The sequence below is a fragment of the Gorilla gorilla genome, chromosome 11 (assembly GCF_029281585.2).
Source record: "Gorilla gorilla gorilla isolate KB3781 chromosome 11, NHGRI_mGorGor1-v2.1_pri, whole genome shotgun sequence".
Lineage (NCBI taxonomy): Eukaryota > Metazoa > Chordata > Mammalia > Primates > Hominidae > Gorilla > Gorilla gorilla.
In genome coordinates, this window is record NC_073235.2 from 127,172,350 (window position 1) to 127,294,245 (window position 121,896).

Genomic DNA, 121,896 nt, shown 5'->3' on the forward strand with positions numbered 1-121,896 from the left:
CCTAGGCAACACAGCAAGACCCTGTCTCTACTTAAAGCAAAAAAAAAAAAAAAAAAAAGAAGCTTGCATGGTGGCGTGCACCAGCTACTTGAGAGGCTGAGGTGGGAGGATCGCTTGAGGCCAGGAGATTGAGGTTGAGGGTGTAGTGAGCCACAATCATGCCAGTGTACTCCAGCCTGGATGACAGAGCAAGATGGTGTACACACACACACACACACACACACCCATCTGCAACCACATAAGAGCTGGTCTGTATTTTCCACTTTTTACCTAAAGTCAAGTATCAAATAACTTCTACTTAAAAAATATCCTTATACTATGTCATAGCCCCAATAGTGCAGTACAAATTTTAATTTGTGAAGTTCAATTCTTTTAAAAGATTTTCTTTCAAGACACTGAGTGATCATTTAGCACATTCATCTGAAGATTTACTGAGTGCCTACACCCACTACATACCAGACATCGTGCTGAGGCATTTATTCAAGAATCACAACTGCAGAAAGAATTCTGAGACTGAGAATTTTAATTTTCCCACATTGCAATAAATCTTGTATGCAATAAAGTTTATTAGTTGAACTGTCCTGTTATTAAAATCTTGAAATTTGACAATTTCATTGTTACTAAAAAATACACGTTTACTTTGAGCTGCTCATGTATAATTTTAAAGCTATTTTTGCATGGCTCACTCGAGGTCAACTTAGACCCTAAAACTGAGCATCAAATTACTTAAATGACACGCTTACAAATTTGCCATTTCTAAAATTAAATGCACGGGTTTCAAGACATCCTAGTTGTTTTTCTCCTGAGAGCTAGCGTAATGGCCAATCTCTGTATCATTACCTGTTAAATGTATCTGCCATTCTTACGTCTCTTCTTCCTTCTGGCTAATTTGACATAGGAAAGGCACACAAAGGAAAACATTTTGTAAAACTGTAGATTTGAATTTAAGGTACATACCTATCTGTGGTACCCACTTATGTAAAACTTTCTCTAAGATTGTAGGAGACAAAGCGCCTATTTTCTTTTCAATGGACACATTCCAGAATAGCAGCAATCACCTTCCCTGTTTTCCTTCCTACCAAAAGTTGGTATCAGCAAATAATGTAAAGCTAACAAAAATGTGCAAAATTCCATATTGCAATGCTTCATTAACTTTAGTTTGTCACATTACTATTCATGTGAATGAGGTACAAAATAAATGAAAAATGTTTAATATGGAAAATCGTGTCAATTTGTAACATGGAATATGGATAGGATTAAACCTAGGTCCAACTCCTGGCTCTGCCATTTCCTGCTAGCAACCTTGGACAACACTGGTATAATGACAGTTATGTCACATAAAGCCAATATGACAACTAAATGAATGAATATACATAAAATATTCAGAATAGTATCTGGCATATGATAAGCACTTATATGTTAACATTTCTAATTATTTCTGCTTTGAGGACTAGAAATGACTTCTAATTTTGCTGACCTGAAATGTTTTAACATTCGTATTTACAGAATGCAAAATACTATGCAACATATAGTAAAATACATGACCTACAATTGATATGCAACAGCTTTCCTTCCAAGATTGACACAATATACCATATACTCTATAAAAAATTGTTCTATAAAAGTCTTAAGTTACAGTAGACAGGCAAAGATAAAAATCTTTAATACTAGTTACTGAAAATGAGTATCTTAAACTGTAAACATTAAAACTGCTTTCCAAATTAAGGAATTAAATAATATTTAGAAACCTAAGATGATGCCAGTGTACTAGTCTTCTAGAGATGTAGGCATAATCTTAAAACTGGTTCTAGGCCTTTTCTGCTACCCAACATATCCGGTGAACAAAACATCAACAGTGCTTCACTATGAGAAGGATTCTTACCGAGAAGGCCTATCATCATCATCTTGGGGGTTTGATAGTACATAATTACAATGCTACACAGGTGACTCTAGCATACCTTTAGAAAGGCATGCATCTCTTCCCCCATTCCCTTTTTAAGTTCACTGACATTAAGAATCCTTGCAATCACAACCACTTTTTGTGAGGCTGTGCATTCCCTAATTGCAATGAATTTTCAGTCTTTAAATAATGTTAACGATCAAAATAAACACTGTCCTGGACTTGATAATGAAGGCAGAGAATTACACTTTAACAGTTACTGAAGAGATGACATCATTTTTGCAGTTGAAAAACTATGTATCCACCCTCCTTAACAGTCTTCTAATAAATCACCAAAATTTCTCTGTACCAACAGGATGGAATGGTTAGGATGCATTTTTCTTTCAAATTAAAGCATTAAAAACTGAGAAAAAATAGCATCTGTGACCTCTTGCTAAAAAGAAAGCAATGTTAAATGTATTTTGTTATAACCTTTATGACCTAAAATAATACTTATGCGGTCAAACATATAAACATTTTGTGTGACCAGTTTTTTCAGTGCAGCATCACATCGCCAGCAATCTCCAACCATTCAACTCAACTGCAATTCAGAAATGTTTTAATGTATTTAGAAGCATAAATATCAAACCTGTGCTCCAAAATTAACAAGTATGTCTCTAAACTCTAGATCTGATTTTTACAGCCACACTTGAGACAATGACGTAAACTTAAATTTTACTTTTAATGGCTTAAACTAGCACTAAAATGTTTAATGTCTCACTCAGGAGATTTCAAATAAAGTTTTTACATTGCTCATGTTTACTAACTCGACAATCTGAGCTGTCCTGTTTTCCCAGGTGTTAAATATCATTTAACTGGGAAATGAAAGCAATAAAAAAATTCTCAAACATGAACTACCATTACTTTCCTATAAACATCTTACCATTATAGAAAATTTCCAATTATGTCAAAATCAGAAGGTGAAACCCTTAGCTTTCCATGTTACACCTGACTTAGTACTACTCAAGTATGGTAAAAGTGTCCTGAGAATAATGTTCACAATACTTTTCATTGGCATCTTAATTGCATCATGTAGAAGTGGAAAATGTAGAGATAAAGAGCACAAGGCTTGTAATTCTACAGTACAGATGGAGACAAAATTGCAATAAAAGCATATTTGCAAGTCTAAAAGGAAAATTATAACCCAAGACGCATGGGGAAAAATATTTATGTGGAGTTTTTAATCCATATTAGAATTCAGTTGTTGTAACTTGACCATAAATTTAAACAGAAACCATCTTCTGAGACATACATTCTAATAAATGTATCAACAGTACTGATAGTCAACGAAGGGTCAATTTAAACCTATTAGTAACATTTCATTTTTCTATCCAACAGAAATCTATAGTGGTTTGCCCCATTACATATCTGAAACATTGTCTTATGAAAACAAAATGAAACAAAATTAAATAAAATTGAAGATAAAAATACTCTGGAAGCACAGGATATCTGACAAGAATCTTCAGCACAAAGCACATGTTTGAAAACGTGAAACGATGACTCTTTGGAGGACAATAGCTAAATATCCGAGAATCATCAGGTTTGAGAAATATTGCTTAATCACTTTCCAAAACACAGCTGCAAGAATTGAAGATTTCATTAAAACTATCAAGGTCATCATATTTATTGCATCTTTAGATTGCATTTTGAAACAGAAAATTAATAGTGCACCACAGCTTCACCAAAATATATATTTAGGGGCAGGGAGGACCTAGGATATTTATAAACAAAGTATAGACTGTATGTGCTTTTCAGAGGGGCTGAATTAAATATAACCAGCTGCCAACTTTGTGCTCTGACATACTTGAATTAGTGGGTATGTGTATACTAAATTCATTATTTTTGTCTACAATAAATGAAATAAAAACACCACCCTATACAATCCACTATTAGCAGTGAGTACAACAGCAAAAAAATTATTGTACAATTTATACATACTAAAATATTTTCTTTCTCTAGAAATAACTCAGAACAAAACCTAATCATTATAAGACTTAATTTGGGAAATCTCAAATTACAACAGGGAGAAACCAAATCAGGACGTGTACTTGCGCCCAAAACAAAGGTTCCTGGTCATAAGGCTAGAAGATGAGTAAGTGCAAGTGGTAGAATACAGCATGCTCAAATTGTATGCTTGGGTCTTTGTATATTTATCAAATCTTTAAAATTAAATAAGACTAGCTAAAGAAATGTCTTCAGAGCAAGATAACTGGGAAATCTGCATTTCTTTTGCCATTTTTGTTACCCAACTTACACAATGCGCAAAGTGCTAAGCAACACTACAAAACACATTTACATCAACACTGAAGACCTGGGGAAATGAAATCCAACAATTTTATTGTAATGAGCTGTATTTTCTAAATTTCTCTTTTATTTTCCTGTTTTCATACAGTAAAGAAAACAAAACGCAGCACATTCACATTTTCCCGAGGAACTGTAAAGATGATCTCTACAGGGATAAACGTTGTAAAGCCTGAAGCTCAATCAACTGATGTTGAAAACTCTCAAAGGGAGTAAAGGCTTGATCTCAATGGTCTAGAACATGTACTGTAATTTAATAGAAGAGATGGTCGTCTTAATATTTAATGATTTAAAAGAACTTCCCAGTCCATGCGAAGAGTACAGTCCAAGAATAAATCAAATTTCTGAACGCATTTTATGCTACATATGTGTATACTTTGCGATCCTCAGGTGTTCGTGCCAAATATTCTCTCTCAATAAGTCCTTCAATACGTTTCTTAATAACAACTGGACTTGGTAAGAATCGCGCCTTCAACTGCTGAGTTACCTAAAAAAGAAAGTAGACAGTATTTTTATATAAACACATAAAAATTCGTTATCTTTGAACAGAACTGATATGTCATTTTAACACTCAGAGACTGAACTTTACTAACTGGATTACCAAAGCTAAAAGCACAGAAACTTTAAAAAGGTTCTGTTTGAAAATGTAATATTATGGTTACAACACACTTCCTCAAATCAGAATGTGAATGCTAAAGTGGATAGCAGTTGAATAGTTGAATTAGTTGGAATTACAGTAGTGTGAGCATATGCCACCTATAGTTTAACCGTTTTGATGCCGTTATCTACTGACTTCTGGGTTATACTCAAAACTCACAGAACTTGGGTAGCCTATGTATTAAAGAACACAAACTCTGGACTCAGAGTACCTGGATAAACTCAGCTCTACCACCATTAGCTCTGGGACCTTGGCCCACTGGTGTGTACACTAAATGTGTTAACAGATGTAATGCCTTAGAATAAAGAATAATGCTGCCCAATCATAGTAAGTGCTTCTGTTGTTTTTTTCCAAGTACTATCAGGATTCTAAGTACTGTGCTATATATAATAATAAAATAATAACTAAAGCAGCAGTCATAGCCTGTCTATGCACTATTCATCCGTCATTTTGCATGTATGAGTTTATTTATTTTTTCTTTTTTGAGATCGAGTCTTGCTCTGTTGCCCAGGCTGGAGTGCAGCGGCGCAATCTCCACTCACTGCAAGCTCTGCCTCCCGGGTTCCCACCATTCTCCTGCCTCAGCCTCCTGAGTAGCTGGGACTACAGGCGCCCACCACCACACCCGGCTAATTTTTTGTACTTTTAGTAGAGACGGGGTTTCATCGTGTTAGCCAGGATGGTCTCGATCTCCTGACCTTGTGATCTGCCTGCCTCGGCCTCCCAAAGTGCTGGGATTACAGGCGTGAGCCACCGTGCCTGGCCTATTTAATGTTCTTAACCCTGCAAAATAAGTTGTCTCATTTTACAAACGAGGAAAATAAAGCCGGAGAAGAAAACTGACATCAACAAGTAGTAAATAACAGAGCCAACAGAGATGAATCTAAACCTTTCTGACCTCAAAGTCCATGTTCTTTGCTCTAATGCATCCACGAGCCAGCTTTGCTTTTACTCTTGTTGATCAGTTCATTTCCCAAAGCCACAATGGATTGATAATTCTTTGGAATCTGAAAATTCAGCACTTCATTCTGCAACTACAATTTATCGCCCTTCCAGGATTACCACTCCTGTATCGACAAACTTGCTCTCAACCCATCACCTGAGATCTCCCACCCTTTGCCCTTCTTTTCTTCCAGCCTATTAACAGCTCCTATCGACTTGCTCTCTCCCCTGTTTAACAGAGCCTAAACTGCATTCAAGATCACTTCTCTTGAAAGCTGCACTCTCAACAGGACCTTCTACTCCTGATTCTTTTGGTCCTATCCCATAAACACTATTTGATTAAACCTATATTCTGTATGTACTACATCATTATCAACCTACCACAGAGGTCTTTGCTGAGTAAAGATGTAGTTGTTAACACCGTATGTGTACACCAGGAGTCAGCAAACTGCAGTCACAGGCCAAATACACCCCACTACCTGTTTCTGTAAAATTTTACTGAAACACAGTCACATGTATTTATTTATTTTTTATTAGTTTTTTTTTGAGATGGAGTCTCGCTCTGTCGCCCAGGGTGGAGTACAATGGCACGATCTCGGCTCACTGCAACCTTCGCCTCCCGGCTTCAAGCAATTCTCCTGCCTCAGCCTCCCGAGTAGTTGGGATTACAGGCACCCACCACCAGCTAATTTTTGTATTTTTAGTAGGACGGGGTTTCGCTGTGTTTGTCAGGCTGGTCTTGAACTCCTGACCGCAGGTGATCCGCCCACCTTGGCCTCCCAAGGTGCTGGGATTACAGGCGTGAGCCACCGCGAGTCACATGCATTTATGTATTATCTATAGCTGCTTTCATGCTGCAACTGGCCATTTACAAAAACATCTGCCAATCTCTGGTGTAGACTAACACAAATTTATAGTATTCAAAAGTTCAGCAAGTTCCTGAGCACCATTCTTCGACAAGTATTATTTCAAATTTCTGACAATCCCCTTAAACTCCTCAACCCAGTCCTGCACCGAGCTCATATCGGGTTTCACATAGAGAAAAGAAGCCATTTCAATTTGAAGTTCTTTAAATTCCCACCCTACACATGTACATTTATCCATACTTACACCAAATCTTGCTTAGCACATACCCCTGCACCCTGCCCTAGGTTCTCAGGAAGAGGCATGTTCAGTAACATCTGTGTCAGTACACTACCATCATCATACTCTCTATACAATCCTCACCTTTCCTTTTCTAGAATGTGGTATTTATCCCTTCATCTCATTTTTTTCAATTTGTTTTTAAGGATCCATTCTTTATTCGTAGGATATAAACATGCTCAGTGTCCTCCCATTTTGGGGGGGAAAAAGCCCAAACCCTTCAACTCTACACTGAATCCTCTAATACTGCTCTCTCTGCCCTTTCCCTTGAGCCAATACCTCAAAGAATAAGCCACTCTTGGTGGTTTCCACCTCCATTTCCTTCTCAAGGCACTACCATTGGATATCCACTTTCATGAGTCCAATGAAAATATCTGAGAAAGTTAACCTGTCACGTAATTGCCAAAGTAAGTGTTTATTCAACTTGGTTTTTCCATGATTTTTTATATTACTGACCACTCACTCCTTGTAATTCTCTTCCCTTGTCATAGGACACTGTCATTTTGTTTTCTTTTCCTTCTAAAGCAGTGTTCTCAAATTTGAAAAAACATCACAATCACCTACAGCTCGTGTTAAAAAACCAGACTCTTGTGCCCTATCCTCAGAGTTTCTGATTCAATTCTCAGGCTCTGGTGGAACCTAAGGATCTGTGTTTCTCATGAGTTCCCAGGTGATGCTAAGGTAGCTGTTCCAAGAACCACACTGTGAAAACCAGTGCTCTAAAGAGTTTCTGTTGTTACACTCACCGTTCCTAAAATAAGGGAGGGGTCTATCCCATAGTTCTTTCTTGCTCTCCATGCTAACACTGAGCAATTTAATCCACACCTGTAGTTTTAACTACATTCTCATATAGCTAATTCCCAATGCAACTTCTAGCCCTCATGTCTATTGTCTTCCACCTGCCCCTGGATGTGCCAATACACAATAAAGTCAACTTGTACAAAACAATATTAAGTGACATCTGGACCACAGCAGCACATTACATTACCCTTCTCTTTTTGGTTAAAGAAACAAACCTCTATCTACTCATTCAAGCCAGAAACCTAAACGGCGTCTTCAACTTCTCCCTCTCACTTCCCATTATCAATCAGTAAAGTCTGTCAATTCTACTTCCCAATTATCTTGATTCAGTTTTCTACCCTCTACCAATACTTTACCCAGGTCCTAATCCTCTCCCACCTATCTTAATGGCCTCCTAAGGGGTCTTCCCCTCCTTAGTTTCCCAATTTGTAAAATGAAAGCATTTAATGAATGGTAACCATTATTAATTTCTAGAAGTAAAGGGAGTTTGTTTACACAAAGGTATTAATAGCAGTGAAAATCTTAATACTTCATGTGACAATATTCTACTATCATTTTAGTTATAAACACATTGGTTCCGAGAGTGTGCACATATTTGGATGTATCACCATGTTTAGTTACCAAGTGAGTGCCATACATTTCATAAGTGTTACATCACTAGGATTTCTTAATTGTAAAATTGTTTTTAAAATTAGTTGAATACAATAATTTTGTTAATAATGTTACTGTTTTTTCTATATTAGCCCAGTAGTGAAGAGTCCTCACCTCCGCTACTAGAACATTGTGCTGCATCTTCTTTCTAGATTTCATTATCCGCACTATAGCAGCTTCTATCTCATGTTTTCTGTCGTCGTCTACTTTCTGCCTTGTTTCTTTCCTCTCTGGGTCGGATTCACCTTGTTTGGCAGCAACTAAAATAGAAATAAAGACATTTATCATAAATCTAATTTTAAAATTTGGTTTATAAGCAAGCTTGTTATAATTCAATGTAATCCACAGATAAAAACCAATTTCAGCCTCTGAATATACACACTTATTAATTCAAGTACACATTCAAAAACTGTCTTATTTAATGTTTACTTGAATACTAAATTATCCTTTTCAAAAATGAGGAATTTAACTTTGAGATAATAAAGTTGATTTTGTTTTTATGCAGAATATAATTTCTTACCTGGAAGAAAAACAGTAGCTGAAAATATTCAGTAGTAAAATCACCAGTAAATAATTTTCATTGCTTATGACTATCAGAGGTGAATTGATTATTTTATTACCATGGCTCCAAGTTAAAACTCACCAAAAGTATCTCAGATAGGTGAGTATCTGTTGTCTTACTAACTCAAAATGTAGCTGTAATCTCTAAGGCTTTATGAGGAGACAAGAGTATGTACTGCCAAGATTCAGTCAGTGAAATAAATAATTTAAAAGTACCACTAGGATGTCAGTTCCTAAAATCTCCTTGCCAAAAATCTCCCTAGAGTTCTGTTATCTAACCATTTCTTGTCATATATTTTATTATGCTTTTTATGTCACAACCTCATCACAAATTCATACCAGATTCCAATCTTTAGGAGTCTTACTCTATTCTTCCCTATAGTCTTCAAAGCAACTGTTAAGGGAAATACAGAAGTCGTCTTCTCCTGCAACTCTGCTCTGAATGAAATAGCAGAAAAAGAAAACTGGTGTTTTATTCGTTCACCAAAAGGAGATAGATGTGAAGTTTCTGGAGGTAGAAACTGTAAAATTGCAAAGCAGCACATGGGGCATTGCTGACTGAGGCATGGGCATAGATAGCCACGAGACAGCAGATTGTACAATTTAGAAGATCATTCTGGTGTGCGTATCCATTCAACTGTTTCTAATTAGAATCCTTTGGATAAAAATACTGCTTTCGGTGTCATTTCCCAAGTGTAAGATAATCAATATCTTAGTAAAAAAAAAAAAAAAAAAAATTCGATGAAAATAATCTACTAAGAATGATGCTTATGATGCTTTTCCTCAGAAGTTGATGTCATGAAAAAATAAAAAGATAGAGGTACTGGTTTAAATGAAACTAAAAAGACATAAAAATTAAATGTAATGTGGAAATCTTGATGGAATCATGGATCCAAAAAGTGAGATATAAAAGAAATTTTTGAGACAACTGAGGCAATATGGGTGGTAAACAGATGACATGAAATTAATTTTCTTGGATATGATATAGGAGACGTGTGCTAAAGTTTTTTTAGGGGGAAACTGCTGAGATATTTGTAAATTAACTTCAAATGCTGTAGCAAACACATACACACACACAGAGGAAGGCAGGGAGGAAGACAAAATTCTAATGACTGGTAAACGTAGGTCACAGCCATATTGATATTCATTATAGTGCTTTTCACTTTCTTTGTGGATTTGAAAACAAAAAATACAAAGTTGCAGGGAAAAAAGTAGTTGTTTAAACAATCCCTTTGGCTCATCTGGATGTGGTCACCTAAATAAGTGTCTTCTTAAATACCTGCAGAAAAACATAGATGTGCAGATCGTGCTGATGAGTCAAAATGAGTATTCTTTTTAAATGTGAGGGGAGGGGCTCACTCTGGAGCCTAACACAATACTCCTCACTTGAGTGCAGCAGAAGGGGTTGTTGTGCAAGTGCCTATATATGACCTATATGCATGCTGGGGGATGGAATTTGAGAAAGGCAGGTGGTGGTGGTGATGGTGAAGACTTGTCAACTCTGGAAACTGCCTCCCCAGATTACAATTAATCTAATTCTTTTCAAAGGCTGTGTTATTTTAGTAATTCCTTTAACTTCTTTGCATGAACTTTTACTACTGGCTACAGTAAAAGCAGCATAAATAGGTAGGGTCTGAGTCTTCGAATATTTGATTATGTTACTGAGCCTTTGACAGTAAAACCAATGTGGTCACAATATTTACCACCAAAGAGAAAATTCTGACTTAAACTATGAGTAAGAGCCAAGATCATTTAAAAACCATTCCCAAGAAAAAAACATTGCTTTGTAGAATTTTATTGCTGAAAAGAACTTTTAAGCTCTAGTGAAATTCATCATATATATATTTCTGCTTTGAACATACCTAAAACACTACATACACATACTCCAGATACACACGTAAGTGTGCACACTTAACACGAAAATCTAAAAATCTATGAAGACTTTTTTAAACATAATACTAATATCTGATATTATTGCTGGACATGATAGAATCTGGGATAACAAAGACTGTTACTTATTTAGGGTACAGTAGGATGAGGGTAAGGTAATCCAAATAAATATTCCCACATATTTTCCTCTAATTCTAGGATACAAATGAGCCCTAAAATCCAAAACCTGTATCTGCCCAAATGTATAAAGTAGTTATGTCTTGCATTGGAAGAAAAATAAATTTTATTCCATGACACTGGCTAGCACAGTTTTGTTTTATTCTTAATATATATTTATGTCAAGACATGGGCCAATCTTGGCTAATGCAGATTACTATGATACAGTTTACAACTACAAGACAAAGGGGGCAAAGCCTTGCCAGAGACACTACTCTGTTCTACAAAGTATACATACGAAACAAAAAGATCAAAATGAAAAACAAAAATTTAAGTGTGCATATAAAGCTCTAGAATCCATGTACTCTGGTAATCAACTGTATATTTAACATTACTTTTAAAAAGACTATCATAATATACAATATAAATAACATTTTTTTAAAATCAACAAATGACAGTCATTTAAAAGATCATCTTATTTATCTTAGGACACTGTTTTATTGCACACATATTTGGCTGTAATGAATATATTAGTACTAGGAAGCCTATCTAATACTAGTTTTTAAGCCAAGTAGCAAACAATTAGTTTTAAACATCAATCAGCAAGGGTGGAGTGCCTTTTTTCCCCTTTAAATACACAGAAAACAAGCATCTTACATTATGTTAAATGTTTAATGAATAGAATTTTCATTATCGACTTATATGGCTCTATTAAAAATCATTCACATCAGTATCATTTCTATGTTTTTAAATTAAAGAGGATATGGGTTTTAAGATTTTGAAACAAAAAATATTTATCAAAATATAAATAGCAACATCCAAACATCAAACTTTTATATAGGTCTCCCAATTCTGAAAAACCTCTAAATCAGCTTTAAAATTAGACTTCCACTGACTATTAGTTAACAACTTAAAAACAATTTTAAGTACTAACATGTTCATAAACTGTATTCTATTTATTTAAAAACATGGAAAGAAATACTTTGTTCACACTATAAATTACTTTTTAAAATGCTTACTGTACTTGGATTCAAATGCATTTTGATACAAATACTTATCAATAAAAGCTGCTTTCTTTCTTAAGCCTAAGTATCATGCAGCACCAGAAAAGGAGTATTTTTAAAAGAAATCCAACAGATGAGATTTTTTTTCTAAAGAGAAAAATATATAATTTTTTGAGAGGAAAAATATAATTCCAGATACCTGTTTGAATCTTGACTCTGTGTAGTTTGGATGTGAATTGATCATTAACTGTAAATATATGACCATTTTCTATTTCCTTTGATTTGGGTTCTTTTGTAAGAACCCGCTGTGTTGGTTTACCACAGGCGAGGGACTGTAGGGCTCTAACAAGCTCTCTTTCAGGGATATCTGTCTCTTGCTGAATTTCCTGAAATTTCATCAGATTAACATAATTAGACTTTTTGAAAGATTAAAGTTAGTTAATTAGCAAGTAAACTGACCAAGCAGTAGTTAAAAAGAGGTAATTCCATTAAATAAATAATGCACAAAAAAGAATTCTCTTGAGTACTATGACACATCATTAAAATCTCATTATTTGAACAAACGAGAGGAAAGGGTGATTCAAGTTATAAAATATTAAAAAGACATGTACTTTTTTGTTTCAGGAGATACAATGGCTAATCTAAAAATGTTATCCAGCAGAGATTATTAGGAACCTGCTTCAACATTTAGGTAAAAATAAAGTGTTAACCAACATATAATTGCTAATTTTATAAATATTTTACAATCTTCCATCCAAGTTTATCCAGACTACTCTTTTGCTTAGTAATTTCTTTCATAGAAAAAAGGAAGGTAAGCCTGAGCTCAGGCCTTCTACAATACAATCAAAATTTACCATCCAAACTGACCATATGTATGCTTCTATGACCAAATGAAGAAAAAAAAAAAAAAACCTGGAATTACATTAAACATAAAAATCAACAAGCAATCTGTTTTGAAGTTCAGGTAATAATCTTTACTGTGTATTATGAATAATGATGTGAATGGTATGAATAAAGTGTAATACTAGGGGAGAAAAAGCAGCTCGGGAAAGAATGCTGTGTAATTTTAAATTCACTATTCTGTCAGTGGGACAGCAAGGAAACTGTACAGTTATATGATTTAGTCTCTACATGTCTATAGTGATATGTGATTGAGTAAAAGTCTTGACACTAGGATTTATTGCTTTGATGCACTGTATACAGCTGTCTCTTTCTCAAAAGCAGCTTATGAAGGGTGGGCATGAAGATGGTGATATTCAGATTATATGAGTAACTGATCTGGAGAGTCAGTCATTCTCTCTAGACAAGTCTTTGAGCAACAGTTCTGTTCTCCTAAAAAACTGTCAGGTAGGCAAGGATTCAGAGAAATGTGATTTTCAGTGATTACACATATTCATTTTCTTCAAATAATCTCTGGTTATATCTACCTACTTTAGACATTTCAAATAGTATAAATGCTAATCCCAGAAAATAGGTGCTATTATTAGAATGAAGATGTTTATTATTACATACATGCTAAAAGTGATTTATTTACATACTTTAGTTATTGCTTAATCATATTCAATGAACCAGAAATACCTTAGGTGGTATTTTAAGATTACAGATCATCCCAAGAGGTAACTACTACCAAAAGTATTTTATAAAAGTCAGTCCTAAAACCTTATAGTGGGGAATTCTTAGCTGCCTAAGAACAGAATGAAATGCCCCTAAAGTCATAAGGCTGTATATATAATGAGAGAGTTAAGCATAACAGTAGTTAGTATACTAGACATCTTTCTATTAGAGTTAGGAACAAGATAAGGATGCCTATCTTTACTATTACTATTTTACCTGCACTCTGGTAATCAATTGTATATTTAACATTACTTTTTAAAAGCAATGTTTTCCTATTCATCTATATATACACATGAATACAAGTATATGCATATACATGAACGTACACGAACACATCCACCTATACACCAGTATTAGTGTTAAATGACACCATAACATGAATTTTTCTATTAATTTCTTCAGATTTTTCAGCTAGCAAAAAGAGATTAAAGCTACAAGGAATTCCATAGTACTGTTCTATCATGACACAAGTGGAAATTTAGACTGGATCCAATGTTCTGTTGGTATATACATTTCTGACTTTGAGCACGAAAGCCTGTTTTTCAGAAGCAAATTTCTAGAAATGCACTTGCTTCCTCAAAGTTATAAATATTTTATATTTGCGCCAAGCATGGTTGCTCATGCCTGTAATCCCAGCACTTTGGGAGACCAAGGTAGGAAAATCACTCGAGCCCAAGAATTCAAAATCAGCCTGGTCAACATAGCAAGATGTGCTCTCTACCAAACATTTAAAAAATAGCCTGTAGTCCCAGCTACTCATGAGGCTAAGGTGGGAGGATGGCTTGAACCTGGGAGGTCGAGGTTATAGTGAGACATGATAATACCACTGCACTCCAGTCTGGGCAAGAATGAGACCCTGTCTCAAAATTTTTTTTTTTTAGTATTTGATAAATACTAATGAACTGCTTTCAAGTTGCTTAACAATTTAACCCCCCACAAAAATAGTATATGAATATCCACTCCCTCACACCCTCTTCAACACCAGATTTTCTTTTGCTCATGTTTGGCTAAAAATGAAATCTCATTATTTTAATTTGTACTTCTCATGACCACTACGGGAAAAAATATTTTTATATTTACAGGATATCTGTAATCTTCTATGCTTTCTCTATCTATATTCCTTCATGTTTTTATACTCAATTGTTTGCCTTCATACTGATTTACTGATGCTCTTTACAGATTATGGTTTTCAATTTTTATGTTATAAGTAAATTCTCCTAGTCTATTTTTAACTTAATATATCTCATCATATAGATGTGTTATCACTTATGTGGTTAAATCTGTTAATCTTTTCCTTTATTATTTTTGTAATAAATTTTTAAAAAGACATTTCTCACATTAAGGTTACCAAAATATTCAAAATTTTCTTCCATTATTTATATAGATTTGCACTTATATTTAGATTTTCACATTTATCTGGAATTTTATATTTGATGTGATCCATGGAATTGAGGTCTTAATACTACCCTCTTCTCACTCCCACAAATAAAAAACAATTAAATTCAGTTTTTAGAAACAACAAATTTGAGATCTGGCAAGATGGCCGAATAGGAACAGCTCCGATCTGCAGCTCCCAGCGTGACTAATGCAGAAGGTGGGTGATTTCTGCATTTCCAACTGAGGTACCTGGTTCATCTCAATGGGACTGGTCAGACAGTGGGTGCAGCCCACAGAGGGTGAGCAGAAGCAGGGTGGGGCGTCACCTCACCTGGGAAGCACAAGGGGTCAGGGAACTCCCTCCCCTAGCCAAGGGAAGCCCTGAGGGACTGTGCTATCTGGCCCAAATACTACGCTTTGCCCACAGTTTTTGCAACCTGCAGACCAGGAGATTCCCTTGTGTGCCTACACCACCAGGACCCTGGGTTTCTAGCACAAAACTGGTCGGCTGTTTGGGCAGATACCAACTTAGCTGTAGGAGTTTTTTTTCATATCCCAGTGGCAGCCGGAATCCCAGCGAGAGAGAACCGTCCACTCCCCTGGAAAGGGGGCTGAAGCCAGGGAGCCAAGTGGTCTTACTCAGTGGGTCCCACCCTGACAGAGCCCAGCAAGCAAGCTAAGATCCACTGGGTTGAAATTCTCGCTGCCAGCACAGCAGTCTGAAGTCAACCTGGGACACTCAAGCTTGGTGGGGGGAGGGGCGTCCACCATTACTGAGGCTTGAGTAGGCGGTTTTCCCCTCACAGTGTAAACAAGGCCTCCAGGAAGTTCGAACTGGGCGCGTGGCAAAGCTGCTGTGGCCAAACTGCCTCTCTAGATTCCTCTTCACTGGGCAGGGCATCTCGAAAAGAAAGGCAGCAGCCTGAGTCACGGGCTTGTAAATAAAACTCCCATCTCCCTGGGACAGAGCACCTGGGAAGAAGGCAGCTATGGGCCCAGCTTCAGCAGAATTAAATAAATGTTCCTGCCTGCTGGCTCTGAAGAGAGCAGTGGATCTCACAGCACAGCACTCCAGCTCTGCGAAGGGACAGACTGCCTCCTCAAGTGGGTCCATGACCCCCATGCCTCCCTGACAGGAGACACCTCCCAGCAGGGGTCAACAGACACCTCATACAGGAGAGCTCCAGCTGGCATCTGGCAGGTGCCCCTCTGGGACAAAGCTTCCAGAGGAAGGAGCAGGCAGCAATCTTTGCTGTTCTGCAGCCTCCACTGGTGATACGTAGGCGAACAGGGTCTGGAGTGGACCTCCAGCAAACTGCAGCAGACCTGCAGAAGAGGGGCCTGATTGTTAGAAGGAAAACTAACAAACAGAAAGCAATAACATTCAACATCAACAAAAAGAATGCCCATGCAAAAACCCCATCCAGAGGTCATCAGCATCAAAGATCAAAGGTAGATAAATCCATGAAGATGAGGAAAACCCAGTGCGAAAAAGATGAAAATTCCAAAAACTAGAATGCCTCTTCTCCTCCAAAGGATCAGAACTCCTCGCCAGCAAGGGCACAAAACTGGATGGAGAATGAGTTTGACAAACTGACAGAAGTAGGCTTCAGAAGGTGGGTAACAACAAACTCCTCTGAGCTAAAGGAGCATGTTCTAACCCAATGCAAAGAAGCTAAGAACCTGGATAAAAGGTTACAGGAACTGCTAACTAGAATAATCAGTTTAGAGAAGACCATAAATGACCTGATGGAGCTGAAAAACACAGCACAAGAACTTCGTGAAGCACACACAAGTATCAACAGCCAAATCGATCAAGCAGAAGAAAGGATATCAAAGACAGAAGATCAACTTAATGAAATAAAGCGTGAAGACAAGATTAGGGAAAAAAGAATGAAAAGGAACAAACAAAGCCTCTAAGAAATATGAGACTATGTGAAAAGACCAAACTTACGTTTGACTGGTGTACCTGAAAGTGACGGGGAGAATGGAACCAACTTGGAAAACACACTTCAGGATATTAACCAGGAGAACTTCCCCAACCTAGCAAGACAGGCCAACATTCAAATTCAGGAAATACAGAGAACACCACAAAGATATTCCTCCAGAAGAGCAACCCCAAGACACATAATCATCAGATTCACCAAGGTTGAAATGAAGGAAAAAATGTTAAGGGCAGCCAGAAAGGTCAGGTTACCCAAAAAGGGAAGCCCATCAGACTAACAGCAGATCCCTCTGCAGAAACCCTACAAGCCAGAAGAGGGGGGGGGGGGGGGGGGGGGTGGCGGGCAATATTCAACAATCTTAAAGAGAAGAATGTTCAACCCAGAATATCATATCCAGCCAAACTAAGCTTCATAAGCAAAGGAGAAATAAAATCCTTTACAGACAAGCAAATGCTGAGGGATTCTGTCACCACCAGGTCTGCCTTACAAGGGCTTCTGAAGGAAGCACTAAATATGGAAAAGAAAAATCGGTACCAGCCACCACAAAAACATACCAAAATGTAAAGACTATCGACACTATGAAGAAACTGCAACAACTAATGGGCAAAATAACTAGCTAACATCATAATGACAGGATCGAATTCACACATAACAATATTACCTTAAACGTAAAGGGGCTAAATGCCCCAATTAAAAGACACAGACTGGCAAATTGGATAAAGAGTCAAGGCCTATCAGTGTGCTATATTCAGGAGACCCATCTCACATGCAAAGGCACACACAGGCTCAAAATAAAGGGATGGAGGAATATTTACCAAGCCCCCCCCCCCCCCCAAAAAAAAAGCAGGGGTTGCAATCCTAGTCTCTGATAAAAAAAGACAAAGAAGGGCATTACATAATGGTAAAGGGATCAATGCAACAAGAAGAGCTAACTATCCTAAATATATATGCACCCAACACAGGAGCACCCAGATTCATAAAGCAAATTCATAAAGTCTCTACAGAGACTCAGACTCCCACACAATAATAGGGGGAGACTTTAATACCCCACTGTCAATATTAGACAGATCAATGAGACAGAAAATTAACAAGGATATTCAGGGACCTGAACTCAGCTCTGGACCAACAGACATCTATAGAACTCTCCATCCCACATCAACAGAATATATATTCTTCTCAGCACCATATCACACTTACTCTAATATTGACCACATAATGGGAAGTAAAACACTCCTCAGCAAATGCAAAAGAATGGAAATCGTAACAAACAGTCTCTCAGACCACAGTGGAATCAAATTAGAACTCAGGATTAAGAAACTCACTCAAAACTGTACAACTACATGGAAACTGAACAACCTGTTCCTGAATGACTAGTGGGTAAATAACACAATGAAGGCAGAAATAAATACGTTATTTGAAACCAATGAGAACTAAGACACGACGTACCAGAATCTCTGGGACACGGCTAAAGCAGTGTGTAGAGGGAAATTTATAGCACTAATTGCCCACAGGAGAAAGCAGGAAAGATCTAAAATTGACACCCTAACATCACAATTAAAAGAACTAGACAAGCAAGAGCAAACAAATTCAAAAGCTAGCAGAAGACAAATAACTAACATCAGAACAGAACTGAAGGAGATAAGAGAAAACAGAACACTCTTCAAAAAAAAAAAAATCAATGAATCCAGGAACTTGTTTTTTGAAAAGATTAAAAAATAGATAAGACTGCTAACCAGACTAATAAAGGAGAGAGAAGAATCAAATAGACACAATAAAAAACGATAAAGTGGATATCACCACAGATCCCACAGAAATACAAACTACCATCAGGGAATACTATAAACACTTTTATGCAAATAAACTAGAAAATCTGGAAGAAATGCATAAATTCCTGGACACATACACCCTCCCAAGACTAAGCCAGGAAGAAGTCGAATCCCTGAATGGACCAATAACAAGTTCTGAAACTGAGGCAGTAATAGCCTACCAACCCAAAAAAGCCCAGGATCAGACGGATTCAGTCGAATTCTACCAGAAGTACAAAGAGGAGCTGGTACCATTCCTTCTGAAACTATTCCAAACAATATAAAAAGAGAGACTTCACCTTAACTCATTTTATGAGGCCAGCATCATCTTGATACCAAAACCTGGCAGAGACACAACAAAAAAAGAAAATTTCAGGCCAATATCCCTGAGGAACATCGATGTGAAAATTCTCAATAAAATACTGGCAAACCAAATCCAGCAGCACATCAAAAAGCTTATCCACCATAATCAAGTTGGCTTCATCCCTGGGATGCAAGGCTGGTTCAACATATGCAAATCAATAAACGTAATCCACCACATAAACAAAACCAATGAGAAAAACCACATGATTATCTCAATAGATGCAGAAAAGACCTTTGGTAAAATTCAACACCCCTTGCTGCTGAGAACACTGAATAAACTAGGTATTGAACATATCTCAAAATAATAAGAGCTATCTATGACAAACCCATAGCCAATATCATACTGAATGAACAAAAGCTGGAAGCATTCCCTTTGAAAACCAGCACAAGACAAGGATGCCCTCTCTCACCACTGCTATTCAACATAGGATTGCAAGTTCTGGCCAGGGCAATCAGGCAACAGAAAGAAATAAAGTATTCAAACAGGAAGAGAGGAAGTCAAATTGTCTCTGTTTGCAGATTACATAATTGTGTATTTGGAAAACCCCATCGTCTCAGCCCAGAAACTCTTTAAGCTGATAAAGCAACCTGAGCAAAGTCTCAGAACACAAAATCAACGTGCAGAAATCACAAGCATTCCTATACACCAATAATAGACAGCCAAATCACGAGTGAACTCCCGTTCACAATTACTACAAAGAGAATAAAATACCTAGGAATACAACTTAAAAAGGACGTGAAGGATCTCTTCAAGGAGAACTACAAACCACTGCTCAAGGAAACAAGAAAGGACACAAACAAATGGAAAAATATTCTATGCTCATGGATAGGAAGAATCAATATTGTGAAAATGGCCATACTGCCCAAAGTAATTTACAGATTCAATGCTATTCCCATCAAGCTACCACTGACTTTCTTCACAGAAAGAGAAAAAACTACTCATAAGACCTAAAACCATAAAAACCCTAGAAGAAAACGTAGGCAATACCATTCAGGACATAGGCATGGGCAAAGACTTCATGACTAAAACACCAAAAGCAACTGCAACAAAAGCCAGAATTGACAAATGGGATCTAATTAAACTAAAGAGCTTCTGCACAGCAAGGAAACTATCATCAGAGTGAACAGGCAACCTACAGAATGTGAAAAAATTTTTGCGATCTATCCATCTGACAAAGGTCTAATATCCAGAATCTACAAGGAACTTAAACAAATTTACAAGAAAAAAAGAACCCCATCAAAAAGTGGACAAAGGATATGAACAGACACTTCTCAAAAGAAGACATTTGTGTGGCTAACAAACATGAACAAAAGCTCATCATCCCTGGTCATTACAGAAATGCAAATCAAAACCACAATGAGATACCATCTCATGCCATGTGATGCTGTGCTTCAGTGGTCACGCTCCTAGTCCACTTTCATGTTCCATCCTGTACACCTGGCCCTGCCTTTTAGATAGCAGTAGCAAAATTAGTGAAAGTACTAAAAGTCTCTGATATGCAGAAATAACGGCATAAGCTGTCCTCTCTCTCTAACCCCTTCTCTCTCTGCCTCAGCTGCCAAACAGGGAAGGGCCCCCTGGCTGGTGGACAGGTGACTCACGTGACCTTATCAATCATTGGAGATGACTCACACTCCTTACCCTGCCCCTTTTGCCTTGTATCCAATACCAGCGCAGCCAGGCATTCGGGGCCCTACCGGTTTCCGCGTCTTGGTGGTAGTGGTCCCCCGGGCCCAGCTGTCTTTTATCTCTTTGTCTTGTGTCTTTATTTCTACAATCTCTCGTCTCCGCACAAGGGGAGAAAAACCACCAACCCTGTGGGGCTGGACCCTACAGGGTGGTGGGTGCAGCAGACCACCATGGCACATGTATACCTATGTAACAAACTTACACGTTCTGCACATACATCCCAGAACTTTAAAAAAAAAAAAAAAAAGACATTTATCACATCCCAGACACCTACAAATGTATTAGTTTGCTTCTGGACTCCCTTTTGTTCAAATGAGCTGTCTATGCATTTTAAATAATGTTAACTTGTATACTTTTTAATAACAGAGAATACAACTGGAATTTTCATAACACAAATAATGCTAAGATGGTTACCCCATTTACCCTGATGTGATTATTACACACTATATGCTTGTATCAAAATATCTCACGTATCCCATAAATATATACATATACTATGTACCCATAAAAATTATAAATTAAAAAAACGTGATATGGTATGTTTTGTTATTAGGACAAATTCCTTCCCCTTTCACTGAGCTTTCCTACCTAAGACCCATCCCTTTTCAAAAGTAGTTTTGCCTAATCTTGTGCATTTTCTTGTCCAGATGAATTATGGAATCAGCTTGTCGAGTTTTATTTAAAAATATATATATTTTGGACATTTCATTTCAGATTTCCTTGAATTTATAGGTGACTTTTAAAAACAGCACACTTATAACTTGTAATTCTCCCATTTGGGTACATTTACCCTTTTATATTCTTTAGCTTTTACTGTCTTCTTGGTATAAGTACCCTGTCTACATAGTTATTGTTAACATGATTCCTGGGAAGGCTATGATTCTTAATAAAACATCCTTTTCTTCATGTCATTTACTGATTAATGCTGGTTTACTGAAAAGGTATTTTCTTTCCAACAAAACTCTTCTAAAGAAATGTTTTCTCACTGATTATCATGTATTGCCAAATTGACAATCATATTATCTACAGATTTTGACAATTTTTTCAATTTCTTCCTGATACTTATGAATTTCATTCCTTTCTTTTTCTTAGTATATTAGGACCTGCAGAGCAAGGCATAATAGTAGTAGTACAGATAGGCATCTTCATCTTGTTCCTCAGTCTAATAGAAAGGTGTCTAGTATTTTCCTAACTACTATAATGATTTAGTTTGTCATCAGATACAACCTTATGGCATTAAGGGCAATCCATTCTAAGGTGGCGATGAGTCCCCCACTTTTATAAGGAATGAGGACTGACTTTTATCAAATACTTTTTGTTCATCTATAGAGATCAAATGGTTTTCTCCTTAAAATGGTGCCTGGCAATTAGGCAACTGCTTATTTTTACAATTATTACAATATCTTAATAACGATCTTTTTTCAAAAAGTTTTCCTATGCTGACCTTTCTTTGTATTCTAGGGATAAATCCTTTCTGAACACAGTGCATTATTCTTTCAATACACTACTGAATATGACTTGCTAATATTGAGACTTATGCTTTCAGTGTATTAGAATCTAAGGAGCAAGGCAGAATGATGAATAACCTTCAGCTTTCTTTCTCTTTTGTATTTTCCTTGCTCAGTTTTAGCAAAAAAATTATGCTAGCCTCAGATATTTCCTGAGAGCAGTATGTCTATTTTGCTTTCTGAGTTCAAAGTTCGCTAAACAGCCTTCAATTTTAACTTGCTAATTGTGTTATTCAAATTTCCTATATCCCCCTTTTCAACTCTGGTTAGTCAATAAATTTGTAAGGAATTTCCATGATTCTCCAGTTGTCTACTTTCCCTTGTACTTTCATTTTCCTTTCTATATTGTGAAGTTATGTCCCTAATGATTGCTATAAATTATTGATGAATATCAAATATTACTGTTAAGTTTTCTACTTAAATTCTGACATTAATAGTGCTACTGTCTGTAGTTTTTAAATTTCAGACTCATTCTCATAAAATTATAAAAAATAAAGAACATTAACAAAAATATGTATTAATAGTTCTTATCCATACCTCTTTCAAAAACCCACTGCTAATTACTAAAGTCCAAGGTACAGACTACCACTGTATTTCCTATTTTTAGCTGTTCTAAATCACAATAAACTTACCTTTAGTCATTCAAAAAACATGAAAAGAAAAAACCTCAGCAGCAGCCTGACTACTACAGATTAAATATGACACTACAAATTAATGCCACCTGTTGTAGCCAGCTTCTATGACAGCTCGTAATAACCCTGGTATATGTTAATCTTGTGTGGTCCTCTCACTATCAGGGCTGACTTGGGCAACCAAGAAAATGAGAAGTGACACTACGTGTCTTCCAGGGAAAGATCAAAAAGGCACTGCAGGTTCTGCCTGGGTCTTCTGGATTGCTCGCTCTTGGGAAAACCAGCCACCAAGATTTGAGGACAAAGAGCCACATGAAAAGGCCCATGTGGAGAGAAACCAAGGCCACTTAACAACATCCAGAACAAATTTGCCAGCCATGTGAACCACCCTGGAAGTGTATTCTCCAGCTCCAGTCAAACCGTCAGATGACCAAAACCCCAGACAACATCTAAATGCAACCTCATGAACCCGAAGCCAGAACTACCCAACTGAGTATCTTCTCAATCCCTAACCCACAGAAACGAGAGATAATAAATTGTTAGTGGTTGTTTTAAATCACTAACTTTTGAAATTTGTCATGTAGCATTAAACAGTACACCATCTTACTGAACTCATACAGAATATTCAAAAATAAAAGTTCACCTTCCTTTAAATTATTATAATTAAATACTTTTAACTATCTCCACTAATTTGTGGAGGTGATTTCTTTAAAAAGGCTAGCTAATAAAACATTAGCAACAGACTGTAGAGAAACACGTGGTGTGAGTAAAGATACATTTCTTGTGCCTTCTCACAATGCCCCAGATTTGAGGTGTCAGCAGCCAGAAGGCTTTGGAGCCATAGGCATGGCATTCTATATACACTACAATCAGTTTCTGCTTTGTGACTTAGCTAAAGTTGGAAAACTTACAGATATTCTCTACTTAATTTTAACCTTCCATCTAATAACTGCTTATTAGCATCAATGATTCCAAGTCAGATGGGAAAGGGAAAAGCTTGAACCACTAAATTTTCCAGCAATTCCAGTAACAGCTTTAAAAAATGAATTCGTATTTTTTATTATCCCATTATTTTTTACCAGGTCTTTACAAGCCAGGACTCTGAAAATCAACTCTAGCATTTACCAAGTAGCTAATTTTGTTTAAAATATTTTATCCATTAAGAGCCGCAGATTAAAAAATGACTACACAAAAACAGCTTAGAGATAATTTAATTCCACCTCTGTTTGAAAAGCCTAGGTTTGAGTAAGGTACTCAACGCTTGCTTAATCAGTATTCTTGGGACTCAATCAAATGTAACTCATGCTTGAAAATCAAGGTTATAATAAAATAAAAATAAAAGTAAAAAAAATTCAAGGTTACTCCCTAGGTAAGACCCACATGGAAATCCATAAGAAAAACCTCTCAATTTAGCCACTGAGCTACTAAAATACCTAGATTTCAAGCATTCCCTTTAAATATATCACATAAAAATGATGCTCTCTTAATTATACTAACTTCCATACTCCCATATAAATGGGATACATAAATGGGAGTATGGACATGAATATTAAATAGGCCTAGAACTTGCTCTTAATTTCAAACACACTATTTTTTTTCTTGTGCTCACCTGTATATGAAAATTGGTTTTCAATTAAGTACAAATATGGAATTTTGAGAGTCTTTCAAAATATTCATTCATTACCTTAAATTTAAACTTAATATGAATCACATGACCTTCATTTTAACCCCAAAACACCCTTTAAATGTACAGGAAAAGACTAATTGGATTTAATGTAATCAAATCATATTTTAATTGGGAGAAAAGGAAAAGGAAAAAAAGCATATTATAAAATTAGTTACTCTAAGGCAAAAAGATGGGTGCAAAGAGAAAAATGACTGCACTATCAAGACAGCATAAAACTGGCATAAAGACAGACATAGAAATCAATGAAACAGATCAGACAGCATAAAAATAGACCCACCCATATATGATCAATTGATTTTTAAATAATGACAAGGTAATTCGGTGGGAAAAAAATAGTGCCTTCAACAAATGACGCTGGAACAAACAACTGACAGCGTGAGGGGAAATGTATCTTAATCCTTACACTATATAAAAAAATTAACCTAAAATTCATTGTAGACATACATGTAAAAGCTAAAATTACGAACTATTGAAAAAATAAAAGTAAATCGTTACAATTTCAGGGTAGGCAATAATTTCTTAGGACTTAAAGCACAAACTACAAAAAGCAAAGTGATTAACCGGACTTTTTCAGTATTTTAAAACTCTGCTCTTCAAAAGACACCATTAAGAAAATGAAAAGGCAAGCAACAGACTGAAAAAAATACTCAGAGCACATATATCTGACGAAGGACTTGTATCCAGAATTTATAAAGAACTTTTACAATGTAGTAAGAAAACAACTCAAAAAAGATACAAACACTTCACCAAACAAGATATATCAGTGGCATATTAACACATAAAAGATGCTCAACATCATCAAAAAAAAAAGAAAATTAAATCCAAAAATGAGACACTATTACACACCAACTAAAGCGGCTCAAAATCTAAAGACTGCAGATGATGTAGAGCGACTGGACCGTCTTGCACTGCTGGCAAATATGGAAAATGGTATAGTTGCTTTGGGATACAGTTCGGCAGTTTCTTAAAATGTTAAACATATAGCTCTACTTAGCCTAAATCCGGTATCAACCCAAATGCCCATCAACAGGTGAACTGACAAAGGATTAAAGCATACAGACAACATGTATGATTCCATTTACATGAAAGTCTAAAAAAAAACAAAACTAATTTATAGTGATATAAAGCAGGTCACTGGCTGCCTGGGGCTGGAGGTGGTAGGAGGGAATGGACTGGCAAGGGGTACAACGCAATTTTGGAGGTAATGCTCTGTATTTTTGGGCAATATTCTTGTGATGGTAGTTACAAAGGTGCACTCATTTAAAACTCATCAAATTGTCTACTTATATAAGGTATGTTTTATATAAAAGTACTTCTATAAAGTTAATTTAAAAATAAGACATAACTCAATACATGTATGATGTTCATACAGTTCCATGATCCATTTTATACAGTTTTCTCTAAAAGTACCCAAAGAGACTCTCTGAAGGTTACTCAAATAAGACTCAAGTAACAAGTGAGAGTTAGAAACAACACAGTTAAAATGTATATAACCACAATCCATACCTCAAACGTGTATTTTTCTCTATTATTAAAGAGCATTAATATGGTCATCTGGAAAGTGGAAACTTGCAATATGTGCTTCCGTGTATTAGAGCCAGTTACTTGTGCACCTCCAACACCAACTTCAGATCCATCTTCCTGTTTCATTTTTAAAAAAATATAAACGAAGATACAATCATTTCCTGGTAACATTAATGTATGTATGTACGTGCATATGTATGTTACAAGGTCTCACTTTGTCATCCAGGCTACAGTGCAGTGGCGCAATCACGGCTCACTGCAGCCTCAACCTCCTGGGCTCAAGCAATCCTCCTACCTTAGCCTCCCAAGTAACTAGGACCATGTGTGTGCACCATCATGCCCAGCTAACTTTTGTATTTTTTGTAGAAACGGGGTTTTGCCATGTTGCCCATGCTGGTCTCAAACTAATGGGCTCCAGTGATTTGCCCGCATAGGCTCACAAAGTGCTGAGATTATGGGCGTGAGCCACCACGCCTGACCAATTTTCTGGTAACTTTAATGGTATGTTTCAGAAATAGGTCCCATAATCTCCATCCTCCCCCAACAAAACTACATAACTTATTTATATAAAGGAAATTTATTTTTTAAAATGTGTGCACACACACACAAACAGTATTTAGGACTGTCCCTTGTCCCCCCATTGTGAACATTTTAATGTTATCTGAACAAGTAACTAATCAATTCCCTGTATTTAATGCTAAAATTATTTTAACAGTACACTATGGGATGATAATAATAATAGACTTACAAAACACCACTACTGTTATACTACCACCAAAAGTAACAGGATTAGGCTTCTTTCTGTGTGATGTGATCACAGTAAGAGATCAAAAAATAGCATAGCATAGCATGGGGGCTGGGGGAGGAGGGGGGAACTGCCATTCTCAAAGCCTATTCCTGCTTTACGATTTAAGGGATACAAAGTGGAACTTTCTAATTCTTCAATAATTAACATATGCATATGTTTTAAAAATCTACTGATCTGCTTAATAAACTTCAAAAGAACATGATTATTTAGGGGAAAAAAAACCCTCTTTTAAAACAAAAGCAGGCAGTAATTAAAAGCTGAGTTCTTTAGTTTCCTTGTCCTTCCCACTTCCACTTAAATATGTGTCGAATATTATTTAACGAAATTATAAAGCACTATTTCCCATTTCAATTAAATATCAAAATTAGAATATTTTTATGGGCATTTTCAGCAATACTTAATCTGATGTTAACAGTGATTCATCATACCAAACTAGTAAAATTCTCATTAAAATCTAAAGCTTATTTGCCGCCTAGATGACAATTTAGGTATATTTCTACAGTTTTTCTAGAAGACTTAATATTTTCTGAAGGCAAAAAATCCTGATTCATATCAAGTAATGAAAATAAATTATTACTCTAAACCTCACAATCTAGATATAAAAATGCGATTGCTTTTTAAAAATGAAGGCAAATCACTGGTCTAATACTAATTTTTTAAATTACTTTAATAACATTTGTATATCTAACAAATCTCAAATGTTAATTTTCCCAATCTTGATTTATTAGAAATAAAGATTATAGGTGACAGAATTTTGAAAAGGGGCTCATGGCTTTGTATGCACTGAAATCAACTTACATTTTACTATTTTATGCAATATTTTCTCAAACCTAATTTTATGAATAAAATATGTAATTATCCTAATGTTTAGTCCTTAGGGAAGACTATACTGGTATAGTCTTCATATTTTCAAAGTTGCAGTTAGCAACTGAGAGAACAGAAGTAATAAATCAAAGCTAGGATTTTTAACCTTTCTAACATGTGAGACAGGCAGAGAAACAGAAGTAAGTAATTTACCCAGGTCAACATAAATCACACATCAGCTCTGATAGACTAACTTTAAGTTACTTAATACGTTCAAACTATCAATATTTACCTTTTTAACTGGTCCATAAAATGTGGCATTGAGATCTGCAGAACCCATATGATGCTGGAGTGTGAGCTGTCGACCACTGTGTTTGGCTAAGTAGAACCTTCAGTAAATCAAACCAGGTTTTAGAAAATCAAACAAACTTACACATTTGAAATTACAAACTACAGGATAACATCCCTTAAACATTTGTGTGTGTGTGTGTGTGTGTGTGTGTGTGTGTGTGTGTGTATGGACTTTAAAACTTAAAGGAAACTTTAGGAATCAAGTTCAGTTTCAACTTTCTATAGGCAAGACCTTGAGAGAGTCCTAAGTAACTCAGCTAGATATTAAATGACAAAGGCAGCACACTAAATAATTTCTACTGTACACTCTGCCCCAACCTACTGCTGCTCAGCCCTTGCTGTTCTTAAGACCACCTTTCTCCATAGTAACCCAATAGTCAATTTGTTCTAAGTCAGTAGCAGACATCAACAGTACAAAATATACTCCTATACCACAGTACGAAAAATACTCAATGCACATTTATAAAATATTCCTCTGGGAACAGTTTATGTAATTTTTTCTTACATATTAAAATTATAAAGGATAAACTCTCCCTTTGTTTTTGTTGTTCAAAACTGGTACTTTTTCTTGAATTTTTATATTTATGTTTTTTGTCACTATCCACACCATATTTTTTCCAAAGCCTGAGCCACTCTGTGGTTCTTGCCCCAATATAACAATCATCCCTTCACTCTTAGAATTCCTTTTCCCTTGTCGTTTTGCCTTTCTACAGTTTATAAAAAATGAGGACTTTGGGGAGGGAAAAAACCCAACATTTCTGTGAACTCAAGAGACTATAGGCAGTGCCTAAACCAGTAGGATCAGGCAAATAAAACTAGTTGGACAGCAGACATATCATGAACTCTTGCAACAGCATGTTATCTGTGTGCATGTCTAAAGTGTTATACTGATTCACTATTACAATAAGGATCATGCAGTTGACCAGGGTGAAGCAGGACTGTCTACAGGATTATGTGAATTGTGGTTGTGGAGACAGTATACAAGATTAATGGATTAAACACCTAGCTGCTTTCCTGGAAAATGGCCTATGTTCTAAAAGACAAATCTAGTTTTTATTTTTTTAATTTATGAAGCTACAAGTCAATAATATGCTAGTGCTTCTGGTTCAAAATGAAAGCAACTGGCTATGGTAATGTAGAGAAGACAGCAGGAATAGCACCAGAATGTTTGAGGCTTTTTAAGTTAAATTCTTAGTTACTTCGCCTTACAAAGATACATGTCAATATGCTGAATACTCAACAAAGATCCAGGATATGGGCTATTTAAAAATACATATCTCCTGGATCAGCACCAAAAATATCTTTAGTTTCTGTACAACCCACGTCAAGTTTTTAAGTATAGGCAAGTCGAAATTATTTCTGATAAAAATCACAAACTCCACAGAAATCATTCAAGATATATTCAAACAACTTTCAAATACATTTTGACATCAAGGTCAGGCAATTCACCTGGAAGAACATCTTAATAAGTACCAATGAATTTTTTGTAGTAAGATGTTTGATGTCAACCTTTTATTATGGGAATATTTTACATCTCACACAAAGAAGGCACTGGTACTTGGACACTTAAGACAATTACTAGAATCATTAAGACTAAGGTGAAGAATTTGTAGAGTGCCTTCCACAATTTCAAAGAGGTCGTGACAGACACTTGTCCTCCTGGCAATATCAAATACAGTTTCTTCCCAGTTGTTTTTTCAGATCTGGTTTGAGGTTAACAGTTCACCAGTAGATGTTCTAGAGTAGCTCTGCTGTCTCTGATCCCAGCAGCAAGATGCAAGTGGGTCAAGAGACCTTTTGTTTGGTCACTGATAACTAGTCTATAACTAGTCTACACCATGCTGAAGAAATAAAGAAGCCACTCTGGTATTATTCCACTTATAAGCACCCTGCAGGGGTGTCCAGCTATCTACGGTCACTGCAAAAACATCTGCCCCTTGTGCAATCAGCTCACAGACAATGTCTAGTGTCCACCTTAGGCTGCTTGATGAAGGGGGTGATATACTCATCTTCATCCCTAGTGTTCACACGAGTGGTCTTCTCACAAAGCAGTCTCCACACTGGATAAGCCAATTATTTTCAGCAGCCCAAAAAAGATATTTGCTTGGATCTTTCTCTGTTTTTTTCTTGCATATCACTCTTGTTTTTTTTCATCTTGCTCCTCTTCCTCATCAAAACTGCCATCTCAGAGACTCTGAGTACTAGTGGGAATAAGGTATCCACGTATTTCCAACAATTCGAGTTAGCTGAAGTGTTCAGAAAAGTCCAAGGAATTCTCTGGGTCTAGTCTTCCATCATCATTTACTTTCTCTTTTTCCGTTTTTACTGCTGCTCTAAATAAAAGGCATTTCAAATGCCAGCATATAAACAATCTTTCTAGAGATAAATTATGCCTGCTTTACTTTACTCATCAAGATCCTATAGAGGGGGAAATTGCTGCATGCCAGGATAAATGCTCCTTTTGAACATGAGGTAATAAATGGAATACATTCATCCTCAATTACGGATACTAATGTTCAAATTCATTTTTAATTTTGAACACTTATTTGTACACAGTGATACAAAGTCTGATTTTGATTTACCTTCTGAATATCTCAAAAGCATGTCTTGGTGCTGGTGGGATGTTGCACTTTGGTGTGGCTGACTGAGTGGGCCAATATCCCGTCGTGAGCACCCGGACTGTAAGATCAACACCACCTAAAGATACCTATGTAAAACAGAAAGAGATATTCCCCTCAAAATTAACTAGGATTTGCTTTCTGTTCTGTTTAGACATTGTGTTAGATTTACCAAAGCAGTTAGCTCCATGTCTAATATCTAATTTAAAAAAAAGCAGATTTTCTTTTCTTTTTCTTTTTTTTTTTTTTTGAGACAGAGTTTCACTCGTTGCCCAGGCCGGAATGCAATGGCACGATCTCGGCTCACTGCAACCTCCACCTCCCAGGTTCAAACGATTCTCCTGCCTCAGCTTCCCGAGTAGCTGGGATTACAGGCATGCCCACCACGCCTGGCGGATTTTGTATTTTTAGTAGAGACGGGGTTTCTCCATGTTGGTCAGGCTGGTCTCGAACTCCTGACCTCAGATGATCTGCCCGTCTCAGCCGCCCAAAGTGCTGGGATTATAGGCGTGAGACATCGCACCCGGCAAAAAAACAGATTTTCTTAAAGGTTAGACCCACCCAGTGTTTCCCAAATTTTAACTACATGGCAAATAGCTTAATTATTGCTTATTATGTTAATTTAAAAACATTGACCAAAGAATAGTTTTTGGCACATAAATGAAGTCTTACTGTTATCATTGAGAACTGAAAAGTTTGGACCTTTTTAAATAAAAGGTCAAGGGGGTCAATTATATCATTTTAGAGAAAATTCTAGCATAATATCCTTCGTCTCAGTTTTAAAATATTTTTACTATCTTAACACATATTTCTAATATTCCAGCACCTATTTCAACTACAGTTAATTAAAACTTTTACGTTTTAACATGTAGCTCACATTCTAACAACCTCTGCATACAGATCCAGTGCTATAACGCTATAGATCCAGTGCTACAGAGCAGGTGCTCTACACATATCTGTACAATGAATAACTACTTCTATGCTAGTATCAACTGTCACAATTATTTTCTTCCTTTAAACAAATTAAATTTTTAAGTAAACAACAATAAGGCACAACAAAAACTCTAAAAGGTTAAATATTATTTCTATTATTGATATTCAGGATGTGTTATAAACCATCATTCCATTTTTATCTTACCTCAATGATTTAGTAATGTAAATTTTTAAGGGGAGGAATCAGTTTATGAATATCAAGAAGCATTGTACACTCAGATTTCTTCACAAGTATCCACTAAATGATTACTTAACTTTAAGGAAACTGAAAATAAACTTGGATGATACACAGAAGAGAGGATCATGGAGGAGACTCTTAGATGGTGTACTGGGGGAGGTGGAGAACTGTTTATACATTGGCAAGTTGGTTAGGGGAAGGGAGGGTCACAAAGTGGACAGTCCATCCATCCCATATCAATATGCATGGGATCTAGCCCAATCTTCCCTATAGCTTTCAATGTGTAAGATTAGTGAAAGAAAAAAATTTTAAAACTTACTAGAGCAAACAAAAAATACAAGAAAATGTATCAATATATTAGATTTAACTACAAATTCCTAAACAATCTAAAAATAAAAATCCAGGATAATTACACTACTATTTCCTGTCCACCCGAAATTTCTGTCATGGACTTGCATCTTTCCTCCTCTCAGCTCTTCTCCACTGTAAACACTGATATTTATAAAGCAAATCATACAACTATTTACATTAGAGTCAGAATGTTTTCATAGAAATGAATGGTTATTCTACAGAATTACGTATTTTCACGTATCTGGTTTGCGAGACTATGAGGCCAGTAGAAGTGATGATCTCGTATTTAGATATCAAAGGAAAAGACTCACAAATCTGATAAATGGTTGTGACACATTTTAACCATAGAGTGGTACACGGTGATTTTAAAAATTTAAAAACTGTAGAATTCTCTAAACTTAAGGTTAAGTTGAAAATCAGAGTAAAAAATGAAACTAAATTCTGAATTTCATTAAATGCTCACAAAACTCCCATCAGACTCCAAAGCTAAAGAAGTTCCAGCTCACCACCTTTGGGGAGTTATACCAAACACATTTATAATACATTAATTTCTGTGTTTTTATAGTCTCACTTCACCTGCTACGCACCCTTAGGATGTAAGTCCCACTTAAGCTAAACTTACAGAGGAGAATAATAGTAGTGAGGTATAGGAAGGTCAGGTGACTATCCCAAGATGACACAATCTTGGGGTAAAGTGAAAAGAAGAGTACTGAAACTCAGTAAACTTGTGTTAAGCCCAGTACTCTTTCCACAATTTATAATAGATTTGTATTATCTTTATTAACAACAGAATAATTCTCTTTATTAAATTGTCAGTGTATTCAAGTGGGAAGAAACAACTAAATTTTAAAAGAATAAAAAGTTTTAACAAACACAGAATAAGAGGCAATGTGAAGGAAAATTAAGTACTCACAGATAAAACACATGTTGTCACTAATGACATTTAAAGAAACAACTGTCATCTGCTAAGTGGATGAAAATACCCATTACAAAAGACTTTACATGAATATCTAAGTAGAAATTAATGCAGAATCTTACACCAGTTGCCTGTAGATGTTGCCTGAATTCATCCATCGTTGTGTTTGAGATGCTCATATCCCTAAACATTCCTTCCAGTTTTGACGTGAACTGACATCCACATTCAGTCTGTGGAGGAAAAACACAAATACACACAGATAAATGGTAGATGTTTCTATGAGAAAGTACAGAAAGAAAGAAATTATTTCATGTTATTGCTATCTCTGATAATCTTCCTGTAAATTTGTCCAATAGTTGCTCTGTGCCTGTGGTTATCAAACTTTAGGATTTTAAAATGCAAATTCCCAGATTCTTTCAGAGATTCCAATATACCCCCACGAAAGGCAGGGCCCAGAGAACTCTGTTTTTAACTAGCATCTCAGGTGATTCACACGCAAGTATTCTATGGACCACACTTTGTGAAAAAGAACTACACAGCATAGCCTCTTTATTGTTTCCCTTTTACTAATCCTCCCTTCCAGGCCTCCATGAATGTATCCTGACACACCAACAGAAATTCCAGCAAACTCTGAATGTCCCTGAACTTGAACAAATGTTAGTGTAGTCTGTGTTCTTCTCCAAAACAATCTACCTTTATTTCTAGAAATAAACACTTAATAATCTACCAAATTAATTTCCAATCACGTTGTCAGTACACAATCATGATAAACCTCAGTTAGGTGCACTCTATTCCATCTAAAACACACCTTACCTTTAACTTAGATATCATGTTTTTTTCAGAGTCATCAGAAACACTTTTATTTGTGAGAAGTCTCCTTGCCAAGTGTTGTTTATAATAACGTTCAAATACATCTTTTTCTTGCATAAACCTAAAAAGGACCATTGCTTTATCCAATATTGTTTCTACTTCTTGTTCTGTTAGCTGCAAAATTAAGATGATGTAACAATTATACAATTTTAGTTCTACAAAAGCACTACTACGGTTCATTTACAGCTTAAAAACACTATTGTTTGAAAACACAGATATCTGGTTGACATACATCAAAAAAAGGGATACGGTTTGAGAAAGTGTCTCCTACTTCACACAGTAGCATCATTCTTACATTCTCATTTAGTGCATCATGAATGAGGGGTTGGAGTGGAATTCTATTCCGTAGAGGGCTACCACTGAATTGGAGGCATAAGGTAATATAGCGCTGGGTTAAGGGATGACTGAGAACAGATGAAATGAAATTTTAGTCACAGAGATTATTTTATGAAGCCTTTGCATATGCAGGCAAAAACTTACACAGCCAAAAGACGGAATTTTTCATTTAAGCTCACTGAAAGCCTCAACTGTGCAAACAAAAGGCAATAATTTGTTATAATCCAAATAGTAAAAAGGCCATTGCCCTTACTTTATTTTTTTATTTCTATTTTTTTTTCTTTTGAGACGGAGTTTCACTCGTTGCCCAGGTTGGAGCGCAATGGCGCCATCTCGGCTCACCGCAACCTCTGCTTCCCGGGTTCAAGCAATTCTCCTGCCTCAGCCTCCCGAGTAGCTGGGATTACAGACATGCACCACCACATGTGGCTAATTTTGTATTTTTAGTAGAGATGGGGTTTCTCCATATTGGTCAGGCTGGTCTTGAACTCCCGACCTCAGGTGATCCGCCGCCTTGGCCTCCCAAAGTGCTGGGATTACAAGCGTGAGCCACCGTGCCCGGCTGCCCTTACTTTTAAATAAGGGCAAAAGGATTCTGTGGCAGGTTGTATTAATATATTTGAAAAACGGAAGACCAAATGAATGCATAAATTAATAGACTTTTCTATTCTGTGCATCCTTAGTGATTTTGTTTCCTTATTGCAGCTACTGACTGTAAAACCTGTGACGACATGTTGCTTTTCCCTTTGGTGTCACAAATTCCAAAATGAAGTCAAAAGAGACCAATTCAGATGTGAGCATGTTTTATGCTTCAGTTGATTTTCTATGCTGTCGTGAGCTCCTCAGGTTCCAGAGATATCATATATCACAAAGGCTTGAAATTGAGCTACACCAACCATTTTCTGAGATCTACTCTATCTATGCCTTAATATTCTTGGCATCCAATTATTGTTTGACATATAACCTTCAGAACCAGATGAGAGCAAACAACACTCTCTACTAGAAAGTTTTCTAGTTCTTTATCTTCAGCATGCCTAACTCTCAGTCATAAAAATGACTGTTTACCAACTACAGCTGTGTAGTTGTTCAGTTTTTTTTTTTTGAGACGGAGTTTCGCTATTGTTGCCCCAGCTGGAGTGCAGTGGCGCCATCTTGGCTCACTGCAACCTCCGCCTCCTGGGTTCAAGTGATTCTCCTGCCTCAGCCTCCTGAGTAGCTGGGATTACAGGCATCCACCACCATGCCCAGCTAATTTTGTATTTTTAGTAGAGATGGGGTTTCACCAAGTTGGTCAGGCTGGTCTCAAACTCCCAACCTCAGGTGATCTGCCCACCTCGGCCTCCCAAAGTGCTGAGATTACAGGCATGAGCCACCACACCTGGACAGTTGTTCAGTTTTTTTGAGACAAGGTCTTGCTCTGTCGCCCAGCATAGAGTGCAGTCACGTGATCATAGCTCACTGCAGCCTTGAACTCCCGAGCTCAAGTGATCCTCTGCCTCAGCTTCTGGGACAACAGGTGTATACCACTGTGTGCCACTAATTTTTTTCTTTTTTCTTTTTTTTTGTAGAGATGGAGTCTCACTAAGTTAACAAGGCTAATTTCAAACTCCTGGCCTCAAGAGAGCCTCCTGTCTTGGCCTCCCCAAATGCTGGGATTATAGGCATGAGCCACCAAGCCCATCCAGTTGCTTGTTTTTGAAGCCAATTACACATTAAGTGAAATGTCTAACTACGTTTGGGCATGTCAAGTATTTCAAACAATATTTTTTAATAGACCATGGCACACATTTAAGCACAGCAATGGGTCATGCTTAATTTTTATCTGTGAAATGTCCTAATTTTACATATAATTTTATATCTTTAAATAAAATTAAATGTTATTTTCAAATGCATTACTACTTACCCCTTTGACTCCCTTTTTCAGCTTATCATCAATAAATAATGAGAGGTATTCAGGAGACCTGGAGTTGAGGTTGAGAAAATACTCAAAGTCACCCGCAATAGTTTGTTTAAAGAGACGGTCATTGTTGAATGATTCCAGGAGGAAGCGATCGAACCTACTCTTCAGATCCAATAAGCCCTTAGAAATAAAAACAAAATTTAGGACACATTATAATAATTTTTCCATAAATAATACACTTATGACCATGTATGTTTATCTTAACTTTGCTGGTAATAAACATGTATATTCATTTTTAAACTTATAGTTTTGATATTATTTTCAAGCCTATATCTAAGCCTCTATTAAAAATGTCAATGAGAGAAGTATTATAACTTCCATATATGTATTAATACAATGCAAACGAACCAAAGAACCTCCTCACTGTTTCTCATTCTCCTGTCTTGATGGAATGGGTTAGCCAGTGAAAAAAATTAGCTTAAAAAATGTACCAAAAAAAGCTGATTATGTTAAAACACAAAACATGGCACATAATTTATTCATAGTACTCCTTGAAAACAAAACATTTTCAAACAAAAAATACTTAAACCAGTTGTTTTTTCCAATATACTACAGTATACAAACACTAAGGCATACCAAAGAACCTCACATTCACTATTGAGGCTATCTAAACAAGGTCTTCATCAAAGAAGTTAAATGAAAAGTAGCAGTTGAATTTTAGCTCCCTGATATAAATACGCACACCTTGCAAAATCCTAAAATATGTAGGATAATTACAAATATTAATTTACTACTGGGACAATTAAGTCGAAAGTACACAATACACAGCATGGTAAAAGTGGCCTTTTTAGCACTTGTCAAAATGCCTTTATCATAAACGCAGAGAATCTTCTGGGTTTACTTACCTGGATATAGTCAACAGGATTCTTTCCTTCTCCTTCTTCAGAAACAAGAGCTTTACCTTGCTCCCTCAAATAGGAACTCATACACTCACACATTGTTTTCAAACCATTTGGCACACGACTAAATAACTTGTACATGCAACCAAGGTCTACAAATCAGAAAACACAAATTGGCTACATTAAAGATTAAAGAAAAAAACACGAAATCTCTGTTCACGCTATAATACTTACAGAAGCTTATTTCTCCATTACCCCCATTTGCTGACCACATGACTATTAAAAATATACATATATTGATATGAAAACATGAAAAAGTAGGCTAGTTAATGGTTATTATTGTAATTTATAAAACACAACTTTTAGATGAGATGCTTTGAAACCATCAATTAAATGTCCTAGCAAATTTAAATTTACATGGAAGAGATGCCAAAAACCATAATAAACAAGTAATGTGACAAAAACATGGCAACTGCAGTTTTGAGTTCATAAATACTTTATCCTACATAACTCTAATGCAGACCTAATGACACTACAAAACGTCTACAAAAAGGGTCACTAATTAAGAGGTAATTGGCAGTCCCTGTAATGAGGAAGAAATTTTAAAGCCAGTTTAAGTCTTATGGGTATTTCCAAAGGTTTAACTGATAATCATGAAAACAAATCAAATGAACTATACTAGGATTTACTTCATTACACCTCAGGTAAAGTTTTTATGAAATGTATAATATAAATACCACTTCTTCAATATTTTCCTGAGAGCAATCCCTAATGTTTCCCAGGTAGCATCCTAAGCCATTTTCTGTACTTCAAAATTTGGTCTATCTCACTATACTTTTTAAATTTAGAATGAAAACTCTGGATCCTATCCATTTTTTAATATAATTTTTCACAAGACTAAAATACAGATTTTAAAATACAGTTTTCCCATATGTCTAGTGTTTCTTTGCAATAACAACTTACTGGGAGAACACAGTGTCAGAACTTTACAATGATAATTTTAAAAGTTTTACAATCAATAACTTTTTAAAATGGCATTAAGAGTTTCTAGATCAGAGGCTGACCAATGTTTTTTCTGTAAAGTATCAGATAATAAATATTTTAAAATGTGAGCCATAGAGCTCTGACTCAACTACTCTGACGCTGTAGCAAGAAAGTAGCCACAGATAATACATAAATTATTCAGTGTGACTATGTTTCAAATAAAACTTCATGGACACTGAAAATTTATATAAATTTTCATGTGTAAATACTCTTGATTTTTTTTTTTTTTTAACAAAACTGGTAGTGCACCAGACAGGCCCTAATTTGCCTACCTTGGTCTACAGTTCTAAGAGTAGTTTAGAGCTTAAAGTTGTATATATTTTTAAAATATTTCAAAGCAAGATTTACAAAGTTTTACTAAACTTTATTTCAGTGACTTTCAGCAGCAAATTTTAGTTTCCATTAATAATATATGCCCATAGTAACCTACACATGGCAATTTTATAGCTTCTCACATACTTAGCATAAATTACAACCAAGTTTCTCATATTTAGAATAGGTATTACAAATGCAACAACAATTTATGGACACATACTACAGTAAATGTGGCACACCAAATACTTCTAACAAAATGGTTCACAACTTGTCTATTTCAATCCTATGTTGTTGTAAGTTTTGCTTAGATATTACATGTTGTGTATTTAGTTGTACATAAATTACTACAATTTCATTGTATTTAAATGTTGGGGTAAAGGGAATGTAAAAATAAATGAAAATAATTTGGCATGCAAAAATTAAATATCATTATTTCTACATACACTTAATAAAATAATAAGATACTGGCGAGACACGGTGGCTCACGCCTGTAATCCCAACACTTTGGGAGGCTGAGATGGGCGGATCATAAGGTCAGGATATCGAGACCACCCTGGCTAACACGGTGAAACCCCGTCTTTACTAAAAATACAAAAAATTAGCCGGGCGTGGTGGCGGGCGCCTGTAGTCCCAGCTACTCATGAGACTGAGGCAGGAGAATGGCATGAACCTGGGAGGCAGAGCTTGCAGTGAGCCGAGATCCCACCACTGCACTCCAGCCTGGGCGACACAACGAGACTTCGTCTCAAAAAAAAAAAAAAAAAACAGATACCTCTGAACTTCATTTCATAGTGCTATCTGCATCTAATAACCAATCCAATTTATCGTCCATTCACAGTGAGAAAACTGTTTTTCATTTTCTGATTTATGAGAATTTGGCTTCATAATGGTGAAGTTGGCTCTGCTATATTCTCAACAAGAGCAACATTTTTTCCAAGAGCAGGGCCTACCACAATTAGGACATTTTGCCACTAGGTTTCTAGCGGAAGCTCAGAAAAATTAACCCCCCCACCTTTTTTTTCTTAAGACAGGATCTCCCTCTGTAGCCCAGGCTGGAGTGCAGTGGCATCATCTTGGCTCACTGCAGCCTTGACCTCCCCAGCCAGATTCAAATGATCCTCTCACCTCAACCTCCCAAGTGGCTGGGACTAGGCATGTGCCATGATGCCCAGCTAATTTTTGTATTTTTCATAGAGACAGGGTTTCACCAATTCGCCCAGGTCGGTCTTAAACTCCTGAGCTCAAGCGATCCACCTGCTTCAGCCTCCCAAAAGTACTGAGATTACAGGCGTTTGCCACCCTGCCCGGACAAAAACAGGATTTTAAAATTTAATTTAGAATCACAGATAGCTACTGTGTTGTTGGAAACCTAAGGCACTAAATAAAGGAGAACTCTGGTGAGTACTATTATGGTATTCCTTCATTCACGTAAGTGCTCGCCATGATAGGCATACCTGACACCTTTTACATACATCTCCACACAGGTTACAGAGATGCTGTAATTCAGGTATGCCCAACAACCTCTCCATCAAACATTTCCTATCCCCTAAGGTAGGTAAGAAAGCATTCATTCAATACCTAAACAGTACATTACATAATTTATCAATACTCATTTTGTTTAAGCAGGACAAATGCTTTGCATAAAGTCCCAGTCTACCAGAGACCATTTAGAGAAGGGTCATCGAATTAGAACCCGTGGGGCAAATACAGCTTGCCATCTATTTATGTACAGCTCATGAACTAAGGATGGTTTTCACATTTTTAATGGCTGAGGAAAAACTGTAAAGAATGCTATTTAGTGACACATAAAAATTATATGAAATTCAAGTTTCAGGGCCCATAAATAAAGTCTTATAGAAACACAGGATTATTCATTTGTTATTGTCTAGGACTATTTTCTCACTATGACTGCGTGGCTCACAAGCCATTTTATTCAACAACAAAAAAGCTTGCCAACCCCTGACTTTGACCTCAATTTTAGAAATCACAGCAAATATACTAGATGACTTCTGTTTTGTTTTTTGTTTTTTGTTTTTTTTTTGCTTTTACAAAAAAGGTTTAACTGAAGAGTCTTTTAAAAAGGAAGCCTCTCTAGTTTTTTTTGTTTTTGTTTTTTAAATTACATATAACTTTTCAGGGATTTCTCATATATACAAACATTTAACAATTTTAAAACACAAGGTAAGGATTCCACTAGAGATAAACATGGCTCAACTTCCCACCAGCTTTCGTTTTCCTTTCTCTTGTATCCTCCTTCTCTTTATAATTCTCCTCTAAAAAATTTTTTCATTCCCTACATAGCTCATGACCCCAACAGGCAATATGTATTTCTTTTACTAAAAAGAAGTGGATAAAATATTGCTTAGATTTCGTCTAGGAAGCAGGAGAACAAAGTACCATGTTTTTTATTTCCTAATACCATATAAGTGGTAAAGGCAAAGTTTTAAAACAAAGCATCAGAAACTAAGAATAGAGGATATGGTTATTGTTCTTTTAACTTGTAATTTCTTCTAGGATACTTGTCACAATTTCTTTTTTTTACCCCAGGAAAATAAATAGCTATAAAAAACAAATGTTAGTTATCTCAAAAATGTTCTTTACTTTTATGCACTCCTCCTTCCTCCTTTTCCATTCTGTAACTTCAGTGTTCCCCAAACCAATCTAATTTATCTAAGTATGTCAATATGGAAGACACAAATATTTTTGCATTTTCAGCACCCTGTCACAACTAAATCCCAAAGGAAAGTCTACAAAAATCTTAAGGTGGAAACTTAAGGTTTTAAGAGAATCACAAAACCCCAAGAGAGTATGTAGGACTAAAGAGAGCCCACACCCTTTGGTATACAGGAAGTACAGGAATGAATGAGGAGCTCATTGGGCTCACCAATACTATTACACCTTTTATCTTCTGGATTAAATGTAAAATGAGACTTAAAGACAGGAAATGCTCAATTCATTAGAAATATCTAAAATCTTCGTTAGTAAGACAGAATCAAGCTTGGAAATCCCATTAAAGTTAACAATGGAGACAAATTAACAATACACACCAAAACTTCTTGAAAGCTGATATTATCTGCTTTAATTGTAGGAAAATTTTAAAAATATGGATAAGGCAGAATAAGGATTTAATTATTTTTCAATCGGTAACACTTACCTTCTGTCTTTCCATTTTTCAACATATGTACTAGCCCAGAATTCTCCATTTCTACTATAGTCTTCATGTGCTTGGAAATGAGTTCCCTTTCAACCACCTTTACAATTGGTTCTTCCGTTGATTTGTCAAGGCAGTGCATCACTCGTTCTATTTCTTCATTAATTCTAGCTTCTACTTTCTTTATATATACTGAAGCACTATTTTCTGCTAAAAATTTCTGGCTTTCCATCTGCCATTTAAAAATATATATATTTTTTAAACATAGAAGAAAAGAGTGTTTTTGCTTTTAGCTGGGTTTCTACAGTGTTCATAATAAATCAGCCTAAATAAAATAAGTACTATTAGCATTTTGTGTAATTTCTCATTACACGAAAGATTGATATAGTCTGAATATCCTTTAAAGCCTTTGGTATTTACATAATACTAAATTAAAACATTATCTGTAAGCAATGTTTTTCAAACTGTGCCAATGTACTCCAAAAAACAGCAGAAAAAGTATATACTCGCCAGTGAGGGTCAAAAGCTTAGAAGCATCTGACTCCAAGATACAGTGGGACATTCTTTTTTGATTTGTTTTAATGTAAAATTATAACCAGAAAGATTCATCATGTTTATCATAAGCTTTGCTGGCATACTGCTGGTTAATTAAGTCTTCCAGTGCCATCCCACTCCCAGTCTCAAAGAGTAAACATGTACACTAAAGTTTGAGAATAAGAGCTTTTAAATAACTATTCATCTTTTTTTCTTTTTTTTTTTTTGAGACAGAGTCTCGCTCTGTCACCCAGGCTAGAGTGCAGTGGCGCGATCTCGGCTCCCTGCAAGCTCCACTTCCCGGGTCCACGCCATTCTCCTGCCTCAGCCTCCCGAGTAGCTGGGACTACAGGCGCCCGCCACCACGCCCGGCTAATTTTTTTGTATTTTTAGTAGAAATGGGGTTTCGCCGTGTTAGCCAGGATGGTCTCAATCTCCTGATAGAGTGATCCACTCGTCTCAGCCTCCCAAAGTGCTGGGATTACAGGCGTGAGCCACTGTGCCCGGCCAACACTTTAGCTTCCTACTAATACATCTGTTTTGGCAACACTACAAAATTCCTACTGTTAACTGCTCAGGTAGTTACGGTTTTCAGGAAAAATGCCTTGTTACAGTTACCTTATAAATACTATCTTATGTTTACTAGTACTCAATTATTGTTATTATCATCATTTCATTACAGATTAGTACCAGTTTAGCTTTACTTTTAGCAATTTAGTTGGTTTGGACCACTGTTGCCAATTTCTATCAATAGTACCACTGGCCTGTAATATTTTAATCAACAACCTTTAGGCAAATATGCACTACAGAATCATCCATATCCTTATGTGTGTTTTACTAGTAATTTAAGTGACTAAAAGCCTGCAGATGAGACTTCGTTGGTGATGTACTGCTGTGAATTTATAGTACTTAAATAATTTATAATATTAGATATAGTAAAAAGTTAAGGATATTTCTAAGTTTACAGTTTTATAACATACAGTTGACCCTTGAACAACACAAGTTTGAACTGCACAGGTCCATGAAGTGGATTTTCTTCCTCCCCTACCACCTTAGACAGCAAGATCAAGCCCTCCTTCTTCTTACTCCTCCTCAGCCTACTCAATATGAAGGCGAGGATGAAGACCCTGATGATCCACTTCCACTTAGTGAACAGTAAATTACAGTTTATCTTCCGTGTAATGGTGTTAATAACACTTTCTTTTCTCTAGCTTACTTTATTGTAAGAGTACAATATGCAATACATATACAAAATATATGCTAATCAACTGTTTATGTTATCTGTAAGGTTTTCAGTCAATAGCACACTATTAGTTAAGTTTTTGGGGAGTCAAAAGTTTTATGTGGACTTTTGACTACACAGGGGCGTCAGCGTCCCTATGCCCCACACTGTTCAAGGGTCATCTCTGTTATTTTAAAAACCATGTGTGTAAGTTCAAGCTCTTCAATTTGTTATCGATGAGTTGCTTAACTGGAATGGTCAGAATGTGAGGTAGGTGTGCTGATGGGCATTTTTTGCATACTCCCCTCCCTTAATGGGTCTCAGTTAAAAAAGGTCAAAATAGTTAAATTAGTAACTATATTAAAATAACATTAAGAACATCTTAAAAGATTATTTATTTACATTTTCACGGATTACCTGAAAAAATTCTGCAGACATTTCCAAAAAAGGAGCCTCAAAATCTTCTTCATAGACTGATCTTCCTTCGAGACCTAAAATCATTAACATCTGGCAAGCATTTCTTATTGCGCCTCTGTCGAAAAAAGTTATTATCACTTGATAATTAAATTACATTTAAAAATTCACATAAAAATTACAAAAAGGAGTAGGCAAAAATATCTTCAGGCCATTTAACTCTTACTGAAGTGACCAATCTCCAATAGGCCACTCATGTAAAACAAAAGGATTTAGCCTAATTTTAAGTTGGAAAGCGTATCTTGACTGCACAGCTATTTCTCTCAAGGTGTTCTTATTCTAAAATGTCTAAATATTTCTATGTATTTGAAAACACAGAGAGGCTGTTTATCTGGAAGAAGGGAGAGAGGGAGATAGGCAGATTAAGCTGTACTGCCAGACATGGGTCCAATATACAGCTACTCCTGGGCAATATAACTTTTTGCACTACATGGATTTTGGACAATGCTGATCGAGCACCAAAGACGAAATAAAAAGAACTTTACACGTTTTCATCCAACAGCTGTTCTGAAAACAGATAAGGAGAGAAAAAAAATCTTGCATTTCAAGCCACTTTAGCTGCAGCATCACCAAAATGACACTGCAATCATTGTTATGAATGAAGGGGGATGAAATCTGACTTAAAAGGGGCACAGGAGTTCTTAGTCATTTTAGACTATGTTCAATAGTTTTCTTCAAAAATGTTAGGAATGAAGGACAGACAAAAGCCCTTAAAGAAAAAAAAATACAAATGTTATTACACAGAAAAAAAGAAAAAAAATGCTGGCATGAAAAATAAATGAAAAGCCAAAAGTGACAGCTAGCTGAAAAGCATATTAAATAAAAGCTTAGGATAGTCTCTTCTAAAAATATAAAAGATGTGTGCTTTCAAATTAAATTCTGGGTAACTGTTAACTCTGATACTAAGTTTCTGAGGATTTTCCCAACGTGCTGAACATTCAAACTTTTATTTATTTTAATAAAACTAAGACAGTGAATCGTTCTCAAGATATAATCACTAAAACCAAAACCACAAGAGTAAAGAGAGAAATTTTACCTGTCTACGACTTCTCCTTTCCGCTCTCTTGCAATCATATCCAATAGAGTTTGCCGTAGATGATCCCTAATACACCCATAACGTACAACTTGATCTCGAAAAATAATTAATCCCAAATTGTAGACATTCTCCACATTATTTTGTTGTACATACACACGGTCCTACAGTTAAAGTCATATAAATATGAGTACAGTTTTTGTGAACATAATAATTATTGTGTGCTACAATAACAAATAAAGGAAATAAAATTCCAAATGCAATCATTTTTCAGGTGAGAAACACTTCAAACGATCTTAAGCAATGTGCAACGTTCTAGCACCTCTCAAGTTATATAAAGTTAAGTTTTTACAATTGACAATGGCTATAAATGGTGGCCCATTTACCTAAAGAAAAAGGGTAAAAAGTAAGCATCATAGCCAGGAAGAAAAAAACAGAGTAAAAAAAGGTAAATAGTAAGGTAGCACACTTTCTCCCCAAAGCTACAGCATACTCAAACATGGTTCGTTCTTAAATACTGTACTTGAAGATCATATTCTTTGAAGTAAAACTGAGAGTTGAATAAAGTACGGATTTATACAACTTAGATTGATTGTTACTGATAAATATTTGAAAGGCTTTAATGCATAAAATAGAGCAGCATTAAGTATTACATAATTAAAACACCTCTACTTACTGTCACTTCAAACAGATTATTACTTTCAAGTTCTTACCAACATGATTACAGATATCTGTTTATAGAGCACAGATAATCCAGAAGTGTTGTGCATTCCTTGAAAATCCATATTGATAGCAAAATACACTGAAATAAAACTACTGTTTTTTGTAATGCACAGAAGGATTAGTAATGTAATTCCTTTCTCGTCTCAACAAGGATCTCTCTGGGCTTTGGTGGGTCTGTGAGCCTTCTAAAATTATTAAGTTATATGTTTGTTCACGCTTAAGTACTTTGGAAAGAAAGCCCGTATCTTTCACCAGATTCTTGAACATGAATCTACAGGTTATAGCTAACGATAAGGTGAACATGAACAGAGCTCTACCATATTAACAATGTAACCAGAATAATACTAATCAACTTTCCAAACTTTTTTTTTCTTTTGAGATGGAGTCTCATTCACTCTGTTGTCTGGGCTGGAGTACAGTGGTGCCATCTCGGCTCACTGCAACCTCTTCCTCCTGGGTTCCAGCAATTCTCCTGCCTCAGCCTTCTGAGTAGTTGACATTACAGGCATACACCATCATGCCTGGCTAATCTTTTTATTTTTTTGTGGAGACGGGGTTTCATCAGTTGGCCTGGTCTTGAAAGTCCTGGCCTCAAGTGATCTGCCCACCTTGGCCCCCCAAAGTGCTGGGATTACAGGCGTGAGCCACCATGCCCGGCCCCAAACAATTTTAATTAAATTCTCTACGTGCAGTTCTTGCTTCATATGACATCACTCCTCCAACCTTCTCCTTTCATTCATCTTGTATGATGGTTTAACACCTAATAACAAGCAAAGCTATTTTTTATATTATCTTCTTCAGTGCTCACATTTCTACATTCTATATAATCTCAGCACAAGCTCACATTACATTTTTGAAATCTTAACATCAATTTTGATGAGTTCAAAATGCTTACTGATGACTTTGAACTTCTTGGACTTCACACTTCCATCCTCAAGATCTTAAATTCCAAGTTTCCCTCTGACCATGTCCCTCCTTTTTTGTTTGCTTTTTTTTTTTTTTTTTTTTTGATATGGGGTGTCGCTCTGTCACCAGGCTGGAGTGCAGTGGCATGACCTTGGCTCACTGGGAACTCTGCCTCCCGGGTTTAAGCGATTCTCCTGCCTCAGCCTCCTGAGTACCTGGGACTACAGGCGCCTGCCACCACACCCAGCTAATTTCTGTATGTTTAGTAGAGACAGGGTTTCACCATGTTGGCCAGGATGGTCTCGACCTCTTGACCTTGTGATCTGCCCGCCTTGGCCTCCCAAAATGCTGGGATTACAGGCGTGAGCCTCCGAGCCCAGCCTCCCTCCTTTCTTTTGATGGCTGACACTGTTTTTTGTTTTTTGTTTTTTTTGAGAGGAAGTCTCGCTCTATCACCAGGCTGGAGTGCAGTGGTGCGATCTCGGCTCACTGCAATTTCTACCTCCCAGGTTCAAGTGATTCTCCTGCCTCAGCCACCCAAGTAGCTGGGATTACAGGCACCCGCCACCATGCCTGGCTAATTTTTGTATTTTTAGTAGAGACGGGGTTTCACCATGTGGGCCAGGATGGTCTCCATCTCCTGACCTTGTGATCCACCCACCTCGGCCTCCCAAAGTGCTGGGATTACAGGTGTGAGCCACCGCCTGTAAACCTCCTCTTTCATCTCACATGACCTCCAGGCCCAACCTTTTCCTACTGTCATAACTAATTGTGTTTTACTTCTCAGCACAGAACAATATGTACATAATAAAAACTAGCATAAATTTAATAATTCAAAAACCAACAAGAATCCCTTTTATTATAAAAATAATCACTATTATTGCTTAAACTATTTTACAAATTTGATTTTTCTAAGTTCTACATATAAGTATATATTGTACAGAAAAGCACCAGAGACAGAATACCTTTTAACCAATGTGATCAAAACCACTATCTGAATGGCTAAAGACAGGTAGTAAAACAGGGAAACTATTAAACATATACACACATTTGCATCCTAAACATTTTAATTTAAAAATATAAACGGTCATTCAGACATCAGGACTTTCTTTGAAAATGAGTCCTGTGACTGAAGCTCAAGATTGTATACATACAGGCCAGGTGCGGTGGCTCACGCCTGTAATCCCAGCACTTTGGGAGGCCGAAGCAGTCGGATCACTTGAGGTCAGGAGTTTGAGACCAGCCTGGCCAATATGGTGAAACCCTGTCTCCACTAAAAATACAAAAATTGGCCGGGCATGTTGGTGCGCGCCTGTAGTCCCAGCTACTCGGGAGGCTGAGGCAGGACAATCAGTTCAACCCAGTAGACAGAGGCTGCAATGAGCCAGCCCCTGTACTCCAGCCTGGATGACACAGCAAGACCCCATTTTCAAAAAGAAAACAAATAGTGTACTTATAAACACTCATACATAATAAATTGTCTAGCATTCCTAGCTCAGTTTCATTAAGGTGAAGCATGAACTAGAGGCATTTGTGAAGTAATCTGAATGTAAAATCCTTCTAGATTTTTTTTTACTATTTTCACTCCAATGTCTTAAATTACCTACACTTAATTCAAACCAGTATGTAGCCATTTGCTTTTATGAAGTCTTTCCAAAGCATCCAATCTAGCTTGCCAAATAAAAAATTTTATTTTTTCACAAGATTTTATCAATTTACACAATATTAATTATATATTAATAATAAGTACAATTTGAATACACAGGTTTGAAAAATACAACAGAACTTCAATAAGCACAAAGTTCAACTGGTAAGTGAAGAATATGGAAGATTATACTGGAAAAGTAGCCTAACAGTAGTGAGAGAACCTTTTATCGGCATTTGCAGCTAGAATAGAAAGTACTGGCAATTCTGACAAGTCCTTTGTTCACTTCTGCTTTCAGTCTCTGTAAATTTCCTTTTCTGGTCATTTCATAAAATTATCCTGTAATATGTAATCTTTGGTGTCTGATTTCCTTCATTAAGCATAAAGTTTGTAAGGTTTATTAATGTTGTAACATACAACAGTATTTCCTTCTGTTTAGGGCTAAACAGCACTCCATTGCATGGATACACCACATTTTGCTTATCTATAAGCTGATGGATACTTTGGGTTGTTTCCATTTTTTGTCTATTACGAATAAGGTGGCTATAAACATTTGGGTACAATATTTTTGTGGACATATGCTTTCATTTTTCTTGGGTGGATTCTAAGAGAGGAATTACTGGGCTGTATGGAAATTATCAAACTTTTCTAAGGGGGATCTATCACTTATGGTAAATTTTTTAATACAAAACCTCTAATAAGAAGAATAATATTTGATGTGAAGTTAGGAATTCTTTATATGATCCTGGCTCTACTGTTAACTGACTATGTGACCTTAAGTCACTTATTCATTGTGGCCCTCAGTAAAACAAACGGCTGGTAACGATAATCTCTAAAACATTAATATCATTTCCTATGAAACTTAATCCTCTCACCAAAAAATAATATACATGCAGGATCAAATAAATGTACACTTCACTACTTCTTCCCTTTCTATTTGCTATCGGGTCTCCCATGGCTTGGATTTTCCCTGTCCCAACTTTAAGCACAGTGATGGTATCGCTACTAAAGGAGGTAAATCTATTACCTTATGGCCTACAATGTCTGCTATCTTAAGCCCTCTGGCAAAAAGGCAGAAAGACATCAGTCAGAACTGATGAATTCTTCAGGAATGCTGTGTATACAGGAAAATGATGCTTCAGTAAAGGAAGCCAAGGCATGTGATCAGAATACATACGGTTTGGAGCACCCCAATCCAAAAATCTGACATCTAAAATTCTCCAAACTCTGAAACTCTGAGCATCAACATGATGCCACAAGTAAATTCCACAACTGACCTCATGCATCGAGTTGCAGCCAAAACTTTATTTCATGTACAAATTACTTAAAATATTGTACAAAATTACCTTTGGGCTATGTATATAAGGTGTATATAAAACATAAATGAATTTTATGTTTAGCACATGGGTTCCACCCCCACAATCTCTCATTATGTATATGCAAATATTCCAAAATCCCCCCAAAATGCAAAATCTGAAAACACTTATGGTCACAAGCATTTCGGATAAGAGATAAAATCAACCTGAAGCTGGAAGGTGTAGGCAGAACACAGAATGTTTAAAGCCATGGGTTACTGTGGTATAAGAGCTAAGCCTTTGTCTTTCAACTTGAGACTGTCAAGATGTGTGATTATAATTAAATGACATATAATATTAAGAAAAACTTGATAACCCTAAAATTTCATTATAGATAAAAAAGAGCTAATAAATGGAGAAGAAACACAGAAACTTAAGTGTGGCTCTATAAAACTATTAATAGTAATACTAAATAATCATTTATATTAAATGTCTGACATGTATGATTAATTACCATCAAGTACAATTAAGGGTACAGATGCGTAACCCTTGAGTATTTGTGTGCATATGTTAAACAGAAATGCATACATATATTCACAGTAAACTTGTGATATGCACATGATATGATTCTAATATCATTTACATTCTTGTGAGGTTTTAATTTTTATGTGTCTATTTTTTAAGATTTTTTAAAAGTCCCAGCTCTGGTTACCTCTAACTAGCAAACTCAAAGTATGAACAAGATTTTAAAAATCATTCCAAAAGACAAAAAAAAAAAATTAAAGACTGATTTTAAAATATCTTAATCCCAGGCTTTGACCAAAATGTAGTGACCAAAATGTAGTATGAGTTTGACATTAGTCACTTATCTACTAAAGAGAGCTTAGCAGAGATAGAAAGTTGGTGGCTTTTTCTACTTGCCTTTTTAAAGCCAAAAACAGGCATTTTAAATATAAAATGTTCTGAAAAACATGTTCGAAAGCCTAATGTGAGTCAAGCATTATATTTACATAAAGGGATGTGAGTTTCATCACCACAGAGATAAATCACATTTTAAATCTCTATTTACAGTTCTCTCTCAAGGGTTGCTATTCCTTGGCCAAGCAGGCCTGCAATGAGCAAAAACTTTCACAAGCTAGGTGGACCTGTGGTGAGAGACAGGAGCCAATGGTGGGGACCCATCTCATGCCCCCCTTTTCACAGCTGGTTCTGCATCTGACTTCATCCATACAGTAAGCTTGATAAACCAACTTCATTTGTAACATAAGCACTTCATTTGTAACATAACATCTATCTCACAATGCTATTCCACTCATTTCCACTTCTAGTCCTGAAAATAAATAGCTTTTAAGACCAACTTCCCTGCCAAGAACTATAAAGGCTGGATAAAAAAATACAAAAGCACCACCTGTTTTAAAACATCAACTAGGACAGGCAGGTCTCCAGGAGTTGGACTGGAGAGAGATGGAGTCTTTCTAAGCCACAAGAAAAGGAAAGCTCAACCAGGTGACCTCCATGGAAAACTCCTGCAAATGCTTACTCAAGACCTAGGGCTCTTTGCATGCCCAGAAGACACGAGGACACCAACAAACAAAATGCTTGGCCCTACAAGACCACAGATATTACTACTTCCACCATCTTGGCAAAGATGTGCCTTTTCCTCTTCACCCTACCAACATATCTAAATAGTTAAATGATGTATAAGAAATCAAATTCAGCACATAAAAGTATGCTCAAAGGTGTCAAGACACACAGTGCAAAAATACAGTTCCTATTGAAGCTAAACCTATGCAAAGTCAAGGGGTGTCTCTTAAAGTGCGCTAAATAGTTTCATTACTCAGGGAGTGGCATTACAAATAAAATAAAAAGTTAAAATAAAAACAAATGTGAAAATGAAGTCCAAAAAACAACTTAACTCTTACTACTTAATTTACCTGCAAGAAAAAGTTTAGTAAATATTTTTAATAGTCATTATGTTACAGAAAAGCAAGCTAGGATAAATGGGTTCTGGGCAAAATCAATGGTGCACCCAAGGAAAGAAACAACTTAAAAATTGTTATTTTATCATTCCTATCTAATGTTTCATTTGTAACTATGAGTAAACAGGTGTTTGAGAACAAATTCTAAAACTAACCTTTGCGTCACATTCAACTCTGAAAGCTTAGTATAAATATAAATACAAGAGTCCTCTGGTTCTATTACAAAGTTTAAGGGAGCTTTTAATAACATGTTTGCTTTAAAGTCCAGTAGTTTCATACTTTTTTTTTTTTTTTTTTTTGGAGACAGAGTCTCGCTCTGTTGCCCAGGCTGGAGTGCAGTGTCACGATCTCGGCTCACTGCAACTTCCGCCTCCCAGGTTCAAGTGATCTCCTGCCTCAGCCCCGCTAGTAGCTGGGATTACAGGTATGTGCCACCATGCCCGGCTAATTTTTGTATTTTCAGTAGAGTTGGGGTTTCACCATGTTGGGCCAGGCTGGTCTCTAACTCCTGACCCGCCTCGGCCTCTCAAAGTAGTTCAGTGCTTTTACTACTACTCCTAATAGACCAAGGATAGTTATTTATTAGTACTTATTCATCTATCCTCTGCCTGGTCCCACATATGGCCAGCAGTAGCTATTTATTTAGGAAAAAAAAAAAAGTTTAACAATGTGTGAATTGCTGTGAAAGTTGGTTTTTTAAGCTAACTGTCAAGCTGGTTAATCAAACTCTGAAATAGTTCTTCTTTCAGTTTCTTATCCTCATACTAAGAACATCTGTAACTGTTTTTGTCTACTACTGTAAAAGAGAATACGAAAAGACAAATGTAAACAGGGTTAAAAAAATCTTTATAAATATTAAATACTTATTCTGCTAGTAAGCTAGAGATAAACCCTGAAAAGTTAAACTCACATTTAAAATTAAAAAAAAAAAAAAAGAGGCAAATAACTCTATGGCAAGTCTGTCAGAACATGTTAGAACCTGCCTTACCAAATTTAATCACTAAGGTAATCCTCTATTAACAAGTAATAAAATATTTTCAGAGTTCACTTTCAAATCATGAAATAAATACAGATTTAAAAAGGTTTAACACAATGAAGACAGAAATAGAAAAATTTTAAATGAGCAGAAAAGTAGTAAAAAGTTTCTACTGCAGAATCATAGTGGGGGGGAAAAAAGTCTAATTATAATTAGATCGAAGTTTAAAGAACGGTCTCAATACTTTCCATGATACCAGTAACTGACTACACTTCTAAAACAGCACCAGTAACATATGAATTAGTAAATTGTACAGATAAACATTTCTAGATATAAAAATATTACTGATAAATTTGGTAGAGAAGCATATGATATCGTGTCAAAAAACCTGGTGGACTTAGCCACTACTAAAAAGCTCAGAGTTTCCACCACAGTAAAAATTTTCTTAAAATCTTTCTTGGGAGGCCGAGGCGGGCGGATCACGAGGTCAGGAGATCGAGACCATCCTGGCTAACACAGTGAAACCCCATCTCTACTAAAAAATACAAAACAATTAGCCAGGCGTGGTGGTGGGAGCCTGTAGCCCAGCTACTTGGGAGGCTGAGGCAGGAGAATGGTATGAACCCGGAAGGCGGAGCTTGCAGTGAGTCAAGATCCTGCCACTGCACTCCAGCCTGGGTGACAGGGTGAGACACCGTCTCAAAAAAAAAAAAAAAAAAAAAAAAAAATCCTTCTCAGGGGTCTGAAAAATTTTAACAAGCAAAACACAGTTGTGAAAAATTTTTATTTAAAAATAATTTCCATTTAAGAATTGTCTACCAAGATATTGGACAAATCAAACCCATGTTTCTCTAAAGTTGTGTAAACTGCAATAAATCATAAAATAAAAACACTGTTCTCTACTTCAAATTTAATAGTCTAGAGGTCAGAGGAAAAAAAAACAGTTAATCACACTTTGAGGTCTTAGAGCAATGAGTTTATAAGACTATCTTTCAGGAAAGAAGACCTGTATTAGAGAAGCAATACAATTCAGTGGTTAAGAGCACTGATTCAAGAACCAAATAGCCTCTGTTTCAGTCTTGTCTGCCATTTACTAGGTGTGACCTTAGTTACCTGTCTCAGTTGCCTCATCTGTAAAATAACATCTACCTCAAAATGTTATTCCACCTTTAGTACTGAAAGAAAAGCTTTTGTAAGACCAACTCCCCTGGAAGAACAACTATAAAAGCTGGATGAAAATAAAAAACTACCACCTCATACCCATTAGAAGAGTTACTATAAAAAAAAAACACAAAACACAAAATAACAAGTTTTGACAAGAATGTGGAGAAATTAGAGCTCTCGTGCACTGTTGGTGGAAACCTAAGATGGTATAGCTGCTGTGGAAAGCAATATAGCAGTTCCTCAAAAATTACAAAAACAATTAACATAGGATCCACTAATTCCACTTCTGGGTATACACCCAAAAGAAATGAAAGCACATCTTGAAGAGGTATTTGTACATTCGTGTTCACAGCAACATTATTCACAGTAGCCAAAAGGTGAAAACAACTCAAGTGTCCATCAACAGATGAACAGATAAACAAAATGTGGTCTACACATACAATGCGGTATTATGCAGCCTTAGAAAGGAAGTAAACTCTCACATATGCCATAATACGATGAACCTTAAGGACATGCTAAGTGAAATATGCCAGTGACAAAGGGACAAACACCTTATGATTCCACTTACATGAGGTAATGAGTGATCAAATCATAAACAGAGAAGGTAGAATGGTAGCTGGCAGAGGCTTGGTGGAGGGGAAAATGGAAAGTTACTGTTTAGTGGGTACAGAATTTCAGTTTTGCAAGATGAAAAGAATTCTGGAGAGGATGGTGGTGACAGCTCTGTACAACAATGTGAACGTACACTTAATAGCTCTGAACTGCACACTTAAGGGTAAGATGGTAAATTTTATATGTATTTGACCACAATTAAAAAAACAAACCAAAAACCCCCAGTGTTTAAAAGCATCAAGAGTAACAAAGGCAACCTAGACTTGTAGGGCCAAGATTCCGGAGAAAAGGCAAACATACTGAGAGGAGCCCCATACCAGCCTTCACTGGTTCCCTTCAGTCACTTGCTGTATTTGGAGGACTGGAAATAAGAGCCCAACCAGAAAGACAAAAGTGGAGTTGGTTACCAAACAGCTAGGACTTAAGACGTCAAGGTTCTGAAGAGGAGAGAAACACAAAGAGCCGCAAATTCTGCGAGAAATTTTTCACTGAGATGTTTACTGATACAGCACCCTAAGCAAGGGGTGATGACACCAAGAATCCAAACAGAAAGTATCAAAGGGAGGCTGAAGATCTGTGCTGAAGACACAACTGTTAGAATTCTAGGAACATTAATTCAGAAGGCAACCTGGCAAACACCTCAGGCTTTCTTTCAGTTCAGACCCCAGAGGAACTATGCTCTGTGAATAGGTATGTCCTGGAAATAAAGGCTAACTGTTAACAGACCAACACTAACTAAAAGCGAGCCTCAACTAGATCACGGTGATCTGACTGTACTTTACCTGCCTGCCGGAACAAAATTAAATTTACTTTGGAGGAAGGTATATCATCCAGGGCCTCCACAATTTTTCACAAACAATACTGGAATTCAAATTTTAAAACACCATGCTTGCCCGTTTCCCCCACAAAACAAAACAAAAACAACCCAGGATCAAAAGTATAAAAACCAAAGGGGAAAAACCCCAAGAAGTCAAAATGTTCTAAGACCTTTGCCCTACCCAGAAAGTGGTAAGAACAAAACAAAAAACTGATCTAATGCATATAATCTCTAAGGTAACTACTAAAATAATAATAACATGTAAATAATAAGCTAATGGGGGGTGGGGGTAATAAAATACACTTATTAATCTAAAGAAAGCAAAAAAAAAAAAGCTGAGGAAAGTAATAAAGAACGGATGAGACAGAAAAAAATAGGACAGTAAATTTAAACCCAAATGTATCAGTAATTATTTTAAATGTAAACAAACTAAATGCTTCAATATATGGAACAAGTGATACCCTTAAAATTCTGGGTTTATCATAAACTCTATTAAACAGTCAATTAATGTAATTCTTTTGCACTGAGGTGATTGATAGAGCACAGTGGTGAAGACCATGAGCTTTAGAATCAACTTCTAAATTCAAATTTGAATAAAAAATCAAACACTGCAAATTCAAAGGCTTAAACCCAATGTTCTACTCCAGTTATTCAGTAAATGTATGATTTTGGCAGGTTAATCTCTCTAACCTCATTCTTAATCTTTCTAACCTCAGTTTTTCATTCACAAAAATGGAGATAACATTCAACTTTAAGGTCAAGTATTTAAAACATGCGGCACAGTGATACAGGTATTTAATAAATGATATCTGTTGTTATGTATTTGGAAAAACATTTACCTTCAAAGAAACACAATAAATTTTTTTGTTTTATTGATCTCCTAAAGTATTGCTTAAAAATAACAAAAATAATGATAAGATAATAATATTGTTACGATTAAATAAATTAACATACATAAAGTGCTTAAACAGTGCCTGGCACGCACCAAAGGTAAAAGTATTATTTGCTCTTTTGAGTAGCAGTGTTGGGGAGACTCAGCCAAGGAAGGCTTATATTAACCTACTTGAAGAGTTCCTAAAGAAACTGTGATCAACTTAATCTACTCTGTTTTCTTCCTTCATTATCATAATTCCTCAGACACTACATCTAGCTGTTCACTTTCAGTTTTAAGATGGTATAAAATTTAAGAGCTAAAAGGGGTCTAATATTTAAAATAATCTAATCAACATATCCTTACAGATTCCATAGATAGGTTTCAGGCACCCATAAACCCCTTGAAACTGCACAAAGTATGTGTTCTATGGTATGTGCATGCACACATGCCTGCCTCTTCCAGGAGAGTTCATGAAATATGACCATTTTCCAAAGGATCTATGACTCCCAAAAGATAAGAATCAGATCTCTTGTCCAATAATTTTACAGATAAGAAAACAAGAGTCTTGAGAGGGTAAATAACTTGAGCAAATTAATGACAAAGCAGGAACTAGTTTCTTAATTCACATTTAACATTTTTCTCACTACTCCAAACTTCCCATATACATTGTCAGAGTCCACTTTATGTACACAAGTTCATTCCCTTTACTCTATCAAGATGTGATGTATTTCCGGGCTGGGCGCTGTGGCTCATGCCTGTAATTCCAGCACTTTGGAAGGCCGAGGCAGGTGGATCACCTGAGGTCGAAAGTTCGAGACCAGTCTGGCCAACGTGGTGAACCCCGTCTTTAAGAAAAATACAAAAAATTAGCTGGATGTGGTGGTGGGCGCCTGTAATCCCAGCTACTCGGGAGGCTGAGGCAGAAGAATCGCTTGAACCCAGGAGGCGAAGGCTGCAGTGAGCTGAGATTGCGCCACTGCACTCCAGCCTGGGCGACAGAGGGAGACTCCGTCTCAAAAAAAAAAAAAGAAAAAAGAAAAAAAGAAAAGAAAAACAAATAATGTGCTCTATTTCTGACCACAGGGTCTACTTCATGTTAGGCAGTGTAAACACTGAATACTTGCCTTCCTAAACTTAATGTCATGGACTGCTAAAATCATCACTGCATATACCCAGAAAACAGTTCACAAGGCACAGTGATCAAGTTTATCATTCTCCAACCTGGGCGACAGAGCAAGACTAAGTCTCCAAAAAAAAAAAAAAGTTTACTGTTCTATTAATCTGTTTCAGATAGGGGCTGAAAAATAGTAAATAACATTTTTAAGTAGCAAGAAAAATAAAATTAAAAAACAGCAGGAATTTAAGGAAGGAAGAAACCCTTATTATCAGGCACATTCTTAACCTTTACAGTATTTCATGATGCCCTGGTTTCCTTGACATAAGGCCTAGTGTGTGACTTCTAACTATAAAAAGATGCCGGGGTACTGGATACTGGTCAGTCATAGCTATAAAAATTAGAGCACAAATGGGGAAAGCCTGTCTTAAAAAAACCTTTCTTACAAAAGCAAAGTCAGTCAAAATGTTAAGAGGTATAGCCCAAAAGTCACTGCATCCTGTTTCTTCTAAGTACATCATTCTGAAAGCAGAGAAGGTGCCAGGAAAATTCTTAATCTATCTGTGCTTTTCCAGAATATAGTTATTTTCAAAATTATCTAAATGTGCAACCTAGAATATTGTGAACAAACTTTTTAAAGAGCTAAAATCATCAAAATGTACATGAGAAAACACAGACCCACAGACTCCATCATCTCTATGTTCTTATCCTATCTTTTGGCCTCCAAAAAGGCACACAAATTCTCCACGGTAGCTTTAGCAAATAGCGTATAGTATTCATCTAAACTCTGCTCCTTGCCACCTATTACCTTTGGTTCGCACTATGAGCAACATTTGCACTACAACGTTCACACTAATGAGCAATCTGACACACTCCTTTAAGATGCCTAAATTTTAATCTTGCATTTTATCAAGATTCCCTCCAGCCACACATTGATATAAGCAAACCTTGAACCTCATCATTAGAAGACATCAAATAACTCTGGCATTGAAGATCATCTTTTTCTTCCCACCTCTCCTACTTTGTTACACTTGAACGATCCCGTTTCTCATTCTCACTAGATCTCTAGGTCTGCTGATCCCAAATACGTAATACTTCTATTTCATGGACCATACGAGATTCACTTGCTTCCTTTAACAGCACAGACCCACAGCAACCATTTCAAAAACGCTACTATCTTAGAATTCTCTCCCACACCCAAGAGGGAAAATTCTATCACTGGGTTTTTCCTTATTTTGAACACTCTTCTCTGAGGCTAAGTACCCTGGAAAAAGGTCAAACTCTAACTGGCTCCACTATACAAAATTTGTGCCAACTCACCTAAATTATCCCCTCACAACTATAGATAATCCATTTATTTACACCTAGTTGATCACAGCACAGTGAGCATTCCATTTTTTTTCCTTGTATTAGTTTCTTATTGCTGCTGTAAAAATTACCACAAATTTGTAGTTTATCTATTCTCTTATATTCTAGAATTCAGACAACTGAAATCAGTTTCAGCGGGCTAAAGCAAAGATGTTGGCAGGGCTGGCTCCTTCTGGAGGCTCTCAGGAGCACCCATTTCCTTGCTTTTCTAGGGGCCATCTGTCTTCTTTGACTAGTGCCCCCTCCTCCATTTTCAAAGTCCATCACTCCAGTCTGTTTCTACAATCATATCGCCTTTTTTCTCTGACTGACTCTTTCATCTCTCTGGTAAGAACCAGTATGATTACATCAGGTCCACGGGAACAGCCCGGGATAATCTCATCTAAAAATCCATAACATAATCACATCTGCAAAGTCCCTTTTGCCATATAAAGGCAATATTCCCAGGTTTCAATGATTAGTCATGGACATATTTTGGGATTAGTGGGCTGGGGAGTAGCCTACCACACTCCTTCAGGGCTCAACAACTCACATGCTTCTGTCACCCTAAACTGATGGCCCTACCTTCTACCTTACTAAGGAGACTAGAATACCAAAAGAGAGTTTCTCAGCTTCTTTCCTCTCCATAAAGTTATTTTTACACACCACTTCATCTCTTTACCCATCCTTGATGACTTTCCAAATAGCTCAAAGAAGCAGTGACCCTCCTTTCTTGGGTTACTCTCTCCCCATTCCTTTGAATTTATTCCCTCTAATCTCCTTTCAGAATAATTTGCAGAATACCTCTGCTGCAAATACCTTTGCTGCAAAGGTATTTGCAGAATACCTTTCAGAATACCTTTGCTGTTTGTGAAGATGACTGGAAATACAGACAAATTCAAGAAGAAACACAAAAATACCTTTGAAATTCTCCATAAAGTTTTGCACAGCAATTCTTCTATTAGCCTTCTTAACAGAAGATCAAGATAGAAAATCATTTTGTTCCCTTTGACATTAACTGTAATTGCTTGAGTAGCCTATGGAATACTATCTGTAATTTTCCCTTAACATTATATTCATTTTCATAGCTTGAAAGAGAAAAATGAACCAAATATTAATAAATACTTATGGATTGTATCAATAATTCAGGCTGTAATATAACGTATATAACAAATTTTCTGTAACGTCAAATCTTTTCCCAATCATTAATCATTTGAATAATTAAAACTGAAAGTGAAACATATTAACCAGTACCAAACTATCTTATAAGCTAAACATGGAGTTATTTCTTTAATAAAAGAATGAATCAGCTGGGTGTGGTGGCTCACGCCTGTAATCCCAGTACTTTGGGAGGCCGAGGTGGGCAGATCACGAGGTCAGGAGATTGAGACCATCCTGGCTAACACGGTGAAACCCCATCTCTACTAAAAATACAAAAAAAAAAAAAAAAAAAAAAAAATTAGCCGGGTGTGGTGGCGGGCGCCTGTACTGTAGTCCCAGCTACTTGGGAGGCTGAGGCAGGAGAATGGCATGAACCCGGGAGGCGGAGCTTGCAGTGAGCTGAGATCGTGCTACTGCACTCCGAGACTCCCTCTCAAAAAGAAAAAAAAAAAGAATCAAATTAACGTATGTAAGTAAAGCGGGGATTACAAACTCTTAATGCTTTCAGGAGCCAAACAGGTAATGCAAGTCTCAAGCATTAGGAAGGGGTGGAGTGGCAGAAACTAGAGGCCACATGTTCCATCAAGAGAGATGTAGAGTTGATCTTTGCCAACACCGAACCTGCCAAACAACAAAGTTATGTGGGACAAATTTTGAACAATCGTTACCTCCATGTAACCTGCGACTTTATTTACATTTTCAAGAGGCAGTGTGTCCCATAGTATCATGCATAACATTTTAGACACAGACACCTCCTTGTTAAGAGTAAAAGTCAGCTAGGCCGGGCCTGTGGCTCACGCCTGTAATTCTAGCACTTTGGGACGCCAAGGTGGGCAGATCACGAGGTCAGGAGATCGAGACCATGATGGCTAACACAGTGAAACCCCGTCTCCAGTAAAAATACAAAAAAATTAGCCGGGCGTGGTGGCAGGCACCTGTAGTCCCAACTACTCAGGAGGCTGAGGCAGGAGAATGGCGTGAACCCGGAAGGCAGAGCTTGCAGTGAGCCGAGATCGCACCACTGCACTCTAGCCTGGGCGACAGAGTGAGACTCCGTCTCAAAAAAACAAAACAAAACAAAAACAAAACCAAAAGTCAGCTAGCTGAGTAGGTAGTAGATGGACAGACAGTGAAGTTTCTTCTCTCCTCCTGCTCTGGGCCTAAGATCTAAAATCCCAATAGTTAGAGCCAGTAACCACAAGAAACCTGCATAGTTGGTAATATAACCTAAGAGTCTAGGTTGAGGGTAAAAGTCTTACAAAAAAAAAAAAGTGGAGATGTCCACAGAGAAAAACTTTTTTGATTTCTGAAAAATTAAAAGCATATTTTATCTTAAATGAGGTATCGGTTAGAGAGGTGCATATGTTTGTCAAAAATCATTTTGTACACTTTAGTTCATTTCAACGTACATTAAATTTTACCTTAATTTTAAAATGCACTTTTGGTTGGGCACAGTGGCTCATGCCTGTAAGCCCAACACTTTGGGAGGCTGAGGCAGGTAGATCACTTGAGCCCAGGAGTTCGAGACCAGCCTGGCCAACATGGCGAAACCCCATCTCTACCAAAAATACAAAAATTAGCCAGGTGTGGTGGCATGCACCTGTAGTCCTAACTACTCAGGAGGCTGAGGCAGGAGGATCGCTTCAACCCAGGAGGCGGAGGCTGCAGTGAGCCGAGACAGCACCACTGGACTCCAGCCTGGGCGACAGAGCAAGACCCTGTCTCAAAAAACAAAACCAAACAAACAAAAAAAACCCCATAAAAATGTACTTTTAAGTACATTTTAATTAAGCCTAGAACACTACACATAAAAAAGCAATGTAATGAAGGATATGAAAATTTAAAAAATTTATCTTGTAGAACATGAAGGTATCAACACTTTCTTTTTGAACCTAAAATAGCTTTTTTTTTTTTTTTTTTTTTTCTTTTTTGAGATAAGAGTCTTACTCTGTCACCCAGGCTAGAGTGCAGTGGCATGATCTTGGCTTCCTGCAACCTCTGCCTCCCAAGTTCAAGCAATTCTCCTGCCTCAGCCTCCGAGTAGCTGGCATCATAGGCACGCACCACCACACCTAGCAAATTTTTTGTGTTTTTAGTAGAGATGGGGTTTCACCACACTGGCCAGGCTGGTCTCAAATTCCTGGCCTCAAGTAATCCACCCACCTAGGCCTCCCCAAGTACTGGAATTACAGGTGTGAGCCACTGTGCCTGGCCTAAAACAGCATATTTTTAATAAGCATTTTTAAAAAGTGTAGTTTATTAAAAAAAAAAACATACTATATAACTCTGCACCAACTCATTAAAGATATATGTAAGTGCCTAGTTTGTACAAGGAGCTGTGGTAGGTATTAAAGACATAATAGTACACAAACACTGCTTCCATCCTCATACAGTCCAGTGGGCAAACTACACACTGAATAGTTGGTTAATGACTGTGATAAATGTTGCAAAGGAATAGTACTAGGTACAATGAGAGCAACTGCAGCCAGTGGGGAGCACGTGGGTCAGGGAAAGCTTACCAGAAATACAAGGTAAGACATAAAGAATAAGTAGAGCAAGTGACATTAAGGAAAAAAAAAAAATTCTAGAAACATTTCCAGACAGAAGATATGTAAAAGAATTCCAAGATGAGAGATAAGGATTTCAACAGGGCAGTGACATGATCAGATTTGGCTTTAAAATAGTAATCCTGGGAGCAATATGGAAAACAGAGAAGAGCCCAGTGAACACTGTAAGACTAGCAACACTGAATATTTGAAGAGAGAAATGAAGGTGGTTTGATGTTGAGTAATAGACAATAAAGAGAAAACTGTAGAGTCTAGCAACAGATGATGTAGGGAGAAAGAAAGAACTTATAAGAATAATTCTCAGGTTTCAGTATGATAGTGATTATCAACTGAATGATAGTGATTATGAGCTCATTTGGACATGCCAAGTTTGAAGTACTTCAGAGAATGAAGGCTCCATTAACTAGACAAATGCATATATGAGTCTGAATCTCAGGAAATGAAGCTAGAGACACAATTTGGGAATCATCTGCACAGAGGCACATGAAGCTACATAAGGTGAAGAGAGTGTACCATGAGAAGAACAACTAGGACTAAACCCCAAGAATGCCTCTATTTAAGGGGGGATGGTGGGGGCAGTTAGTAGTCATTGAAGGAGGAGGAGAGGCTAAGAAACAGTAAGAAGGTAGGTAGGAGGCATACAAAGAGAGTTCTTTGTTACAGAAATCAAGGAAACATGTTAGAAGAACGAAGGAATGACCAACTGTGGCAAATGCTGCTTAAAAAAAAAAAAAAACAAGGAGAATGGGGATTAGCAGTCTCTCTATTCTGAGATGAAAAGATACCATGGTGATACTAGTAAGGGCAAAACTTAACGTAATAGTTGAGGTAGAAGCTTAACTGTAATGTATTCAAAGTGTATGAAGGATGCGAAAAGGAAGATGGCAAATGTCAACATTTCTTACAACACATTTAGCTATGAATGACACAGGACAGATCCTGGGAGACAGCGCAGGGGTTCACCAGAGAATTTAACAGAATTGTATTCTGAGGATTGAGTGAGTGGCTTGAACATGTTTAATGCTGGTTGAGTAAGATCCAATACGAAAGGTAGAACCCTAAAATACTTAAGGTTCATGACAAGGTAGAAAGGGATTGACCCAGAGCACAGGTTGAGATGTGGCCTCTGACAGAAGAGGACACCACCCTCCACTAAAAGAGGAGGGAAAAAGAAAAACATAAAAGGGGAGAAAATACCAGTAAAGCTCTAGATTTAGCGGCGAAAAATGAGCATAGTTCCTACCTGATGCTTTCTCTTTTCTGTGAGAAATAGAAGGTAAGATCATTTACTACAAGGGAGGAAACCCAAGGGAGAGATGGAGGTCTGAAGAGAAATAACTGCTGGAGCAAGCTGACTAAAGAAAAAGAGTGAAACTGCTGGGCAGTGTGAAGGGCTGACCACAGGTCTGTGATGCGACAAACAGTGAAACAGTGGCATCAATCTACCCTGTATGAATTTTCAGTTCATGCAGCACTGTGGTACTACCGAATTGGTTTGATGAAAAGATGAAGGGACAAGAAATAATACCAGTTAACCTCTAATGAGCATGTTACTATGGGCCAAGCCCTACAAGTGGTTTACATGAATTGTTCCACTGAAGCCTCATGACTACTCTACCCAATATTATTTTCATTTTATAGATGAGGAACCTGACGGGTGAACTAATTAACTTCTTGACCATGTGTGGAGTCAGAATTCAAGGTTTGAGATTTCGTTGCAAAAAAAAGAAAAAAAAGAAAAAAGAAAGAAAAAAAGGTAGGAGGAGGACTGAAACAAAACACACTTTAAAAATAACATCAGAGTATGCATGTGTATAAAATTTTAAAGTTCTTCTTTTGTCAAAAGAATAAACCGTAAGATTACAAGTGGTTTTCTATCTTAATGTTAGTTAGGATGCAATTTAAAGACTCACCATATCTAGAACTTCGAAAACAACAAGCTAACTTATTTCAAATTTATATGCCAGATAATATATGTTGTCACATACCATCTCATTTAACTTCAAAATGATAACACAAGGTTAATTTATAACCGGATGAGAAAAATAATGCTCAGAAAAGCTAAATAATTTGTTATACCTTTTATCAAATCCCTTAAAAGTGAAGTGGCCTCTCCCTGACCCCCTTGCCACTAAGCCCTTACAAAACCAGGGGTAACAGGCCTGACTGAATTCACAGAGCAGAACAAAAAACTTTACAGCTGTTTGTTCTCATTGGAAATTCTTTCCAAACATTGCTTTATTCTACCAAGTAAAAGAAACTAGGACAAGCTCTCATCACTACATTAAAACTAAAAAAACTAGAAACAAAAATATAAAAAGGTAAAACTTTGGGAAAAAATAATTATATCCAATACACAAACATAAACACTGATGTAAAACAAGTCATTAACTTCTTAATTTTGGAGTGATACAATAATTAAACTTAATGAATCTAGCGTCATTCTATAGCACCAAATTTTTTTTAACTGAGAATTTAATCTCTCTGAAAGTTATTAAACAGCTGAGATCAAAGTCAGTGTTTTCCAAATGATCTTGCTGAACAGGATTTTTTTCTTGACTGATGAAAACAAAATACAGCAATAGCCGGTGAAAAATGGAATATACATGTGAAGAAGCTAATATCCTTAAACAAGACTAGCTGCAATATTGCACTGCAATAATATACTATTAAGAAAAATAGATGGCAGTTATGAGTGTATGATTATCAGAAAAAATACTTGATTAATATGACATCCTCTCTCACTGAAGATGTAAGAATTAAGGATTTAAAAACTTGTAAGAGAATATTCAGCTTTTGTTTCTCATTGTCATTTAACAACTCTTAAGGAGATGTTAATATGGTTTTTTCCATATTTTCCATTTTAAAGGACAAGTGCTAAATACTAAGAAAAAAATTAAATCATTCCCTTTCAGTTTCTCATTCTAAGCATTCACTAAGTATGTGAACAATTAAGATTTTTATTCATGGCCGGGCACAGTGGCTCACGCCTGTAATCCCAGCACTTTGGGAGGCCGAGGCGGGCAGATTACGAGGTCAGGAGATAGAGACCATCCTGGCTAACGTGGTGAAACCCCGTCTCTGCTAAAAATAAAAATAAAATAAAAATAAAAATAAAAATAGCCGGGCGTGGTGACGGGTGCCTGTAGTCCCAGCTTATCAGGAGGCTGAGGCAGGAGAATGGCGTGAACCCGGGAGGCGGAGCTTGCAGTGAGCCGAGATCGTGCCACTGCACTCCAGCCTGGGGAACAGAGCGAGACTCCATCTCAAAATAAATAAATAAATGAATAAATAAATAAATAAATAAAAAGATTTTTATTCACATAGGCTTCGGTTGGCCCTTACAAAGAAGGTACTGTTCACTTAAAAAACAAAAACCACCTTCCACACTGAGACGTACTATAACTAAGCTAGACAGAAAGTCATTGTGTTTTGAAATGTTTAATTTCTTTTTGAGACGGAGTTTCACTCTGTTGCCCAAGTGAGAGTGCAGTGGCATGATCTTGGCTCACCCCCCGGTTCAAGCGATTCTCCTGCCTCATCCTCCCAAGTAGCTGGGATTACAGGTGCCCATCACTGCACCTAATTTTTGTATTTTTAGTGGAGACAGGGTTTTGCCACGCTGGCCAGGCTGGTCTCAATCTCCTGACCTTAAATGATATGCCCACCTTTGCCTCCCAAAGTGCTGGGATTACAGGCGTGAGCCACCGTGCCCAGCCTTCAAATGCTTAACTGCTTAAAGGAAGAAAACATTTAAAAAGCTCTACTTACCATGTACATTAGTATGTCTCTAATCATCACCATAGCTGTTTGATGATCATTCCAAGCTTGATTTAGCGTTTGAAGAAAGTTGTTATTCAATGAATTTAGTACATCTTCTCGCACCTAGTAACAGAAGAGTTCATTAGTTTGCACACACACATCCACACACTCGTATACACAGGCATGCACATATCTGTTTAATAAAATAATGAAGTGGAATCTTTAATTTAAATCAAAGAAATGTTATAGGCTAGTAGAAATATTTTAAGCTATAACCTATACACAGAAGAGTATCAAATGTATATGTATAGTACAGACTTCTCTTCTGATCTCCAGAACATAAATCAACTTCCTAGGTATTTCCCAACCCTCCAGTGACTTGACATCATTGTCAGAGTAAAATCCTATATTCTTATAGTAAGTTACAAGGGCCTGTAAGACTGGCTTCATGCTACTGCTGAATTTCCTACTACACCTTCCCTTCCCCAACTTTGAATAATGGTTGAGAATACTGATTTTGGAGTCAATTACCTGGGCTCCAATCCCAGCTTCCTAACAAACTGGGTGACCTGGGATAAATATTTAACCTCTGTGCCTCAGTTTCCTTATATGTGAAATAGCATTCTTCTTGTAGGATTGTTTTAAGAATTGAATTAACGCTAGTAATACACTTAAAACAGTGCTTAGTACTCCGTAAACACTCTATAATAAACTACTCAGTACACTTCAGCTACAATGGCCTCTTTACTAAATACAGCAACTGTGCTCTGCCATTCCTTCTGCCTCAATTCACATGGCTCGTCCCACTCACTTTATTTTGCTCAAATTTCATCTCTGGAGAGGTCTTTCCCAACCAATTATTTCAAAGAAAGCCTAGCTCTACTTCTTCACCATACAATTTGTTTTTTGTCATAGCATTCATCGTTACCTACTATATTAGTTTATTTGTTTATTGTTTCTTCCACTAAAATGTAAATGTCTCCATGGTGGCAGGATTTCTGTCTTTTCCATGTGTATATCCCACACCTAGAATAGTGCTTGGTATATATAACACCATTTATTTCATATCCCTGCCCTCCAATGCCATGATTCACCTCCAACATAAGCACTTTCAGGATTACCTGCTTTTGCACATAAAGTTCCCTTGAGCCTGAAATGTCTTTCCAATCCAACCCTAATAAAAGACTATTCAAGACTTCAAAAATTCCTTTCCACAGTCCACAAGCTTAGTACCATCCTCTCTGATAAAATGTTATTGACCACTACTCTTTCCTGCTATGCTATCTGCCCAATAAAAAGACCATTTCACTCAGAAACAGAATCTAGACTCTGGTTCTTGTTTTATCACAAAGTCGTCGTGTGTTTGTCTCCAAGTTCCTGTAACACTTTGGGACTATACTGCCAACTTCTACAGTTATTCAAATCCAACCAACCTTCCATAATCCAGCTAAACTCTCAATAACTCTACACTAAACAAAACTCTTTTATCTCCAAATATCCTTTACCATAGAGAATTTCTAATAGTGGTTAGCTTTTTCAGATTGGGAAAAAGCTGAAGTCATGGTGCTTTCTGAGAAACATCAACTATTTAATGTATGCTGAGATATATAGACACCTCTAAAACAATTATAAATACACATCCATAAAACGCCATTCTGTATCAGATCTAATATGAACAAGTGGCTAAAAGTGCCAAAGAAAATACACACAACACACTGTGGAAGAATAAATTCAAACTAAGAAAACAGAATCTTTTCCTACATATTGGGGAAAACGAGGTTATTAGATTTAATGATGAGACAATATATCTAGTCTACTAAATGTAAAGTATAAAAATCACTAGGCCTGTACCACATAATTTAGAATTTTATCATATATTTAATCTTTTGTTCACAAGACTAAGCTCCATGACTTCAAGTTACATCATCCAGAAATTCCTCCAAAAATGTTAACTGTATCTAGTTAATAGAAATACTTATACAAACTGAATAATGTATCATTTGTTTCAACTCATTAAATCTAGCACTTGTCAGATACAAATCCCCCCAACAAAAACCCAGCAAGCTGAAAACGTGCTTATTTTCAAAATTTTACACCAAGCTTCGTATTCCTTTACTGAAGAGTAGCAATTAAATTAAAATCATGACAATGCAAGAGCAATCTATGCTACATACAAAAAAAATACATATTTCAAACATCAGAATATCAAGCCCATTAATTATTCTTAAGGACTTATATGAACTTCTACATACCGCTATATTATAAAATTAAGTTAAATGTTAACTACATTAAAATCACCCTGAATTTGGAACACATAAATGTGCCTGCATATTTGTTGAATGAATAAAAAAATTGACCAATTAAATAAAAAGTTAATGTTATAAAATAAGGCATGTTCTTTAAAATCACTGATTTGTACATTTTATAATAAAATATATCAAGTATTTACATATTTGTCATCATATTTATACCTGCCTTTCAGCAAAATAAAACGTGATCTCCTAGTACAGTGTGTCATAATTGCCTTGTTTGCATCATACCTCAAAAAATTATCCTGACCAATAACGGTGAATTTTACTAGCAGAAAATAGCTACAATTAAGAGCTAATTTTATGTTTATTTTTCAATTATGCATACACACACACACAAACTCATGACTGAAAGAAGTAAAATGAATGCCTTAGATACACTGCTGCAATGTCTTCTTATTCAGATTACTCTATGAACAAAAAATTTTTCCTCTAACATTTCTGTAGAAAATTAGTTGAAAGTGAACAGATTATTTATTCAAACATATACAATAAAATAGTAGGAATGAGATGAAGATTATGAAGATTAAAATAGGCTTTTAAAAAGATGGTTAAGTTGGCACATAAACTACACATTAAGTGAAAAAAGGATCTTTATTTTACAAATTATTAACATCTTATAAAAAAATTGAAAAAGAAAGCAAGCATGGGAAATATGGTGGGAGGGATAACACTGTTAATCTCATGGCCTAACACAATCACCTACTTTCTGCACCAGCAAGGAAAATGGGAGGGAACCCTGCTGTACAGGTAGTACCAGAACCAAAACGGCCTATGGATTAAGTATGAACAGATAATTAAAGAAAACCTATACTAAAATTACACAGATAAAGAGTTGGAATTTGAGGGGAGAGACATGGAAGAACAAGTAGCAACACCAGAGAAATTGAGAGCAGGATGGGACCAGCTGTGACAAAAAAGATGAAGTGCAAGTAATGGAGAACTGATGGCTGTGCCTGGCACTAGCTTTGCAAAGGAAGAAAGAGAAGCTCAACACAGTGGATCACAAATCAGGCAGAAAATCAGAGTCACCCGAAGAGCTTTTACAAACAGATTTTAAGTATGATGCAGTAGTGTGTCCGTGGTCTCAGCTACTCATGAGGCTGAGGGGGTAGGATTGTTTGATCCCAGGAGTTTGAGGCAAGCCTGGGCAACACAGCAAGATCCTATCTCTAAAAATAAATAAGACTTCAGTGAAGAGAGTGAGAAAACAAGCCACAGATTGGGAGAAAGTATTTGCAAAAGACAAAGCTAATAAAGAACTATTATCCAAAATATATAAAGAATTCTTAAAACTTAGAAAGTAACTCAATTTTTAAAAAGGCAAAAGATCTTGACAGACACCTAACCAAAGAAGATATACAGATGGCAAGTAAGCATTTGAGGAGATCATAGGTCATTAGGACACTGCAGATTAAAACACCAATCTGATACCATTACATACCTTTGAGAATGGCCAGAACATTGACAATACCAAATGCTAGCAAGGACGTAGAGCAAAAGAGTATCTCATGCACTGCCAGTGGGAATGCAACATGGTACAGTCACTTTGGAAGGCAGTTTGGCAGTTTCTAACGAAACCAGACATACTCTTACCATATAATCTGGCAATCACACTCCTGAGTTTTTTCTTAAATGAGCTGAAAACTTATGTCCACACAAAACCCCACACACAAGTGTTTAAAGCAACTTCATTCATAATTGCCACAACTTGGAAGAAACCAAGACGTTCTTCTGCAGATGAGTGGATTAATAAATTGTACTACATTTAGAAAATGGAATATTACTCAGCACTAAAAAGAAATGAGCTATTAAGCCATGAAGAGATATAGAGATAATTTAAATGCATATTACAAAGTGAAAGAAGCTAATCTGAAAAGGGTATATACTGTATGATCCAACTATATGACATTCTGGAAAAGGCAAAACTAAAGAAAGAGCAAAAAAAAATAGGTATGTAAGTAGGCAGAGCACAGGATTCACAGGGCAGTGAAACTATTCTGTACAATACTATACTAGTGAATATATGTCCAAAACCATAGACTGAGTTCATTCCAAAAGTGAGCCCTCATGTAAACTATGGACTTGGAGTGATGACGTGTCAATGTAGGTTCATCAATTGTAATAAATGTACCACTCTGGTGTGGATGTGCATAGATGGGGGAGACTGTGCATATGTTGGGGCAGGGGTGTATATGGGAAATCTTAGTACCTTCCATCCTCCATCTTTTTTTTTTTTTTAGATGGAGTCTCGCTCTGTTGCCCAGGCTGGGGTCCAGTGGCGCAATCTTGGCTCACTGCAACCTCTGTCTCCCAGGTTCAAGCCATTATTCTGGCTCAGCCTCACAAGTAGATGGGATTACAGGTGTGCGCCACCACACCTGGCTAATTTTTGTATTTTTAGTAGAGACAACGGTTTCACCTTGTTAGCCAGGCTGGTCCTGAACTCCTGACCTCAAGTGATCCAGCCACCTCGGCCTCCCAAGGTGCTGGGATTACACTGTGTCCAGCCTCTCCACTGAATTTTGGTGTTAATCTGAAAACTGCTCTAAAAACCAAACTTTATATTTAAAAAAAAAAAAGGGAGGGAGGGAAGAAGGAAGAGGAAGGAGGAAGACGAAAGAAAGAAGAAGAAGAAATACGTGGGGGCCACCCAAGATCAAAAGACAACCCTAATTTTAAAGTATCTACCCAGGTGATTCTGATATAACATCCAGGACTAGGAAACCACTGGCTCCCACACTAGCCATTTCTGTCTCTTCCTTTGCAGAACTTCTTCAACATGAGTATGTTTTTATATTGTTGTAATAATAGTATTTATGCAATTCTGAGTACTCCTTTTTTCTTCTAAAAAACAAACAAAAAAAACCACACAGGATCCATGTGCAGAACGTGCAGGTTTGTTACATAAGTATATGTGTGCCATGGTGGTTTGCTGCACCTATTGACTCATCCTCTAAGTTCCCTCCCCTCACCTCCCATCCTCCAACAGACCCTGGTGTGTGTTGTTCTCTTCTGTGTCCACGTGTTCTCAATGTTCAGCTCCCACTTATGAGTGAGAAGAGTCCTGCTTTTTTAATGCCACTAATTAACATTTAATATTAACCTTTGGTTTAGGAGCAAAATACCTAGCTGCATCATATCATGTCCAATGCACCATAGTAATCCAAAGAAAAAGGTTAGATTACAATAAAGTGTAAGAAGAAAATGTCATCTGACAATTTTAAGCAAATGATACCAAAAGCATAATTGATAAAAGAAAAAATGCTAAACTGGACTCTACTGAAATTAAAAACTTTTGTTCTGTAGACACCACTGAGACAGTAACAGAGAGAAGCTACAGAATAGGAGAAAAACCAAATGACTGTATCCAGAACATATTTAAAAAAAAAAACTCTTAGAACTTAGCAATGACAGCAAATAATTTAAAAATGGGCAAAAGACTTGAACAGACACTTCACCAAAGAGGATATACAGATGGCAATTTTGTACATGAACAGATGTTCAACAATGTAAGTCATTTAGGGAAAAGCTAATTAAAACCATGAGAAACCCCTACACACCCATCAGAATGGCTAAAACAAAAGATGCTGACAGTATCGACTGCTGACAAAGATTTGCAACAACTAGAACTACCATAAACAAAATGGTACAGCCTTACCAGAAAACAGTTTGGCAGTTCTTAGGAAGTTAAATAACATCACGTGACCCAGCAACCCTACTTCTGTGTATTTACTAGAGAAATGAAAACTTACATTCACACAAAAATCACACACAAATGTTCATAGCAGCTCTACTCACAACCACAAAATGTCTTTCAACAAGTATACAGGTAAATGAATAAGCAAACTGTGGTACATTCGTACAATAGAGTATCAGCCATAAAAGGGAACAAATTATTGATAGAATAGTTTGGATCAACCTCAAAATAATTATGCTGAATGAAAGAAACCAGACTCAAAAGATTACAAACTATAATTCCAATTATATGACATTCTTGAAAAAAAAAATCCAAAACTATAGTGTTAAGATAGCAGATCAGTGGTTGTTAGGAACTAGGGGTTAAGAGAACTATAAAGGGACAACAGAGGGAGTTTACTGGGGTCAAGCAACTGTTCTATATCAAGTCTGACAGTGGTTACATGAATCTTTATGTGTGCTGAAATTCAGAGATATATGAAAATAAAGGCCAATTTTATTATACACTAATTTTTAAAAATTTGAATTACTATTTGAAAATTGGGCCCTGTTTCCTTATTATCATAAACATAAGCTATGATGCCACAAGCTTTATTCATAAAAGCAACTTTAATTCCAAACAATGAAAGAATTGTTAAACAATTTGAGTATATCAACCTTATGAACCACTCTGCAACAATTCGAACTTGACGACTATTCTTTGTTTCTGTGGATATAGCTTTTCTTGCATTTTTAAAAATTAAATCCTTAGCAAAGATTAAAGTGGAATCACTGTCAAAAGGAAACCTTTTTCTTTAAGAAACAGGGTGTCACTCTTTCACCCAGGCTGGAGTACAGTGACACAATTATAGCTCACTGCAGCCTCAAGCTCCTGGGCACAAGTGATGCTCCCACCTGAGCCTCCCAAGTAGCTAGGACTTCAGCAGCACGCGCCAGCACTTCTGGCTTTTTGTGTATGTGTGTATGTGTGTGTGTGTGCCAGCACTTCTGGCTGTGTGCGTGTGCGCGTGTGTGTGTGTGTGTGCGCGCGCGCACACGTGTGTAGGTAAGGGGTCTTACTGTTTTACCCAAGCTGGTCTCGAAGTCCTGGCCTCAAAGTGATCCTTCCACGTTGGCCTCCCAAAGTGTTGGGATTATACGCATGAGTCACCATGTCTGGCCTATTTTTCAACTGTATAATAAAACCTGCTTAATGATAAATTAATGTCCAAGCTGCAATATACACATCCTCAAGTCAGTCAAATTACTGGTAAAGAGAAACAAAAGGAGCTGGAAAGGAGGATGACAGGAGACAACAGCAGGCATGACCAGGAGCTACAGGCTTCCAAACTTTGCCCTTGAGTTTTCATTCCCAAGTATCTCCATGGATTGACAAGGAAGCAATACTGGGCCAGCAGCTCTTGGGCTAGCTGGAGAGCTGAAGGACATAATGTGCACAGTTCTCCCATACCCCACAACACACATAATTGTTTTTAATCATTAATTAAAATTTTTTCACACTTTACATTTCAATGCCTGGGGCAAAATCCCGGCCAGCCAATCCTAATTAAATGTCTAGGTAAAACAAAGAAATCATCAGCTAAAACAAATTAAAAACTTTAATTCTAAAGTTCATTGAAACTAAAACAGAGTCACATAATCAATGATGATATGGAATACTGAAAATTGAGGACTTCCTTGGTAAACAAGTCTCCAAATTCAGGACAACATTAGGTCCAAATATAGACAAATCCCCAAAGTACAGAAATTTATACTTGGCATTACTGTCCATCAAAAAAATACTAATCACGTATTAAAAACATAAAATGAGACATAATAACATGGAACACATCCTAATTATACCAGGACATTAAAAAGTATCACAGAGGTACAATAACTCAAAGGTATGTCATTCTATAAATCTATAGTATTTTAACATTCACCCAGAAGCTAAGATAATCAAAATCTGCTAAGGTTGAATATCACTTATCCAAAACACTTGGAGGCCACTCATGTTTCAGATTTTTTATTTTTTCAGATTTCCGGTTTTTTCAGATTTTGGAATATAATACTTACCAGGTAAGCATCCTTAATCCGAAAATCCAAAATCTGAGATGCTCCAATGACCATTTCCTTAAAGCATCATCTCAGCACTCAAAAAGTTTCGGATTTTGGCCAGGTGTGGCGGCTCAATGCCTATAATCCCAGCACTCTGTGAGGTTGACGTGGGCACAATGGCTTGAGCTCAGGAATTCAAGACCAGCCTGGACAACATGGCAAAACCTCGTCTCCACCAAAAATATAAACAATTAGCTGGGGGGGGGTGGTGTGTGCCTGTAGTCCCAGCTATTCAGGAGGCTGAGGTGGGAGGATCACTTAAGCCCAGGAGGTGGAAGCTGCAGTGAGCCGAGATCATGCCACTACACTCCAGCTAGGGTGACAGAGTGAGACCCCTCCCATCTCAAAAAAAAAAAAAAAAGTTTCAGATTTTGGATTTTTGGATTAGGGATACTCAACCTCTTTGCAGACAACTGCCCAGGGAAGTCACTAACTAAGGGCTCTGACCAAGTCACCTAACCTATCTAGTCTGTAGCACCTCTTTACCTGTGATGTGACTATGGTTGATTAGATCAATGACATCACGTTCCACTGAAATGCCTTACTTAGCACCACTGCAGAAAAGACTTCATTTCCCCTTATTAAATATGATTTATAATAGTTTTGTATGATTTTTTAAATTGGGGCTTCTATTTTAAAATAATTGACAGCCACTGGATGCCTGCTATCTTTCTGGCTCTAAATTCCAAAACATGTTGCCTGTTTCATCTGTTACAGACAGCATAATACAAAAGCATGCAACATTTACTATGACCTACAAAAATAGCACTTAATGCCATAATTTCTTCAATCACTTTATTAACGATGGATAAGTTGCTTTTAGTTTTTTACCATTATAAGTAATGTTACAAAAACATTCTTACACATACAAAAAAAGTTAAAAAATAAAAATAAAAATAGCATTTAAATTTCCACTTAAAACATACTTTCTTCAGTCCTGCATTAATCACACGTGGTCTAGGGGTTTGTCACTTTATAAATTTTGCCAGTTACATGAATTTTAGTCTTCCAAGGAATGCCATTAAATAATTCTTAAAGATTTCAAAATTTTTCCACCTTATCATACCACAGTGGTATGACACAAACCTATCAACAAAAGTGGCTTACTAGATAAAGTGAATCCCAATGGGAGACAAGCCATAAGGTATAGAGGACAGCTGACACAACTGTTTGAGAAAAAAGCTTCATGGCTCTTTCCCTCACCCTGAGAATTCCTGATCTAAAAGGTTAAAAAGAAACACTGCAATGTTCTGCTATTTTTACACAAGTCATATACAAAAATAGGGGCAGGTCAGGAATAAGGACACTTGCTTTCCTTTCCTCTAAAGGATAGAAATTTCTGAATGACTGGAAGGAACTCTTACCTCGTATTTTGAGGAATTCTTAATGCAGTCAAACTCCAATTATTTGTACAACTAATATAAATTTGGTTAACAGATGTTGCTGTTATAATACATATAGCAATCTTAAGATTTCTGTATCTCAAACAAGCTTGTACTAAGGCCAAGATAATTAATTTTAAGTTTTGTAGATATTTTAAACTTTCCAAGAATTAACTAATGAGATTCCTGAATAATATAAAATTCACTATCCTTTTCATACAGTAGACTGTGTTATTCTCATTATTTTTAATTAACTTTAATAATTAAGATGGCAATAGTGATCAGAAAAATTATACCAGTATCCTTAAAAAAACAGTAAGATAGCCACTGTAGGTAAAAAATTTTCTCCATTGCTGCCAGAAGATTCCTCATTAAGTAATTTTCTAACATACATAGTAATGTAACTTAACAGCATTTCACAAAAAGCACACTACTCTCAATTTCAAAATCAAATTCATTCTCAGTGGAAATATTCCCCATTCTTACTCTTTGCTTTAAGTGTCCAAAATGAAGCTCTTAAAGAAATCAGGTCCTATTATCAGATATCAACCACTCATTCAAAAGTATACAAAGTATTTCCCCAGACTGACAATTCATGTATTTATGTTTGCTTCCAGCAGGCAAAACAGGGTGCCTAGCACTATGGTGGATACAAGACACTTTCAGCCACTTTATAATCTCTGAGGGAGAGGGGAGAAGGGGGAGCCTAATATTAGCATTCAAATGACCTCAATACAAAGTAGAATACAATAAATAGCACTACAGAAAAGTTACAAAGTTCAAAGAAGGAACACAGAACAGGTGTTAGGACAATACACTTTCACAATTTCATACATAAAGATAATTTGCTACATGTTGAAGCAAATACTATTTTAAAAATCACATAAAATTTGACATTTTTAAAAAAGGCATTCTTAGTTCAAATATGCTTTTAAACTGGTCTTAAAATAGTATGACTTAGAAAAATCAGGATTTCTCAATCAGTACAAAATACTATGAAAAATGATAGCTTTTTACTTACTGGTTGGAAAGGAATGCAGAAAGAAAAATGACAGTACACCACAGAAAAACACCACTATGACTTATCGTTTGTAAAGTATCCTATTCCCAATGGTTAAGATATACATGAAAAGCTATTATTTATAGCATTAGCATCATGGTTAAACTTAGTAACAGGCACACTGACAGAATTAATCAGGAAAACATACACAAAGCATGACAACATAGCTACCAGTATTTTTGTTCTCAAGTACGATGGAAAAAACAACCATGGTTTCTCAAGATAACATGATCTGGTTCTAAGCCGACTGACAGACTTCAATCTCAAAAAAACAGAGGCATATAGCCCGATAATCACCTGTGTTTTTAAATGGTTGTTAGATTTAGTAATTAACTCGAGTAGGGAGAGGTATTACCCCACACAGAGAAAAAAAAAATGGATCTCAGCTATTTGTGGCTATGAACCAAGGTGGTTTCCATTTTGACTGCTGGTAGTATTCTCAAAGATTCATTTCAACAGACAACTGAGTGCCAACCACATGCAAAGAGGAGACACAAAGATAAATGAACAGGTCCTACTTCATTTATTCACTTAGTAATAGAAGAATATCACTAAAAAATACAACAGAAATAGGATGGGGGGGTACTTGCCCTCAAAGTACAGTCTACCTAACAACTTAAGCAGAATAGCCGATACCTAACATGGGCAAACTTGTTAAAACAACACTTTTAAGCCTCCTCTCCCCCAACATCGTTTCTCTTCCATCCCTTTCAATGTAGAAACCATTCAATTTCCAATGTCCTTCATATCCCACGGTTGCTGTTTTCCTGACTCTCTAATAATCCCTTTTCCACACACTATCCCCGACAAGTCTCTGTCTCTTTTGGGATTATGCTATTTATATTTAGGTCACTATCCCCATATCATACCCATTAACAGTTTTCACACCTAGCTCACAGTCTCTTCTCACTCCTGTCACCACCATCCCAAAAAGCATAATGGGTTGAGTACCTTCCAGCAACTTTTAAGTTAAACATCAAGACAAGATAGCATGAAAACTAAAGATGAGCAAGCAGCAACAAGGAACTGAAAATGGCACTCATCCTAAATGCCTGACTACATCTTCCCCACTGCAGTCAGCCTTTCTAAGGATTAAAAAGCAATGGCTCCCACCACCAACAGAGTAACACTCAAATCCCCTACAATGGTTTTCAAAATCTAGCCCAACCCACTTTACTATCCTCATTTCCTACAAAAACATTCGAAGATGCTTTTGTTCATCCTTATGAACAACAACATGTTCACCTTCCATCTACACTGATCTATCTCACTACGCTCATACCTACCTGCCATTTTTCTCATTCAACTTTCTCTCCTTGTTATCTACCGGGACAATATTCTGGCTTTGCTCACATGATGAATCTTGAGTAATGCTTTAAGTATAATCAAAAGTGACCTCCTCTTTCTACCTTGCCCTGAATTCCTCAGGCAAAATAATTCCCCCTCAAATCTGATTACCTCACTAAAATTATGGGATTCTTGCTGGCAAGAATCATGTCTTATTTATTTTTGGGTGGCTGAAACATAGGAGAAACTCAATCTCTGTGGGCCTCTGAAATGAATCTGAATTTGCTAAGGAAAATCTTATTCCCAAGTGTTTCTATCAATATTCTTAACTCACTGCAGTCATTATATATTGTATATATATATGCCATTAACAACATTAATTTTAACGTTTTCCATTAAATTAATTAATATTTGCCTAGAAAGGGAAAAGCACTCCAAAAGCTTTATTATAAAAGGAAGTCTGTTTAAGTAATTGACATAAAGAAGAGTCCACAGTTTACCTTAAAGTTACCAACTTCATGCCCACATAAATATCTTAACTTACTTACAAACAAATATAAAATTTAAAACTGGTTCTTCTTCCCCATCTAGAAATAGGGAGAAAAATATATTGAAAAAGTAGTTCACACAGAGACAGCATTTTCAGCAAATAAGACCCTAGGTACAAAAGATAAATGGTGAGGAATTATTTGTTCTACAAAAAGTCATTGCAGTTTACAAAGAAATTCAGAAAAGAAAGTCACCTGAAACTTGAAACTATGTCCCCTTCAAGGCTGCAATTTCCCTACTGGTAAAACAAAAGTGCTTAGAACAGATTATGACTACAAAGCATAGATCCAAGTATGTAAGTCTAAAACGTAACTTCCACAAAGGCAGGAATCTTTCCTTGATATAGTACAAATGCTCACACCAGTGCCTTGCTCAACAGGCGATTTTCTGAATAAAGGAAAGGTGAGCAGGATGAAGCTCCTCTTATTCTGGCTTCCTCCCATTCAATCGAAGTAAGATATTATTTGAAGAATAGGACATACGGATAGAAAAACTTTGAAAACCACTAGAATAAATGTTCTTTCCAATAATAACTAAAAAGATAAGTTAATTTTAAATGTTAACTTTTTTTTTGTTCAGCTATTTTTCTAAGAAACCAACTTTCAAAGTTCAATAATTTGTATAGGTTCATTTATGAGGTTACCATGTTATTTGATTATTACTATGGAGTATTAAAGATGAAGAAATTAAGCATAAGGTAAATCTAAGAAAACTGCTAAGCATTACAAAATCGAGATAATAAAGCTCTTCCCATATTAAAACTAAAGTTTCTCCCCTGACTTCAAGAAAATTAAAAATTGAGGCCAGGCACAATGGCTCACGCCTGTAGTCCCAGCACTTTGGGAGGCGGATGGATCACTTGAGCCCCGGAGTTCGAGACCAGCCTGGGCAACATGGTGGAAACCTTGTTTCTACAAAAAAATATACAAAAATTTAGCCGGGCATGGTGGCACGTGCCGGTAGTCCAGCTATGTAGGAGGCTGAAGTGAGAGAATCACCACAGCCTGGGAGGCGGAGAATGCAGTGAACCGAGATTGTGCCAACGTACTCCAGCCTGGGAAACACAATAAGGCCTGCTCTCCAAAAAACAACAACAACAACAACAAAAAAGCTGGACGCTGTGGCTCACGCCTGTAATCCCAACACTTTGGGAGGCCAAGGCGGGTGGATCATTGATGCTACTAGGAGTTCAAAACCAGCATGGACAACATGGCAAAACACCATATTTACTAAAAATACAAAAATTGGCCAAGCATGGTGGCACACGCCTGTAATCCCAGCTACTCGGAAGGCTGAGGCAGGAGATTTGCTTGAAACTACAAGGTGGAGATTGCAGTGAGCCAAGATGGCGCCACTGCACTCCAGCCTGGGCGACAGCAAGACCTTGTCTCGGAAAATAAATTAAAAAAAAAAAAAAAAATTGAAACGTTTTTATTCGAAACACATGGCACGGGAATAAACAGTCTTAGAGACTATTATCTTCCTAAGTCTTAATAACCTAAACTTATCAAGACACATAATCATAATTTTTAAAGTTCTTTGGGCTAAAACGACCAACTCCAAACTCATTTTATAGATTAATACTTTAAATTCCAGAAAGGTTTAGTAATTTGTTCAAGATTATTAGTGAGAGAATTAAGTCCCAACGCTCAGTTCTATTTTCTACCTATTACTTTTCCCACTGCAGCTGCATCTAGGTTATTTCTTACTATTAAAGTGCTCAACAGGAGTTAGAAGAAGAAAAGGCAAGTCCTTCGTTACTCTACAACAAGCTTAAAGACTGTCAAGTTTGAATCCCAAATAGGAACCTTATGAAAGGAGAATGAAAGAAGATGGCTCCACCCTTAACATGCCCAAAAGTAGCAAAACTAATTATTACTATTTCTAAATTTAAAACCATGCTTTAGTATCTGACTTACATATACACATATGTGTGCGCGCACACACACACACGCACACACACACGCAAAATGGCTGTGAAAAACTGTAACTCTGCTAAATACCTGTCAAATATTATTATCTTATAATGTAAGATTAGAGCTAAGTCTTAAGTACCACTAACTGGCAACTTTTCAGTCTCCACTGCAATCCTCAATGTATCTGAACACGAAGTGTTTAAATTCCTCAGGGTGCAATCCTGGGCCCTCTTTTCTCTTGTCTCTGTGACTTCATTTACTTCCAGGGCTTTAAATACAGGTTGGGTACTCCTCACCCTAAATGCATGGGGACCCGAAGTGTTTCAATTTTCAGATTTGAGTATTCGCATATACATAATGAGAGATCTTGGGGATGGAATCCAAGTGTAAACATGAAATTTATTTGTTTCATATACACCTTATACACATAGCCTGAGGGTAATGTTATATTTTAGTAATTTTGTCTGTGAAATAAAGTTTTGGCTGTGCTTTGACTGTGACTCCATCACATGAGATAAGCTGTGGAATTTTCCACTGTGGCATCATGTTGGCGCTCAGAAAGTTGTGGATTTTGGAGCATTCTGAATTTTTGGATTAGGGACGTTCAACCTGTACCATCTATATGTTCACAATTCCCAAATACACATCTCCAGTTTAAACTTCTCAGATAATTTGATTTGCATATCAAATTTTACAGGTATCTTTAACCTGTTCAAAATGGAGCTCCTTTGTCTGCCCCACCGTATCAGAAAATTAAATCACCTAGCCAGTTAGCCAAGAGCCAAAAACCTAAAACTGATCTTAGATTTGTCCCTGTTTCTTATTTCCTACAATCAATCTGCTAGCAGGTAACGTTCTTTCTACATCCAAAATGTATCTTGTATTTTAAAACTTTTCTCAATCATAACTGTCACTACACTAGTGTAAATCATCACTGTTATTCACCTGAATTTCTGGATTACTCCTTCCTGGTCCCCTTATTTCAACTCTTATGCTCTCTAACTTATTTATCTTGCTTAAAATCCTTAAATGGCTTCCTAACGTACATATAATTAATTACAAAGCCCTCTGCCATGGCTTCAAGGTCTGGCATGATCTGGCTTCTGCTTCTCTCTGCAACCTTGTCCCATTCCTCTCCATTACCAACTCTTAGCTCCCTACTTATGATGGGATTTTATTCAATGTCTTTAGAAAGTGGCAAAGAATAGCCCCCAGCTTTTTTTTTTTTTTTTAATCGCTCTGTTGCCCAGGCTGCAGTGCAGTAGTTCAGTAACAGCTCACTGCAGCCTCAAACTCCTGGGCCTCAGCCTCCTGAGCGACTGTGACTACAGGTGTATGCCACCAAGCCCGGCAATTTTTTTTTTTTTTTTTGAGACGGAGTCTCGCTCTGTTGCCCAGGCTGGAGTGCAGTGGCGCGATCACGGCTCACTGCAAGCGCTGCCTCCTGGGTTCACACCATTCTCCTGCCTCAGCCTCCTGAGTAACTGGGACTACAGGTGCCCGCCACCATGTCCGGCTCATTTTTTGTATTTTTAGGAGACATGTGGTTTCACCGTGTTAGCCAGGATGGTGTCGATCTCCTGACCTCATGATCTGCCCACCTGGGCCTCCCAAAGTGCTGGGATTACAGGTGTGAGCCACCACGCTTGGTCAATTTTTTTTTTTTTTTTTTTTTTTGTAGAGACAAGGTCTCACTATGTTGCTCAGGCTGGTCTCAAAACTGCTGGCCTCAGGTGTTCCTCCCACCTCAGCCTCCCAAAGTGCTGGGATTATAGGCGTGAGCCACTGCACTCAGCCTGCTGCCTTTTTAAAGTAAAGTTTTATTGGAATACTGCCATGTTCATTCATTTACATTTGGTCTGTTGCTGCTTTTGTGCTACAAAAACAGACTCTGAGGAGCTGTGCCTGAGAACGTATGGCTCAGAAAAACAAAAATACTGACTATCTGGTCCTTTACAGAAAAAAATACTGTACAGCCATTCACTTTGCCTAGAATACTCTTCAACCCACTTTTCTTGTGAGCGCTTATTCTTCTAATCCCAGTTTAAACACTATCACTTCCTCAAACAGCCCTTTCTTGACCTATGTGGTTGTCTTTATCATTTTTTCCTCTATCACTGTATCCTTTCTTGATTATATTTTATAACTAAATACTTGTTTACCTGTTTACTATCTGTTTCATAAGTGCAGGAATCAGATGTGTTCTATTTACCAATATATTCCTTACACCTAGCACAGAGCCTGGCAAACAGTTTTGAATGCTGAATTCTGTGATGGGAAAAGTCTTACAGGATACCTTTGACACTCTGACAAAATGATATATATTCTAAACGTCTTTAAATCTGAAAAGCAGAACTTTTTTCCTCCATTACTATGCTTTTTTACTTTATTTAGAAAAAAAGTTAAAAAACAAATTCCTGGGTAAGTTGAAATGTTTTCATTTTCTAAATCAAGATTTTTCTTATGGTGAAGTACAAAGGCCACATTACACCCTAAATTTTGCCTTGTGGTCTTGAGAAATGAACTAAATTCCTATGGGTGTCAGTTTCCTCAAAGGAAACATTCTTCCAGAGACAAGAAAAATAATATCCTACCAGAAGTGCTTTTATTAGAGAAACAGTACTTATATTTTCTATGCCTGCTTCAATTCTGTGAACTTATTTTGAAAGCCAACAATCAGCTACTATCATCCCAAAGAGATGTCCTCTCTGAAGCCTCCCGTCATCTGCTGTCTGGTAGTCTGTGTTGCGCTACTTTACCAAAATGTTTGACTTTGTTCACTATCCTCACCTTGAAATCAAAGTACCAACAAACTATATAACAAACCAGCCCTCAGTCCATGTAAAAATTATATTTCCTTGGAATTCTTCAATGTGAAAAGATGGGTCTTGGCTATGTATCCCATAGCACTAAAAGCACTTTGCTTTAAAATAAATAAATATATGGTTCGTCAGGCAGTTCAGCTAACTGCCAGAAGCATTGTGAATTAAAAACTGATGAGCAGACCAAACAGTAATGCTTTCAGAACAACAAAAAAAGGTATATTCTGTGAGATTAAAGATAGGTATTCTGATACCACAGAACCCTGAAAGAATATCTCACCTTCTAGTCAAAAGATGCAATGCAGAGATAGGCAGTACTGATTTTCACGCAAACTATGCTTTTGCACATTGTATCAGTAACATCTCTAAGTCTCATTTAGTAGAACAAACTGAGACTTACTACCTTAGGAAACAAACATGTCAGAGGTCCTACCTTAGGAAACAAACATGTCAGATGGTCCTACCTATCAGTTAATAGTTCTCTTTCAATAGTGTCCCCTTCAATACAGTAGTACTGTGTTTATATGATTATTAAAATTGTTTTATAAAATAGGAGTAAACATGAAAACAAAAGCACAGAAACTAGCAGAGGCTTCAAAACCTAATTCACTTTAAATAATCAATGAACAGACATGCTGAAATTGGTACATTTCTTAGTCAAAAATTGACTGGTCAAATGAGTGTGAAAGAAAAGAATAAATAAAAGAACATTTTCAGATGCTGGCAATGATCATTAATGACTATGTATAAGGAAAGTAAATTTAAGAATTTAGCATATACTGTATATTTTAAAATTTATTTAGTACAATCAACTTGAATGCATGTTTTGGGGGAATATATTATAAAAACTGCCTATATTCTGAAATGATAATTGTTATGGACTGAATGTTTGTGTTATCCAAATTCATATTATGAAACCCTAATCCCAAATGTGATAGTATTTAGAGGTGGGGCCTTTGGGAGGCAATTAAATCTTGAGAATGGTACCCTCATTAACAGGATGGAACCATTATAAGATACATGAGAGACATGACCTCTCTCCCTCCCCGCCCTGTGAAGACACAGCAAGGAGGTGGTTGTCTATAGACCAGGAAGGGTACTCTCACCAGAAAAATGAACCTGCAGGCACCTTGATTTTGGACTTCTCACTTGCCAGAATGGTGAGAAATATTTGTTTAAGCCAGCTGGTTTATGGGATTTGTTACAGTAGCTTAAGATGAGGAAGACAACAGTTAACCCTAAATATGGGACCACTCTAAGCAACTTATAATATACTGAAACTCAGAGTTCTCATGGAGTGACTGCTCACATAACTTCAATATCTACTAGACCATATCTTCAACATCCAATTGACCACACTGGAGCCCAAAACTTGGTCACCGAAACACTGATCTCACACTCTGGCCTTCTCTCTTCTCCTCACTCTTTGGACGAGCCACTTCTCAACCCTAACACACAACTACTGACGTTTTTTTCTGCATCTGTGCCCAAGGTTTAAAAAAACTGACATAGCACACATTCAGGCCAACTCCTATGAAGCTATCTTCTTCTGCACTTGCCAATTCCTTAGTATATCCCTTACAAAGGCTACTCCAAGTCTCTTCGTCTCGTTTTCAGAAGACGGATGGTTTATTAGATTCATAATAATTTTAGAAATAAAGAATCTCAGGGATATTATTTCCAACTCCATTATTAAGTAAATTTAAAGGATTCCTAGAATTTAAAGGACTGGAAGTTTACAGACAGTAAGTCCATTAACTTGAAGCCCCTTACACTGAATTTCAGCATACTCCAACTTGACCATTCTACCTTAGGAGCAGATCTACAGAGAATTCAAGGGCTCAGACTAAAGCCACATTGCCTGAATTCAGTTCCGGCTAGGCCACTTAACAGCTATATGGACCTGGACAAATGACCAATTATCTGTGCCTTGGTTTCTTCATTTGTAAAACAGACATAATAGTAGTATCTGCAACATTGGGCTGTGACTGTTAGCTAAGTTAAAACATGTAAAAGCACTAGAACTGGGCCTAGCACACAGTAAATGCTAAATAAAAGTTACTTGTGTTAATTATCATTCCCTATAGAACCTCTGGCGAATGAGAACATGCCCCTCTTCTAAGTTTACTTCTTTTCCATTGTTCTTAATCCCATACTCTCTATATCCAATAACTCAGCTGTTCCAATCTTCTCTCCTTCAGCAGCTTTAAACAAAACTCTTCCACTTGTCCTTCTTTTGATGCCAAATTTCTTAAATTGGTCTTTTCCATTTCCCACACCTACTTACTATAGTTTGCTCCTAAGATTCATCCCTTGGCTCTGGGCTCTTCATTTTCTGAACTCCAACACTTGTTCCTCAGTATATGTTACCAAATGCCAAATCTCCACATCTAATTTTGAGTTCCTGCCCAAGCTCTAAATCTATGTGTCTCCAAACATATGATATCTCTACTTGGGCATCTTACTATGATCTCACACTCAATTTTCCTCACATGCAAAATGATTTCTAAGGTATCTTCCAAGGATAAACATTTTCAATATAATCTAAACAAAACTTATCATATTCTCTACCCATTTCAAATCAGTTTCCCACTATTACTTCACAGTATTTGCAATTGGTGGCACTATAATTCTCCCAGTAGGCAATCTTTGTCTAGATTTAAGTTTAGAATTTCTGACATCATCCATTCATTTCTAGCCTATCACTTTACCCAGATCTTTCCAGGTCTTCTCCTGATTTTATAAACCTCCTCTCAATTTTACATTTATAGCATCCTCATAATATGCTGCCACATAATCACCCACTTAAAATCACATCTTCAAATATTCTGTCACATTTTCACCCACTTAAAAACCTCCAATAACTGTCTACAGTTTAGTCCAAATTACTTAGCCTGGCACCCAAATTTTTCTACAATCTGTTCCCAAACCATCTTTGTAACACTACAATCCACTAATCCCTGTAATTATTATATGCCTCAGTCAAACTCTACTTACCACCTAAGTTTAACCAACCAGTTCATCTCTATATAATTTCACAACATCTGCCATCATGGAATGCCTTCCACCACACTGTTCATATATATCCCAAATATTTTTCAAGGCTCAATTCAATTTCATTCTTTCCCATAAAATCTTACATCCCAAGGCAACCTCTCCTTCGTTTGAATTCTTAAGCCATTTATTGCCTATGCAACTCACTTGCCACTTAATTATATAATGCCTCACACGGTTATCTAAATGTGTGTATCATCCATCTCTCACATCACAATAAAAACCCCAGGAAAGGATAGTATCTTATCTCTTTGCATCCACTACATTATGACTGAAAGCTGTGCATAATAGGCACTTAATAAAAAACTGCTGATTGTGTGAAAAACACAATCACCTTGCTTCATAAGATACTAACTGCGTGGCTCATGTAATTCCCTTTAAGAGAAAGAAATTACAGAAGAAAGAGCAGAAATAGAAAATTACTGTTTTGGAACCACCATAGTAATAATGATTCATGCAAGAATCATCAATGGATGCTAAAACCATCACATGAAAGTTTCTAGGGAACAGGATATTCATACAGTGTCAAAATATATCTGAACAGATTACTTATGAATTACAAAGGGAAAAAAGGTACCTTTACAGTGGAGAAATCTGGCGGACACCAATGATCAAAGTTAACATCACCAATAATGGGATAAACTGACATCAAGTGCCTCCTGATGTGATGCACTGAGGACACAACATCACTTATGTATTATTCCTGCCAAAAATGCATAACCTGAAACTAGTCATGAGGAAACAATCAGACACACCAAAAACTGAGGGATAATCTACAAAACAACTGACCTATACTCTTCAAATATGTCAATGTGCTGAAAGACAAAGAAAGGCTGAGGAACTGAACATGAGATCCTGGACTGGATCCTGGATCAGAAAACAAATTGCTATAAAGGAAATCACCACTAAACAGGACAATTGGTGAAATCTGAATAAGGAATGTATTAGGCAACAGTATTATATTGTTAAACTGCCTGATTTTGATCATTGTTCTTTGGTTAAGTAAGATTTCTTTATTCTTAAATGTTGCAAAGTCTTTTAGGGTAGATGAAATCTAAAACTTACTCTCTAATGGTTCAGCAATAATAATATTGGTAACAGTAATTATAACACATATCAATAGAAAAACTGGCAAAAAAATGTAGCAAAATGTAAACAACTGGTGAATCTAGGTGAAGGGTACACAAGAGTTCACATCGTGCTATTCGTGAAACTTTTTTTTCAAAATAAAACTTAAAAAATAAATACCCCAATACCACATAAAGACTATGAGAAGTTTTTATCAGTCTGTGTGGTATTTCGCATTTTATTTGACAATCTTAAAGCAAGGCATTGTAATAAAATTTATTTTCTAAATGAAATTACATTTTACATGCATTGGAAGAGTTCGCTCTATAAAAACATTTGTTCTAAAAAAATACATCTTTCTGAAATCAGAGAACCATTTTTAATAATGTGAACAGCCCAACAATTTATCTTTAAAAAAAATTCAAATGTACCACAGAACTCAGTTAAAGTCAATTTTAGTTAGTGATCCATCTTAGAAATATATTTTAAGCAACGTAGTTTTATTGTTTTCAAATATACAGAAAAATGAAAAAGTAAAAATGGGCTGATTAAATCATTTTAAGGAAAAAAATTCCTTGTAATTAACATATTAATAAGCATTTGTGAATTACTGAGTTTGCTTCATTATGATTTAAAGAAAGCATTTATTATAGCTCACAAACTTCATCTCTCAAATATCCAAATTTTCGATTTAGCTGATTATAAATTTTTCATGAGTGCTTATAACAGTCATGAATTAGTAATTTCTATAGGCTTCTGGCACCTTTAAAAAGAACACTTCCGGTCAAAGTGCAATATGGTATAAAGGATTTTCTACATTCAATATAGTATTAGCAACAGTCCTTTAAAGTTTGATACCTTATTTATGAGATGTTCGGTAACAACTTCTCTTAGTCCAGTGTAGAGCTTTTCTCCATGTTTATGCAAAACCATTGTATATGCATTTCTATAGAGCTCCTCAAAACTAAGACCACTGTTATTCTTACGCTGGATTTCTTGAATTGCATTTTTCAGAAGGTCCCAAATGCTGTTCACATATTTTTCATCCATGGTCATCTGTAATATCCAAGAGAGAGAAGAGACAAAAAAAAAAAAAAAAAAAAAAAAAAAAAACCAATGGTTGAAAGTCTTTCTATATTTGTCCATATATAGTAAATATTGTATTATATAGATATGATTATAAATCTATGACACATAAGAACATTAACAACCTATTTTAACAGGGGGAAAAAGGGATACATTTAAAAATAGGTTCTAGATCTGTTAGAAGCAATTTCTAATCTTTTATGACCTCCCTCCAATCTTACCTGGAGCAGAACTCTTCACTTTAAATAAAATCATAATGATTTATATACCCATAAGTCACTTACCCCTTATCTCTCTCCCACCAAAATACTTGCCAAGTTAAATCCCAACAGCCCACATACTCCTGACATATATCCGCATAGCTGAAAGAAAACAAAGAATAACATATGCCCATATTTTTGGTCCATCTGAGTTTAAATTCATAACCACTAACGTTAAGTGCAGCCTTCATGCAACCCCACAATTCCACTAGTCAGTCTACTCACTCTACTCTTCTAGATGATTTTATACCACCTCCTCCATCCTCACTCTATGATTATGACTGCTTCCTATTCCACTGAGAAAATAAAAACAACCCAATGAGACACTATACAAATTCCCATCATATTCACACACCAACCAACCTGATTTTATGCCAATAAAACCTGCTAGGTTCTTGTGCTCAAAGTGCCAAGTTATTGTACTCGAAGTATAGCATAAGGACCAGACACATAAGCAACACCTAGGAACTGTTAGAAGTGCAGAATTTCGGGCCCTACTCCAGACCTACAGAAACAGAATCGACATTTTAACAAGAACCCAAGGTAATATTACACAGAATGAAATTTGACAAGTAAATCTCTAGTTCTATGCCAAACCACCTATTGAAAAGGCCTCCCTTGGCTGGGCGCAGTGGCTCACGTCTGGAATCCCAGCACTTTGGGAGGCCGAGGCGGGCGGATCATGAGGTCAGGAGATCGAGACCATCCTGGCTAATACGGTGAAACCCCGTCTCTACTAAATATACAAAAAAAAGATTAGCCAGGCGTGGTGGTGGGCGTCTGTAGTCCCAGCTACTTGGGAGGCTGAGGCAGGAGAATGGCGTGAGCCTGGGAGGCGGAGCTTGCAGTGAGCAAGACCCCGCCACTGCACTCTAGCCTGGGCGACAGAGCAAGACTCTGTCTCAAAAAAAAAAAAAAAGAAAGAAAACTCCTCCCCTTAGTAATCACACATCTAAGCATCATCAAAATTTTTCCTCTGGTAGATAATTTCCATTCATACTGAAAACTGTCAGTTTCACCACACGGACTGGCTCATGCCTGTAATCCTAGCATTTTGGGACACTGAGGCGGAAGGATCACTGGAGCTTAGGAGTTTGAGACCAGCCTGGGCAATATAGTGAGACCCTGTCTCTACAAAAAAATTTTTTAAGAATTAGCTGAGCGTGGTGGCGCATGCCTATAGTCCCAGCTACCCGGGAGGCTGAGGGAGGAGAATCACTTGAGCCCGGAGGCAGAGTTTGCAGGGATCCAAGATCACAACACTGCACTCCAGCCTAGGTGACAGAGCAAGATCGTGTCTCAAAAAAAAAAAAAAAAAAAAAAAAATTTGTCAGTTTCCTATGTCAAAAACAAATCCTCATAAACCCATATATTCCTTTAGCACCATCTAATCTCTCTTTCCATTTATGGCAAAATCACAGGCAAGAAGGGGAGATTGTACATACACTGTCTCCAAGTTCCATCTTTCCATTATATCTTGAATCTACTCCAGTAGGGCTTTCATCTCTACCATTTCACTGAAACTACTCTTGAGAAGGCCACCAGTGACTTCTATATTGCCAAAATCTAATGGGCAAAGTCTCAGTTCTCCTCTTACTTACCTATCCAGCAGCATTTGAAAGAGCTGATCACTCCTACTCCTCGAAACAAATGTGGCAAGGCATGGTGCCTCACACCCATAATCCCAGCACTTTGGGAAGTCAAAGCAGGAGGATCACTTGAGTCCAGGGTTTCAAGACCAGGTTGGGCAATATGGCAAAAACCCATCTCTACTAAAAATACAAAAATTAGTCGGGCATGGTGGCATGCACCTGTAGTCCCAGCTCCTTAGTGGGGCTGAGGCGGGAGGATCGCTTGAGCCCGGGAGGTCGAGGCTGCAGTGAGTGGAGACTGCGCCACTACACACCAGCCTGGATGACAGAGCAAGACCCTGTCTCAAAAAAGAAGAAGAAAAAAAAAAAGAAACAAATTCCTCACTTAACTTCCAAACACTACGATCTCTTGTTCTTCTTCTGTCTCCTATTCATCTGTTTTACTGGCTCTTAATTATCACCTAAACCTCCAATCCTAAAGCTCAAGTTCTCGATTTCTTATCTAGCCACACTCAGTTTTTGTTTTTGTTTTTTTTAGTCACACTCATTTTCTAGGTGGAGTTGATCTATTCTCATGGTTTTAAATCAATCTTAAAATTGATACATTCTCTGTTTGGCCCCCTCTGTACATGCCAGAGTCATATATCCAGCTCCCTACTCAATGTTTCCACTTGAATGCGTAGTAGGCATCTCAAATTTACCAAGCCTGAAACAGAACTCCTCATCTTTTCCCTCAGTTGGTTTCCCCTGAAGTCTTTTCCAACTGAACAAATGTCTACTCCATCCTTCCAGCTGCTCTGGCCAAAAAGCTTGTGATCATAATTAACTACTCTCTGACCCCACTACTACTCCAACAGAAAATGCTGTTGTCTCTAACTTCAAAATGTATCCCCAGAATTCAACTCTTTCTCACCACTTCCACTGCTACTATCCTGGTCAAACCACCACCACCTCCAACTGGTCTCCATCTCCACTCCTGGCCTGCTATCATCAGGCAACCAGGGTGACCATGTAAAAGCATAAATCAAATCATGTCACTCATTTGCTCACAACTCTCAAATGATTTCTCATTTCCCCTGGAGTTGAAGTCAAAGTCCTTACAATGTTCTATAAGCTTTATTCGATCTGATAATCTCTCAACTTCATCCATTTTTTCCTTTTGTTCGCTCTGCTCCATGCACTCCCTGGTATACATCAAACAAGCTGATTTCAGTGTCTTCGTATTTGCTATTCTTTCTGTCTGAAATGTTCTTCCCTCAGTTTCCTGCATGGCTCAAACCTCTACTCAACTGTCATCTTACAGTGAAGTTTAAAATGCCCACCTTATTTACAGTAACAGCCTCACCTCACTACTGATCCCCAACTCCAACCCACATTCTTCATTATTTTCCTGGTCTCCCTCTCTACAACCAAATGTCAGCTTCACGAAGGCAGGGATCTTTTTTTCACTGCCAAATTCCTCAGCCTCTAAAACAGTATATGGCACATAACAAGGATTCATACTTCGGTGACTGATTTTCTGCTAATATATGACTAATGACCCCTCTGTAAATGCCACATAAAATCTCCAAGTTCTGCATTTACAACCTAAGCAACATTGATCAGCTTCACACAAACTTCTGATCTGAACTGGATAAAAATTACTGAGTTAGTGGAATACTCTCCAAGTCATGTCTGATGTGTATGAATGTGAAAAGAGGAAGGAGTAGGCAAAATAGTTATTTTAGTCACCCTGGCAGTAAAATACCAGCTCAACTCTCAATCAAGACGATCCTTAAGCAAATGACTCAAACTGAATCTTGTTATTCTAATCTTTTCTGAAGAGCTTGAGAAGGAACTTTTAATAGGACAATTTCTTTTCTTTTACCGAAATCCTATCCAAGACCTAAGTCTGTCAGAGACTTTTATCAAATGACTGTAAAAGAATTTACCCCTACACCTATACTGCTACCTCTTTTTAATCAGATATCCTGATAGACAGGATGTCATCCATATAAAATGTACTGATGCGGCTAACTTTTCACAAACAGAAGATTCAAGGCCATATAATAATGATGGCCTCAAATACCATAGCTATGTATGTGCAATGTGGTTTTAGTTTGTTGATTGCATATGCTGAGGTTCTAATAAAGCAAACTAAGACACTATCTCTTGACATTGAGTAACAAATAGATAAAGCAAAATACTCAGAACAATTTCAAAAAAGAGAAAAGTTAATGTCAACTATAAGCCTCAAAGATACCTATACTGCTAATAGCTGAGCAAAACATCAAATCACCTTTTCAGGCTCTATAATCTAAGATCCCCTGAAAGCCAGAAAAAGTATTAAAATGTCTCTACCCAGAGTAAATTACTAAATTTTTCTACTAGAAGCTGACGAATTTTAAAACTATAAAACCAAGAGGCTTCAAACATTGTAAAAGTACTCTCACATTATTATAACATAACCATTTTCACATATATACATCAAGAGCTGTTTTACTACACAAGGTTGTATGTAGTGTGTTTTTTTTTTCTTTTTAAATTCATGCCTTATTGATAGATAAGAGATGGGGCTGCAGGAAAAAATGTTCCTTCTGGTGATAGCTAAGGTTAAAAATTTTTCTAACAAATGAGAAGAAGAGTCAGGCACAGTGGCTCCCGCCTGTAATCCCACCACTTTAGGAAGCCAAGGTGGACAGATCACTTGAGGTTGGGAGTTCGAGACCAGCCTAGCCAACATGGTGAAACCCCATCCCTACTAAAAATACAAAAAATAGCCGGATGTGGTGGTGCGTGCCTGTAATCCCAGCTACAGGGGAAGCTAAGGCAGGAAAATCGCTTGAACCCGGGAGGTAGAGGCTGAAGTAAGCCGAGATCGCGCCAGCCCACTCCAGCCTAGGCAACAGAGCAAGACTTTGTCTCAAAAAAAAAAAAAAAAAAAAAAAGACGACAATGAAAATAGACCCAGAGAGATTAAATGACTTAACCAAAATCATAGAGCTGGTATTAGAACTTATATATCCCAAAACCTAGTCCAAATCAGTGGACTAATGTCACATTCCATTGTGCTAATATGGTAAAGTAACATCACAGTCACTGATTATCTTGGTAAACATAGTTAGTATACTGGTAGAGAACATAGGTTTTGCTGTCAGACAGCCTTAGGTTTGTGCCACAGCTTTGTTACTCACAAGCCATGTGACCTTGAGAAAATTAAGTCCTGGGTTCAATAACAGCATCTATCTCAAAGGGCTGTCATGAAGATTAAATGAGAACGTCAGTAGATTTAACGCAGCCCAGAGCACAGTATAATCCCTCATGCATCAACTAAGGAAAGTGCCCAATGATAGAATCTCTTGAACGCTCATCAACAGTCATCAAATAAATGTCAGAAAGAAATATAGCTTTTTCAAGCCTAGCAAATATACAGATATGAGCTAAAACAAAGGCACCTTAAGAATAACACTATGATAAATGCACCTCAGTATAACGTAGCTTTCTTTTAGAAAACATTATTCCCCTACATCTCTTGTATACTACTTTTCCAGAGCCATTTAAATCATTTTCATCCTGAGAACTCTGTCCTTGGCTCTTGTCACTCTCTACTGGGTCCCTATGTATTTTCATTCATTGTCATGGTTACATCTATTATCCATACATGTAGGGTTCTAAAACTTAAGAGGGATTCCAGAGGTTCCTAAAACAATAAACAAAACTTTCCAAGTATACTGTGTGTGCACTTGTTTTCTGGAGAGTAGGTCCCTAATTTCTATCAGATTTCCTAAGTTTGTCCATATCTTAAAGAAGATAAACTACAACAGTCCTCCTATCTACAGTTTCACCTTCCTTGGTTTAAGTTACTAGCAACCAACCACTGCCTGAAAATATTAAATGAAAAATTCCAGAAATATCCATTCATAAACTTTAAATTGCATGCCATTTTATGCAGTACGATGAAATCTCATGCCATCCCACTCAGGATGTGAATCCTGAATTACATCTTTGTCCAGCATTTCCACACCATGTTACACACCCCACACCCATTAAAAACTTGGTAACTTAAGAGCCATCTGGTTTATCAGATCAAAATCACAATGCTTATGTCCAGGCAATGTTTATCTTACTTAATACTGTCCCCAAACCACAAAAGTAGTGATGCTGACAATTCAGAAATGCCAAAGAGCAGCAATAAAGTGCTTCCTTTAAGTGAAAAAGTGAAAGTTCTCTACTTAATAAGGAAAAAAAAAGGTATGCTGAGATTGCTAAGATCTATGTTAAGAATAAATCTTCTGGCCAGGGTGGTGGCTCACACCTGTAATCCCAGCACTTTGGGAGGCCCAGGTGGACAGTTCACTTGAGACCACAAGTTCAAGACCAGCCTGGCCAACATGATGAAACTCCATCTCTACTAAAAATACAAAAATTAGATGAGTGCAGTGGCACACACCTGTAATCTCAGCTACTTGGGAGGCTAGGGCACAAGAATCACTTGAACCCAGGAGGTGGAGGCTGCACTGAGCTGACATTGTGGCACTGTACTCCAGCCTGGGCAACAGAGCAAGACTCTGTCTCAGAAAAGAACACATCTTCTTCTATCCACTGTGGATAGAACTGTGGAGAAGGAAAAAGAATCTGCACTAGTTTTGCTGTCACAACTCAAAACTACAGAAGTATGGCCACTATCATTCACCTTACTTCATATCTCATCACATAGGCAGTGTATCATCTCATACCATCACAAGGGTTAAGTACAGTACAAGATATTTTGAGAGACCACATTCATGTTCTTTTATTACAATATAGTTATAATTGTTTTACTTTATTATTGTTGTTGCTAATATCTTATTGTTTCTAAATTGTAAATTAAACGTCATAGGAAAAAACAGTACACATAGGGCTCAGGGCTATATGGTTTTAAGTATCCACTGGGGGTCTTGGAATAAACAGATTCCCTGTGGATGGGGTGGGGACTTCTGTACTGGCATTTATATTAGTGGCTCCCAAATCTATACTGCCTGCCCAGATCTTCCCCCCAAAGTCTAAAACTCTTGTTTCAACCACCTGCTACACATCTCCAATCAAATGCTCCAGACACAGATCAAACTTATCATGTCAAAAATCCCTGACAACTCACCATCCAAACCTGCCCAAACCTTCTTCCTGTAATCTCTAATTCAGTTGTGGCAATACAAACTACCTAATTATACAAGCTAGAAGCATAAGCCTTATATTTTTTCTTATCTCTCATCTCCTTCTTATCCAATCATCAAGTACTACTGACATTAAGCCCAAGGTATTTCTCAAATATGTTCCCATTTTTTCATCCCGAATATAGCTGACCACTGAACCATGTGAGGGTTAGGAAAAACTGACCTCCTGCGCAGTCAAAATACTGTGTATAACTTTTAAGTCCCCCAACTACTAATAGCTTACTGTCGACCCAAAGCTTTACCAATAACATAAACAGTCTATTAACACCTGTTTTGTACGTTACATGTATTACACACTGTATTCTTAGAATAAAGAGAAAAAAATATTAAGAACATTGTAAGAAAAAGAAAATGTATTTGGTATTCAATAAGTGGAAGTGGATTGTCATAAAGGTCCCCATCCTTCTGGTCTTCACATTCAGTAGGCTGAGGTGTAGGAGGAAGAGAAGTAGTTGGTGTCTTAGGGGTGGCACAGGCACAAGAGATGGAGGAGGGAGAGGTAGAAAGGGAGGCAAGAGAGGGAGCCATACTCTGTAACTTCACAAAAACACATTGTAATTTGCCTGACTTTTCTGCTTTTTCATTCCTCTAAAAATGTTTCTATCTGTTCCCAAATCTTTTGCCACTGTTTGTTTTAAGTTTCAGTGCCCACATCATAAAACAGTCCATGTCGTAAAAGTCAAAGCATTCTTGAGTATCAGAAACCTCCTGCCAGATTCTCTAATGTCAACTTGGTTTTTGGCACTGCTTCTTCTACATCTTCCTCATCATCTGTCACTGGTTCAGAAGCGCTCATCTCCATCAAGTAATCTTCCGGTGTGATGTCCATTAGCTCTTGAATTTCTTCAAGATCCATATCCTGAAACCCTTCACTCCCCACTTTACCACAGTCTTTCGTGATTCTGACTGGCTCTGTTGTAAATCTTGGGAAGTCATGTACAACATCTGGACACAGTTTTCTACAGCAAGAATGTATCATTTCAGGCTAGATGGCTTTCATGGCTTTTTAACAATGATGGCATCTTCAATGGTGTAACCCTTCCAGACTTTCATCATGTTCCCTCTATTGAGGTTCTCTTCCATAGCAATGACAATCTTTTCCATAGATTACTACTACCGCGTTTAAAGAGCCTTAAAGGTCCTTATTAACCCCCCATCTTCCCCATCTACAGGCTGAATTAAAAACACTTTATTAAAGGTCAAGGATACCACTTCAACACCTTCAGTGCTGAAGAACTCACGAGATTCTGGGTGGCTAGGTGCATTGTCCAGTAGAAAAAATACTAAAAGGCAATCCCTTACTGACAAGGTACTTCCTGACGTCAGGGACAAACCACTGATGGAACCAATCCGGAAAAAGAGTTCTCACTGTCCAGGCCGGGCCTTTTCGTACAACCAAAAGACTGGCAGCTAGTGTTTATCTTTTCTCTTCAAGGCTCAGGGGTTAGTAGATTTATAGATAAAGTCAGCCATGATCAAAAACCTGACTGCACTTGCACGAAACAGCAGAGTTAGCTTATCCCTTCCTGCCTTGTACACCCTAGTATGTGCTTCTCTCCTTTACTAGTCAATATCCTTTGTGGCACTTTTTTCCAGAATAGGGCACTTTTGTCTACATCAAAAACCTGTTTAGGCAGATCCTTTGTCTTCAATGATTTTCTTGATGGTGTCTGGGAACTTGTCTGCTGCCTCTTCAATGGCAGAAGCTGCTTCTCCTATTACCTTGACATTTTTTAAGCCAAACTTCTTTCTAAAATTATCAAACCATCCTTTGCTGGCATTATATTCTCCAGCTTTAGATCCTTCACCTTCCTTTGACTTTGTCATATAATGACTTTGCTTTTCTTAAATCATATTAGAATCAGTAGGTATACTTTTCTTACAGCAATCCTGCACCCACATACAAGCTGCATATTCAATATGAGATAAAAAAGTATTTTGCAAAAAGCACAAGGTTTTTGCACCAGCTGGCACAGGTGTAGCGACGGCTTCACAAACTTCAACAATGGTCCTGGCTTCATTTACCTTGAAATGGCAGGTAACCACAGCCGCAGAACTTAATCTAGTACACATCAAGCAATTCAACAATTTCTTGTAACGTCATGACTTTTCTCTGCTTTTTGGGAGCACTTCCAGGTTCACTGGGGGCACGTCGAATGGGTTCCATCGTGTTATTCCAGGTTTACAGTTTTCCACTAAACATAATGAAAAATATGTGAAAACCGCAAAAGAAAACTTTTTACTACACTACAGAGAGAAACTGCTCACACGAAGATGATTAGTCACAAGGTATTTTTCTGTTTGTTTTCGTTTTTGTTTTAGACAGGGTCTTCTTCTGTCACCAAGGCTGGAGTGCAGAGGTGCAATCATAGCTCACTGCCGCCTCAAACTCCCAGGTTCAAGGGATCCTTCCGTCTCAGCCTCCTGAGCAGCTGGGACTACTGGTGTGTGCCACCATGCGTGGCTAATATTTTTAATTTTTTTTGTAGAGATGGGGGTCTTGCTTTGTTGCCCAGGGTGGTGTTAAAACTCCTAGGCTTGGGCCGGGCACAGTGGCTCACGCCTGTAATCCCAGCACCTTGGGAGGACGAGGTGGGCGGATCACCAAGTCAAGAGATCCAGACCATCCTGGCTAACACGGTGAAACCCCGTCTCTACTAAAAATACAAAAAAATTAGCCGGGTGTGGTGGTGGGCGCCTGTTGTCCCAGCTACTCGGGAGGCTGAGGCAGGAGAATGGCGTGAACCCAGGAGGCGGAGGTTGCAGTGAGCCGAGATCGCGCCACTGCACTCCAGCCTGGGCAACAGAGTGAGACTCTGCCTCAAAAAAAAAAAAAAAACCTTTCACCTAGTTCACTGCAAGAGCCTTCCAAACACTATGAACTCCAACCTCATGGAATCTACCTCCCTCAAAATTACAATAAAAATAAACATAGGCACACCATGACCCTGTTCAAAACCTTTCTATGGTAGCATAGTAGGCACAGACCTAGTTTATGCTCACTTATCCACACCTGTCTGACATGTATTTCCTAACAACATTAAACCAATGGGAATTCTTAAATATACAACTTGCTGTTTCTCACTCTATTTCCATCACTGTCACAGCCCCTCCCCACTTATTTCAGTTCCCATGTCTTTTTTCCCCCCTGCTTTTGGTCCTCCTTTGCTTTGCCTTTTCTTTATCTGATTCTTTACACATATCTTCTGAACACAGCTCAGGTGTCATAACCTCTAGGAATCCTTCACTGAACTCCTCAAGCAAAGTTAACAACTCCTTCTCAGTTCTTCCATGATATTTTATAGTGTAAACTATATTTACTTAACTACACACTAAATAAACTGTAGTGTATTTTCGTTTATATGGGAATGTGGTGATAGTCTATAACTACTAGTGACAGTTTGTAACCATCAATACACTCCCATGTAGCTGAATTATCTGTTCATGCATCTTCCTCCACTAGACTATGAGCTTCTTAAGAGATTATGCAATTTTTCTTCAATGCCACACAGAAGGTTGTAAACAAATGTCTGTTGAATGAATACTACTTTATCCATGTTATACCAATGTAATTTTGACAACACAAACTTTTTACTTATAAGGCACAATGATACAGGAAAACGGTTGAATGTGTTTACCCTCAGCAATTAATCTAATTTTTAAATAATCAAATCTTTTTCTAACAGAAGTAGTAGTGTACAAGTAACACACTTTTAAATTTTACATCAAGCAATATTTTCAGATTTTTCCCATTTACCTAAAGGCCTCACCCAGAAGGCTGCTTAATCATTAATTTTACTAATAAATATTAACTGGGAAAAAAAGGGTAGACAAAATAGGCCCTTCAGAAGCACATCAATAAGCTACAATCTTTCCCTAAATCAAACAAGTCCAAAAACTACATATCAAATGAAATGGGCTTCAAGTGCAGATTAATACATACACATGATGGGGTCTTGGCATCAAATGCACGTCAACATCCTTGGCAAAATAATGATGTTACTAATGAGCTTTAATCTTTCCACTTGCCCATCCCTGACACAGAAGCAACATTAACTGCTACTGAAAAATTTTTTAAATGACTAAATGTTCAACTCTCACCTCATCAATATGTTAACAATAAAAACTTTAGGCTATACTTCATTCCAGGAGCAATAAAATTTAAAGGCTCTAACTTTATGTATTAATATATTTTTTAAAAGAGAAATAACATTCTTTTAAAGTAACATTCTAAATTACTTGAGCAGGGCTTTAATCCCATTGATAAACTGATTAAGTTGCAATAACTGCAAATACACTAAGGGATCTAGCAACTAATGCGTCAGCAAAACAATAAAATAAACTGCACACACATTTATCATCTATATACACAAACATGTAATATTTGCTATCTAATTATCAGATGTATACAGGACCCTTCCCCAAGAAGGCCAAGTTACAAAATGATCAGCAAGCAAATTAAATTCATTCAGCAGAAAAAGAAACAAAAGCTTTTTTAAACGAAAAATATAATTAAGGATTCTTAAATGTTTATAGTTTAGTGAGACTTTCAAAAACCAAGTCAAGAATTTAATTTTTGAAAGTGATCTTTGCCTCCTTACCTCCCTCCAATCCAGGATTACAATTTTCCCATCAGAAAAGTATCAATAACAAAAATAAATCTATAATGGTCTTTGTTTTCTTTAAAGCAAAATCTTTTCATTTACATTACTTCAGATGATATAAGAAATATAACCTTCAAAATGCCTCAATTTGAAAGGATGTCAGTCTATTATATACTTACACATCTTGAAGGTTCTGTGATTACTGAGAGAACTATATCATGAGACAAATTAAAACTAAATGAAAAGAAGTGAATTCTTAACATCTACTACATACAAAGGACAAGAAGTCTTTAGTCCTCTGTGAATAATTTTCTACAAGAAAAAATTTAGAACAGGGTGGGTGGGGGAAAGGGTGAGAATTTGAAATTCCAGGCAATTCAGAATGACACAGCTAGAAAAAAAATAAACAAGGGAAAATACTTGATCTTAATTTCAAGCTCCAGCCTCAAAAAAAAAAAAAAAAAAAAGCTTTGGTACAAGCATCAGAGGAATGGCAGTATTTTTTAAATCTGATACAACTAAGCTATTAATTACATAAGGAAGCTCCCTCCCAAACTATAAGCACCTCAGAGTAGATAAGGTCTTTATGTTATTGTACCCCTTACAATGCGTGGCACAATGTATAGATAATATTAAAAAAAAAGATCTGAATACAGTCCATTTGCAGTTAATGATAAGGAGTCTTATTTGATGACCAAACAGTATACAATTACTTATGACATCTGCAATAATACCATTTATCCATCAGTTATTCCTTAAGCAACGTCAACCATCAAAAATGTAGCCAAAGATCCAAGCTTTGAGAAAAACAGCCCAGTGGGACACATTCAAACAGACTTCGAACAAATTAACCTTTCAAAGCTCACTTTCCTCATTTGCTTGTGGCCAGAGAAACGTGAGACGGTGGACTGTGGGGTAATTAAGAAAGTCTGTGAAAGCATCTGGCACACAGCACTTGCTCAATAAATATGTTTGTTTCTTCCTTGCCTATGCAGAAGAGACATATAGCCTTGATTAGTGACTTAAAACTGAATGTAAAAACTACTGATGTTTGGTTAACTGGTTTCTCTGGTTACAGTGGAGAACAGATGGGAGTGGGGGAGTGCTGCCAAAAAAAGAGCTGATGTCAAGGAAAAAGAAAAAAAAAGATTATCAATCAGAAAAGCACAGCAGCATGGGACAATTCCATGAAATCACAACCTGATCGACATTCAACTGGGCTCTAATATCATTAAATTACAGAACAGTAACATTCATAATGAGAAAGTTAAATCATCAATAGAAGGTTCAATTATGATTTGCATTTCAGTCCTCAATATGAGTAGGCTATCCAAAACTCAATTTGAGAATGTGGGAAATGTGAAACAATTTTTTCAAAGACACAAGGTCAAGCTTCCAGATTAGCCTATTTATGTCCATTCAAGTCACAGAGCAATTGAGCTAAAAGTACTAACAACTCTTTCGACTATATCTCTGTAAATGACTTTTGCATATATGGAAAAAAAGGTATGTATAACATTTCAAAATGTGATAATGACCACAAAAAATAAGATACAATAATGTAAGTACTCTCACTGAGGTAAAACGCTTGTCACTGTCCTACTATTGGTGCCATTTCCACTCATAAAAAAAGAGATGTTTCAGGACTCCCTTAAACACATTTTATCCAAAAAACACAGTAGTCATCATAACTAGAATTCAAACATCGTACTTACAGACCCTCTGTATTAAGAAAATTAGTGATTATATCTAAAATCAACACTTTAAAATAAAATGTTGTATTTCCCAATATACTATGAAATCCAAAACACTACTATTTATACTATTTAACACTACTATTTATTTATACATCGGTCACATGTATATAAAATTACTTTTTACACATTCATCTATGATAATGTATAAAAACTCTATAAACTGTAAGACAATGACAAATTGATTGTACCTAAATCAATTACACATAACCCAAAGGGAAAGGAAAAAAACATACAAAATACCGAACTACCATAGTCTGCTCTTTGAATGATTCTAACTGTAATCAAATAAGATATGACAGCAAAAGGTCTATGACACAAAATTGTTACAAAAATCTGCTATAAGTCTGTTAAAAACTTTCCTACAACTGTCAACTCACCAAAAAAATGTACACAAGAACACAGCTAACTTTCCCACTGCTTCACATTAGAACTTAACCATCATCACTGAACCATACCATTCATAAAGAAAAATCTAAGACTAAAAAAGTAGGTAATTTTTGCAACATCACACAAAATATTTCAGACAAAGGCCACAGGAAAAGACATAAGTAGTTGGTGCCTAGATTTATGTATAAACACAGTTGTCTTTTACTGAAATTTTTGGAGCTAGAAAAAGCCTAAGGTAACCCCAAGTTAAAACCTCTTCATTTCACAAAGAAGAAACTAAGGCTAAGGAAGCTTATCCAAGATCACACAGAGCAATGAAGGAGTCCAAGTGTCCTAAGCTGAGTGTCCTTCCAGGGTACCATGTCAACTCAAATCATCAGAGTGCTCAATACTGAGAAATCATTTTATAATTAAATAGGCCAGTGTTAACATTGAGTTCTACGGCTACATGTTTGTTTCAGTCTGCTAAAGAGAAAAGAGCTTTTAACCAGAAATCAAGCTTCTGGTCATGGTCCTTCCATAAATTCAAGTCAGGAGTGTATCCCTTGGTAAACCACTTTCTCTAGACCTCTGTTTCCTCATCTGTTGAGAAAAAACAGATTCTCTCAAAAGTCTCTGCCACGGTTTGAATGCCTGTGTCTCCTCCAAAATTCATGTTGAAATTTAGTCATCAATTTAACAGTATTAAAAGGTACGGCAATGCAGGTGCAGTAGCTCACGCCTGTAATCCTAGCACTTTTGAAAGCCAAAGTGTGTGGCTCATTTCAGCCCAGTAGTTCGAGACCAGCCTGGGCAACACAGTGAAACCCTGTCTCTTAAAAAAAAAAAAAAAAAAAAAAAAAATTGCTGCTGACCTGCACCTGTCGTCCCAGCTACCCAGGAGGCTGCGGTGAAAGAATCCATTAAGCCCTGGAGGACATGGCTACAGTTAGCCAAGATCAAGCCACTGCAATCCAGCCTGGGTGAGAGTGAGAAAAAAAAAAAAAAAAAAAAAGGTGGGGTCTTCAGGAAGTGATTAACTCATAAGGGTAGAACCCTTGTGAATGGGATTAGGTGGCCTTATAAAGGAGGCTGACAGAATTTATTTTTTTGCCCTTCTGTCTCTGCCATGTGCAGATACAGGATTCGTCCCCACCAAAGGATTCCGAGAGGACAATGCATCAAGACATCGTGTTGGAAGCAGACAGCAGCCCTCTCCAGACAGCAGAACCTGCAGCACCTTGATCTTGAACTTCCCAGCCTCCACAAGCGTGAGAAAATGCATTTCTGTTCTTTATAAATTACTCAGTCTGCAGGATTTTGTTATAGCACCACAAAAAGATTTCAAGAGTCACTTTTAGCCCTCAAAAATTAAAATACTAACACAAATAAGAGCACACAAATTATTATTTGGCTAGTGATAGCATTCATCAAAAAAGCATATTTCTTTCATGTTGCATTTGCATACACCAAAAGTAGTAAATTATTACTAGAGAATTTAATCTTTGTATTTCTAATACATTTTACTGTTTAATCTATCACTTTAGTATATTCTTAAAGACAAAAAATTAAAAATCAAAGTATTTTAGACATATTAACTTCAAGGAATCACTTTTTGCTAAGTATACTTAAATTTCTATTAACCAAATTTTTTTAATGTGTGTCGTTGGCCTTACAATTTAAAGCAGCAAAGTGTTAACTCATAAATAGGTCAACTAGTAATAATAAGCCTTTCTTACAGGTTATGCTTTTGACTGCTTTATTCAAGTCAATACACACTAAGGTCCCTTTAAACAAGTTATATATTCAAATGTTACTGAACAATACACATTTCCCAAGTTTTTCATAACTTTTATAAATGGTCCATTTACTTAAAGCCAGAAAAACTTAAGCTTACGAAGGAAGCTTACGAAGGCTTCTTCCAACGCCTGGAACCTGAAGGTAGATTCTTTTTGTAAAGAGAGTAGTGCATTGTATAAGCTTCAGCGTCCCCAGATCTGCCCCTGGCTAATAATTTAAAAGGTAACCTTAGAATTAATTTTCTGTATAATGAAAAGAACATGAACTTTTCAGTCCGACATACCCAGAATCTGAATCCCAACTCTGCCCTTCTCTAGGCGTATATGTAATATCATAAATATTTCACTAGTCCTCTCTGAGACCCAAATAGATTTAAAACAGGAGTAACCACATTATACTTAAAATTGTTTTCAGGATTTCAGATAATTAGTTCAAAGTATCTAAAACAGCCTACCACAAGTCAGACATTCAACAAGTTGTTACTAATCTTATAAGGCAACCTCTAGTGGAAATGGAAAGGAACTGGAGATGAAAAAGAAAAAGGAATTTTTCACCATTACTTTGGAGAGGACAGGGCAAACAGAAGAGGCTAAGTGTTGCTCAGTTAAGAGCTGTTTTAGGTAAGAATGACTTACAAACACATATGTCAAGGAATTCCTCTTAGCAATGATGGCTTGCTTTTATAAGAAAGTATCTCTAAGGAATCTTATATTTTCTTAAAGTAGGTAAAAATTCCCCTTTGAAGTCGTTTTATTCATCTGCTCAGCAGTAACATTTCTCATTTAAAGAGTAAATTTGGGTCCATTCCTTTCTCAATGATTACAAGTACTAAATGGAGGTCAAATTAGGAAGTTTTGCTTAGTTACATTTTCAACTTTAAAACTGAATTTAAAAAAAAGAATGCTGTCTAGTAGCAACAGATTTGGATTAGGAGTTAAGGCAACTACAGGATCAGTTCTCAATTTCCTATTAACCGTTATCAAGTTGAGCAAGTAGTATTCTCCTCACCTTTAAAAAAGATTCATTAATAATTATTACTAGTGATTTTAAAGCAATGGTTAACAGAATTTCTTAAAATGAAATCTTTTACAGAACCCCATATACAAATGGTAACACAGGAGCTGCTCTCAAGGACCACAGAGGGAGATTTCGAAGATTTCTACTTAACACTTCCCAGGCCTCCTGGGTCCTAGACACCCTCCAGGCTCCCTGTAAACGTTTGAAAATAACTGCCCTACATGAAACAGAATTATAGTTGAAAATTTTGATTTTATGATTGGGAAATTCTTTTAAATGTCATAGTGATACCACTATTAGCATTTTCTGATATGATTTCATTTAATCCTCACAATTTGTGAAAGACTGCTGTAGTTCTCATCTTAAAGAGGAGGAAACAAACTTAAAGAGTCTGTTAGTTCCTTTATTCAACATTGTGTACTATATGCTGGGTGCATACTGCTGTACTGATCAAAGTCATAAAAAAGACTGAGGCCTCCTCAAGAAAATTATGCTCTAAAAAAGGAAATAGAGACTCCTCTCTCAAGAATCTTGGCTGTGAAAGGAGGTAGTTACTATAATGCAGAAGACAGGAAAAAGACATTTTCCTTCTCTGAGACCAGAGGGAAGGAGTCGAGAATGAATAAAGATGCAGATTAAATAATATAATTGAAAGGGAAGAATGCTGAACGAACTTTGAACTTTCACCTAATTACATTCCTTTTCACACTGATGTAGTAGTTAGGTTTCTTGAAGTAAGAGCAATAAGAGAATTCTCAACAGATAGCTTAAGGACAATGATTAAAGTTTGGAATAGCTCAGGCAAGAAAGGGGAGAGGAAGCTGACCAGGGACATAAAAGAAACTGCTCAGAGGCACTGAGAGTCCAGCTAAATTAGAGACCACTATCTTGCAATTTTCTCCAGGAGTAGCTAGAAAATATGTTCAGTGGGGGCAAATAGGTAGAACGATCCAAGATGCTTTCTGCTGCTATTTCTGGCCTTGTTCTGGGGAGGTAGTAAGAAAGGGGCAACTGGTAACATAGGTGACAGCACCATGGCTTGGGAGAATAAATGGGTCTTCCTGAGATCAAAGGGCACATTAACGTGAGAAGGAACCAAGCAACAAGATAGAATAATTAAATAATAACAGCTTGCATTTATGTATAATGCTTATTATGTGCCAAGCACTATTCTAAGAAGCTTTATATGTATTAACTCCATCTTTAAAACAATTTTATGAGGTAGGTATCATCATTTTTTCCTTTTTGCAAAAGAGGGAACAGACAAGACACTAAGTGATTTGCTCAACGTCCTACATCTAACAAACAGAAGAGCTAGGATAGAATGCAACATGGAAGTCTGAAGATTTTTAAACTAGTAGGATGACAAGCTCTAAGCGTGAAGATCCCTGCAATATAAGCCTGTCTGATCGTCACTGTAGATCCAGGACCTGACCCATAGCAGCAACACACAATAAATGTATTTTAAATTGAATAAATGAATGACTTCCACATGCAATGAACAAAATTAAAATAGAGGCTAGACATAATATCTGTGAGGAATGTATTAACATAGTATCTGTGAGGAAGGTATTAAACTCCTCAATGACTGAGGGAGCATGAGTTCAGGAAGTCAGATGGTCATAGGGAGAGAGCAGGAGAGTAATTCTCAAGCCAAAAAAGATGATGATGGACGTGGCAATAAACCACATCTGGGCCCAATAATTCAAGGACTGTAACAGAAACCTCAATTCAAAAAGATAAGCCTGAGAAATAGGGGACCAGAGTGTACAATTTAACAGTGTGACAGGAAGGGATGAGATGCGAAGAACAGTCATGGTGGAGGAAGTGAAATGTAGACCACAGCTAGTAAACAGAAAGACTGGACCGCAGACTAAGTCTTCTAACTCCCAATTCAGGGTCACTGACAATTTCAACTCATTTTTCCAGGAGACTAGGCTGACTACCCTGCTACATACAGAAGTGCCACATGATCTTTAACGACCCTCTACTACATCTTAAGACTTCACTTAGAGTTACAAAAACTTCAAACATTTCAGAGCATCATTTGCGCTGACTTACTGAATTTATCAATTACTATGGTTTGGCTTAGAGGACTAGTTTCTCATGTAATCAATCATTCACTAACCACTCACACTATGCTAAATGCTGCATGGTTCAAAAGGATGTCTGGCATAAGCTTTGGACAGGGACCATAACCTAACCTAGTTCAGGAGTGAAAAAAAAGGGGAGGGGGAGGAGAAAGAGGAGAAAGGGAGGAAAGGAAGGAAAAAAGAAAAACTAGATGTGTTTTTAGATGCACATTTAACATACATATTATAGAACATGCAAACCAAATGAGTGTTTATTCCTTCAATAAAGTTACAAGAGGTTACACACTTACTCCAAGGATTACATGTGAATCATATATGAACTTCTGTTTTTGAAGCCACCCCTCAAGAGCCAACAGGATTCTTTAAGTATCCCAGTGGTACTAAACCCATATCCTTTGAGAATGCTTTCTTAGAACGATTCACAAACTGGCTCTGCAGGCTTTTCAAAACTTAAGTTCTAGAAGTTGTACAATAAAATGACAGGATCGCTAAAAATAAGTGTATGGCATTCAGTGTAACTGCTTGCAAAAACAACATCCAATTTTAATATTGGCCTAATCATGGCTAAATATTGGTATAACAATAGTTAACTATGTGCTAAGTTCTATTTTAAAGCTTTATTTTATTTCTCACACAACAAACCTGTAAGATGGGTCTCATTAGCAGTCTCATTTTACACAGGGGAAAACTGAGGCTACAAGAAGTAACTTGTTAAAGGTTATGCAGCTAGAGGCCAGGCGCGGTGGCTCACGCCTGTAATCCCAGCACTGTAGGAGGATGAGGCAGACGGATCACGAGGTCAGGAGATCGAGATCATCCCGGCTAACACGGTGAAACCCCGTCTCTACTAAAAATACAAAAAAATTAGCCAGGTGTGGTGGCAGGCACCTGTAGTCCCAGCTACCAGGGAGGCTGAGGCAGGAGAATGGCGTGAACCCGGGAGGTGGAGCTTGCACTGAGCTGAGATCACGCCACTGCACTCCAACCTGGGTGACAGAGTGAGACTCTGTCTCAAAAAAAAAAAAAAAAAAAAAAAAAAGGTGATGCAGCTAGAAAGACACGGAGCTGGTATTCAAGCCCACACTCTTATCTACTATGCTTTCAGTCTCTTTACTTTTTAGTCACATCCCTATATTCATATGTTGAATACTCCAGTGCAAAAGTAAATGAAAATTCTCTACAGACTATTCATAGTTTTATTCTCCTAAGTAGTCAAAGAAATGCAAATTAAAGCATTAAAGTACTATTTTTTCACCTATAAAATTAAACATACATTATGCTGGGTAAGATACTGCTACACAGAAGTTAAACGGATACAACCTTGAGAAATATAATTAATTCTTAAGAGTGCTCACTTTAAAGCCAGATTGCTTGGGTCAGAATCCTAGTTCTGCCACTTGGAAGAATACCTTAAGCAAATTATTTAGCCTCTCAAAGCCTCATCTGTAGAACAGATAATAGCAGTATTCGATAGAGTTTGCTCAAATGATTAAGTTTAGATATGCAGAGTACATGATAAGCATTTAGAAAGTGTTAGCTATTATTATTACCTTTATGGAGGTCAATTAGGTAATATATTTCAGTTATGTGCAGCCGAATAATTCCATAATCATAGATGGGCTCAAATATTTATGTGTCTAAATAGTCATAGTTGCAATCTTTTTTAACAGAAAAAATATGGACTCCCTGGAATCAACCAAAATATTTGGCAATAGGGAAATGGTTAAGCAAACTGAAGTATGATAGTCATTAAAAACTATGTTTTCAAAAATTTACAGTAAGAAATTTTTTAACAGCAGCATATACAATGATCATCTTACCTTAATTTTACTGTCTGTTCAGTCAACAATATGAAATTGAAATTCCAAAAACACATGAAAATGTTAATGTTGTTTGTTTCCAAGTGGTAGGATTACAGGTGATTTTTTTTATTTCCCTACTTGTACATTTAGATAATTATCAATTTTTCTACCAGGAATATATCATTGTTATAATTAGAAAAGCTACTAAAATAAATTCATTGCTTTAACAGACTATGGTTGAATAGTTTTCACAAGACACTGATAGACTAATAACTAATTGTAATTCATGTGTTAACTCAGTGATTTGTTCTTACTAGTAATACCTTTACATTCTGTTGACCTTACAATGGGCTAACAAGAACTACTTTTAAAAAAAAGTTGCATTATTTAAAACTACAAATTGTCTAGTAACTTTTATATAAACCTAACAAGACTACTAAAGACCATCCATGTACTCTGGAATGAAAATAACAAAAAATTACCTCTAAAGTCTCCCAATGTATAATATAAAAAAAAGGCACACCACTTTTTCTAGCCTTAATCATATAATCTTCCTGAACTGGACAAATGCTTTCATCCCTTAACTTCATTTAATGAATGATGTACAAACAAATGAAGCATTCTCTAATTTGTTTGCATCAAGTTTGTGATTTATGTATTACTTAAAAAGCCAAATTTTTACATTATATTTCATATTACTTAGTTTCTAATTCAATTTTGGTACTAATAATTTTCCAGGTTCCTCTGAACTGCTATCTAGAAAGACAAGACAAAATAAATACTTTGTTAATAACAACCGTATGCTTTTATTTTTCTAACTTCTAAAGTCAGAGTAGTACTAACAGCTATGACAATACTGGCTGTCCCAAAACTATAAACAGTATTAGTTTAAGTGTAAGTAACACTTTAATGAATCTGTTTCACTTTGTTTCACAACATGAAAAATGAAAAGCAAATTTATAATTAATTCTCTGCTCAGTGTGATCTGCAAGACTACCATCCAGCTTTCCTCTATGTACCAGTCCAGGTAGTACTATGCCAACAACTACCTTCCCTAAGAAAGAGAAACCTACTATGAAGATGAAAGCTGTTCCCTCAAATCTGGCAAACATTTCTGTAGCTCGAAGAAAAGAAAAAAAAAAAAAAGATTAACTGTACCCATCTGTCCTTAGACTCTTCCTGTTCTTAAGTATATCACAAATGAACATAAAACTCTTTCACTAATGTGAGTCGCCCTGTATGTTCCAGCTAACAATCATTTCCAAACAGTTGCTGTCCATGCTACACAAGTGGAGTTCCTCTAACATTAGGGAGTGGGCATTTTATCATAACACTCTTTCTCATGATGAGTTAGCAAGCTTTTATAAACTAACTGAAGCTACTTCCAGGACCCCAGGGTAGAGATCTTAAGAGCCTGATTACATTCTGGAGACAGTCACCTTCATAACAGGTTTCCCAAACTCTGAAGGCTAGGCCAAGAAAGGCTTCATTACCGTTTGATACAGGAAAGGACAGCATTTTCATTCAAACGTATCCCCTCCAATTCTAATCAAGCTCATCAAACCCATGTGGGCAAAACCCCAGACAGTAAAAATGGTAATAAATGATTTTTCAAAGATAAAGATAATAAAAGGCTCACCTGAAAGCAACTAATCCTACATGGTGGAAGAAAGCCCAGGAGTAAGGGAGAGACTCCCTGGGAAAGAACTATTTGATCCAGACCCACATTATTTCCAGAAGTTTCACAATTACTGCCTGCTTTCTTTAAAAAGTTTTGTGGTCCTTGTTGTTCCTTTGCATACAAATTAAAATTTAAACATTATCAAAAAGATGTGAAATGATACATTTTGTGCAAGGCAGGAAAGCTTATAAACTGGAATAAACTTTTCCTTTGTCAACAGCTTACAAATACAGAAACGTCCTTATTGTCTTCCATCTTAAAAAGAACTTCTAGGAAAAGGTCTATTTAAAAATGTAAATTGTGCATTAAACTGTTGTGTATTATAACTTCTACAGACAATGATGAAGGTATACTTAAAATACGCACTAAGGCTGAAACGCGGTGGCTCACAGCTGTAATCCCAGCACTTTGCGTAACAGCGGTGGGCTGATCACCTAAGATCAGGAGTTCAAGACCAGCCCAGCCAACATGGCGAAACCCCATCACTATTTAAAACACAAAAATTAGCCAGACGGGGTGGCGCAAACCTGTAGTCCCAGCTACCTGGGAGACTGAGACATAAGAATCGGTTGAACCCAGGAGGTGGAGGCTGCAGTGAGCCAAGATCGTGCCACTACACTCTAGCCTGGGCGACAGAGCAAGACTCTGTCTCAAAAAAGAAAAAAAATGCACTCAAAACACTAAAAAGAATCTGATATTACTGATGGGAATTTATCTGGAGTAGTATCTATAAAATATCCGGTAAGTTCAATTACCACTCTATTTTGCAATGAAAACAATCTCAAAACCACAATTCTATATTTTTTTACAAGTTAATTTTGTAAAACAATCTGAGATGAGTGCTTGAGATTTTTTTTTTTTTTTTAAGACAAGAGTCTTGCTCTAAGGCCTAGGCTGGGGAATGAAAGAAATGGGGGCGTGGATTTTGGTCAAAGGATACAAGTTTTAAGATGAATAAATTGTGGAGATCAAATGTGCAGCACAGTTAAGAACAGTTAATAATACTATATTACATATTTTACATTTGCTATGGCAGTAGATCTTACTTGTTCTCATCACACAGACATAAAAAACAGAACTATTGGCCAGGCGCGGCGGCTCACACCTGTAATCCCAGCACTTTGAGAGGCCAAGGCAGGCGGATCACGACGTCAGGAGTTCAAGACCAGCCTGACCAACATGGTGAAACCCCATCTCTACTAAAAAGACAAAAACTAGCCAGGCGTGGTGGCACACGCCTGTAATCCCAGCTACTCGGGAGGCTGAGGCAGAAGAATCGCTCGAACCCAGGAGGCGGAGGTTGCAGTGAGCTGAAACCGTGCCACTGCACTTCAGCCTGGGGGACAGAGCGAGTTTCCATCTCGAAAAAAAAAAAAAAAGATGAGGTGATTATGTGTTAGCTTGATGGTAGTAATCATGTCAGAATGTATACATATATCAAAACATCATGTTGTCCATCTTAAACATATATAATTTTTCTTTTCTTTTTTTTTTTTTTTTGAGACAGAGTCTCACTCTGTTGCCCAGCCTGGAGTGCAGTGGCACGATCTTGGCTCACTGCAACCTCTGCCTCCCAGGTTCAAGTGATTCTCGTGCCTTAGCCTCCCGAGCAGCTGGAATTATAGGCGTGTATCACCACACCTGACAAATTTTTTTATTTTTAGTAGAGACAGGGGTTTGCGTGTTGGCCAGGCTGGTCTCCAACTCTTAACCTCAGGACCTCAGGTGATCCGCCTGCCTTGCCTGTCCCCAAGTGCTAGGATTACAGGTGTGAAGGTGTGAATCACCTTGCCCGGCCGAGTGCTTGACACTTTTGGTGAAACTATAGTTTCCCTTAAATTACAGTAAGTATATATCCAAACAACGGATGTAAAATACAATAATTTTTAAATATGTACATATGTGGAACCATAAACAATTAAGGATGTACATATGTATAACCATAAACAATTTTTTTTTTTTTTTTTGAGACAGAGTTTCGCTTCTGTTGCCCAGGCTGGAGTGCAATGGCGCGATCTCAGCTCACTGCAACCTCGGCCTTACAGGTTCAAGCGATTTTCCAGCCTCAGCTTCCCAAGTAGCTGGGATTACAGGCATCCGCCACCACGCCCCGCTAATTTTTTGTATTTTAAGTAGAGATGGGATTTCACCATGTTGGCCCGGCTGGTCTCAAAGCTCCTGACCTCAGGTGATCCACCTGCCTCGGCCTCCCAAAGTGCTGGGATCACAGGCGTGAGCCACTGCGCCCGGCCATATTTTTTCTTTACGGAACACTAGGTATTAACTACTTTTGACTAGCAACTCACGCAGTCTGTAGTTATGTACAAGACTGCCAATCTGGAAGACAGCAATTTTGAAGGTCTATAAGCACACGCTTAGTAAGATAAATCTATGAAATACCCTAACACTGAGATATACATCTATCTGTAACAAAGGGCCATAAACTGTAATAGTTCTTTCCAATGGGAATCACTTAGGAATGTTATTAATACTTATTAAACAGTAATGAAAAATTCTTTTAGAAATCAGCAGCTATTAACTACTGAATATCAAAACTCAAAACTAGTCACTTACTTCATGTAAGGTTTTCAGAAAAACCTGCAAAAGTTATAGACAGAATGGATCCAAATTAGCTCATAATCATAACGAAGCTAACAAAAAAAAAATTCAGTTCCAGTACTATGTGGTAACGTATCACACAACGTTATTATACTGGTCAGCTAAAGGAATAATGAAATTCTCTCCCACCTCTTCTCCCCAACAATATTAGCTCCAAAAGGCAGGGATCTTGGTCTTTCTAGCTATACTGACAGACCCCCAGAACAGTGCCTGGCACGTAATATTCAGTATTTGAACAAATTAAATGATGGCAAAACAGGTAAGAGCAGGGAAACCTGAAGAGTTTAATTACACATACATGAACGTACAACTGGTCAATCAGAAGGCCATTAACTTGAGTGAGTTGATGTCAAATTTGAGTTACTCCACATTTTAGCAAAAAATCTTATTTAGAACGTGAGACTTCAAGAATTGAGTAGTGTAAGGCTGCACACACTGCTAGAAAATCTGTTGTATACAGGCCCGGCGCGGTGGCTCACTCCTGTAATCCCAGTACTTTGGGAGGCCGAGGTGGGTGATCACCTGAGGTCGGGAGTTCGAGACCAGCCTGACCAACATGGAGAAACCTCGTCTCTACTAAAAATAAGAAATTAGCCCGCTGTGGTGGCGCATGCCTGTAATCCCAGCTACTCAGGAGGCTTTTAACCCAGGAGGCGGAGGTTGCGGTGAGCTGAGATCACGCCATTGTACTCCAGCCTGGGCAACAGGAGCGAAACTCTGTCTCAAAAAAAAAGAAAATCTGTTGTATAAAACTACTAACTTCATAAAATTCTAAGTAATTCTAAACTCTAAAGTGGTCAGAATTTAGTAGGAAAATTAATATTACTCACAAATGCATAACTCAGCTCTCTGCCCAATTATAAGGGAAAACATACTAGTAAGCTTCGTTAGTACTCGCTTGTCAACATTTCTCACGTTTACTTAGAAAAAAGTTTGAAACATTCAAAAAATCTTTAATTGTTATCAAAACACTTCATTCTCCTAAATACATCGTACCTATTTACACAAAGCAGAGGTTTTCGCACACTGACTTTAGTATTTATGTTCTTACAATTTCAGAATTCTGCATGAGGTGTATCCTTTTAAATTTTAGGAATTCAGAGAGATCCTCATGTTCTCTGAAACTAAATCACTTGACTCAACTGGGGCAATCACATCAAGGTAAGTCTTTCCTCACTGCAACTGCGCTTCAGGAAAAGCATGCTTTAAAAAGTGACAACAAATCCCCCTCTTTCGCTGGTACATCATATGAAGTATTTATGAATCTAAGAAGGGAAGACCAAGATCTTTCTCTAATTTTACTTTTAAAATCTTCTGTCCGATTGCTAGCTAGTTCGTCTGTCTTGACGCATGCCTTTTATTGTAGCGACATAGGCAAGTATGTCCAGTTCGTTAACAGTACATTTTAATTGCTTGCCATGGGGTAGCTGAACCAGATTTGACACCCAAACTTATATTCTATATACTAAACATCGCAAGGGTACGACTCAACGTAATGCCAAAAAAGAAAAAGTTTCTGAGAACACGTTTGCTGTCACTGAAAGCGATGAAAGAAAGCAACTCCGCAAGGCGACTACACTCATTCTTTGGGCTCCCAAGGCTGAGAAATGGAGAACCAATTGTCCGGTTTGCTCTCTGTTGCTTCTCCCCCACCCGGCCTTCCTCCGAGTGGCGAGGCAATCCTGCACAAGAGTTTGTAAAGTGCTTAGGAAGCTTGTAGGATGAAAAACGCTATAAATACACCCAATGTTACTAGTTTATGACCACGGAGCATTCCGTGGAACCACTGTCACTGCGTCGGGGGCAGGTTGATGGCATAGCCCTTCCTGGGGAGGGGGGCAGAGAGAGAGAGCAGCCCCTTCATCACCCTAAAAGCTAGGCTGGGTAATTTTTCAAAGTGTAGCGAAACCCCAAGTGAAAAGTTCCACACACGCCCCACACAGGGGGGACTCCGCGGCTGCTAGCAGCGCCGGAGACTGGGCCTACAACCCCGGCAACGTGGGGAGGCGTGGGGCGGCCGAGGGGCCCCGGCCGCAGCCGACGCCCGCGGAGCGGCTGAAGGAGCAGCTCCCGGACGGGGGCGCGGCGCCAGGCCCGGGCTCCCGGCGCGGGGAACGGCACGGGAGGGCGGCCGCGCCGGAGCCCCGCGCCGCCCGGTTGCCGGGAAGGCTCGCGTCCCGCGGCCGGCGGGCGTGGGGGAGGGGAGGCCGGGCCTGCGGCCTGTTGGGGGACTTCAGCCCGGGCCTCGCGTGCGGCTCTCGGCCCGGCCCCCAGCCCCGGGGTCCCGGACGCCGAGGAGAGACTCACCGGAAAGGCCCGGATCCGCATCTTGGTGTCCTTCCGGCTGCCCGTGCCTTTGCTCAGATTCGACATGGTGCTCGTCCCCTCCCCGGCGGCGGCTTCAGGTCGCGCTCCGCGACGCCGGTGTCACATTTAAGGCGGGCAGGCAGGCTAGGGTCGACGCTGGGGGCGGCGGCGGCGCGGCCCCCGGGCAGGGCTGGGGAGCTGGCCGGCCCCTGGGCAGCCGCGGCGGCGGCGGGGGCGGCGGCGGTGGCGGCTTGGACTCCGGCGACTCCGATGCGGCTGGGGGGCTGCGCTGGCGCGGCGGCTCCGCGGGGTCCCCCTCACGTCCGGCTCGGCTCCCTTTATCGCGCTCCTCCGCGATGGCGGCGGCGGCGGCGGCGGACAAACATCTCACTGCGCAGGCCGAACGTCGTCCTCCTCCTCCTCCTTCTCCTCCTCCGCCTGAGCGAGACGAGATCCGGCCCAGAGGGTGGAGGGGGGAGGAGGGAGGGAGGAGAGCCGGAGAGTGAGAGATGCCGGGGGAGGGAGGTGGGAGGACCGGGGGGGGAGCCCGGCGGCCGCGGCGGGGGACGCTCAGATCTCGCGAGAAGAGGGCGAGCGCGCTGCCCCCTGGTGGGCGGGGCGAAGCCCGGGAGAGGGTGGGCGCCACCGGAGGGGAGGAGGGGAACAGGGAACTGAAGGAAGTGGGAGGGGCCGGCGGGGCGGGGAAGCGGAAAGGGGGCGTGGCTGAGGGCGGGAGGATTAAGCTGCCTTTTTGAAAGTGGAGCGCCAGATCCCGGGTTCTGGGTGGAGGTGGTTGCTGATTGGTGGAGCTCGGAGCGGCAGTTGGGAGGGTCCTGGTCACATGGTGGGGAGTGGGAGGGGGAAGTTCGGAGAGCGGGAGCGGGATGGTAGTGGGCTGGGCCCACTGGGCTGGGACAGCAGGAGGATAGTCTTGAGGAGGAGCGTGGGGTGCTAGATGTGTAACTACGTCCCGAACTGGTTCCTGTGTTTTTCTAGGGCATGTGGACTAGGGATGGGTACTTGAGTAGAAGCCAGCAACTTGAAGAGTTTGTGCAGGAGTTAGCTGCAGTGTCGGAAATTAGTGTCCTGTATGCTCAACAAGGTATTCGGACTGGGTGTGCACACCACAGCTCTCAGGACTGGAAGGTGGAAATTTAATCTACAAAGTTCCCTTAAACTGCATAAGCTTCGGGACCTCTTGATTCACTGATATTTTCTGGTGGACCCAGGGCTTATTCATGTTAAAACCTGTTTTTCATTACCATCAGAATAAACTGACAGCTCCATTAATGAAATGCAGCATTTGGTAAATAATGTTAAGTGGAATGATAGAAACCTATCTTTAACCTACCGGATAAATCATTTCTACCATTACCAAGAGTATTGTAGATTTTTAAAGCCAAAATTACTGTCTGATTCAGTTGCTGTATATTTGAATAGGTTTTGGCTTTTGGTTTTGGAGGAGAGGCGTTTTGTCGCTTTATAGTCAAAATGTCTATTTTGACTTATCGGTTTTGCTGTCCATTTATTATGAATTGTACTTCCTCATTTACCTACTTGCCCAATTGCTGTTATGTTTGGGTTTCTGACTCTGCAAGGGAATACGTGAGTTCTTATTAAAGTTTGTGTTCTTCCTATCTTAAAGAAGCATATGTTTGGGGGATGGATATCTACATTTAGAAGCTGGAATTTTAATACTTTTAAATAGCAAACTTAATATAAAGTGAAATACACTTATTTGTTGACTGTAAGGTTGAATTTGCCCTAAATTAACTTAATCCTGATGACTAAGCTTATGAGTGTTGTGCTTAAAGCCCCTTCTTGCTTAAAACGCCCCATTGCAAATACCATATTTTCTTGTTTTTTTTTTTTTTGTGGGAGTTTTTTGGTATTGGCTAATTAAAGCAGGAGCTTAAGAAACAAGAATGTTGCTTAAGACAATATCTGTAAATACTGAAGCTAAAAATAGGTTATCAAGAACTGAGTTGATAAACTAAGATTGGGAGAGGCTCTGACTTCAATGTAAGGTAATGTCAGCCTTGAATAGGAGTTTATAATCTCTATGCTAATTGAACCTCCATTTCCATAACATTATAATATAATAACAAACAATGTTTTTCTCTTGGTTGTACTCTCATATGGCCCAGTTTCTTTGTAATGTAAGAATATATGTTCAGAATAGGGATCTCTGAGGAACCAAAAAAAGAAATAAAAAAAAATTTTAAAAAAGAATATGTGTTCTTGGAGCCATTGTTTGAATCTCAATTCTGCCACTTTACTAGCTGTGTTTTGCGTCTTTTGGGGCATGGAGTTGACAATCCCCAGAATTCCTCATCTGTAAAACGGAGACAATAACAATACTTCCTCCTTGGGCTACTGTGAAATTTAAACAGATGAATACGTTTTAAAGAGCCCTGAGAACTGGGCATGGAGCAGCAACTTACCACCTGTTGGCTGTTATTAACATGGGCATTAAAGCCAAGGTTATACTACTTCCTTTATTCAATAGGTAGGTTTCTAAACAACAACAACAAAAAACACTTGTATGCTTTTATAAAATGAGTCATATTTTGAAACTAAGCCAGTCCCCGACATTTGGATCTCTCAGACTAATAAAATATTTTCTGATAAGCTAGGGAGTCATTATAGGTTTGGCAACTTTATATTGGCAAGGGTATTAAAAAGGAACAACTAGCATAGATTATTCCCATCATTTATTAAAAAGTATTTTAACCTCAGAAATGAGGGAAGATCCATTTTTGAATAAAGGACAGTTCCTTGAATTGAACAGCCTCGTAATGAACAATACGTCACACTGATTTTTCTTATTTCACTGTGAACCTAAACCCACTACATTAAGGTATGTTTCTACTTAATTGTAAAGCATATAGTAAGTATAGTAACTCTAATGTATTTGTTTTGTGAACCCAAATTTTCGTACATTGGTGTTGCTTAACCAAAATTTAGCTGCGTCTAAAAGCATCACTGTGAACTGTGTCTTCCCTTAAGCTTTTAACCACCAAGGATCAGAAAAATGCTTCAAAATGATTTTGTCATTAAGCAGTCTGCTCATTTATTTGTTCAGTTATTCATTTATTCAATAATTATTATTGAATGGCTACTATATGTCAGGAACTAGGGTGAATGAGACAGATGGGACCTGCCATCACATCCTTTTTCACATCTCACAGTTTGTAAACCACAGACCCATATTGGATTTGGCCCCAACTTTGTATATACTTCAGTCCAGAAATCAGATATTTTCCTTCCTGTGGAAGCAACATCCTCAGAATGTCTATGAAATACTTTCTGAAGCAGCAGTAGATTATTTTTCTGTGCCCAGTCATATTCCCTGACTTGCAAATAGCAAATAAACTTTCAGGATGTTGCTTTTCTGCAAACTGCCACCTGATCTAGCAGAGAAAGCAGCACTGGAATAGGAACTCACTAGATCTTGCATGCCTGGCGATTGGTATTCCTACTCATGCTGACAGTGTCCTGACACAGGAAAACAGTTGCCTCATTTCCATTTATTCTTTCCATTTATGCATATGGAGCATGTGCATTCAGAGAGATCAGGCAGTTGGGTGGGCCAGCCCCTTTTCTACATCCCAGTCTGTGAAAGAGCAATATAAGATATGAGGAGCTGGTAAAAGGAAGTAATAGCCTCTTCTTGACCATCAGTTTCTAGGTACTCGGGATACCAAGTCACTTTAATCAATGTTTCAGATCTGCTGATTTTATTGTACAGATATTGGTTGTTAAAACAGCTCAAAGCCTACAGTTTCAATTTGAAAGACCCGTTCAATGGTTTTGAGTAGACCAAGACTATGTTAAGAGAGAGAGAAAATGTTTTTAAGTTGGAAGGCAAAGATGTATAGATATTATCAGCTCTTGGAATGGAAGGGCTAGATCTTCTACTTTCTTGTCTCTGCCAGGCAACTAATAAGTATTATAGGCCATTAGATATGGAGTTGTATATATTTAGGGTAGTAGCACGTGTATGTGCATTATAAGATGACATTGTCGGCAAATACCCCATTGAGAACATAACCACAGACGCTTAAATATGTGAAAACTGTAGGCCTTCTCCATGCAACTTTTCTACTGTGTCCTTAAAATTTTTCTTATATCATTGAGACAAGAAGCATATGAGACACATAAGCATATGAGACAAGTTACATCTTAAACTAAAAAATGTTAAATGTCTGATTATATCATAAAAATCCATCTCAGTATTTCATCATATGGTCATACAAAAGAAAATCATCTCCCTGGCAGCTCTGGAAATGTTCTGGTTGGCTCGGACAGTCTGTTTATTCCACATGTACCCAATAAATTAACATTTTGTAAATAAAAATATCTATACAACCAACTAACCCAATTTAATATAATATAGATTCTCAATTTAAAAATATAGGCATGGCTTCTATGTAATCTTATTTCAAAGAAAAAGAATTTCTTCTTATTAATACCATTGTAACAGTAAATGTATCAAGAAACCTCTAGGGGACAGTTATGAGTATGTATTGCTTTCATTCATGACAAGTAAAGTATATGCTGAAGTTTGTAACTCATCAGCTCTGTCTTTGTGAAGTAAGTTAATTTTGGAGTTGAGATAAAGCATTGTGCCAAAAGAGCTATAAAAATAATGGTCTAAATTTTATGTTAGATTTAGTAATTGTATGAATTATAAATACTACAGTGGACAAATGTAATAAAATGGCATTATCTTTTTTTTGTTTTTTGAAACAGAGTCTCACTGTTTTGCCCAGGCTGGAGTGCAGTGGTGGGACCTCAGCTCACTGCAACCTCTGCCTGCTGGGTTCAAGCAATTCTTCTGCCTCAGCCTCCCAAGTAGCTGGGATTACAGGTGCCCACCACTATGTCTGGCTCCTTTTTTGTATTTTTAGTAGAGATGTGGTTTCACCATGCTGGCCAGGCTGGTCTCGAACTCCTGACTTCGTGATCCGCCCACCTCGGCCTCCCAAAATACTGGGATTACAGATGTGAGTCACTGCGCCCGGCAATGGCATTATCTTTAAACTTCTTTAATAAGCTCTTTGTCTTCAGTTCGTAATAAAACTATATTCTTAACTCTTATATCTAGAACTGGTAGAAATCAGAATCTGAAAGAAGGCGCCCTCGTAAAGAAAAGAACCTTTAAGAGACTAAAAGATGTAAAAATTCTTGGGGCCAGGCCAGGCGTGGTAGCTCACGCCTGTAGACCCAGCACTTTGGGAGGGCAAGGTGGGAGGATCACCTGAGGTCAGGAGTTCAAGACCAGCCTGGCCAATGTGGTGAAACCCTGTCTCTACTAAAAATACAAAAAAAATTAGCCGGGTGTGGTGGCAGGCACCTGTAATCCCAGCTACTCTGGAGGCTAAGGCAGGAGAATTACTTGAAACTCGAGAGGCAGAGGTTGCAGTGAGCCAAGATCGTGCCACTGCACTCCAGCCTGGACGCCAAGAGCAAAACTCCATCTCAAAAACAAAAACAAAAACAAAAACAAATTGTTGGGGCCTATTTCTAGCCTGAAATTGACAAATGAATTCCTAGAGTAAGTTGATTTTTAAGTTACTGGTCTCTGAGTCCTCTAATTTTTGCATGGCTAGATATTGGGCAAAAAAAAACCCTTTAATGGGCAATTCTGAAATAGTGTGACAAGTGGACACCTTGTTAGGATAAAACCAGCAACTTTACATCAAACCTAGTTAAAAACCTTTTAAAGAATTTTCATTTATGAGAAATTGGTTAAAAATGGTATGGAACTTCTCTGTTACTGAAATTCTCATTGAGAAGTGGCTATCTCTACATGAACCTTTGGGGTTTTTTGTTTTTTTTTTTTGAGGAAAAAAACTACTTTAGATGCCTGTTGTAAAGGCAGTTTCATATTCTTCTGTTAATTAGTATAGTGATGTTTGTCCTTTCTTGGGGAGGGGAGGAGGTATTTCCTATTAGTACCCTGGTCTCTTGTTTTAACAGAATCACCCACTGGGTGTGGTCTTGGTGGATAGTGGCTTCCACTTCCTACTATGGTAGTCGGAGGGGTCTGATCTTCCCTGTCCTCTGCCCAGTTCGGCCTGGGAGTGGAGGTATAGGGAGACACAGGCAATCAGACCCTCTCCTACAAGCTCTGACTCTTGAGTGGGAGACACAGGCAATCAGACCCTCTCCTAGAAGCTCTGACTGTTGAGTAGGTGACTGAAGGACACAGGATGGTTGGTGGGCACCCAAGCAGTGGCAGTGAGTGGCCTGGGCTCTTCCCACAGAATGACTTTAGTTGCGATTCCTGCTCCTCGACTTTCCAGCTGTTCTCTGGTTCCTGCTTGTTGTCCAACCCTGGTCCTCCTACCTCCCCTAGTTTTCTGTGACTCCAAACATGCCTTCCCCAGATTCCATTTTTGCTTAAAATAGTCAAAGTTTGTTTCCCCCATGTGTCACTCAGCGTCCTGGCAGGAAACAGATGGCTCACTCCAACAGGGAAATTGAGAAGAGTTTAACTACAGGACTTTCACAGAGTATGGGTAGAGATAGAGGGTGATC

At 37.5% G+C, this 121,896-nt stretch overlaps 1 protein-coding gene and 1 pseudogene across 3 annotated transcripts; both read right to left on the reverse strand.

The window, feature by feature from the left end:
- Positions 1-4,255: 4,255 nt before the first annotated feature.
- Positions 4,256-115,872, reverse strand: CUL3 (cullin 3). 3 transcript variants are annotated; one of them, XM_004033281.5, is made up of 16 exons: positions 115,351-115,872; positions 88,033-88,230; positions 65,941-66,054; positions 44,993-45,153; positions 43,900-44,014; positions 41,730-41,958; positions 37,223-37,368; positions 36,321-36,497; positions 34,025-34,195; positions 33,334-33,441; positions 30,738-30,862; positions 28,097-28,193; positions 26,175-26,309; positions 12,246-12,432; positions 8,550-8,695; positions 4,256-4,727 (listed from the first exon to the last, which is right to left on the reverse strand). In XM_004033281.5, exons 1-16 carry the CDS (start codon positions 115,414-115,416, stop codon positions 4,596-4,598), a joined length of 2,307 nt encoding a protein of 768 aa, XP_004033329.3. In that variant the 5' UTR covers positions 115,417-115,872; the 3' UTR covers positions 4,256-4,595. The 3 variants fall into 3 exon arrangements, with proteins under 3 accessions (XP_004033329.3, XP_030864629.1, XP_030864628.1); XM_031008769.3 differs by lacking the exon at positions 88,033-88,230 and having other exon boundaries at positions 115,351-115,765; XM_031008768.3 differs by lacking the exons at positions 88,033-88,230; positions 115,351-115,872 and adding an exon at positions 86,684-86,828.
- On the reverse strand, positions 28,203-30,550 carry LOC129531988 (ankyrin repeat domain-containing protein 49-like; annotated as a pseudogene).
- Positions 115,873-121,896: the final 6,024 nt, after the last annotated feature.

Bases quoted from the DNA above. Each gene is read 5' to 3' on its own strand.
- CUL3 (XM_004033281.5), bottom strand. From the start codon at position 115,416: ATGTCGAATCTGAGCAAAGGCACGGGCAGCCGGAAGGACACCAAGATG. The intron at 37,369-41,729 runs GTAAGTGTTACC...TCTGATTTGTAG, and splicing joins GAAAAATGGAAAGACAGAAG to ACCTTGGTTGCATGTACAAG. The intron at 33,442-34,024 runs GTAAGGTGTGTT...TTTCCTCCACAG, and splicing joins ACATGATATCTAAGTTAAAG to ACTGAATGTGGATGTCAGTT.